General features: G+C 50.2%; 4 protein-coding genes across 10 annotated transcripts in view; 1 reads left to right on the forward strand and 3 right to left on the reverse strand.

The window, feature by feature from the left end:
- Positions 1-2320: 2320 nt before the first annotated feature.
- GSKIP (GSK3B interacting protein) lies at positions 2321-16884 on the reverse strand. Of its 5 annotated transcripts, none has more exons than XM_037130284.2 (4): positions 16783-16884; positions 8339-8563; positions 6879-7137; positions 2321-4100 (listed from the first exon to the last, which is right to left on the reverse strand). In XM_037130284.2, exons 3-4 carry the CDS (start codon positions 7134-7136, stop codon positions 3939-3941), a joined length of 420 nt encoding a protein of 139 aa, XP_036986179.1. In that variant the 5' UTR covers position 7137; positions 8339-8563; positions 16783-16884; the 3' UTR covers positions 2321-3938. The 5 variants fall into 5 exon arrangements, with proteins under 5 accessions (XP_036986179.1, XP_036986180.1, XP_036986178.1 ...); XM_037130285.2 differs by lacking the exon at positions 16783-16884 and adding an exon at positions 16495-16717; XM_037130283.2 differs by lacking the exons at positions 8339-8563; positions 16783-16884 and adding an exon at positions 16495-16717.
- Positions 16885-16916: 32 nt separating this feature from the next.
- On the forward strand, positions 16917-84769 carry ATG2B (autophagy related 2B). The gene is made up of 42 exons (XM_037130287.2): positions 16917-17565; positions 26704-26866; positions 29738-29890; positions 30338-30440; positions 31710-31872; positions 32623-32802; positions 35938-36034; positions 36948-37133; positions 38125-38279; positions 38371-38476; positions 39155-39416; positions 40699-40846; positions 41575-41667; positions 41805-41993; positions 43635-43908; positions 45324-45426; positions 47140-47335; positions 47624-47766; positions 51995-52152; positions 52769-52941; positions 53364-53514; positions 54469-54668; positions 54803-54883; positions 56091-56197; positions 56337-56429; positions 56986-57056; positions 57665-57741; positions 58005-58175; positions 59858-60002; positions 60634-60836; positions 61816-62042; positions 63019-63127; positions 63929-64123; positions 64729-64830; positions 70982-71060; positions 71365-71572; positions 73996-74065; positions 74419-74501; positions 75119-75240; positions 75471-75625; positions 76268-76417; positions 79631-84769. The coding sequence occupies exons 1-42, from the start codon at positions 17404-17406 to the stop codon at positions 79859-79861; spliced, it is 6237 nt and encodes a 2078-aa protein (XP_036986182.2). The 5' UTR covers positions 16917-17403; the 3' UTR covers positions 79862-84769.
- A 12886-nt stretch (positions 84770-97655) lies between these two features.
- On the reverse strand, positions 97656-107094 carry BDKRB1 (bradykinin receptor B1). Its single transcript, XM_037130342.2, has 2 exons — positions 107027-107094; positions 97656-99123 (listed from the first exon to the last, which is right to left on the reverse strand). Exon 2 carries the CDS (start codon positions 99111-99113, stop codon positions 98055-98057), a length of 1059 nt encoding a protein of 352 aa, XP_036986237.2. The 5' UTR covers positions 99114-99123; positions 107027-107094; the 3' UTR covers positions 97656-98054.
- Positions 107095-114395: 7301 nt separating this feature from the next.
- The window catches only part of BDKRB2 (bradykinin receptor B2), a 26867-nt gene continuing 845 nt past the window's right edge, over positions 114396-140417 (reverse strand). The window contains exons 2-5 of one of the 3 annotated variants that reach the window (XM_037130369.2): positions 124970-125054; positions 121445-121556; positions 117405-118521; positions 114396-115253 (exon numbers count right to left, since the gene is read on the reverse strand). In XM_037130369.2, the coding sequence (XP_036986264.2) occupies positions 117411-118521; positions 121445-121518 (1185 nt within the window). In that variant the 5' untranslated portion in view covers positions 121519-121556; positions 124970-125054 and the 3' untranslated portion in view covers positions 114396-115253; positions 117405-117410. Of the gene's footprint in view, positions 115254-115941; positions 118522-121444; positions 121557-124969; positions 125055-140417 lie in introns of those variants that run through there. The other 2 variants (XM_037130368.2, XM_037130366.2) reach the window with 2 other exon arrangements.

Below are 140417 nucleotides of genomic sequence, written 5' to 3' on the forward strand. Positions count from 1 at the left end.
TTTTTATTTTTTAAAATACTGATTGCCTCAAAAATGGAGATGGCTTGGGAGCTCCAGAAGACGACTTGGCTTTGAGTTACAGCTCTGCAGGTGTTGGCTGGAGACTGGAACCCACCTTTTTACCTTTCCAGAGCTATTACTTTGGCTGTAAAACAGGAGTGAACCCACCCACCTCCAGGGCTGTGAGGAGTGGATAAGACAAGCACGAAAGCATCTTCTCAAGTGGTCTCCAGGGTGAAATGCTTTTATCCTGTAAACCTTACGTATGCTGCTACAAATAGGAGCCTCATTTTTTGTTTTTTGCTTTTGTCTCCACCCTTTTCTTTTTTCTATGTTTCATTGAAACCTCTGTTTTGATAAAATAATTAATTTTGAAAATTTGCAAACTCAATTTGGGGATGGCTTGCTCATAGCAACGTTCTTTTTAAAAAACGATCAACAATGAAGTGCTATTGATTTAAAACGAAAAATATTTATGCAGTTTCAGTACAAAACTCCATGGGTTATTTTTGGCATTCTTTCAAATGATTTGTTAGGTCAAATATTTTAGAATTGACTAGATGCATCATTTCCAGAATTTTATTTCCCCTATTGATATGAAGCAGGTAGGTACTCTGAAAGTTACCAACTGCTCATGCTCCTATACAGTATCTCAGCTTTGTTTCATTCTTACCGCTCACATTACTGGTGACGTGTAAGTGTGCTAGCGCCATAGTTATAATGGGGTGGCTTCCAGAGAATTTTACATATGGGTAGGTTAGGAAAAGAGATTGTTAATTCTGTTATACCAGCCATCACATCATTTACTGTTATTCCTTCCCTCTTTCAAAACCGGCTTTCATATCACAAGTTCAGGAGATGCTTTTATTGGAAGACGGGTTCTGCCCACCTCGACTGCTCACCGGTGGGCTTGCTGAGCAAAGCCTGCGGCCTGTGGTCTCAGCTCTGTCACCACAGACTAGATGGGCTGCAGGCAGAGTTCTGGAGTCAGTGTGTCACATAGAACCTGTGTTTTCCCAACCTCCGTGTTTCCCCTGGACAACACATTTTGTTTTTGAACCCAGGAAAGAGAATGGTGGTGTGCAGCGGAAGATGTGAGCATGATCCCACACACCCATTTGCTGTGTTGGAAGTGCAATAATTGATTCTGGACTTGGAGGAAAGGCAGGACGGGTCACCACGGGGAATGAGGTGTGCGCCGGTTCATCATCACTGCCCTCTCCCTGGGAGCAGACAAGACTGCGCACAGTAGGGTGCTTTTTGCTGGACAGAAGAGTTCTCCAGCTAGCCTGGGTTGTGGGCCATTTACATCTACTGCCATTTATTTCCCCTTCAACTAGTACTGTATTCTGCCATATAATGTGCCCTTTTTCAACCATATTTTTTGAGGGAAAAATAAGAATGTGCATTATACGAGTGTAAAGATTACACACCATGGGTACAATAATCCCATGTATAACGTGCACAAAAACATGGGTGTGGATTATACACGGCAAAATACCATGTATACAACCAACTGTAGAAAATGTGAAAAAGTATAGCGAAAATTACCTATCTTACCACCTAGTGAGGACTACGAACATGTAGAATGTTTTATTTTTTCCCTACTACATAGAATAGTATTTTCCAAGCTATATATTTCATGTAGTTAAAATTTTCCCCCATTGCCTTTTCATTATTTTTAGTGGCTGAATATTTTTCCATCAAGAGAATTATACAGCATAACATAATCACCTTCAGAGCCACTCAATTTTTGTTAGAGAAAACGAACAGCCTTGCAGTACATCTGCTGAGCCACCCTCAATGCTAGGTTGCTAGGATGGAGCCAGCACAGAAGCTACACGCTCTGGCAAGGCCTCTCACCCACGTTCCCCAGAAAGGGTGCATCGATCTGCACCCCAAGGGATGTAAGAGCACCCTCTCGCTAAATCCTTCCCGGTACCACTTTATTTAAGTAAGGCACATGATTAAATTATAGGTGAGATTATCAAGTGATATTTACCTTTGTTGAAGTACTGGTCAGGCCGAGTATTGTCCAAGTATCTAGCGTACAGATGCTAGACATCTGTATCATTTTTTTCTCAGCTGCTTGATCATATTATTTGCCCGTTCTCATTTTTTTCTTACTGATTTGTAAGAGTTATTTATAGTTTTCCCCCCTTTGGAAGTGTAATAAAAGGCTTAAGTGATCTGGTGAAATTCTTTAAGCAATCTAGGGAAAACAGGTTTTAACACCTGCGTTTTACTAAGTCTCTCTGTTCTTTCACAGTCATGAAAACAGCAACTCACCTCATGTTAAAATAAATAATTCAAAAATGGAAACGAAAGCTCTTGGAATCAATCATTTATCACAAAGTGAACAATTTCAATTTTTAAACATATAACCACTTTTTCTTCATACTGAAAACTCAAACTGAGTAAACAGAATTTTATTCAGACTTTACAAATACCCTTTACGGTTAGCCTGAGATTAACAGGAGGTCCAACCTGAGGTCAGACTCCACTGCCCAACAGTCGAGCATCTAACAGGAGAGTTGGGAATGAACGTGAGTTACCAACCACGACGAAAGCGTTCCACCAGCGACGGTTGACAAGGAAGAGCCACCTGAACCGACCTCTGACCTGCTCTGGTCTACGTCATCTCCAGGGCCTAGAAGTACCTAGTATTTAATAAGGATTTTAAAAAGCCTGCAAATGACAAATTTCTGAAGGTGTGTCGAGGTGCAGAATTTTTGTTCGGCATTTCTACAGCTGCCACTTCAGGCTACTGTTAAAAACCAATGTTCCCCAATCTTACTATTCAACATGTTCTTGGAAACATGAAGCAGCACGGCATAGTTTATTAAGTTTATAAAGATCAGTACCTGTAATAAAATATAAAATACAGACTCTCCCCTTTCAAACAGGACGTCTCGGGTGCTTCCTTCACCCTTTGGTTTCGAACCCCCACAGCGCACTCACATTCCACTGTGGATTTAGCACTGAGACAAAACACTGCACACTCACTGGGGAAGGGGCAGCGCTGCGGGAATGTCAAGCATTACACATCGTAGAAAGTAAATGTTGAAGCAAAAATACTTTCTGAACATATACTGTAAGTCATGTAAACAAACATTCATAATAGGAATCAACACAGGCCAAAATATTGTCTTTTTAAGAAATCTGAATCTTCTCTTTTAAATCCCACGCATTGAAGAAGTTTTTGTTAAGAATGGAGCCTTTTCCTGTATTTGCTAATGTGCTTAAATACCTTGGAAAAAGTAATTATTACATTCATTTGCTAACGGTTTGTCCTCTTAGTTGGCTGGCTGTTGCAGACAAGGAATACAGAACTTTTCAGTCCCTGTTGTTCATTTAATACTAGCTAAGTGATATAGAATTAATCCGTCTTTATCAGTCCATATTAGTAATATAAACAGATTAAATGAAGCAGTGAATTTCAAAATTTGTGCAGGGGAAACTAGTTGATCATTTGTTTCCAGTAAGGCTAGAACCAAAATAATCACTGTAACGTTAGTCCAGGCTGGTAGTAAACCCTGATGTAGCCGAATCAGAGTTTGCCGTTAGGTCATTTTAATTCCCACGTTACTGTGCAAATACAGAAGTTCCCGTGTAATAGAGAGCGCTGGCAGTATCAAAGCCCTGGAGTAAGAGAATGAAACAGTGATTCCGCTTTGAAATGCAGAGATACTATGTGAAGAAATCTGAATGTCTTCATGATGCTATCATAGCAATGGCCTCAGGATTCCCTTCATGAATCAGAAACTAAGAAAGATGATTTATTAGTCAATAATGTTGAGTCAAAAGCCAAATTTGAAGCAAGAATGATGAAAACACAAAACCAAAGATGCATTTCTCCTATGACCATATGCAAGAATTTCAAGCTTCATGCCAATATTTTGCTCCAGCCGTCGCCCCTCTACAAGGAAAAAGCTTGGTCACGACTGCTCGTCTCTTTTCAAAGCTTCCAGTCTCTGAAGGAGAGCATTTCCGAAGGCATCCCGGTAGGCAGGGCTGAGCGCGTCCAACAGGGAGTAGACCGTTTCATGGTAGGGGGTGTGCAGCTGATCGTCCACCTGGTCAAAAGCATAGCCCACCACCTGCAAGAGAACAGTGGAGTCGGTAACTGGACTTCATCTTGGCACAGACAGCAAAAACCACCTGTTTACGTGGGTCACTCTCTAATGACACTTTTTCAATCAACAGGTAAAATATGCATGCATTTTTGATACAACCTTTAAGCAATTTATAACTCAGTATAAACAACCCCTACAAAATGCTCTATTCACAATTTTTTCCTCTACACTTTAATGGTTTGATTGGCCTACTCCTGATCCTAAAACAAATGGAAAACAGAACAAATTTAAAAAGCCACACAAAACAGTATTTTCTTTTCATAACCTAAAACGTGCTTCGATTTAAGTCCACATACTGAGGTCTGCTACATACAGGTACTATAACAAATAATAAATTATTGATCCGCATTTTTACCACTATTTGGTTTGGCTTATTTTTATAGAGAATTCTGGAAAATGTTCATAACATTAATCCTGCTTTATATAATTAGTTATCTGAAAGGGCATTTCACATTAGTAATACATTTACTTATCTAACATAGAGAAACAAACACTAACTCAGTGAAATAACAGGGAATGTTATTTTTTTTCTTTAAATGCAGCTAAAGCTTTTCTCTCCACCAAGATCACGAAATATCACAGCACAGTACAGGGCAAAATCACTTTAGTTTTTGTTGACTAAGCTCGTGAATTCCCTCTATAAATGCTGGATTTTTACGACACTTATCCAAGCCACAGAATACCCAAGTTCATGTTATTAGCCGCAGAGGCGGTGGTGGTCGTGTTTTCATGAAAAGCAGGGGCAAACACCCCAGGACGGGGACTCACACCTCCAGAGCCTCGCTTCACAGCAGCACTTTGCACAGTGCACAGCAGCGCCCCCTATCCACAGGCAGGTGTTCCTAGTGGAACGACCAGGAGCACCGAACCGGATGTAGACCGGGTTTGTTCCAATACACAGATACCGGCGACACAGTTAAATTTATAAATTTGGCATAGTAAGAGATGAACAAAACTAATAAATAAAACAGAACGATCACAACAATACACTGCAGTTACAAGTTTGGTGGCTGCGGTCTCTCCGACAACCGATCCGATAACAGATGGTGGCTACGGGCGGAAAGGGCGGCCTGGAGACGGCAAGGACACGCAGGACAAAGGGATGACTCCTGTCCTGGGCGGCACGGGGCGGGATGGCGTGAGATTCCACCACACTGCTCGGAAAGGCGCGCCGTTTCAAATGCGTAAGTTGTGCATTTCTGTACTTTTCCATTTACTGCTTGGAGACGTGGCTGACCACAGGGAACTGCAGGCAAGGGGGGGACCACTTCATCACAGTTCCGTCGGCCCCTCGCACCTCCGTGAGGCTGTCCTCTTAGGGGGCTGGGATCACGTCTCACTCCCGGTTTCCTGTCCAATTCCTGACCCGGGGTAAGCGCTCCACGACTGTTAGCTGAATCGGGTTGAAAAGTTATCTCACACCGAGCACGCCAGGCTTTACACCAAGTGATCCGACCTTACTGTGCACTCTCCAATCATCCTCTGGTCCTCTTCAGCTTTTACATTCACTCTCCAGGTTACAGGTGAAGACTCGGACTCGGACAGGCTGCCTAGCTGACCCAGGTGCACTCTGACTCTCGTGTAAGACGTCGGAGGACCCCATCAGGGCCTGCCCACCTCACCGCAGCGGCCGCAGCCTTCACCGACAGAAAACAGGATGAATTTATCCGGGGTCGTTCACCTCCACTTTCGATCTGCCTATTTCTATTTAAGATCCATTTCTAAAGACTACAGGCTTCTAGTTCAGATTTGGGGATTCAGACAGGAGTGTACAAAGCTAGTTCATGCAGGCGCCACTCCCTAAGCTAGGCAGCAGCCTACGGTGCTGCTGCAGGCTTAGCGTTTGCATCAATGCACGCGACCTCCGCCAGGGAACATACACAACACGTGATTCACATACATCTCAAGGGAACCGAATCTAGTGAAATAAACATCCATGTAGCCATTGAACATACTATTACACGACATTCTTACTTGCTCAGGCCTTATAACTCTGGGCAAGTTTGGGGGATTACTTCTTACGTACGGAAAAACAGAAATGTTAGAGAACTTTGGTGGCAATGGACTATGAATTAATCAGTAAAGTTAAAACTAAATTTTGGAGTTTCTAATGACCTATTACTTTGTTCAGGAGGTCAAAACTTTTACAGTGTTGTTTTTTTTTTTTTAAATAAAAAGTTGGTTTCAGGTGGTACTTTCTACTCTTCTACACTCAGGGTTCTGGTTCAAGGCCACAGGGAGATCACTCCGCCTAGCAAACTGCACACACAATCTAGAGCGCCATGCAACGAGGAGCCAAGACGACACTCCTAGAAACGTGAGGGACAACCGTCTGCTGAGACTGACTGTGGTCCAACAGCGGAGTCAAGTGCGCTGTCTGAATGGAAGAGACATTTCTAGGAGGTGGGAAGGCGCTCTCAATACAGCGGCCGAGACTCAGCCAGTGCAGGGGTGCATACTTTTGGTGTACCAACATGTTTAGCTATAGGAAACAAATGAATTAACTTGGGGGTGGTAATTAAAGTAACACTGCCAATCAAATTTAAAATAAATTCCATTTTCCCATGCTGACAAAAGACCAGGATTATTAAAAACTCCTAGCAAAAGTTTCCCTTGAAATGATCTTGGAAGCTACTGAGTGTTGAGTTCTCATTTGACACTCTTTCCCACCCGCTGCCCCCTCTCTGACCTGGCGGTACAGACATAAATAACGTCCCTGTTCGCAGAGGGACAGGCACTCACCCTGAGCCCCGCTTCCGTGAGCTCCAGGCAGTACCGCTCCCTCTCCCTCGTCTCCACGTTGATGTAGGCCACGTCGTCGGCACAGCGCAGGGTCTTCGAGACGAACATGCTGTTCACGGCGAAGAGCACGTCGTTGACTACAGCGTCGGCTTCCAGCCTCATGTCTTTCATATCGGTCCCTTCAAAACCGTTCATCTCTGCATTTTCCTCAAATCCTGACATACTGCTTAGCTCCATGGGATTGCAGTCGGTTTCCATTCTGCAAAAAAGGAGGCAGAAAACTTCTTTACAGAAAGATGGTCCAAATACTTCTTCACAGAAAGATGTCTTGTACTGTTTGAGTACAAGTACCTGTACCTTACAACTGCTGCTTAATAGAGAACATTAACTAGTTGACAACTTTTCTCTAAAATACTGTTTAAAACCATTTGTAATAGTTTTTCACAGCAAAATATCAGACACTTACAGATGTTCAGAAAAAAGTCTCTGTTCTCCATTTCTCCCCAAAGGGCTAGTTCCCATATTGATAACAATTGAAAATACTAGTTTCCAGCTATTTCAAACAATGCCTCAGTAAAAACCTTAACACGTACTTCCTCTTAAATGTGTCGTTATTTTTCTAGGATACTCAGAACTGGAACTGCTGAGTCAAAGCACATGCTCAGTTTAACCTTCAGGAGATAATGCTGACTCACCTTCAACAACAAAAGGCTGTGCTGATTTAAATTCCACCAAGAGAATCTGAAGGACTGCTCTCTCTCTTTATAAAACCACATTCTTTCCAATATTTTTAAATATTTACCAACTTGAGAGGCAAAGAATGATGCCCCCAGCCACTGACCCTCAGAGAAACTGAATCAAAATCTCTATGAATATTTTTCAGAGCTTCCGGGTGACTCTACTGTATAGTCTTGTTAAATTATCAGCAAAAATATCAAGGAGCTAGAGTTCCTATAGCTGCATGTCATTCACACAAGTGAAAACTATCTGCTAAAGACAATTAGTAATACACTATGTAAATCTATTTTAAAATTACACAGCAAATGTACAAATAAGATAGTCTTCCAGTCCTATTTCAACTAAGGATATGTTTTAAAGACCCTTTAGATCAAGCACTCAACAGCACTCTCCAGAATTGGTCACTCCTAACAATACAAGTTAATTATAAATTTACCAATTACTGCTGGGGACAATTTGTCAGAAAACTGAAGTATAACATTGATTTACTGTATAAGATAGTGAAAACATTTGTTTTCTAAAAATTTCTACTTTAAAAATAATCATCATATTCCTTCATACTTGGTTTTACGTATAAGAGCACCCCCAAAAGTCAGTTTGAAGACTTCAAAATGTGACTGTCCATTATAAATCTCTTAATATCATGAATACCACACATTGTAATTTGGCTTAAGTAATCAAGTATCTCAATTAGGGATGTCAGAAATAATAATCATCCTTACATGAAAAAGACAGCTTAACAGTAAGTCTTTAAAACAAGAATCCAGTCCCCTGCAACCAGGACCTCAGTGATGGAGGAGAAAGGTGAGGGATGCAGCGCTAGCAGGAGGGAAGAACCCCGCACGGTCAGGAAGTGGGGCATCGAGGTCGTGGTGTGACATCAGCACCAAAGGGCAACGCAGGGGAAGACGCATTTCCTTAGACTGGAGACTTTGTTTCTAAAATGTCTTTGCGTGACAGACAAAAAAAGCAGACTTTCAGAACTTCTGATGATGCTAATATAAATAAAAAAGATAGATTACTGAAGCATTACAGAAGTTGATAACATTTTAAGCTAATTACTTAAGGTAATATTATCATTCCTTCTTTGTTGGTTATAACAGGGCCTTATTTATCAATAGCCTTTCCCCTTCCTAAAAGCACCCAGATTTTCCAAGAAGCATCATAATGCCCCCTTCTCTGACCGAGTGAGCAATCTGGGTGAGACGGGCCCCAACCCCAGTTACTGAGCGCCCTAAACTAATCAACACACGAAACTCTTTCCAGTCACTCAACCCCAGAGCAGAGTTCCAGCTGTTCCCGGCAGGCATCCTGCAACAGGAAACCAGCCCGAGTCCGTGCTGACCAGGGGAAAGAGCAGGGCCAAGAGAGGCACCGGGAAAGGCTGCCGGCCCGGCGGCGGCGGTCTCACCCGCACTTCCCAGTTAGCGGCCGGTAAATTCCCTCACTTTACTGGCAACCCAAAGTATCTCCAGTGATGGTGGGTATCACCGATGAAAAGCAGCGATTTAGTGCTTCAGCAGCTTTATGGAAGAGGTAAAAAAAAAAGGAACCCCCATATTTTTGTGCCTGTGATATAAAAAGTACTTTTAAAGTCTTTACAGAATTTGAATAGCAATATGCATTAGTTCTGCATTGCTGCTGTCACAAATAATCATGATCTTGGCGGGCTTAGAACAGTACGAATTTCTAATTCTGGAAGTGAGAAATCTAAAGTCCGCTTTGCCATGTAAGGTACCACGTTCACAGCTCTGGGATTCGGATGTGGGTAACTCCTGGGGGGATTACTGTCTACCGGTGTCCATACCCTACCAGCAGATAAGCGTGTGAGGGCAGCTGAAGAGACTCCACTGTCTGCCCTTTCTTTCTGAACAGCCATAATTTACTTTTCTTTTTAAAAGAGATTTTATTTATTTATCTAGAGAGAGGGGGAGGAAGAGAGAAAAAGAGGCGAGGAACCCATGTAAGGGAGCTACATCAACTGGTTGCCTCTCGCACGCCCCCCAACTGGGGACCCAGTCCGCAACCCAGGCCCGAGCCCCGACTGGGAATTGAACTGAGACCTGCAGTTCCAGGCACTCAATCCACTGAGCCACACCAGCCAGGGCCACAATTTACTTTACACACTGGATGGGCAATTTAAACAGGCAGTTCAGATGGCTCGATCCAAAGGAGGCCCAGAGCACTCGTCAAGTTCACGGCTTCTTTGGAGAGCTGCCTTAGTTACAGGTTTCATGCTCTGCACTCTGCAATTCCAGCCCTGCCATTGCGGCACAGGCCCTGGGGATGGGCGTCTCAACCGAGTGACCATCTCAGAGTGGGCAAGGTGCTACAGGTTGTCCGGAATCAAGAGCTCTGTCCAACTACCTGACTCTGGGTGGTAATTAGCCTAGCCAATCAAATTTTCTCTTGAGCAGTTTGAGCATGGAGCCTCAAACCATGCAGGCAGCTGGTGGTAACAGGAGTTACAGAACCAGAGCAGAGCACAGGGTGGCCTTAGTCACAGGGCCCAGAGAAGTGGCTTCCACTTTTTCGACTACGCATCCCAGTAACCAAAACTTTTTGAGTAGACACCTCATTATATATACATTTACACAGACATACAACCACAATTAAATTATTAAAAGATAAAGATGAATTTAAACAGAAGGTAAAATATGAAATGGGAACTTACTATCTTCTTGCTTCTGTAAACTGAGGAAGAGGAAATACATGCCCATTTTGGCAAAGGCTTACCTACTACAATTACTCTTTGGTTTTAAAAGTACGGGACATTTTATGAATTTGCATGTCGCCCTTGCGGGGCCCTGCTAACCACTGCATTGTTCCAACCCCAGGGCACCCGCTGCCAAAGCGAGCACCGCAATCCCCAGTGACGCCTCCAGTCAGGCTGGCGGACTGGCCGGCTCGGCCATGTGACCCTGTAAACTCTTTGGTTTTCCTTCTGCAGCCAAAACAACTATCACGTAAGAAATCCTAGACCAGCAGAACTTTGTGATGACGGAAATGGCATTTATTTGTGCTGTCCAGTATAGCAGCTACCGGCCACACCTGGCATGCAAAGTTTGGCTCAAGTGACTGAGGAACTAAATTTCAAATTTTATTTCATTTTCATTCATGTAGATTTAAATAGGTAGGTGGCTACTGTTAGTGCAGGGCTAGACCGGTGTGAACATTTGTGGAGTGTACTGAGTTTATATCATGGTTGACATTTAAAGGTAATGAACTAAACTCACTATATAAATGAGGAGCCATATTTACAGATATTTTTACAAAATCTGTTTTGAAGCATAGCTAACCTATTAAGGGAAACTATCATTGTTTCAAATGGTAAAAACTAGAGAATTACTTCTTGTATTTTGTAGTCTTGTCAAGTAAGACTCTGGATTTCTTAGTCATTTATCATAATCCACTGTGTACCTATGTATCCAGCATTTTTCTAGGCACTGGGACACTAATTAACGTTGTCTACTGGTAGCTTTCAGCCTCACCGGGCAGACAGGACAGGTACATTAAATATGTACACAAATATTAATGCCATGCACACACATTATAATTATAACCTAAGAAATGTACTTAATTGGGAATGCAGATAATTAGAGAAAACAGTATGTCTTGGCCCTACTGAAAAATTACCACTAAACTTGTGTGAACCTAGGTTGGTCACGTAACCTCACGTAACCACGTAACCTCACTGGACTCACAGTTTTTTTAATCTGTAAAACAAGGGGTACTTGTAGGAAATTTTTACAGTTCTTAAGAGCTCTGATATTCTATGACTTATGACATAATCATGATTATAATAGGGTCTGACTCAAGAAACAGGTCAATCAAAATTGATTTTGAAGGAACACAGATGAAAAGTTATAGTTGAGCTGAAAGGACTGGAGAATTCTGAAGACTTCTTCAAAGGGAATGATGTATAAGCGAGTCTGTACGGGACTCCTTACCATTCCTGTGGCAGGAGCTGGAAAGAGACTAGGCTGGCCAGTGTACTGGAGGAAGATGTTAAGGGAGTCATAGGTAAGTAATTTGACATGGTGCTGATACGTAGGACTGGGGGATTTATTTTTGACACAATAGGCTATTTTAGGCTCTTGAAAATGGGAATAAAAATGGTTTTATATTTAAACTGGGTTTCCTGTAGGCAGAATATAGTTTGGTACTGCTTTTTTGTCCAATCTCGTAATCTCTGTCACTTAATTGGGGTGTTAGGACCATCTGCATTTCATAACATCACTGTGCTTATTGATATGATTGTTATAACTGACTGATTACTATCTATCATGTTGTTTGTTTTCTATTTGTCCCATCTGTACTTTATTTCCTTTTCTTTCTTTCTTTTTTTTTGCTCACTTTTGGACTAACCACTCTTTTGGTCTAGTTTATATCCTTTGGTGGCTTATTAACTATAATTCTTTGCTTTTTTAAAAGAATATTTGTTTATTTTTAGACAGAGGGGAAGAGAGAGAAACATCAATGTGCGGTTGCATCTTGCATGCCCCACACTGGGGACCTGGCCCACAACCCAGACATGTGCCCTGATTGGGAACCGAACCAGCGACCCTTTGGTTCTCAGGCTGGTGCTCAATCCACTGAGCCACACCAGCCAGGGTATTAACTATAATTCTTTGTTGTGTGTTTATGGTGGTTTTAGAGTTTACAGTATACAGCTTTAACTTAGGACAATGTATCTTCAAGTGATGTTCTACTTTTCTACACGTACAATAAGAACCTTATAATATAATCTTCGTGCTATTTTTGTCATGCATTTTACTTCATCATATGTTAGAAACCTCACAATACGTGCTATTTTTGCTTTAAACAGTCAATTATTTTAAAGTGATGGGGGATAAAAGCTTAGGGGATAAAAAAGCATGTTTCGTGTAACCACACAGACACTATTTCCGGTGCCCTCATCCCTTCACGTTGATCTACACCTGCGTCATTTTCCCTGTGCCGACGGGTTTCCTTCAACACTGCCTGCAGCACACGTCTGATGCTGTTAAATTCTTCCAGCTTTTGCACACCCCAGCAAGTCTTCGTTTGTCTTCCTTTTTGAAAGGTGTTTTTGTTGGGAACAGAATCCTGGGCTGACAAGTACCACCCCCCCCCTTTCAAGATTGGGTAATAAAGATATTTCTTATTAGTATCTTGCATTGTTTCCTATGAGAAATCTGATGCCATTGTTATCTTGGTTCCTGTTGCTATAATTTTCTTCATGTTTCTGTTGCTTTGGGGTTCACTGAGCCATTTCCCTTGGGTTTATAGTTTCAATAAACTTCAAAAAAATCTGGCCATCATTTCTTTATTTATCTGTTCCTTTTCTCTCTGAAGACTTCAATTTCAAGAACATCGGTCCAAGTGAAGCTGTCCTGCTCCTCACTGCTTCATTAACGTTTTTCAGTTTCTCTTCTCTTTGTGTTTCACTCTGAACAGTTTCTGCCGCTGTGCATTCAGGTGCCACGTCCTCTTCCAACCATGTTGTCCGACAAGGTCTGGACGTGGAAAGAAGGAATTCAAGGAATCCATCTGTATGGAAGAGAACATGGCATACAAAGGGGGGGGGGCGGCAATTTTTGGAGGATTGCTCTTAGTAACTTCCTTGCTGATGTTATTCATGGTCTTACATTGTACCCTGATTCCCATAAGAACAGGCCATGAGGAGAAAGAGCTCGAAGTGAGTCAATGATTAACTTTGAGGAAAATTCTGAAGGGACAACTAGTTCTCCCCAGACTACTGAGTCATGCCCCCAAAACTGTATAAACAAGGTGTTTATAAACCTGAGTACGAAATTATCCCCGACTGTTCCCATATAAGAACTCATGTGATCAAAAGGTGGTGGGATTGTTAAGACACCTGTATTTCAGGTTCATTGATTTGCATAATTCCAATGAAGTTGTACAAAATAATTTCTTGACCAGAGAATAAAATCCCCTCTAATGAAATATCCCCTGAATGTCCAAAAGTTGTTGGAGTAACAGCCCCTCCCTTACCTTGAATAGGAATATATATCAATTAGAATTAGGCAAAGAAATAAGAGAAGCTGGTTAGCTATTACAAACTAAGTATGTAGAAACCATTACCAGGGAGTCAGAGTCCATAGTACATGGAGAAACATTTTAGACAGAAAAGATAGATAGCTAAGTTAGACATCACAAAGGCCTTATAATAATTTCCGATAACCTCTACTCAGTCTAGCGTATCCTTTTGCCCCATGACAAATTCTGAGAACTTTAATAAACAATAAGATATTCAAACTCTGTACATACAGCTATTTCTAATTGTCTGATTTAAAATACCTGGGTAGAAAATTTCCTTCTTCGCCTAACTGCAAACATTAATTGCTACCAAAAATATAAAAACCCGCTTGTACTTGCAATAAATGGAACAGAGCTCCACCGTCCTCCGAGTCGAGTTGGCACTGGTCTCCCATCGCCGATGCCTTACCCACCTTTCAGGCGCCCCTGGGCCCAGCTGCGGCTGGACCGTGGCACTCGGGTTCACTAATGGTTTCTTCTGTAAAACCTACTTAGTTTCTTCTACTTGGGTCTAAAAAAATGGTTTTCTTTTTGCACTGTCTCTTCTTAATTTGTCCAATCTTTTCTCTAGTTTTTTTTTTTAACATATGAATAGCTACAATGTGTTTTAATGTGTACTAATTTCATTGTTACTTCTACGTCAGTTTTAATTGATAGACTTTTCTCCTCATTATGGGTTGTATACTGCTGCTTTGCATGCCTGGTAATTTTTGACTGGATTCCAGACATTGTGAATTTTACCTTGTATGGTGCTAGGTATTTTTATATTCTTATTAACTTTACTGAGCATTGTCCTGGAATGTAGTTAAGTTATCTGAAAACAGCCTGTTCTTTTGAGCCTTGCTCCTAACTTTTTAAAGTGGTACCAAAGCTGCATTTAGTCTCTGATTACTTCTGCTCCGATGTAGGGGCAAACCCTTTCTGAGAGGTCTACCCAATGATGTATGGATTATGAGGTTTTCCGCTCTGGGTGACAGAAACAGGACTGTCCTTGGTCTTTCCTGATTCCCCCAAAGTCCTTTCTTCCCCAGCCCAGGGCTGTTTCTTCACAACCAAGTGCTGATGCTGCTGAGTTGCAGGATGGAGGGGGACCTTCCATGCATCTCCACAGCTCCCCCTCCAGCTCTCTACCGTCCAGGGCTCTGTCCCAGCGGCCCACGGACCCCTAGCTCCACAGCCTCAACTCAGGGAGGCTGCCTGGGCTCGACCTGGGCTTCTCCCCTCAGGATGGGGATTCTCTACAGGCAATAAACTGGGACACAGAGCCACCTCGTTTGCAGCCTGCCTCTCAGGGATCACTGTCCTTCACGGCATGATGCAAAGTCTTAACAACAACTGTTTCATATATTTTTGCTCACTTTTTCTTTTAACCGCAGGTGAAAGAATAAATCTGGTTTCTCTTAGTCAATCTTAGCTGGAAGTGAAAACCCCACTAGCCAGCTTTGAGCTAACTTTGCCATTTTATTGTATCAGTTTTTCTCTCACTGATTTCACTACTTTACATCAACTTTAATATTTCCTGGGTTCCTTCATTAGTGAGTTAAACATATTTTGACTCACAATTACTCTGTGTTTGTATGTGACCCACCCTCCGCTTCACTGCTTCCTGATATTCCTTGAACTCACCACGCATGCTCTGGTCCTAGGGCCTTAAACTTGCTGTTCCCTCTGCCTGGAAAACAACTCTTCCAGGTACTCAAGTGCCTTGCTACCTAGTTTTCTCCAAATTTCTAAAATGTCACATTATTAAAGAGAGGCCTTCCCTTACCCCTCTATATAAGAGTGACAAATCTCCCTTTATATTGCGCCCCCCCGCCCCCATGGCACTTATCACCACACATAATACGATTTGATTTTCATTTGCTGCCCCTGCCTTCAATAAAACGTGAACTCCAGGACCTTGACTGGTTCAGCGCTGTATCCCCGGCACCTAGAACAGTCCCTGACTCATGCAGGAAATCAGTACATCTACACCGAATACAGGAGCAGATCTTCCACTACAGACCACATACTCCTGGAAGGTTCTGCCTGATTCTTCACCCTGTTCACCTTAGCAGTTGCGAAGACTTTCATTTAATGAACCTTGAACGAGTGGTTTTGAATGCACGAAGAGCAAGGGAGCCGAGGTTGCTGAGAATGCTTGGGGCGACCCCAGCAATGCACACTCCAGAGAGCACTGTGGATCGGAGACGGAAAGGTGGTCGAGGGAAGGGACCCGGAGCTTTCCCTATCTGACGACATTTTGGGGCCGTCAGTACACATTTCTATCGCATTCATGAGTTACCAAACAAATAAAATCTCCTTACACAGGTCATCTTAATTTACTATGCTTAATGAAACTACGTGAATCGGACTCTGTTGAGGTTCGTTCCTCACTCCTATCGCTCAATTTTCCTAACAATAGTTGGAGGTTCGACAGTAACCCGCTCACCGTTGGCAAAGGCTCCAACGGCCGAGCCCTGGTCGGAGCGGCTCAGCTAAACGGCAGTGTCGGGCTCTTAGCGAAAGCGGACGTCTGGCTCGCTGGCCACCGCCCCCCCACCCCGCCCCGCAGGCCTTTCGGGGTTGCCTAAGTTAACAGCCAGCTCGGCCTCTGCAGGAGTTGCCTCTAAGGCGGCAACACCCGGGCGCAGATGCCCATCGCCCACGTTTCCGCGGGGACGGGAGGCCTGGGCACGGCCCACGGAAAGCAGGTCTGCACTCAAATCCTCGACAACTCAAGTTTCTCGGTGCCGGGCGTAGCACACCCAGGGCGCAGCACACCCAGAACCCAGAAGGCGCTTCTTAAGCCGCCGGCCGCCACACAGTCACGAATAGGAAGGCTTGGAAACGATACCTGCACGAGCCGGGCTACGAACAACTTGCTGGCAATGCGCAACACCGGTCAATACGCGGAGGCGGCGGGGATAAGCGGTAGCGGCCGCAGCCCTCCCCTTGGCGTCCGTTTCCCGCGTCCGGGTGTGAGAGGAGGGGGACGGCCCAGGCCGGGCCCGCCTCTGGAGCCCTCTCCTCCCAGCGGCGGGCCCCTTCGGCCTCCGCCCCGTGCGGCCCGGCCTGCTGCGCCGGGTCCCGCTCGGAGGGCCCCCGGCCCGCCCCCGCGGTAGCCAGCCCGGCCGCAGCTCACCTGCGCGCGCCCGGGGCCTCCTGGTCCGCCCTCCCGATCTGCCCACCCTGGGCGTAAGGAGCCGGCCCTCGGCAGCACCACCCCTTCTCCCCCTCCTTCAGAGCCCTCGCCTCTTCGGAAGCCGGAACCGCTCGCTTCCGGGCCCTTCGTCCCGCCTCCCGCAGCTCCAGTGTTGCGTCACTTCCGCCAGCGCCCGGTGGCGCGCTGGGAGTTCGGGTCTCTCGAACGCGCCGGGAGCATCGCCAGAGTCGGGAGCGCGCCCGCGGATGACAACAAATTCGTCGCGCGGCGGCGGTGGAGGTGTCTGCCTGCGCCCCTCTCTCGGGCCCCGCCTCGGCCCCTCGCACTGTCTCGCACCCCGCCTCTGTGCGGACTAGGATCCCCCCCGTAATCACCCGGGCCTGGGACGACAGGGACTCCTCCGCCCCTCGTCTCCGCCGGGCCTAGAGCCAGCGGCGCGATCTAGGAGATGGGGTCGCCCTGAGGGACGGCTGGTGCCGAGCGGGCATGGAGGGGCCGCCCCGGGCTTAGGCCCCGCCACCGCCGGGGGACGCCGGCCGGGATCCGAGGCCAGAGCCGCGCCACCCGCAGCCGCCGCCGGCCCACCTGCCAACCGTCATCATGCCTTGGCCGTTTTCAGAGTCCATCAAGAAGAGGGCCTGTCGTTACCTCCTGCAGAGGTACCTGGGCCACTTCCTGCAGGAGAAGCTGAGCCTGGAGCAGCTCAGCCTGGACCTGTACCAGGGCACCGGGTCCCTCGCCCAGGTCCCCTTGGACAAATGGGTAAGAGCCGCCGGCGGCCAGCCGGCCGGGACTCGCTCCCCTCTTTTAGGGCGAGGCGCGGGGAGTGTCATCCAAAATTGGTGACATTCAGTACCCCCCTGGGAAGTGTGGCAGGGCTCAGACACACGTGTACAAGTGTTGTTGAATCTGTTTCTAGCAAGTTGGCGGCCCAGAATCACGTGTTCCGGAAACTTAACAGAGGTGTTCGAGTCTCCGCCGTGGGAATCAGATGAGTCCGTGGCTTAGGGGGATGTGCAGGGGTCCACGGAGGGAGGTGACCGGTGCTGCCCCTCCGCGAAAAAGGGGTCGCGGGGCTCTGTGGAAAACCAGCCCTATTTCCTGGGATGACACTTCGGAAGGATTCAGGATGAGGAGGAGGATCTGTGGGGACGCCGTCGGTCTTCATTATTCGCTTGTTTATTTTGGGTTGGCCCCGCGCACGCCGCGGTCTCCTGCGGCGTTTGCCTTCTGGGAGGGAGCTCGGTCGGGGCAGGCCTCCGCTGCCGGTTCGTCTGCTTTTGCTCGATGACATTTACAGGGCCAGCCTGTGAGTGATGGTGTGGCCCTGGCGGTGCCGTGTGCTTCACGTGACAGCGTAAACGCAGGTGTTGCAAAAGCGCTGAAGCCGCAGTTTTCAGACATTTAAAATCCTGTTTTCTACTTGTCATCCAGAGGCTGTGACTTGACTCATTGTGTCTTACAGGTGCTTCTTGTAGATGTGTTTCAACTCACCACGTACAGTTGCACCTGCATTTGTACAGTCACTGCATAGTGTTTTCCTTCGCCTTGGGTTTGACGAGAATAAAGTGGCTTTTCCGCTTCTTCCAGCTTTTTTAAAAAAAGATCTTATTTATTTATTTTTAGAGAGAGGGGAAAGGAGGGAGAAAGAGAGGGAGAGAAACATCAATGTGTGGTTGCCTCTCATGCGGCCCCCACCGGGAACCACGTGCAACCCAGGCCTGTGCGGTGATTGGGAACTGAACCGGCCACCATTTGGTTCACAGCCTGTGCGCAATCCACTGACCTACACCAGTTAGGGCTCCCCAAGCTTTTATTTATTGCACTAGAGTCCGCTGTTTACAGTTTGAATTGGTTGTACCATTCTAGAGCGCTCCATTTTCTTTTCTAAGAGCACTCCTGTGCAGCTGAAATTTAGGACACCTTAGCTATAGGTGAGTCTCCTATGATAATTGTGCAAAACAAAAGGAAACTTTTTCTCCTAATTTAAGCTGTGTCAAAAAGCTGTGCTTTTTTCTCTTATGTAAAAGTATTTTAACAAAGTAATGATTTCCTTAGCCATAGAAACCTGAAAAGCTCAAGTTATGCTAGTACTGTATTATGACCATTAAGTTAATTTGCACTAGCTGTAAGTAGGTGACTTCAGCTAGGGAGGATACATAGGATGGTGGAACGAGCACTGTCTGAGCAGCAGGAAGAGCCAGTCCCACACCAGGCCAGCTGGGGCTGCCAGAGTTTGCCTACTGACATTGACATCCGCGTAGTAATTTACCTGAGTTCAGGACACCTGGGTGGGGTATCCAGTCTATGCCAGAGTACTCTAGTGCTGTACTTCTACTGTGGTAACAATGGAGTACTGTGTCAGAGTACTCTAGTGCTATCATTATTATCTGAAGCTAGGGGTTATGGTGGATATTTTTAAATTCTTTGACCCATGAGTCTATACTTCTGGCATAGTTATGAATAGGCCATCTGGAAGGAGGAGAGTTGGACATTTATAAACTTATAAAGGAGGTTTTTTTTGTGGTTTGAATAATTTTGTATGCCTTTAATGACTTTTCATATTACCCTTATAGGGTAGGAATTATTATTTTGATTTTATATATGGAGTTAAATATTTTTCTCAAGTGGCATGGCCAACAAGTGGTACAGTTAGAATTCAAACCTGTGTAATTCTTAAGGCCATTATTCTTATTTTATAAATTAAGCTTATGGCTTCAAGACAAGGAAAGGGCAGTAAATGTTTATTGAGCATCTATTTATTTAAGGCATTGTGCGAGGCACTCTAATTTGTATGGTTTTATTTAATCCTCATGGGAAATGCTGGGTAGAGGCGGTGATATTTGAATTTTATACTTTAAGTTCCTTGACAGTGACTTATGGCTAGACCAACTCTGAAGATTGTTTTGTTCTTTTCCTTGAAGGCGAGGGATGTGCCCAACCAAAACGATCATGTCAAATAAAGCCTCCAATAAACATTTGCCGTTGCTGTTTGTTTATTTATTACAGTGTTTTCTGTTGATGACCAAGGTAAATCTTGATATGGCACTTAGATATAGCTGCACAAACTTCTGATGCTGAATTGTCACTTTGACTAACTTGAGTGACTTTCATAACTGAAAGAGATGACTCACAGAGTCCTAGGTCCAAAGGGAAGAATTGCACCATTGACGACATCTCTGATGCTCTGGTCCTGACATTTATGCCCGGGGTCATGTGGAGTTTGGCAGTGACATTCTCTTCTTCCTTGATCTCAGTCAGTTTCTGCTAATTAATTGGAAGGTTTTATATCTATCTATCTATCTATCTATATATATATGAGAAACAAACATCAAAAACCCATTTCTAAAACCTCTGTTTAGTAGACTTTTAGATTCATTGATATAATTTTCCATGCTTTCAAACCTTTTATAACCTATATAGATTATGACTTAAAAAAGACAATGTTTTTAATAGACATTATTTTAGCAACAAAATCATGTAACAATGGAAACATTTTCAAAGATAAATTTTTGAAACATTCTCCCCTTTGTACAAGTAGCCTTTGAAAAGCTGTTACTTTCTTACTCACTACTAAAATGATACTTTACTTTGAAAAGATAAAGTATGTTTTGTTTTTTTTGGAATAAGCCTACCAGGTAGCATATACTACTGATAGCCACCTGTCATCATGTAAGCTGGTCAGTACACTTAGAATTCTTCTGTTTGTGCAGAAGAAAATTGCTTTTTGTCTTTAAATCCAACACAAATATTTAGCCATAAGAAAAGCCAGGAAATCAGAAAGTTACTGTCACTTTCTATCCTTTCACGAAGATTCTGTTGCTTAAAGGCCTGTCTTTGTCATGTAGAATGATGCTCCAGTGCGCTGAAACGGGGCACCCACCGAGGGCACCTCCCTTAATTCAGAGCCACCGGTCTTCTCTCTGGGACAGTTGGATATGTGGCCGGAGTGAGGGTGCCGATGCCCTTTGCGTAGTAAATTGTAGTACAACTTTTAAATCTGAAAGTGTGAAAAATGTAATATGGAATGTCTCATCTTTTACTCATATCCTTAGTGGATCATCTGTTACACTCTGGGATAGATACATTTTGGAGACTACTAACTAACTTAAAAGGGACCTCAAGTGGGAGGGAGGAATAGAGGCAAGGAGTTTGGAACTCGTCCACCGTTGGAGTGGGCTGTCTTATCAGGTCATGAGTTCCTTTCCCACCGAAGTAGTCAAAAAATGCTGGGTAGTATTGGAAGAGTCAGAGACCAAGATGCGGAGTCATCAGGGTGTCAGTGGTGACCGAGTGGCGTGAGCTGCACGGGCAGTTGAAGATGGAGTTGAGAAACAAAAGAGGTTGAAGATGAAACTTAGCTGAATACCACCATTTTAAAGCGGGAAAGAACTGGAAAGATACTGAGCATGAGAAGGGTGTTAGGGAAACCAAGGGAAGTTAGAATTTCAAAATAAGAGTTAGACCAAGGTGAGAATTCAAGGACAGTGAGGACTGAACATTGTCCATTCTACGCGTTGGCTTCTTGGCAGTTGAGGACAGTTTCAGAAGAGCTGAGAGTTAGAAGGCAGACAGTATTGGGTTGACCAAAAAGTCCGTTAAGTTTTTTCCATACCATAGCTCTAGTGATGCTTAGTTGCTCTCAACTTGGTTCGAAACAATTTTGTTAGCTTGTATTGTGACAGCTGTCATATCAGCATGCATTTAAGAAACTTATCAAAATTGGTGAATTTTTGTGCAGCCATTTTAATATTAAAAATAGAAGGAACTGCACAACATTTTCAGCATATTATCTTTTATTGTTTCAAGAAAGGTAAAAATGCAACTGAAACACACAAAAAAGATTTGTGACTGATCGAATGTGTCAGAAGTGGTTTGTGAAGTTTCTTAGTACTACGGACATTTTAGCCAAAAAATTCTTTGCTCTGGGCTGTCTTTGCCCGCTGTTCAGCAGCACCCTGGCTTCTACCCACTAGAAGCCAATAGCAGGAGATAGCCGACATGCTTATAATATCCAAATCGAATGATTGGTGAAAAGGGACAATGTGTGTGTTATTTTGTGGAAAAGCCATATGGACTCTTTGGCCAACCCAATAGTTGGTGGTTTGAGCGAATGGCTGGCTTGACTGAAGAAAAAGAAATGAGGCTGATGACCAGAGAGGACATGGTGTCACAACGGGATTTTAGTTCGCGTTTGAAGATAATTGTGGCCATTAGTTAAGCACCTTGTATTTCTACATATTGTGCACGGTGCTTTTATAGATGTTTTCTTGCTCTGAGTTGGGTGCTACCATTTCCATTTTACCACAGGGTTACATCACTTGGGCTTCGTATTAGCTGGGCAGCAAGATTTCAAACCCAGGTCTTTCTGACCGCAGTATTCTTTTTGGACCCCACAGTGCCTCCAAAGATTCAAGAAGCCTGAGTTTCTCAAACTTTAGCTGCATGGGGTTCACCTGGGAAATTTGATAACTTCCAGACTTCTGGATCCTTCTCTATGGATTCTGGCTCCAAAGACCTAAGAATCTATATTTTTAAAATCTATTTATTTATTTATTTTTAGAGAGGGGAAGGGAGGGAGAAAGAGGGGGAGAGAAACATCAATGTGTGGTTGCCTCTCCAGCTCCACCTATGGGGGACCTGGCCTGCGACCCAGGCATGTGCCCTGACTGGGAATTGAACCAGTGACCCTTTGGTCCCAGGCTTATACTCAATCCACTGAGCCACACCAACCAGGGGAGAATCTACATTTTTTTTAAGAAGTATCTTAAGGAATTCTGGTGGTGCATGTGGGCCTCGATTGCCTTTTCAGAAACATCATTACTAAAGGGATTGAGCACCTTTCCATTTAATTTTAAAAGCTTGTCCTAGAAGTCAGCCCCTAAGCCCAAGAACTACAGGTTTGAGGATTATGAGTCTAGCACATGGTTTTGCTTAGTCTCCTGCAGAATCTTCCATTGTGAAAATATATTTCTCTCTTTTATAGTTTTGGTTCTGCAGTGATTAATTGAAGACCTTTAAAAGTTCCCTAATTTTTCTGATTATGTTTGCTAGACCTGTAAAATGGGTACAAAAATACCTGATTCAAGGGCTATTTTGAAGATTTAATGCAATAACGTGCGTATAAAATAGTACGGCATGGTGTCCTCTGTGTAGTAAGTACTAATTGTATGGTAATTGGTTTAAATCAGTTCTTGCATATTTTTATGCTCAATTTGATCTCTGTTTGAGTTCTGATGCCTTGGTTTGGACTAATAAGGATGTATTCTTAGCCTTACAGTACTCGTTAAAGAGAAACATGGAACTTAACCTCTGCGTTCCTTCGCACTACCGAGCATACCCTGCATTCCCGATAGCGCTTGTCATTGTGCTAGGAAGACACTGTGGAAGGTGAAGAACGATAGTCAGCATCGGTGCTGTGCGTACTTAGTGAGGGAACTATCTGGTAGCTTGACTTTTATCTCCTAGACATTCATGGCCACCCCATGGAACAGGGACTGCCCTTATTTTGAGTTGAGGACATCGGGACTCAGACGTCAAGAACGTGTCCAGAGCTGTGCTGCAAGCAAGAGCCTGACCTAGGACCTGCACACATGCTGTATTTTAGGGGAATGTTTTCCAAACACGTTTGCCCAATTTTCTCTTAAAACCTTTTGGAAAACTACTGTATTCCTTGTACATTTAAAAGCTGCCTTAAAATTGTTTTCGTTGTAAGTTTAAATAGATGTGGAGAATAACTTTTGTTGTGCTGTAAATATGGATCAAAAATACAGTTGTTTTCACCCAGTAGGATTACACTCCCGTCACACATTGAAAAATGCTTGAACGTGCTCATCGCTAATAGTCGGAAATTTAACACTGTATCTTTTCTCCATTGAATTCGTATGTCTGTCCCGTTCCCTATTTCTGCACGATTCTATCATTCTTTATTGATCTCATACCTAATTTTTTTATTGATCATGCCATCATTTTTGACAATAAAAACATGTGACTAAATTGAAGTTGATTATATTTAAAACTTTCTTTTTACTATTAAGCTTTCCTTTACATTAGTATTTTCTTTTTTTAAAAAAAGATTTTATTTACTTATTTTTAGAGAGAGGGGAAGGGAGGGAGGAAGATTGAGAGGAACATCAATGTGTGGTTGTCTCTCATGCATCCTCTACTGGGACCTGGCCTGGCAACCCAGGCATGTGCCCTGGTTGGGAATTGAACCAGTGACCCTTCGATTTGCAGGCCCGCGCTCAATCCACTGAGCTACACCAGCCAGAGCCATTAGTAAATATTTTCTAGTGCAACATTTTAATTAATAATTTCTTCACTTTTTTGTTTGTTTTTTAGTGGCTTCCTTACAGGTTGTTCTAGATCTCATGGTATTGATCTTTACTGATCAGTATCTCCTTCAGATAATTGTTAAATTTCAAGTGTTAACATTTTTCCTTTGGATTGTGTTATTATAGTATTACGAGTGTGCAGTTGATCAAAACAATAAAAATACATTATACATTTGAGTAGTTAAACATAGAAACTTCTATTGGAATGCATTTCTTACTGATATGAATAGGTTGTTTCTCCTCTTTCCTGATTAGTTCATACATCTTTAGGTAAATATGTGTACAACTACACTTTGACTGGGCTCAGCATAAATCTTATTCTAAATTTTTAAAACAGTTACAAGCTTGAGATATGCTGATGTCATCAGTAGATGAGAATTGAAGGGATTTTGCAGTAGCAATATCACTTAGTTCTTTGAATTTCTTTGAGTGTTATATTAAAAATGTATATAATAAGCCCTGGCTGGTGTAGCTCAGTGGATTGAGCACGGGTCTGCGAACCACACGATTGCGGTTCGATTCCCAGTCGGGGCCCACACGCCTAGGTTGCAGGCCAGTTCCCAGCAGGGGACTCACGAGAGGCAACCATACATTGATATTTCTCTCCTCTCCTTCCCTTCCTCTCTAAAGATAACTAAATAAAATCTTTTAAAAAATGTGTATAATATAGGAAAAGACTGGAAAACTTATTGCTGGAGATGTTTGTACCCTGGGTAGTGTATAGGGGAGGATTCGGGAAGGTTAAAAGACAGGGTTTTTTTGGCAAAGGGGGAGAAGGGAGATTATACAAAGGAACACGGGCTTGTGGGAGAGGAGACCCAACTTGCTGCCACCTTTGTAAGTTCTCTCTGCAGGAAGGTCCGTTGTGGGAAAGGATACATACTTAGAGATTGAGGGTCTGGGTGTTGGGACCTTAAGGCCACCCACGTCCGTGTACTTTTTTGGGGAGTCTGTAGGGCCACACCAACAGCAGCGTGAAGAACCCCGTTCAGCAGTGACCTCTGATCGAACAGGAGGTGGTCCCAGTCTCACACAAGGTTCAGTGTTAGGCTTGTCCGCAGAGAATCAATGACTCCGCCCTCACGCAACGTGGCGTTCTGGAGCGACCCTACCTGTGAACTACTCCTTCATAAGTATTACTTTACCAATTTGAAAAGTACACTGTTTGTCAAAAGTGCACTTAATTATTCTGCGAGCTGTATTTACATCCGTTCTGTCTTCCTTCTGCTTCGGTCTGGTCTGCCTCACCCTCCACTGAATCTCTTCTCTCAGTGACATTACTAGGCCGCTGAAGAGCACCCGAGCCAGTGGGCACTGAAAGTCTTTGCCGTCCAGTTAGCTGTTGCTGCACTTGACCATTCCTTTCTTCCATATTGTCTCTCCATGATTTTCTGGGACGGGAAGCTTTCTTGACTTCTCTCTGCTTTTTCGCAAGTTCCTTTTTCTTAACCCATTTCTTACATATTGGTGTTTATCAGGGTTCTGTGCTAGGCCTCTTGTTACTTTACGGAAGTTCCCAAAGCTGGTCTCTCCTGGCCCCGTGGCTTCATTTACCCTCTGTGTTCATAATGCCCTTGTTTAGCTCCAGCCCCGATAACTCTCCTGAGCCCTAGACCGGAATTTCCAGCTGTTTCCTAGCAGCCTCCACCTGAGTGTTGGCTCAGATGTGTGTCTTCTTTGGAACTGAGCGCCCCGTCTTGCCCTGACCAGCTTTTCCAGGTTTCTCCGTCTCAGTGCCTGGTACCACTGCCTGAGCAGCTGCCGCAGCCAGCACCTGGGAGTCATTCTTCATTTCTCCTCCTCCTTACCCCTCATGGTGCCAATTAACTTTGCTTCCTCATGTATTACAGATATCTACTCTCTCCTTATTGCCAAACCAACTTCTCTGGCTTCTCTTACTGATAACAACCGTCTGCCTTACGTTTGCTTTCTTCCAGTACCTGCCCTACCTGGCGGCAGGAGGGCCCGCTAAAAGTTTGGACCCCATCGTGGCATCGTGGCAAGCCAGTGGCATCCTGGTTTAAAATCTTTCAGTGGCTTCACCTTGCCCTTGAGATAGATTTCAGACTCTTTAGCATGAATTACGAGCTCTTTGGATTCCACTCTCCCCTATCTGTGTACCCTCATTTCTGGGCGTTGCCCTGGCCCAGCGCACTCCAGCTGAAGCGCCGTTTCTCTGCAGATACTCTTGCATCTCAGATCTGTGTGCTTGCACTCTGCCTGTTTGTTTCAATCCTTCCACATGCCTTTATCTCTGCCTGGGACCCTTTGCCTGGTTGACTCCTCAGCCTTCTGGTCTCAGCCTTAAAGGGCACTTCCTCCACTGGCCTGCCCCGAGTCTCCAGGTCAGGTTCTTTCACACGCCCAGATAGCACAGAGCATTTCCTCTGTCACGTGATTGGAAAGGTAAGCTGTGTGTGTGAGCTCAGTGAGGAATCCTGTTTGGCCAGGTCTGCTTCCTTCATCCTCCGTGTCTGACACGTATGTGAGCATGTTTAGCATCTCTGAATAAGTTAACAGTGTTACGTTCTTGTGATTTTAGATTGCATTTGGTTTTTCTCTTTAGTGTCTCAATGAGATCCTGGAGTCAGCAGATGCGCCTTTGGAAGTCACGGAAGGATTCATACAGTCGATTTCTCTGTCGGTCCCGTGGGGCTCCTTGCTACAGGATAACTGTGCGCTGGAGGTGAAAGGGCTGGAGATGGTCTTCCGGCCCAGACCTCGCCTAGGTAGGTGCACCACGTGCTCCAGCGTGCGGTTTGATTCTTTACAGATTGGGGAAGTAGCCTGCTTGCATTAAATTCAGTGTTTAATTTATCACTTTGAATTGTATTTGTGAGACAGAGAAAATGTTAGGATTTGGGTCTGGGTAGGGTGAGTGATTGTACCTTTAGCATTATTTCCCTCCCTATTTATACTATTCACGCACAGATGGTGGTTTAACTATTTGTTACCAATGATCTGTTGTTTTTTTAAAGATTCAAAGTGTTTGCCAGAAAGCAAGGATGTGCTCAAAAGCTGATGGAGAAATGTTCAAAGGATACAGGATTGGGCTTGATGGGGCTCCCATCGGCCAGATCCGGGAAAGCCTGAGTATCACAAAGAATAATGACAATAATGGATTATAACACAAATTTAAATCAAATAAATAAATAAGTATGTAAAGGGGACAGGGAGAGGGAAAGCCCTTCACTGCAGTAGAATGCCTACTTATAAACCCAAGGAAAAGGTAGAATTTGGGGGTGATAAAAATTGGTACAGAACGGCATCATCCCTGAATGCTTCTAACACCATTTGGTGAAGGGATGTGAGGAGCTTAACATTTAGATGGAATCACATTATCTCCCAGTGATTACATACTATTTACAAGACAGACTGACTCCATGCATGTCCCGATGTGATCGCCCGAGAAGGTTATACATTAGTTACGTACTTGCTCTTCCTGCTAAAAGTGCGTAGCCTGAGGCCCATCACAGAGTGTCAGTCCGACAAACCCCAAATGAGGGGAATTTTATAAACCAAATGGGGGGTACTGTAAAGAATGTCACCGTCATGACAGACAAGAAGAATGGGGGAACCGTTCCAGATTAAAGGAGGCTGAAGACGTGCACAACTAATTGTGATGTATACTCCTGTTTTGTTTGTTTCTTTACTGTTGTGAAGGGTGTTACAGGGGTAGCTGGGGTCATTTGGGTGTCAGTGTTTGCAAGATATTACTGTGTCAGTGTGACATCTCTTGGGAGTATTTAGCCAGAGAATGTTCTTGTTCTTACAAGTTACAAGCTGAGCTGTTTAGGAGTGAGTGTTACCATGTCTGCACTTCACCTTCACGTGGTTCAGCGCAAGTATGAGAGCATGCGTGCAGAACCCTGGTGGATGTAGGTGGAAGTATGCAGGCGTTCATCATACAGTTCTTTCACCTCTCTCTTAGGATTGGCTAGGTGGGGGAAACTTTGAGAGGGAAAAGCTTTAAAGTTACAGTAGTTGTTTACAAGTCTGTGTGTGATAGCTTTAATTACACGGATGATGTTTTTTGATTTATCAAACACACATAAGCATGTATACTTGCATGCCAGATGCTATTCTTAGTGCTTCTCAGATATTATCCTCACAATAACTCTTTGAAATAGATATTTTTTATTATCTCTGTTTTGCAGAACAGGAAATTGAGGCATAGACAGCTTTAGTAATTTGTGCAAGGTCATAGCTAGTTAAGTGGAAAAAATGGGATCTGAACCCAGGCACCTAGTACTGTAGTCCTTGTTCTTAACCACTGTGCTATATTGTATCTCAGGTTTTCTACTGCAGAGTGTGTATTTGTGTGTGTGTATGGGGGGCATATTTTATAAACCAGTTGAATTATGATGGTAGGTCATCTTAAATGATGAACTAAATTTTTTTCAGTGACAAGTAATGTTTATAAATATATATTAGAATAGTTATAATTTCAAGTGCTGTCTGAATCACCAAAGTGTAAATTATGCTTAGTGGAATTATAGTAGCTATATTTTGAAAATTCTTGATCTGTGCATGGAAATCCTCCTTAATAATCTGGTATTTACTTCACAGGAATATTTCATCTTTTAACTATGAAGAGTAGACATAACAACACTTTCTTAAAGGAAGTCAAATAGTTTCTCCTTACTTTGGAAATACCCTGGGGGGCTTTTCCAGTCCACTGGGAAGGCAGTAATTGTAGTAGCCCCATCAGTTTGCTTGGGAGGACACAGGAGGCTTGGCAGAAGCTCTCGGGAGGGGAAGGTCTGGGAAGGGCCGCTCTGCTCCTGCAGCTCTTCCTCCAAAGACGCCCTGTCACTTTAACTGCTTTTATGCCAACCTCCCAGAGCCCAGGTCAGCTGCCTCTGCCCATTGTCCCGTTAATCCCCTCAGCCAGAAGAATTCTCCTCTGCTCTTAGCTGTCATAATATTATTATCTGCTGATGCTCAGTCATTGCCTGCTAATTCTTCTTCACCTCATCTCATTTCTCCCACTGTGTTGTAGGCCCCCTGAGGACAGAGTTGACAGTCATTTTCTTTTTCTCCCCGTTGGAGGGTCAGCTAACTGCGGCCAGCTGGCCACATCTGGTCTGTCACCTGTTTTTATAAATACATTTTTATTGGAACACCAACATGCTTCTTCCTTGACTTATTCTCTCGGGCTGCTTTTTGTAGTGGAGTAAGTGTTGAGTAGCCATGAGAGAGACCGTGCAGCCCCAAAAGCCTGAAGTGTTTGCGGACTCTTTACAGGATATGTGTCCACCCAGTTCTGTAGTATTTTGAACAGCACTTGTGTGTATAAAACACCCATTAAGTACTTGTCGAATGAATACGTGAATTAATATTTGGCAGATAAACATCATGTAATGAGAGCATGTCTCTGGATTTTTTTGTGATCTGTTATTTTTATTTTCCCTTCTTGGCTATCGTAAGGTGATTTTAAATTTCAAGGGCACTTTAGAATATTGTATTCCTGGGTAACACCCTGATGCTAAGTATCTTGTGGAGGATTAAGAATTTATGTATTTGAAATGTGTTATTTTAAGAAGTGGCTTTGTGGTAATCATGAGAAATCATTTTGGGTTGCTCCGTATTTTCTACAGCAACTGGTTCTGAGCCTATGTATTGGTCGAGCTTCATGACCAGCAGTATGCAGTTGGCGAAAGAGTGTCTAAGCCAGAAACTCACAGATGAACAAGGAGAAGGATCCCAGCCTTTCGAAGGACTTGAAAAGTTTGCCGAAACCATTGAAACAGGTTTGGTGTTACTGAGTATTCAGAAAAAATTGATATGGTATTTAGACCCTTTATTTAGTAGGGCTCGTATGAGGAAAAGCCATTGGAGTGGTTTTTAAATGAACTGTTCTCACTGTAGAACTTTAGAGTTGAGGGGAATTAAACATTGTGTCCAATTTAGTTGCATGGTCTTTTGTACCCGAGTTTCTGCTTGGTTTACGTTATTCTGCTTAGACTTGGGATCGAATTAAGCACAAAGGGCTGGTCGCTGCCCAGCTGTCTACTGAGATGTTACAAGGGGGAAGGGCTCAGTAAAGCAGGGTGTTTAGTACAGAACTCAAAATGTCAGGATTACTAAGGAATTCAGTTCCATTTTATTTTATAAGTTTATAGGAAACTAATTGAGTATTCTTTCACTTGAAGTTTTTATTTATGTCTCTTATGTTGATGGTTACCTGTTTACTCTAGTGCTAAGAAGAGTAAAAGTCACTTTTTTAGACACCGTCTTGAGAATTGAACACGTGCCAGAAAATTCCAAAACTGGAACTGCACTTGAAATACGAATAGAAAGGTAAGACTTTTTATAGCTGAAAAAAAATGACCCAATTCTATTCATTTTTGAATAACAAAAACCTAACTCTTACATTAGATTTCAGAATGCTTTTGGAGACGAGAAGTAATGATATTAAACTAGTATAGCATATAATTTCAGAGTAAAGTGCTGTTCTCCCAGTTATGTTCTAACCCTGTTAGTGAAAACTGAAAAGTATCGGGCGGGGTGGCGCGACATATCATAAAACTATGTTGAATTCAGAGCAGGCAGTTCTCTTTGGTTTATTCCGAATCAAAACAGTGAGCGTCCCACTGCTGCTACACGCGAGGCACTCCTGTTGGAGGGTGTCCGTGTTTTTCACATAAGCAATGCACTATTGACACGTGTCTCCTTCACGCAAGCAGCATTTTTGATGAGAAAGGCTGAGACTACTGTGTTCTTTGAGGGTTCTGTGAGGGCATCATCAGACCAAAATTTACAGTAGTGATTTCCATAAAAAAGGTACAAACTTTTCTGTGTTTGCCCACTTGGAGCCCCTGTAAAGGGCTCTCAGCCAGGGACTGACTCACACGCTCATTCCCGGCTGTTGGTCGGAGTCGGTGATTGCTCACCGGGGTCTCAATGCCACGCTCCCTGCCAGCAGCGGTGAGCGGGATGAAGTCCGTGCCCTGAGCAGCACCGGGGTTGCTTGTGCAGGGATCTGTGGGGGACCTTTGCCCGATTGTGAAGCAGATGTGTTGTGGTTCCTGTCCTTTCCCAAAACATGCCTGTTAGTGAAACAGTTATTACTGACAGGTCTTTGAAATTTTGGTATATTACCTTAAATGGTATGTTAAAAATATCTAAAATCTCATGCATATAGAACTACTTTATTTTGATTAAACTGAAGATTAGTCAAGAATTTATAGCACAGTCGTAAGAATTCAAGAAATGTCACACGCCAGGCTTCGGACTTGGAGACAAATGCTGTGTCACTGTTACCCAGAGCTGTTTGGGAGGGAGGGAGGGGGGCAGGGTGGCAATTGTTTTCCTCAAAGCTAACTGTAGGAAGTGACTGACTTCCCCCCCACATTTAGGAGCCCCGTAAAGTTCTCTCTCTGGGGGGAAAGGTCTGGGGAGGTATTTACTGGAGTAAAGTTCGGAAATGCTGACCCATATTCTAGGCATATTTGAAGGTGCTGACACTTGAAAGATCCCTTCAACTGAAAAAGCTGCATGCATTTCTTATCACCCGAGAGGCTTTCCCGGGAGTTTGACGCGCACGCCCTTTTTGCCGTTAACTTGCAGAACTGTGTACTGTGACGAAACCGCAGACGAGTCTTCAGGAATCAACGTGCACCAGCCCACGGCTTTCGCTCACAAGCTGCTTCAGCTCTCTGGAGTCTCTCTCTTCTGGGATGAGTTTTCTGCCTCTGCAAAGTCTTCCCCAGTGTGTTCAACTGCACCAGTGGTAGGAAAAACAAAACAGAAAGACCAGTACTAAGCCACAGGCTTTTAATGGGTTGAATGAGAGGTATTCAATTTTGCAAGGATATATGTTAATAAATTTCCATCTGATCTGGAAGTTAACACAAATACTTGGTCACGGGGACATATTTCAGAGACTTTAAGACATATTTATAGTTAATGTCTTTCCTCTTTGCTGTGTACTAATTTGATAGAGAGCCATTGCCTTCTGTCCCTTGGGGAGAAACGGTGTATTCACATCTGATGTCCTTATACAGTGAACACAGGACATCAGGCAGGTTCCCATTTACCTACATGGTAGTGATTCTGTTCTGAACACTTATCTGACAAGTTGTATCTTTAAAAAAGTTTGTACTTAGGAAGCTTTATATTAATTTCTTCTGTGAGTAGAGAGTCCTTTTATGTATCAAAATCAGTTATTCTATCATTTATCATAGATCTTTTCAAAAATCAGATTTCATTAATTATAGACCATCTGTTAAGTTTTCTTATGACTGGAATTTGAACAGTTGTGCTCTTTTCCCATAAAGGCCTTTCCCATTATTTGTCTTCTTTGCCACGGTGCTGTGGTAACACATAACTGTGTTTCACGCTGCTGCGAGAGGCCAGTGTGCCTGCTGTAACATAAACCACTTCCACGTGTCAAATATGTCTTTCTTCATAAGTTGACATTTGTATTTTGCATTTTGATTTACTTACAGTAATGTACTTTATTCTTATTGCATTATTGTAGGAAACTGAGCCAAAGCTGTCCCCCAGCTGGAACCCTAAAATTGTCTATGAGCCACACCCACAGCTGACCAGAAGTTTGCCGGAGGTAGCGCCCTCTGACCCCGTGCAGATCGGAGGGCTAATGGGTAGGCTGGAGTTGACTCTCATGCTGAAACAGAACGAAGTACTTCCGGGAGCTAAGGTAAAGATTTGTTTTATTCTCTGTAGTGAAAAATGAAAAAAAAAAACCCTACAAGTGTTCTTTAATCTGTGCCATGACCCCTGGTGGTTACCATAGATGGCCCTGGAACAGGGGCTCCCAGCCCGGTGGGTGCGGGAGGTCTCGGGATGTTTGTGCCCTGCGGCTGCAGCTCGGGTCACGATAGTCCCCTCCTGTACTCACTTTCCCACCCTCGCAGCTCCAAGGCGTCATTGGCTCTGCTACTGAGGAAAGTGCCATTAAAGCACATCGTTCTAGCATCACACAGTAAAGGTTAAAGGGGGAGAGATTCGGAAAGCCAGCTGACTGAAGGTGTTCAGTTATGTGTAAGAGTATCCACCTCATGTGTATTTTTAACTGAATGGCCATTTTTATGGTTGTATAATATTTATGAAAAGAGATTGATTTTTTTCATGATGTCTCATAGCTTTTTGAAGACTCTGTAAAGCGACTGTACTTGTTTCTTAGGGAACCATATGGAACAGCCTGGTGAATTGGGAAACGTGCGTTTATTCAGTCAGTTAAACATGTGTTTGTCAGGAGGTGTTTTCAGACTTGGGAGTGAATTTTCTATACGATCTGTAAAATGTGGTCTCTGTGGAGAAGATGCAGGACCTATTCACACGTATGTGCACTGGTCTTCCCGGCTCGAAGTGTTTGAGTGGCTGCTGTGCGCCAGGCCCCCGTGGGCTCTGGAGAGAGGCAGAGATGAACGGATCCGGTCGTGGCCTTTTAATGAAAGATACGCGATGTGGGTAGCAGCCGCTGTGGCAAGGGAGCCCCTGGGTACCCGTGAACGTGCACAGAAAGCTCTTCAGGGGGTTGAAGGCTCCTAGGAGTCCTCCCTTGGGCCCTAACACCCATCGGAGTTGGAGGAGGAGGGGGGAGGTGATAAGAATGACAGCATTCCCATTACCGATTGTTCCCCGGGCCACTGTTTCCTCCTCCGTCCTGCCTGGGGGGGTCTTCTGGGGACGTCCTGCCTTCAGCAGGTCTTAAGCCCCTTTCTATTAAGTAGTTGGAGGGGAGCGTCACTGCAGTAGAAAGCCAGAGCTCTGTGGGGACCCCCTGCCTGGGAAATGAAGACACCCACACCTCTGGGGCATGTATTTGCTCTTCTCCAGGAAGGAAGAGCCATACAGTAACTTTTTAGAAAAAGATTTTATTTATTTTTCAGAGAGAGGGGAAGCGGGGAGAGAGGGAGAGAAAGATTGATTGGTTGCCCCTCGAATGCCCCCTACTGGGGACCTGGCCTGCAACCCAGGCATGTGCTCCGACTAGGATGGAAACAGTGACCCTTTGGTTCACAGGCCGGTGCTCAGTCCATGAGCTGCACCAGCCGGAGCTGTTTACAGGAATGCAGTGCATATGAAATAGTGGACTGCCTGTACTGAATTTACAGACATTTTTGTTTCAATTACTATGTTACACGGATTTTGAAATTTATTTTAGTGTTATATTCTATAGTTGTAATGTGCTTTCAATACTAAGAAATAAAAAAAACCCAACTTTTAAATTTGGCATATAGTCAGATGTTTTCCTAATGTCCCCAGCCCTAACTCCTTGCTGATTTATGGCCTGCGGTGTTAGCAGTCAGCAAGGAGCTCCATAAAACGAGTCCCTGTTGAGGTAAGAAACATCCGACCTGTACAGAATTTTCATGAGTTTATTTGAGCCAGAACGGATGACAGCTGCCAGGAAGGAAGGTGTCCCCTGCTTCTGAGAATGGCACTTCTGCTGTTTCCTTTATGGAGGGAACATGAGGTGGGAGACAGCCAGGCAGGGCCGGATTGCAGGCGAGCACACGCGGCCGTGTGCTGTCAGTGAGGGAAGCATGGGGCTGCGGCTGCGGAGTGACTCCCCACCACGACCTGCCTCGGGAGGGGCTGAGGATCGGCTCAGCCGGCGCGTCTGCCCTCTGACGGTTCTCAGCGAGGGCTGTCCTGCAGTTCAGCTCTAGTTTTCATCTGGGCCTACTCTCCGCAGGGCCCCCTCTCGTCCACACCTCTGTGGCCGGATGGGCCAGCCATGGGAGCGGTGGGGGCTCGCCATCCAGGTTCACACAGGCAGGACCCCGGCTCTGGGTCTGCTAGAGAGCCTCGTGCTGATCCCTGCATCTCTGGGAGTCCCACTCCACATCTGCAAAGCAGCAACAGTGCGAGGAATGAGAGGAAACAGAACATAAACACCCTGCATAGTGCCCGATACTCCAAAAAGGAGATGATGATGATGATGATGGAGAAGTTTTGGTTAGATCATGGCAACCTCAAAACCACTATGTAATTTATTTTATTTGTGTTTCTAGAATCAGAGGAAATTTGTTTTTCTCTTGGGGAAGATGCCAGTTTTTAAATATAAATGTCTTATTAATGGAGCTCTCTTACAGTTGCAGTCGGGGTCAGTGTGAGCATTAGAACTGAGGCCTTGAATGAAAAGTAGGTAGGCCTCTTCAGTTCTTTAGAGTCTGACGTACAGAACAGAGTAATTTTTTCCCAGGCCATACCCCATAGAAATCGGGGTGGGGGTGGGGTTTTTATTTGTACAAGAGAAAGCGGATGAACAGCTGGAACAGAGAAAGGCCGTGCACGCGAGCGCCCCCCTTCCCTCGGCTCTTTTGCTGCGGCTCACACGCCCACGTCCAGCTCAGGGAAGGCTTTGTGCACACAGCGTGCACTGAGAGGCACACCATCACTGGAACGAGGTCCTTATGTGCTCTGCCAAGGAGTAGTATCTGTGGGCACACTTAGGAGGAGAGCCAACTTTATTTGCTGTTGGTTTAAATCAAACTTTAAGGATTATGCTTTGAGTCTTTTGAAATCATGGTGGGGATGAATATCCTACTACTGCTATTGTAATGTTCTTTCCTGGAGACTATGTCATAAGACCTCCTCAAGTACCTTAAATACTCAGAAAACTTAGACAAAGGATGACATTGGACTTGCCAATGTGGACTTTCTCGGGAAGGTTTTCCATCTGTGAATTGGTAGAGAGAATCTTAGCTGAAGGAATTCGAGACCAAGTACTTGGCATCATCTCGGTGTATTAAAATGTGCTGGGGTTCGCGGTGCAAGGTGATGAAGGCGTTCATCCTGAAGGTCCTCTTCTGTTTCTTTGAAGTTGGACATCGACGGACAGATAGACTCCGTTCACCTGTTCCTGTCTCCGAGGCAGGTGCACCTGCTTCTGGATCTGTTAGCAGCCATTGCTGGGCCGGGCAAGTGTCACTGTGTTACTACTGTTTTCAATTCTCTACAACTTCTTAGTTAAAATGTATAACATACATACAGGACACTGTCTTATAGAGGAACGTGGGAAATTAGAGATGTATTGTAAACTAGAATCCTAATACTTAAATTTGATCACCTTTTAAATCGTCTCCCCATGGCACGAATTAGCATTCAGATTATTTATGTCACCTTCTTAACTGTTTCCAAATTGTCTGGCTTGCTTCCTTGGTGGGGGATAGTACTTGGTACACCTGAGAAACTTGAATTCTTTAACACAGTTAAGAGCACACAGTTTTAATTGACTTATCAAAGATAAGATTTCTATGATTTCTAGCTTTCCCCGTGACGTTAGTGCATAGATTGCTGATTAGTATGGAGCGGTGGTGGCTTTGTGCTGCCGTGGTGTTAAGGCCATTGTGAAATGGGGTCAGCAGTGAAAGAATAAAAGAGCCATCCTGTAAGAAGGGTTAAATTTCTTTTTTTTCCCCTTAAATGTTTTATTTATTTATTTATTTTTAGAGAGTGGGAAAGGGAGGAAAAACGAAAGGGAGAGAAACATTTATTGGTCAGCTCAGCCAAGTGTCCTGACTGGGAACTGAACCGGTGTCTTTTAGGTTCACCGGCCGGCACTTAGTCCACTCAGCCACACCAGCCACGGTGAGGGTTACATTTCCACGTTGCTCTCACCACGGCTTCACAGTGATAACCGCAGCACCAGCATGCGTGCTGCGGTGTCTCTTTTTGATTGGATAGTGTCATTTCAGAAATCACAATTTATTCTTAGGAAGGTCGCTTTACGAAAATGTTGCCATTTGGTATTGGGTAAGTGGGTTTTGAGAGAGAACTGATTAAATAACTCCAAATTTAAATGCTGTTTTTTCCCCTTTTGTACACTTGTAGAAAACTCTAGCAAAATAGGTTTAGCTAATAAAGACAGAAGAAACCGACCCATGCAGCAGGAAGAGGAGTGTCGCATTCAGATGGAGTTAAACCGCTACTATTTGCGGAGAGGTTCCCTGTCTGTGGGCGTGTCTTCAGAGCAAAGCTTTTACGAGGCAGAAACAGCTCGCACACCTTCTAGCCGTGGTAAGCTCAGGAGAAGTTGATGCCAGAGTCAGACGTCATCATCCTAGAGCAAAGTTAACTCGATTTTGGCCGCTGTGAAATGGGTTAGTAATGAAGGAACAGAAATCCGTCCCGGAAGAAGGGTTAAATTGCTGAGTTTAAGTTTCTAACCCAGCATCACGGTGACCTGCTACAGTGTTCTTTTTGGATTGTGTAGTTTACATAAATCATGATTTATTCTAAGGAAACTCAATTTACATAAATGTGGATTTACACCAGAGATAAATGGGCGTGATTCTTCATTTTGTCAAATTCTTATGAGCTCGCATAATGATTTATAGAGTCCTTTAAATATGAACCTTTCTTGATTACCAATTACATGTAAATATGATCTTTATGTAGTTTACTTCACATTTAGAAGTGTTTCAGAATGTATGAGTGCTTATACCCTAAATAATAAGAGTCAATTTAAGTATGGACTGTTGAACTACAGGGAAAATTAAAGTCAGTTTAAAAACTTCTGGCCTTAACAGAGTTTGTTTGCATGAGGGTCAAATAATCTCCAGAAGGAAAGAAGTCAAGTGTAAATAGAACTCAGAGTAATACATGCAGCTCTTATTTTTCCTTTGTAAAATTTTATTCTTTTTTAAAAAGAAATAGCTGTATTCATGTGAAACCAGAAGTTACAAGATATGTGTGTGTTGTGCGTGTACCATTTTAACCTGAATTTTAACTTCTGAATTGTAGCGACACTTAAAAATATACCAGGTAATACTGCATAGCATATATCAAAGTTCACCGGCAAGACAGGATAAATTTTGTCAACCTGTGTGCAGTTGAGTTTTTACTGTGCCATTTATATCTTCGATCCAAATAGATTACTCCATTGGAAGTTTTAGGGTATCACTGTATCTCAGATAATCTGAAGGAAGAGTATTACGTTAGTTTGCTTAATGGAAAGATGTAGAGCCGTGCAGTTACAATGCAGCTGACGAAGTGCGGTTCTCTCCAGAAGAAGAAGTCTTCTTCTCCATGGCCGAGATGGACATGTCCCACAGCCTCTCTTCTCTGCCGCCCCTGGGGGAGCCCCCGAACATGGACCTGGAGTTGTCACTAACCAGCACATACACAAATACCCCTGCAGGATCGCCATTAAGTGCTACTGTGGTAAAGTACTATTTAATCTTGTTCCGTTCTTGAAAACTTGCTCCTAGAATTCATGACTTTATCCATCTGCTTGAAAATGATTCCTTTGCAGCTGCAGCCAACCTGGGGAGACTTCCTGGACCGCCACAAGGAGGCGCCGGCGAGAGGCCCGGCGTTGCCGGCCAATGCAGCGCACCCGTCGTCCCTGCAGCAGGCTCGTGAGTGCAAATAAGACACTTGGTGGTGGTTTCTGCTGGATTTTTACACACTTGAAATTTTAAAAAAATGCCATTCTACTGCTTCTTTCCTTTTCCTTCCTAATTCTATTTTTCTGGTCTAGACCATTTAACAAAGTTTAGAAAGAAAATGAAGCATTGTTGAACGAGATTCACTGTGAAGTGTTTTAATATAGTTGCCCATTCACTGTATTTTTTTGTATATTTAAATACTTAAGTATTTTTAGTCAAAAGAACATCATACGGTTCATATTATTACTGCAGTTTAGGAGTGTCAGTCAACCATCTGATTTTTGTTTGGCTGTTTATACTTGACTTGAAAGTGAACCTCAGGTTTCTTCCCTGGAAAACCTAATTGGGATAGACAGTCTGGTGAGCAGCTTGGGCTGACCTCTGACTGTGCCCGACCCATCTCACTGATGCAAAGCTCTGACCACGCCCCCTGCCACGCATTCTCGCGCTCCAGGCACCGAGGGTCCTTGGTGTAAAATGCGCAAGGATACCGGTTAGTTTATCTTATTTGTTTAACAAGATTCAGATTGCTGTGCAATCGCCTGTCTTTGATAACGAGCACGTAAGGAAAGGTTTGATCATTTTGACACGGTGGGTTATTTCTCAGTGTTAAATTCTCCACGTGGATCTTTGACACCTGTATTCCAGCGCTCCCGTCCAGATCTGTCTCCGTGGACGAGTCCAGGCCGGAGCTTATTTTCAGACTAGCTGTGGGGACGCTCTCAGCCTCCGTGCTGCACATCGACCCCTTGTCTCCGCCTGAAACGTCTCCGAACCTGAACCCGCTGGCGCCCCTGGCAGTGGCGTTCTTTTCCTGTATAGAGAAGCTCGATCCAGCGAGGTTTTCAACGGAGGATTTCACGTCTTTCCGAACAGTGTTTGCAGAAGCTTGCTCACACGATCACCTTAGGTAAACTCTCGTATTTATGAGCGATCCTCGAAAAAGAACTGAAAGTAGACTTTGCTGTTCCCTGTCTGCCTGACTCCATTTGTTTGTATAATTCACATTTTATCTGTGAACGAGTGGAACGAATGGGGTTTCCTTCCCGTGCTGCAGCGATGGTCGCCGTGGAGCCTTCTGGGTCAGGTGCTCGACTTGTCCGACATCCAGATACAAGTTCTAGCTGCTCTGGAGGGTGGGGGTCCCCCTTTATTTAGCTCCCTGCCCTGCTCCTGTCACACTTCTTTGACCACATTTTGCCATCATAGTCACTGACACAATTATAGTCATAAAAAGTCGTTACTGCTCCTGGCTTAGCAGAGATGGCGGTGGTGGTCAGAGTAGAATGACTTATCGCTACCAGGAGGACTTGGAAGTGACCTGTGTGCCCCTGGCCCCGAGGAAATGGCCCACCAAGGCCGATCGAGCTTGGGTGCTCCATGTTTCACCTTCTACTTAAAAAATCAGAGCTGTCCAAGTAGCCAGTGATCTCTTCATGAGTTGAGTTCTAATAGATGAGACAAACTTGTAAGTATAATATTGTTAACGTGCACATGCTATGGATTTTAACATGAAAGTGACCTATGAATTGTCATGTTATTGTATGAATACAATGACTTATACCATGTATTAACATTTTTAGAAAATAGCTTGGGCTTTTGTTTTAACTTTAACTTTTTTGAGTGTTAAAATTAATACATAAATTAGTTTTTATACCTAGCAAAATAAATTTTGCAGGTTAGAACCAGAGTATTTATTTATAATCAAACTTCAAAAAACATTATTTTCTTCTGGGTTTTGACAAGGTTTCAAGTATCTGTCAGTAGAAATATAACAGAAACAATAAAAACTAGAGAACTACCTTCATTTGAACTCCACTGAAGTTTTAAAAATATTGCATGATGCTTTTAGATAATTTTAAGAAACTATTACATGTGTATACATTACAGATGTTAAAGACTCTAGCCCCTGCAGTGTAAATTGCAGGGGATAAAGGAAGGAAGAAGGGCAGTTTTGGGAAATAAATATGCCTTGGATAATTTCCTGTCAACAGAACTGTTTTTTTAAAATCTTGTGCCGGGTAAATTTGAAGTAATCTTTCTGGTTAGTATCCTTAGGAATATTATTTACAACTTGAATGTGTCAGAATAGGTAGGTAATTGTTAAACTTTATGAACACTCGCGCACTGTTTATACACTGTTCAATCTAGAAATAAGTGGACACTCTTAAAGGCTGCATTTCTTGTGATAGATTTATAGGTACTGGCATCAAAGTGTCCTATGAACAAAGACAAAGGTCAGCGTCCAGGCACTTTAGCACCGACATGTCCATCGGGCGCATGGAGCTGTTGGAGTGCCTATTCCCCACGGACTGCCACTCTCCTCCTCACTACACGGAGGTGAGCGCCGAAGACCTTTCCCTTGTGGCCCTTCTTCCAGTCTGCCTTGCTTTTTAGAGAACTGTGTGAACAGCCATGGTTTTCTTTAAAGAAGGGATAGGAAGTCACATAGGAAGAGGTGTGTCGGCATGTGCCTGAGCATTTGTGTTTTGTTGAAGTAGAGTTTTAAGGGTGGCATTCAAGGCCATAATAGTCGGTTAAAATTTTTAGTTTAGAGGTGGCTTTTTAGAGTGGCAGACAGGTTATGGGACAAATGACATCACTCAGTTTTCAAGCATCCTTACTTTCAAAAGAAGTCCATTATTCCACACACCCAGCAAGAATTCACACACAGACACTTCTGCATGCTAAGAACTGTTCACCGTGGAAGACAGTGACATGCCTCGTGTTCCTTTATTATTGATGTTTTTGTTCCTGTCTTAACAGTGTGTCCTAGAGAAACTTCAAAGCCACCAAAGTGACATTTGTTGCTTTCGCTTTACCCTTATACATGGTTTTATTTCGAAGCACTCCCTTGGGCATGGTTTTTTATTTGAATCCTCCCCTACGTTTCATAGATGAGACACTAAGTATCACAGACATTCATTAACTTTTCTAAGATTCACATGGTAAAGCAAAGTTTTCTGGCTCCCAAAAATTCTTCCCAACGTTACGTTAGCACCTCTATTAATCCTTGTGATTAAAATGATAACTTAATGTTTACCTTGATCTTTGTCTTTGTTTTTAAGCTTTTGATGTTCCATTCCGAAGAACACTCTGACTCCCACTCCCCCGTGTGTCTTCAGCTGCACTACAAGCATTCTGAGAGCAGAGGGCCCCAGGTGAGCGGCCTTTTCCTGTGGTCCCCTGGCATGTGAATTCTTGCTGGGTGTGTGTTTTGTCATGATTGGAAGGTATGGGCTTGATTTTGTAGTTTTGTTAGTGATCATATAATGCTCTCCCTTTTCTTGTCTTAAAGAGTAATCAGGCAAGACTTAGTTCTGTTCCTCAGAAGGCGGAATTGCAAATTAAACTAAGTCCAGTGTTTTGTGAGCTGGACATCAGTATTGTGGACAGGTTAAACTCCTTGCTGCAACCACAGAAACTTACTACAGTAGAGATGATGGCATCTCACATGTACGCTTCATATAACAAGCATATTAGTCTGGTAAGTATAAAGAACTTGCCAATACTAATCAGAATTATTGCTAGCTAGTAGGCTTATTTGGATTGTTTCTTTGGATTGTTTCTGCGCATATATTATGAAAACAGCATTATTTGTAATAATGAAAAAATGGAGACATGTTTTATGTCTGGACACTAGACAGCTGGGTAAGTTTTGTTGATACACTGAGTGAACTTCTGTGCACCTGTTTTAAATGATGGTTATGAAGACGGTGCTGTGAGAGGCTCGTGAAGAAGTAAGCTTCCATTCAGCGCTGTGAATCGAATTGACGTATAGAAAACCAGTGGGTAGAAATATGCCCATTGGTCGCGGTAATTACGTTAGGGCGATAGAATGGGATTCCCTTTCCTTTTCCATGTTATCTGAAGTTTACAAACTGCGATGATAATGTCTTCGCAAAAGCTTGTTCACACATTTCACAAAGTACTTGAGCCACCTAGAAAATGTAGACCATAGAAAATATACTTTTGAAAATAGGAACATAATATATTGGATTGTGTTATGGAGTACCACATTATATCACTTTTGCTTAGATCTGGTGCCTGGTGTCTTTTCTAAGCAAATCAAGTAAGTCAGATTTGCCAGAACTCTGTCTGTTAGGAATTGGGGAGTGGCGGGGGAGGATGCAGGACCAGCCACAGAGATGACTTGAAAAGAAAGGGGGTGAGCTCTGTATATTTTTGTACTTTATTCGCTGCTCCCTCCATTAGCGATGGTATTCGCGTCGTTAAATCAGCATTCTTTGCTTTCTGTTACCAACTGCTTGTTGTTTGAAGTTCTGTTGGGGCCAGTGTCTCTCTTTGCTGTTAGCCATAGATGCACTGGGGCGGCAGTTTAACCTCTCAGGTTCCTTGTGCTGAGGTCCCAGTGCTAAACCCTGGACCAGAGGTTTTTGTTTCAATACATTTTAGAGAAAGAGTAGACACGGGCTTTCATCGAAGGGCACTTTCTTTGTACTTTTTATTATAACGTGGCTTTGAGTGAAGTGGTGCATGAAGCCAGTTTTGGTTTGGGAGAGCCATGTGCTGGGGTCACGCCCTTGAGCTGGATGGGGACCCAGAGTGAGTCGTTTAGTGAAGTTTGTTTAGAACCTGTGATTTGCCGGCCTTGGGCCTGGTCCCTGAAACACAAAATGTGTCAGGGATGGGCCCTAGCAGTTGGCGTGGTTCGTGTGATTTCACGTTCTCACCGAACCTTTAAAGTAGCGTGTTTGTACATAAAGCCTTCAGATTGGGTGCTGGTACCAGAGTGGTTTGTAACTGTTGAAGTTGTTGATAAGCTAATTTATGTGTTGTTCTTTTTTTAGTCTCTGGTAAAATATATATGCATCTTTGGTGCCCAAGTCTTCACTTTGGTTCAGCTTTTATTTTTATTTATTCATTCATTTATTTTATATGAGGTTTTGCCTTTTGCCAGTAGTCCTGGCTTTCGTTAGTAGCTGTTGGACTATCAGAGTTCATTACACCAAGCCAACATTGTAGTGGTTATTTCGGGCTGTATTTTAGTGCATTGTACTGGTTGAGGAAATAGTGAGTACGCATGCTGTGATGTTGGATACTAATGTCATTTACATTTATGTACCTGACCTCACCCTTGGCCTGTGTTCTGACACCTTGTTTCCAGCACAAGGCTTTCACGGAGGTCTTCCTCGACGACTCGCACAGCCCCACGAACTGCCGGGTGTCCGTCCAGGTCGCCACGCCTGCGCTGAGCCTGTCCGTCCGCTTCCCAATACCGGACCTTCGAGCAGATCAGGAAAGAGGCCCGTGGTTTAAGAAGTCGCTTCAGAAGGAGATTCTTCATTTAGCATTTACAGATCTAGAATTTAAGACCGAATTCATCGGAGGGTCCACCCCAGAACAAATGAAACTGGAACTCACATTCAGAGAACTAGCCGGTAAGATCGAAGGTGCCTGGAAGGCCCCAGACCACAGACCCACAGCTGCCCCTGAGGCTTAGAGCGCGAGAAAGTGTACGGCAGGGCAGAATGCAGTCAGATGAAGGAGCTGCGTGTCGGAGAACACGAGTAGCCGCTTTTCGAAAAGAAATTAGTTAGCGTGATGATTTATTCGCTCCGTTAAAACTTGTCTCCAGGGGAATGTTGTGCCGCTGCCTGCATTTTAGCCCCCGCCACACGTTCCCCTGCACTTGGAGGGCTGCCAGCAGCCAGCGGTGCAGTGCCGCTCCGTGTCAGCCACTCCGTGTCAGCCGCTCCGTGTCAGCCGCTGCGTGTTAGCCGCTGTGTGTAAGCACCGCACACACTCTTGTTTAATCATCACAACTGTGCAGGCTGATTCCTTCCGATCATTTCCGTCACTTGCACACGGGGAATCTGTAGTCTTAGGAGGAGGGGCCTTCCAAGCTCATGTGGATATAAGAGGCAGAACCAGGACCCAGACCCAAGTCCAGCACCAGAGCTGTTCATCGCTATGCTGCTTGCTCTCCAGGGACTTTGCTTTGTACAACCTGTTTTAAGTTTTTCTGTGTTACTTTGTTTCGTCAGCATACACTAAGAGTGAATCTAGTCCATGGAGATTCTAGCTCAGCAAGATTGTGATGTGGGTCTTGTATGTGTGTGTGCATGTGTGTGTGTGTGATTTCTTAACAACCCACCTCGCCCCACACCTCCCCTGTGCAGTGCCCCACTCCGCCCCTGACCACACCTTCCTGCCACACCCTCACTCTGCCCATCTCCCGCTCTGGGAGTCCCGGCCAAGTTTCCCTTCCCATGTTCTCTCTGAGCTTACACGTTCTTAGAGATACTGAGAATTTACTGTTGCCAATTGTGACTTCCTGAAAGGGCATTTAGGGTTATCTGGTCTCCTTGCTTCCAGTTGTAAGAAACTCATTATTCTGGAGGAAAGGCAGTGTTTGTAAAATGGAACGGAGAGACATGACTCAGGTTATTGTAAGTAGAGGTGGTTCTGACAGTCCTTGATACAGAGTCGACATTTAAGACATGTCGTTATTTTCTCTGTGTTCCTAGATTAACTGCATAAGCTTTTATGAGGACTAGCCATCCGGTGGCACTCAGTAAGCGGTGCCTGATGTATTTACTGTCACGATCGTGCCCATGCACTTGCACACCGGCACTGAGACACTTGAGTGTGAACAGAAAGCGGCGTCTTTAATTTACCTGCCCATTCTGTCTCCCGCCATGTCCACTGGAAACGGGAGCACACGAGTGAAAGCTGTAGAATCTAATGCTGCATTGCGTCCCTGACCCGGAGGGTCTTTGCTTCCCTAAGGAGGAAAGCACCTTCCAGCCCTTGAGGAGAGGTGCACTTCAACTAATCAGTCTGGTTTCATCAGGGTCATTCCAGGAAGAGAAAGGAGAGCCCTCTGTCAAGTTTGCCCACGTGTCCAGTGGGGCGGACGGAGACACAGCCTCATCAGACGACTTCGACTGGCCCCGGTGAGTCAGCAGTCGGGTGACGCATGCCCTTAGTGAGAGTGTCCTTTCAGAATTAAATTATTGTAGTCTTCTGAACCACCATTCCGGCTATTAAATTTAAGCTAAAAATATCCAGCCCTGATGAGAGAACCCAGAGGAAGGTGGACAGATGAAGTAAAAAATACATATTGAGAACTGCTCTATGAAAGGTGTGCATTAGGTATTGTGAGAGATGGAAGCATAAGATGTGTTCTCTGGCCTCAAGTTTCCTAGTCAAAGTAGAGGGACCAAGGAATCGTGGGTCACTGTAAAAATAGTTCAAGGCTGTGGTGGGAGAGATGGCACAGGGCACCATCTGGTTAGTTGTCAAGTGCATTTTATAGTTAGTAATGCTTTGGAACAGTGTCTTTCAAATCTGGGAGCCTTTTCAAAATGCTGCCTCCTGGGCCCCACCGTAGGACTCTCGGAGAGAGCCTGGGCGTCAGTGCAGCGGGACAGTCACAGCAGGTGGCTCCGGCCTGCAGCAGACGGGGGGCACTGGGGGACTGCTGCCTCAGGGTGCCAGGCAGCAGTGCTGTTCGATAGGTGGCGTTAGCCCCATCGTGGGCTTGGGCTGTGTTTAGAAGGACGTAGTTTACTCGAAGTAACGATCCAGTATTATCCTGGAAACCAAGCACTGGAAACCTCAGAAAGTGACTTTTTGGGGACCATTTCCTGCCCACCCGCTTTTACCCCCGCTCATCAGACCCGTCACACTCCTCAGACAGATGTCGTCCATGAGGGACGCTGCGGGACTGTGGGGCGTGAGTTCTCGCTGTGAGAGATGGGTCTACTCCAATTACGTGATTTGGAAGCACAACCTACATTAGAGTATCTCTAAATTAGGAAATAGGTGAGACAGTTCATCTGTGTAGGAAAAAGAGCCACTGTAGCTGCCGCCCAGACGTCTGTCGTACTCGGGGTGGTCGTGCTGTCTCATGACAACGGGCTGACGTGGCGAAGGAGAGACGACACAGCCCTGTGCCGGCGACGAGCCAGCAGAGGACGGACACGGCCTCTTAGCGTTGAGAACCCTGAAGGGTTCGCTGTCGCGGCTCTGAAAACGTTCCCTGATCGGTCTCTCCTTCTCCATCCGTGCTCGTCTGTGACATGAGGTTTCCCAGGCACGTGTTCCATCGCGGCGGAGCAGACCGCGTGTGGAGGGGGCCTGGGCAGCAGGGCAGAAATGGAATTCTTAGGTAGAGCTTGCTGAAGGGTGATTTTTAAATGTGAAATTTAACATTAGCCCTGGCTGGTGTAACTCAGTGGATTCAGCACGGGCCTGCGAACCAGAGGATCGAGGTTCAATTCCCAGTCAGGGCACATGCCTGGGTTGCAGGCCAGTTCCCAGCAGGGGACGTACGAGAGACAACCACACATTGATATTTCTCTCCCTCTCTCGTTCCCTTCCCCTCTAAAGATAAATAAAAAAATAATAATCTTTGTATCTTCAAAAGATCAGATTTTCAATAAAATACTAATGCCTTTCTTTTGTTTACTTGTCTCATCAATTCCACACTTTTAAGTTGACACCACACCCGGAAGTGGGTAGATCAGATGTAAGCAGACTTGGCAGAGAAGCTGAATTCCCACCATCAATGACACCATCAGTGGTCTTTGCATTAATTTACATGAAAGTTAAAGTTTCTCAGTCGACACATAGATCTTGATCTTTAAAATTGCCCTTGCTCTCAGGATTGTGCTAAAAGTGAACCCGCCAGCCATGCATTCCATTCTGGAGAGAGTCGCAGCCGAGGAGGAGGAGGAGAGCGACGGCCACTACCAGGATGAGGAGGAAGGAGGCGCTCACTCCCTGAAGGACGTGTGCGACCTCCGGAGGCCTGCGCCCTCTCCCTTCTCTTCTCGAAGGGTCATGTTTGAGAACGAACAGGTACGATTCCCGTGCGTGCGGGCCACGGACAGTACCCCCAGCATGTGGCTATGGCTTTAAATCTTCTTAAATGAAAACAACTTCGTGTTCTGTTCGCACTAGGTTTCCAACTCCAAGGTTGAACAATAGGTCTGTTTTTTCCTTGGTTAAAAGTTACAAGTTACATGCTTGCTTATTTGCTACACACCAAGCCCTGTGCCTAGATTAAGAAGGTGCAACTACTATTTTAAACGTAAAATGGTTACGGGATGCATTTTTTTGTGTGTGTGCTAAACTGTTATGTTTTAGATGGTGATGCCAGGAGACCCTGTGGAAATGACGGAGTTCCAGGACAAAGCCATCAGCAATTCTCACTACGTGTTGGAGCTCACGCTGCCTGATGTCCACGTAACGCTGCCGAACAAAAGCTTTTATGAGAAGCTTTATAACAGGTGAGCTACACACCTGCAGTTGACTCTCTGGGACAGACCCTCCTGCTCAACTGCCTCATGCCTCCCTGTCTCCCCCTTTCTTTCTTTGCCTCAATATTCTCTCCCCATCCGTGCCCTCTGTGGGGTGTGGTGATAGAACTGTCCTGGTTACGGTGTGCAGAATGTCCTCACCAGCGTGTCCGGTAACTGCATTCTGCACGTGTGAGATGTTTACTCACTTTGCCCTCCGTCACCTCACTGCGGGTCCTGAGCACACACCTCTTCTCCGTGTGCAGTGACATGAAAGGACCAGGGCGCATTCCTGCAGTGTGGGCAAGTTCCTCTGACTTCGGTTCGCCTTCAGGAACTTCACACTGTACTTTCTGCTGAAGATTGACTTGGTCTCAGATAGAACTGGCCCGTTGTTATTCCTGGACTGGTGATAATAAGCCGGGTCTCCTCACCGACCACCAGTGACCAGGAATGTTGGTCTCAGAATTGGAAAATTGAGTTCCAGAAAGATCTGCTTAGTTCAGTTGTCTTGAAGATGAGATTCACAGGACAGTCCACTGACTGACTGTAGGAAGAAAACATCACGCTTCTACTTAACGTAAAAAAAAAACCTTAAAAAATTTCTATTTTATATTTGTTTCATAATGTATATAACTTGTAGATAATAGTTACGTGTAATTTATGAGTTGACACTAGGGCGCTTCCATAATTTTTTTTAACTGTTAGGGTTTACATATGATCTGAAGTTTGGCAACTACTGATCTCTAGACTGTTTTCCTTGTTTTGTACTTGAGGAGTGTCTACCAGGAGCCTGCAGGTGTGTGAGGCAAAGAAGACTGCACAGAACCAAATGGCTAGTTCAAGGTCGAGGGCAGAGGGCTTTGTCCATGTTTTGGTCTTTCTGTGGTGCTCGGTCTTTGGTTGCATTGGGAAATTAGACCAGTGACACACACCTTCAACATGCAGTTTACAAATATGTGTTTATATACCACTTATTCTTAAAATATAGGAAAAGGCCGGGTTTTCAGTATGAGTCACTGGTTGGAATTTTTGCATCATGTATACGTGAAAGGCTTTGTCTGCAGAGTTTAGATTCGGTTCTTTTAAAGTGGAGTAAAAAAGTCTCAAAGCGATTTGAGTGCCGAGTCCCAGGTTTTAGGATTTTTCCACCTCTGTCTGTATACTCAAAAGTTATCGGCTGGCACAACATGTAATTAAACTGTACTTACAGTAACGGGTAGAGCGGGGTGAGCAGTTTGGAGGCCGAACCCCGCTGACCCGTGGTGAATGTGCGGAACTAGAGCTCAGCTGGCGGGGCAGCTCTCAGCTGTGCTAGAGGTGGTCTCTGCTGGCAGTTGGTGGTGAGCGTGCGGGCGACAGCCACCAGTGCGGCAGGTGGGGCTGGTGATTGCTTACATCAGGCAGCTTGAGATCGTCCGTTCACCTGCAGAGCTGGTTCAGCCAGGGCTGCTCGAGAGCTTCTACTTCTCTGACTCGGCCCGCTCACACTCGGCCCCTAGAACGGTGCGAGTCCCACAGTGCCCTGTGCACTGCGGGTTACGTGAGCCATGCATCTGAGCTCGTCAGGGTGTGAACTCTTTGCCCCTTATTTGGTTTAGTATGTATTTGTAAATTTTAAAATTAGTATTATTTTGAAAGTGTTAAGCATTCTTAAACTTACAGAAAAGTTGCAAGTACAGCAAAAAAACCTTCTCCCCCCTGAGCCATTTGAAAGTAAGTTGCTGACCGAGTGCCCCTTCAGCTGTGAGCACTGGGGCACTGACCGCCCACACGGGCGTTTTCTGCAGGACCACAGTTCACCGGTCACAGCGAGGGCGTGGATCTTACACGTCACTACCATTCGTCCCCAGCGTCCACTCGGGTTCTCCATAATGTCCTTTTATGTGTATAATTAAAAAAATATCTGAGTAGGAGCTATAACCAACTCTATCTTTACTTTATACATGTAAAATACTGGTTTATTCCTTTAGTGCCTTGGCCGACTGGCTCCTTTTAAAAGACAGTCTCAGGTACATGAAAGTTTTCTTCAAGGTCCTTTAGAATAGAACACTAAAAAGAATTCTAATGGGCTTTTAAAAAATATTTTATTTATTTTTACACAGAGGGGAAGGGAAGGAGAAACAGAGGGAGAGAAACGTCAATGTGCAGTTGCCTCTCACACGCCCCCACTGGGGACCTGGCCTGCAACCCAGGCATGTGTCCTGACTGGGAATCGAACCAGTGACCATTTGGTTCACAGGCCAGCACTCAATCCACTGAGCTACACCAGCCAAGCCTAATTGGTTTTATTAAGTAGTTATTGAACTTTTGTTGTCTTTTAGGCTCATTGTCACAGAATCATGGTGATGTGTCCATAAATATCTTGTGTTTTCTTTCTGGACATTAAAAACTTCACCCAGGGTGTCATAGTGTTAAGGATACCAAGACTGTGCTTGGATGAAAGTATAAACAAGGAAAGGAGTAAAATCATGAGACTTTATTTACATACCATGAACTTGAGTTTTACTCTGAGTAATAGTTTCGCTTTAATCCATGAAGATAGGAGGACGGTTGTAGGAAATAAGGTAAAGAGCATGTCCTGAGAAAATTCATTTTTACATTATTTATATCGGAGTTTAGACTGCCATCTGGATTGAAACTCTTTTGTTTTAATAAAAATTCCCAAGAAGCCATGGGCCAAGTGAGCACCGCCCAGTTTTGGGGCTCTGCTCTGTTTGTCTGAGATGCGACGCGTCTCTGTCCTCTCTGCCTGGGGTCCTTCACCTGGAGAACCTTCCGAAGGCGTCCTTTCGGGTGGGGAGTGCCGTCTACTGTAAGTCCCAGTGCTCGGGCTTGGTTTGGACTCTTTAGGGCTTCGGCAGCTCAGGACGTGGCCCCGGGCGGCTCCTAGACACGTGGCCTCTCACAGGGAGGGCCGCACGTCATCACGGGGCGTCTCGCTGGGTGGTCACACCAGGCTTTACCGTGAGTCTGCGCCTGCGGCATCCTCCTGCACTTCCCTGCCTGCTCCGTGAGCGCCACTGCGCCGGGCGCAGACGGGGATGGCTGAGGGTGCAGTGCAGGAGGCAAGAAAATGCAGTGGTATCAGGGCATGGGTGCTGCGGTTTAGCTGTGTGCACGCAGGGGAGGTGCTGCGGGTCCCAGCCTATCAGAGGGCCCCAGAGGGGACACCGAAAAGGCTTTGTTTTCGTGAAAATGTAGACGGGTCAGGAGGGGAGGGTCAGGGCAGAAGGACCCCTGATTAGTGACAACTCATTCTTTAAGAAAGTAGGGCCTGGTAGTAGCCTAGCTTGACGCCTGTCACCACCCCACTAGTCACCAGTATTGACTTGGCTTCCTTGTTAGGTAGAGAGATTTCCTTTCTTGACCCTGGCCAGGTAGGTCAGTTGGTTAGAATGTCATCCCCATACGCCAAGGTCTCAGGTTCAACCCCCAGCCAGGGCACATACAAGAATCAACCGATGAATGCATCAACAAGCTTGGAACAGCAACTTGCTGTTTCTCTCTCTCAAAAATCATTAAAACATGGAAAAGGTTTCCTCTCTTCATTCCCTGTTCCGTATGCCTTCTTCACCTCACGCAGTCTTCCCAATGAACCTGCTTTTGGTGAAGAGGGAAAAAGCAGGTAACCCTCGAGAACCTGAGAAACACAGAAGTGCACTGGGAGCGGCCATGATCTGGGCTCTGGTCCCAGTTCTCCCAGCAATTAGCTGTGTGACCTTGGGCAGGTCACTTAACCTGTATGAGGCAGGCTCTTCAAGTGTCAAGTGGTGGTAAGGACTCTCCCTTGGCTGCCCCTCGGGATTGGGGGAAGGTCGAGCGAGATGCACAATCTACTACAGCCCACAGGCGCTCGTGTGTGGACGGTCTTCCTTTTGTTCTTGGGTTTTTTGAAGAATTTTTTCATTAACTTCCTTCAAGTACATTTAGATGTGTGTAATCTGATGCATATAATGTCATAGGTGACCCAGGTAAAAGCAGGCAGGTGTCTAACTAGGTGTCTACTTCTCCAGATTCCTGTCTCACTCCCTCCATTGTAGCCATATCAGTTATTTTTCCATTATATGAACATGATTGATATTTTTTAAAACAATCTAATTTCTATTTCACCATTTAGACAAGTTATTATTCATATGATTTCTTAAAAGGATTTTTTTTTGTCTGCCTTCAGTTCAACCAGGAATTAGGAGCTTATTTTTCAACTTTGTCTTTATAGGATCTTCAATGACCTGTTACTGTGGGAACCAACAGCTCCTTCACCAGTGGAGACTTTTGAAAATATTTCCTATGGTGTCGGGCTCTCAGTGGCCAGTCAGCTGATCAATACCTTCAACAAAGACAGCTTTAGTCCATTTAAATCTACAGTTCACTATGGTAATATATTTTATCTTTTTTTTTAAGATTCTAGTTATTTATTTTTAGACAGAGGGGAAGGGTAGGAGAAAGAGAAGGAGAGAAACAGCAGTGTGTGGTTGCCTCTCATGCGCCCCCTACTGGGGACCTAGCTAGAACCCAGACATGTGCCCTGACTGGGAATTGAACCAGCGACCCTTTGGTTCTCAGGCTGGCATTCAATCCACTGAGCCACACCAGCCAGGGTACTATGGTAATACATTTTAAATTTGTTCTGAAGTCACTGACTGGTTTATCAATAAAGTAGGAACCTTTTATTTGATGATGTTTTCCATTTATGTATTATAATATCTTTTAGTAATTTATATTTCCCCACTTGTATCTATATATTGAGAATATTATTATTAGTTATTATTATTAGTTATTATTAGTTAATTATGTTATTTTTATAGGGAAAACATATACATTGTCTGCAGTTCAGTGGTAAAATGAAAAAATAGAGCAAGTACGTTTTTATTGTTACACTAGACCCTAAAAATAACAGGTTGTAAAGTAAATGTTCTTGTGATAATGTTCAAGTTGCTCTCTTTTAACGTAAGCTGCGGGAACCACGTAACCTGACGTTTGTTTCTCATAGACGAGGAGAGCGGGTCTGAGGAGGAGACGCTGCAGTACTTCTCCACTCTGGATCCCAACTATCGATCCCGCAGGAAAAAAAAACTCGACTCTCAGAACAAACACTCGCAGAGTCTCCTCTCAGTCCTTCTGAGCATTAATCACGGATTAGTGGCAGTGTTTACGGACGTCAAGGTGAGGGTTTACAGCTCTGAAGTGATTTCTCCAGGGCGGATCTACCATGTGACACCCAGTGGCCAGGGAGTGTGGCGCTGGTTCAGGGACGGAGGAAGTCCCATTCTCTGAGGCCCCTCCTGGCGACAGACAGCACCTTCGGAACATTACCCTTCATTGCAGATCAAAAGATGCGCGTGACGTGCACCTTCTTGTGGAGAACGTGTGCCGGTTCTGCTCCTGCAGCGATCATGAGGAATTGCCCACTGTAACGGAGGGCGGAGGACGGGTGCATTTGGCAGAGAGGCCCCCTCGAATGACTCAGTTTGCAGCACCGCCGTGTGGGGGTGGCATCAGGAGCCAGACACGGGGCTGCCACCTGAGAGGTGCGGTCTTCTGTCTTCCGATAACGACGCCTGGGTTTTTTGTGGTTTTTCCGTTAGCAAGACAATGGAGACCTGTTGGAAGACAAGCACGGCGAATTCTGGTTGGAGTTCAACAGCGGGTCGTTGTTTTGTGTGACGAAGTACGAAGGCTTCGACGACAAGCACTACATCTGCCTTCACTCCAGCAGCTTCAGCCTGTACCACAAAGGTAGGGCGGGCATCGAGTGTGTGCGGGATGGGCGTTGCATGTGTGCAAATCGGGCATTGTGTGTGTGCGCTGTGTTTGCTTCTGTTCAGACGTGCGTAGGTTTGGTTTGATAAATTCTGTTGAGAATGGAGCTCTGATGTTAGCAGTTTTTCTGTGGGGGGTTCTGGTTCCACTGGCAAATTAATACTTACTGTGAGTTAGAAATTGACTATTCCTTTTTTGCAATGTGATATAATTCACCTCTCATATACCATTCACCCTCTAAAATATACATCTATTTCTGTAGTTTTTGGTGTTTCACAGAGTTGTGTAACCATGGTCACAGCCAACTTAGGAACGTTTTCATCACCCCCAAAAGAAGCTCTGCGCCCTGTAGGCGAACCCCCACCGAAGCCCCGCCACACCCCAGCCCTAAGAATCACTAAAGTGCTTCCCGTCTCTGTGGATTTTAGTATTCCTGATGTTTCCTTTGAATCGAATGATACAGTATATGGTCTTTTGCTACTGACATTGGGTATTCAGGGTTATTGAAATGTACTAGTATTTCATTCCTTTCTATTGCCAAATCATATTCCATTTTACGGACACACCATACCTCATTCTCTATGCATCGGTTGATGGGACTTTACATTCTTTATTCTCAAGCAACACTTCATTTTGAAAACGGGCACAGAATTTACCATTCTTGGAGCACATTTCCTGTGTTACCCCGTAGGTAGACACGAGGTACTTGCACATTCTCAGTGTTTACCAGATTCTCCTATTTAAATTGAAGTTGGGTGCTGCCAGTCACACCACCGTCAGCAGAGAGGGTTGGATTGTTCTCGCTCATGTTGCCTCCAGACTCATGCTGTGTTCAGTGGAGGCACCTGGGTTTTTGTCTTCAGTTGTAGACGTCCATGAACTAATTTCAAGTAATCACTTTGGTATGTTTTCGCCGCAATGTGGACGTAGGCATGGTGGACGGAGTGGTTCTTCCCACGGAAGCGCGCCTGCCCGGACCCACCCGCCCGCACTGGCTGGAGCCTACTATTTATGCCTCCGAAGAAAATGGTCTCAGTAGAGCTTCTTCAGACGGCGCTGGAGGAGACACTGCGAACATGCTGTCTGTCGCCGTGAAAATACTGTCTGACAAATCCGAGTCCAATACGAAGGTCTGCGCTTCAAACTTCGGTGCCGTCCAATGCTTGCTGTCAGTCGGATGACCGGCCGACACAAGCGTGTTTCTCGGTGGGGAAACTCCGGGGTGTGCGGGTGGTGAGCCAGAGCCTTTGTGTCGCCCGCACAGGAGTTCCTCGTGGCCGTGGGGCTGAGAGGCGCCACCCTGCAGCACCGGGTGCTCCCTTCTGGGCTGAGCTGGCACGAGCAGGTAAGAGCGCGTCCGATTGTCCATCCTTCTAACTGGACGTTGACCCGGCCGCGTGGAGAAGCCCACAGGTCCTGAGCGTTTAGCTCAGTGCGTCACCGTGAAGTGAACGTGTCCCTATAAGCACCTCTCGGGCTCGGACGTAGAGTGCCGTCAGCACTCCAGAATGCGATCGGTGTTTCCACCTGGAAGTCCGGGCCCTGCACGTTTCACAGACAGTTGTCCTGGAAGCCAGGAAAGGGCAGGGTTCGGTGTCGCAGGCCCAGTGGAGAGCCTGGCCTGGTGGGACAGTGCACAGTGCGCTGACGTGCGCCGTGGGCGGCAATTCCAGAGCGGCTCTCCAGCCACGGGGTCGAGGCATCTATGAGGATTTGTGTAGCTAATTTCCAGTGTAAGAGTGATATATGGTGAGTGAAGCACGGTTGATTATTGCAGAGGAACCTGGATAAGAAGTCAGCTCCTCTTTATATGAGAATGAAGACCAGTGCACTGATGATTCCTGTTCATTTGTCTCAGAAAAGAACTTTTTGTCACTAGGAAAAGAATTATTTTAAACTTGGGTGCTCCCGGAAGGCTTTTTTCATAAAAGCATGTAGGAAACAGGAGGTACTCTGCGTTCCGCCTGCCTGCCTGCCTGTCTGTAGAAGCGTGAGGACAGGTTCCTTGTATCTACGTCTGGGAGGGGGGAAGGGAATGGTTAGTGCGAACACTGACCTGGCGGGAGGGGGAGGCGTGGCCTCGCCTGCTTGTTCATTAGATTAGAGATGTGTCCGGGCAGGTGCGGGGAGAGGGGCTGGTTCGAGGGCTAAGCTCGGTGTAAATCGAGGACAAAGAACTTCTCCCAACAGTGGATTATTTAGAAAGCCTGATGGACAATTCTAAGCAATCTTTAGAAATATTTGTTTCTTTCAAGAGTTGTTTCAAGGAATTGACTGTGTGTTATACATACTTTGTTAGTTTCATAAACTTGGATTTTTCTAAGGTTCCTGTAGCAGTGCGGTTGTTGGATGGGCCTTTTTATTTCAAATCCTAGTTTTGTAAATACTTGTGGAAATGAATTTCTTCAAAGTATTTTTTCCTTTCAGCATTATGATTTTCCAGTAAATGGTTGCTTTGTTTGTGAGCTATTTTGTTTTACATTGGTATTAGTGGTACCATATCAAAACTTTTTTTTCTTCTAAAGCAGGGCATTTTATATTTTTGATTATAGATTTTATACTTCTTGAATATTGCTGATGAACCCGTTCTAGGATATAACCCTCCGACTTCATTTACAACTTTCCACGTTCATCTCTGGAGCTGCGCGCTTGATTACAGGTTAGTCCGCAAATGGCACAAAATAAAATTGTACTATTTAAAGTACGTACTCGGTTGTAAAGAGAACACGTAATTCGGTCGAGGACTCGAAGTGCTCTTCGAAAAGGACTGACGTTCCGACCTTTCCCTTCGGCATCAGGCCTCTCTACCTGCCCATCCGGTCCCTCCTCACCGTGGAGACATTCAGCGTTTCAAGCAGTGTGGCCTTGGACAGGGCGTCCTCCACTCTCAGGTACCCGCGGCAGACGCGCCGGCACTGACGCAGCTGCCGGGCACCCTGCCCCTCTCGTCTGCACCCTGCCCTGAAATTCCCAGCCGTTGGTTCACGTCAGCGCGCTTTTGCTAACAGTCGTGAGCCTTTCTTCCGGTCTTTAGTTTTTCTTTCAAAGATGGTTCGACGCATCTCTTCTTTTCATTACTGCATTTCATTTTGAGGGAGGAACTAATTCTTGAGGTTGTTTGTTTATTTAAGAAAAATAGATTAACTTCCCATAACACCTGGTACCCTTTATTTTCATAATTAAAACCTTCTGAATTTGGGCATCTATGGAAAAGATGCTGAAAATGTAGCATTAATTTGAGCAGGTGATTCAACCTCATTCTTTACACCACTGAAATATTCCTGGAACTCATCAGCAGTGAGTTTTAAAGAAATGCTGTGTGACATTTATGTTAGAAGCTGCATGTGACTTTGATAATATGTCAGAAAGAATGGTACAACTTAGTATATAGTGACCAAGTGGCATATAGTTGAGGTTGGTTGTTTAGATGTTTTTTTTTTCCCTCAGGATAATCTTGGATGAAGCTGCGTTGCATCTGTCTGACAAGTGTAATACCGTCACTGTTAATTTGAATAGAGGTGAGAGCTCAAAACACATCACTGGGCATAGATGAATGCTTTTTAATTGTTTTTGTGTGAGTGTCGTAAAGCACTTAACTCTGGAATAATGCCAGTGAACTAAGGATTTCATTAAATATTAGTGTGAAGTTATAATGACCTTAAGTGCATCAAATTATATATTCTATTTAATATATGACACATTTTGTTTCTAAGGAAATAAAATTTTTTGTAGGATTTTTGTAGGAGGAAAACATATTTATGTTGCATTTATAAATATTTGTAGCATTGCCTGCCATGAAGTGTAAAGAGATTATACATTTTTAAGAAAGATTTTATTTATTTTCAGACAGAGGAGAGGGAGGGACAAAGAGGGAGAGAAATATTGATTCGATAGAGATACATCAATCAGTTGCCTCTTGCATATCCCCCCATGGGGACCCAGCCTGCAACCCAGGCATGTGCCCTGACTGGGAATCGAACCATCAACCTTTTGGTTCGCAGGCTGGCACTCAATCCACTGAACCACACCAGCCAGGGCAAAGAGATGCTAGTTTTATTAAGTGTTGGGTAGGCATTTTTGGAAAGCTGTACTCAGACATTCTATTGATTACTTTTTAAAATTTTAGACTATGTCCGGGTGATGGACATGGGGCTCCTGGAATTAACCATAACTGCAGTGAAGTCTGACTGTGGCGGAGAGCAGGTGCGTTATTAAACTAAATGGAAGTTTTTAGTTGTCTAATTTTTATTGGAGAGACTAAAAATGTATTGACTTTAGAACAATTTTTCCGCTCACCTAACCTCGTTCAAAAGTAGATATTTTAAAGTGAAGATTGAGTTGTGAACACGCATTTCCTATGACAGAGCAGTCACAGGATACCGTGTGTAATGTAAATGGGTGAAAAGAGGAAACTGCCGTCTCCTGTCTGGAAAACACTGCGCCCTGTGTCCCCGTGTTGTGTGCAGACGGACTCGCGCTTCGAGCTGCACTGTTCCAGCGACGTGGTCCACGTCAGAACCTGCTCCGACTCCTGCGCCGCGCTCATGAACCTCATTCAGTACATGGCCAGCTACGGGGACCTGCACGCGGCCCACAGGGTGGAGGTGAAGCCGGGAGCCCCACAGAGAAAGCCCACGGTACGGCGGGCAGCGCCGATCGTTAGCACCACCCACCCCTGCCCCAGGCCAGCCACGTACATCAGCAAGGTCTCCAGGCAGCCGTAAGGTGGAAAAGAAACGGAAATGTCACCCGTCTGTGCCTTACCTTCGGGTGATTGCACGGGCCCGTGTGGGAACCATTCTGCTGTTGATATCCTTTGTCTCAGAACGTTAATCTCCTCAACCAACATAGTAGTTGTTTTTAGACTTAAGTTATTTTCATCTGTCCTGAGGAAAGAAAACATTTGTCATGTAGGAGCTCGTTATATGCAAGTTGTGTGTAAAAACCTGTGAGAAGACAGATGGCAGGTGTTATTGGTATTATTACCAGAAGACTGGTTCGTATCATTGTACTTTCCGTTTTTGTTATCCGTGAAAGTATCCAGTTTTCAGTTACTTCCTGGGATTTCCTTTAACCCAGTGCGGTACAGAGGTTCACGGGGATGGCCTGTTTACAGATGAATAAGCTAAAACCTGAGAATTTACGTGATTTCCCACAATTAGTAGCAGAAATGGCAACAAAACCCAGATGTTTTGATTCCTGGTGCAGTGGTTTCTTAGGCCCCCAAGTGCCACCTCCCTGCCCTCTCTTACGTCCAGATCAAACCACGTCCAGTTTGCTTTTTGCATTTTATCGTCTCTGAGCGAGTTTTCATTCTCCATCAGGCCTCTTCTGTGTGCAGACCGAGCAGGGCCTGTGGGGTGGGGGGCACCCCCATGGGGGCCTCGCCGTGTTGTTCGGGGCCGTCTGACCCTCAGTCGGAGCCATGTGTCTGCTCCCGGTCTTACTGCTGCTCTGCTCGTGTTCTCCAGTTCATTGAAAGTTATTTTAAGTTATTCTTTTCAAATTGGAGCTTTCCATTTTATTATTTTTATTTTGCTTGTTTTTTACTTTTTTATTGAATCCATTGGGGTGACATTGGTTAATAGAATTACATAGGTTTCAGGTGTACAATTAATACATCACCTGTATGTTGTGTGTTCACCACCCAAAGGCAGGTCTCCTTCCATCACGATTTTTCCCCCGTCTACCCTCTGCTACCTCCCCCACCCCCTTTCTCTCTGGTCATGGAGATCTTTCCATTTAAGGGTCATGCGTACATTTAAAAAACGTGGTGTGGATTTAATGAATCCACAGTTCACTGACCGAAAGGGTTAAGCATCAGGGCTGGAACTAAACCCTGTGAAGTACCACGTGGTAGATTTTCCCTCCTTTGTGCCCCCACTGCGCTGAGGTATCTTTCATCCCAAGCGATGAGGCCATGAGCTCCAGTAACTTGGTCTTGAAGGCCTGGAAGTCCTTGTTTGAGGGCTTCCTCAAACAAGGTCAGACTCTACGGAGCGAGCTCCTTCCTCCCCCAGCTTCAGGCCCTTCTCCCACCTTCTCTCTCTCCTGATGCATTGCCTCTTCACGACCCCGGTTCCCTGGGCTGGTTTGGAGGCGATGGCATGACCTCTATGAGCCGGTAGTTGTGAGGGTGCAGATGGTACTAAAACTCACGGTGCAAATGTCACAGCTACCGGGCAGAAGATAGAAAGTGAGTGTGCGCCCGTGTCTGGTGCTTTTGTGAAGCGGAGTGTGTGTCGGGGATGACATCACCTGGGCTGGTTGGCTTCTTAGGGCAGTCGCGGCCCTTTTTCATTAGCCTTTCTGGCTGCAGGTAGACCCCGGTGGCCCGCCGCCTTCCCGGGGCCCGGTGCTCCCTGAGGCCGACCAGCAGATGCTGCGAGACTTGATGAGCGACGCGATGGAGGAGGCTGATGCGCACCAGGCCAGCCACGCCACCGCGAAGCCGCAGCCCAACGGTAAGGCTGCGGGTGCGGTCGAGGCGCCCGTGACTCCTGTTCTTCCACACTCTTCAGTAGGTGGCTTGTTAGAGGAGAAACAAGCCTGGGTTTTGGCGGGTACTCACTAGTCAATCAGCTTGTGATTACTGAGTGTCTATAGGTGAGTAGCACAGACCGGGGTGTTGCAGGCTTGCAGATTAAGTGGGAGACAAAACCTGTGTTTTCTGGTATCTTATCAAAACAAATGCTCTGGGTGGCGTGGAGTCTGGAGGAGATCCATCAGCAGCTGTTGCCCCGCCCTCCATATGCCCTTGCCTTGTGGCCCAGGAGGTTTCTTCCAGAGCTGTACCCACAAGCCAGAACTGTCAGCGAACAAATCCAGTGCACACGGGCCAGCTGCTGCCAAAGTCCTGAGCTTCTCTAACGCCAGATAGCCGAGAGGAGACCGTCCTTTACCCTTTTTGTAGAGAACTTCAAACTTCTTTTTAGTCTTTGCATTCATAGGCAGAGGATAATTGTGAGAAAAAAGGGGATTTTGCAGGTGGAAGCACTCAACGCACTGTGGCTCTGGCGCACGGTGACGCGCGTCCTCGATGTTTTTGCTGGTGTCTCCGAGCACGCCGAGGCTGAGCACTGCGCCTTTTCCCAGGAGTTCTGGACGAGAAGTCGCACACTCAGGAGCCGTGCTGTTCCGACCTCTTCCTGTTCCCGGACGAGAGTGGGAACGCGTCCCAGGAGCCCGGCCCCACATACGCCTCGTTCACCCACCGCTTGATCAGTGACGCCATGACAGGTGTGCCCGCCGAAAGTGACGACTTCTGCATTCTCTTTGCACCGAGAGCAGCCATTCAGGTAACACACCGGTGACGTCACTGAGGCCTCAGGATAGCATCGCAGATTGAGTTGACCAGAGGCCTAAAAATTTCTTCAGATTTTGATTCTTCACAGTTCAGAAATACTTTGTGGTTCACTATCAATGCTTTGTAAGCATTTGTTACGCGTTCCTGTTGTTAGGAGAGATCTCTCAGACTCAGAGAAGAGTGCTCTGTGCTCGTAAAAGCTCCTTGGTGGGTGGTCGGGCTGTGAGGGTCGTGGGCTGTGAGGTAGCTCTGAAGGGTGGGGAGTTTCATGGTGGGAAGGGGCACTGCACAGACTTGCTGGTCCCAGGACTGGGGAAGCTCGGGCGCGGCTTGGGAGAAGGCTGAGGGCTGATGGATTCACTCAGTCTCCACTTCAGAGTCGTGCTCATGTTTCAAAGTGTGGTCTGCTTTGGATACATCACTAACCCAAGGGGTTCGGTGCTAGAACCGAACCCCATTCAAAGTGAAACACCATTTAGTGAGCATGCGTTTTAAACTGTCTAGTGGTAACTTAGTAGGTGAGTGTGTTTCTGTGACTAAGCTGTGGGGAATGGAAAGAATAAAGGCTGCCAAGTTCAGGACGAACTCATTGTCAGGGGCACAGTAGTTTGGTCAGGATGTTGAAGAATGGGAATGCAGGGTCGACTTTGAATTAAAGAACTGTGCAGACACACACGTACACACACTTCGACAAACACTAAATGCGCCTTTTTATTGTCAGTCATATAGTAAAAGTCAGATTCCAGATTAGAGAAAATTCGCATAGAGTACTTTGCGTGGAACGGAGTCTCCTTTATGGTCGATAACACAGAACATCTTCTGTGATTGTAAACGTCAGCACTCACTTTCCCATTTCACACACTGAAACTACTGGAGAGGGTGCAGAATCAAGACGTCTCGGTGAGACAGGCAGCACGACCAGTGGTTTTCCCTGAGACAAGGCAGCGGTGTTACCCATTCCTTTCTTTTAGGAGAAGGAGGAGGAGCCCGAGGTGAAAATAATGGTGGATGACACCATTGTGATAAGAGATAATTACTTCAGCCTGCCCGTCAAGAAGACGGACACGGGCAGGGCCCCCGTGCGCTTCCCCCCGCCCGTGGTTCGCTACGTCGTTAAAGAGGTCTCCCTTGTTTGGCATCTCTATGGGGGGAAGGACTTTGGAACTGCCCCTCCTACTTCTCCCGCTAAAAGTTACATGTAAGTTAAATTAATTTCTACGCAAGTTTATCTGGCAGGACAGCGTATTCTTTTTGTAGAAAGATACGTAGCATTTCTCATTTTAAGAATTATTTAAAAAGTAGTATTAAAAAGCTGTAATTTAAGTGTTACTCTTTAAACGTTAGAGTTTTCTGCTGCGTAGACTTGTCTGAAGTGTTTGCATTTTTAGTAAAATGTGGTGACTTAAGTGATCTCCATCCTGCAAAATTTTTCGGGTACCTCTGTGTGCCAAAGCCTGAGTAAGAGGCACAGTCCCTACAGTGGATGTGCTCAGACACTGCCCTGGGTTCGACAGGGAGAGACGGGTGTGTGCAGATGAGGGCGGGACGTGAGTGCGTTGGAGACAGGGGCCGTGGCCACCCCGGAATCTCCGGCGTCCCATCGGGTGCCACGTGGGGTCCGTGCTGCCGGAGTCCTTGGTGCGCGGGGGTGGCACTCCGTGGAGGTAGAAGAGAACTGGGTGGCGAACTGGGGAGCAGGCTGGCATTCTCCCCGGGGGGCGGGCTGCAGAAAGGGCTTCACAAGGTGGCAACCTTTGGCATGACTGTGTAGTGGCTTTTTCTATCAAAAAGTAATTTTTTGAACACTGAGTGTTGACTGTGATTCTTTCACGTACTCACTGGGATTTCTGGGACTTGCACTCTGACTGTCGGGTTTCTGAAGTGACGAGGAACAGAGTCTCCTGTCCAGGTCTGTCCTGATACAGGAACCCCGACATTGCAGTTAGGGTTTACTTGGCGTAGCAAGCTGACGATGGCCTTGGTGAGGTCGGTAATGCAAGTCACGCTCTCGGTGTGTCCCAGTATGAAAGCCAGTTTCGCTGTGTAGTCACTCAGTCTGTGTGCTCGGGCAGCTCTGGGCTCATCCTCTTTTCTCATCTTGCTGTTTTTCCTGAGGTCGGTCATGGCCTCTCTTTGAACATTCCCTTAACCAGAGGTGTTTTTTCCCATTCTAGCAGCCCCCACAGCTCCCCCTCGCACACACCCACAAGACATGGACGCAATACGGCGTGTGGGGGAAAAGGAAGAAACCATGACTTTTTGATGGAAATACAGTTAAGCAAGGTAAGATGATGGCATTTGGGAAGGAAAACCCCACTGGAAGCGGAGCCTCGTGAGGGCTCACCAAGTGAGCCACCCTGCCCCCCACAGGCAGGCACCAGAGCCCCCCCCGAGGGCTTGTCCCGGTGCAGGTTCCTGGGCCCTGGAGTTTCTGATTTGGTAGGTCAGAGGCAGGGCCCATGGACAGGCATTTTTAACGCCTTCGCGGGTGAGTCCGACACTGCTTCTCGCAGGCTGCACTTGGGGACCGCTGCCTGGAGCACCTTCCTGGGAGGGCCTCCTGTTGGGCAATGGCCTGGCGGGTCATTTGTGAGTGACTAGGGGCCAACAGGGTTGGGCCCCCAGTGACACCGTTTGCATTTAATTCTGCTACTTGTCTGGGACGGTCTGAGGGTCCTCTGTTAGGGTGCTTAACTTGGAATATTATAGTGAAGTCAGCTCCGTCTGTTTAAGGGTGTCCTTGCTTTGGAGCCTGAACCCCGCTTTCATTGATTCATTTTCAGCCGTTTCATAGATGTGCAAGATGATCATTTTATGTCTCATTCCTTTGGAGGGCTTTGCTTGAAAAGGGTAGGGATTTTACCAAGGTCAGATAAGAAATGTCAGCTGAGCTGACCCTGGGGTAGGGGGTGCACACAGATCTGTAAGGAAGTGAGCAGATGAAGGAATGTAACGTTCTCTGAAGGAGGGTTGGAAAGCTGAGAATGCAGAGACTGGGATGAGTGATGCTCAGCCTTGCAGAGAGAAAAACCCCGTTGAATTAAAATGTCGAGACGGCCCTGTGCCCCTCCCCTGTCTCTGCAGGTGAAGTTCCAGCATGAGGTCTACCCGCCCTGCAGGCCGGAGGGCGGCCCCAGCCTGCCGGAGCACCCGGTCTCCCGCCAGGTGTTCATCGTGCAGGACCTGGAGATCCGGGACCGCCTGGCCGCCTCGCAGATGAATAAGTTCCTGTACCTGTACTGCAGTAAGGAAATGCCTCGGAAAGCTCATTCCAATATGGTGAGGTTGTGTTTTCCGTTACGCGAGTTTTAGAGAAGGGTTTTGTTATATCTGACTGCATGAGATTTAGATTGGGGAGAATTACTGGATAATTTTTCTCAATTTAATATGAAAACCCCTTTTAAATATGCTGCTGAAAGTTTTAGGGCTTAAACATTACTTTGCTTGTCGCTTCTGGGGTTAAAATTGCATCCTACCTAAGGATGACGTGAACTCCAGAGAGATGTGCACCAAACATGTAGTGTTGCTGGAAGGGTTCGGATCGCTGATAGTCCAGCTCTTTGGTAGGATAGACGTGACCAGCCGAGGGCTGCCGTGTCTGCAGCACAGTCTGTGGGTCAGCCTCAGGGGCTCCGTGGGCCACCCAGAGACCGCGCCTGCCTTACACGCCTCCCCCCACCCCAAGAGAGTCCGTAGCTTTCCGCAGGTTCCCGAGGGAATGTGTGACCCAGAAAACTTGCATGTAGGTTTTTAAGGAGGGAGGGTAGACAAGTCCACTTTTTATTCTAACATAGGGAATGGAAATGTAACATTCGTCTCTCTTTTTGAAATGAGAACAGAGTCATCATTGAGGAAAAACGTCCTTCCCTTTTGTGTCTCGGCAGCTGACGGTGAAGGCGTTGCACGTGCGCCCGGAGTCGGGCCGCTCGCCGCAGGAATGCTGTCTGAGGGTGTCGCTCATGCCGCTGCGCCTCAACATCGACCAGGTTCGTGGCTAGCAGGAGGCACCGGCCCCACGTTCCGGATGACAGGCTTCATTCAGTAGTGTTAAATGCTTACTTAACTTTTGTGGAAGTTGCTCTGTTAGCACAGACCGCTGCTGGTGGGGAACAGGGCTAGTTCTCGGGGCTCTTGGAACCAGAACTCCCGGCGGGCGGACGTTCTTAGACGTGCAGTCTCCCACTGGTTGTCTGGGTGGAGCAGCACTGGGACCTGCCCCTCATCCTGACTCCAGCGTCCCTGCCTCTAATGTAGATGTGCGGGTGTATCCAGAGTCTTAATGGAGTCCCTGCTGCGTGATCGAAACATTTAAAGGATTGTGTCTCACTCACCGCACTTGGAAGGCAATCCCTTCTGCCCTGGGGAAAATGACAGATTAGTGCGTTGGCACCTAAACAGGTCACAGACAGCAGGGGTTTGTGGAAAGACGTGGAGAAATCCACTGGCCCATATTCCAGCCAGCATCTCATCCGATTATTCTGGGCTTTGCTCTGAGCTAAATTGCTGTGCAAAGCAATCTTCTGCAAACTTGATTCAAGATAATGTGGAGGTGCGGTGCGGTGGTGAAGACTCAGCTTGGAGTCGGACCTGGGTGTAAATCCGAATTTTCTTTTACTAGTTGGTAGTTTTGGGGTAAGTTACTTAACTTCTCCAGCCTCAGTTTCTTCATAGGTAAAATTGAAGAGATAGTAACACGTGTAGCGTCGTTATTTTATTTTATTTTTTTATATTGATTATGCCATTACATTTGCTCTATTCCCCCCTCCCTTCCCCTCTACCCTGCATACCCCTCCCCCACCATTTCCCCCTTTAGTTCATGAACATGTGTCTCAATTTCTTTAGATTCTGTATTTCCCCTACTATTCTTACCCTCCCCCTATGTATTTTCTATCTACTGTCTATGCTACTTATTTTCTGTACCTTCTCCCCCCTTCCCCTCCTCCCACTCCCCTATTGCTAACCCTCCCTGAGATCTTCATTTCTATGGTTCTGCTCCTGATCTAGCTATCCTCTTAGTTTGCTTTTGTTTTAGGTATGGTTCTTAATAACTGTGAGTTTGCTGTCCTTTCACTGTTCATCTTTTTTATCTTCTTTTTCTTAGGTAAGTCCCTTTAACATTTCATATAATAAGGGCTTGGTGATGATGAACTCCTTGAATTTGGTCTTATCTGAGAAGCACTTTATCTGTCCTTCCATTCTAAATGAAAGTTTTGCTGGGTAGAGCAATCTTGGTTGTAGATCTTTGGTTTTCATGACTTGGAATACCTCTGTCCAGCCCCTTCTTGCCTGTAAGGTCTCTTTTGAGAAATCAGCTGACAGTCTGATGGGAACTCCTTTATAGGTGACTGTCCCCTTAGCTCTTGCTGCTTCTAAGATTCTCTCCTTCATTTTAATCTTGGCTAATGTAATTATGATGTGCCTTGGTGTGTTCCTTCTTGAGTCCAACTTCTTTGGGACTCTCTGAGCTTCCTGGATTTCTCGGAAGTCTATTTCCTTTGCCATCTTGGGGGAAATTCTCCTTTATTATTTGTTCAAATAATTTTTCAACTGGTGGTTGTGCCTTTCCCCCTTCTGGTACCCCTATAATTCGGATGTTGGAACGTTTAAAGATGTCCTGGAGGTTCCTAATCTCCTCATTTTTCTGAATTCTTATTTCTTCATTCCTTTCTGTTTGATCATTTTTTTCTTCCTTCTGGTTCTCTCCCTTGATTTGAGTCCCAATTTTCTTTCCATTGCTATTGGAATCTTTTGTATCCCCATTCATTTCAATTAATTTAGCTTCCATATGTTTCTCTAATTTGTGGCTAAAGTCAACCAGTTCTGTAAGGATCCTTATAACCAGTGTTTTGAACTGTGCATCTGAAAGACTGGCTATTTCTTCATCACTTAGGTCTATCGGTTCTGGGGCTCTGAGTTGTCCTAGAGCCATTTTTGGTCTGTTCGCGCTGTTAAGTGAGCGGAGCGAAGCCTTAGTTGTTTACCAGGAAGGGGCGACTCAGGTCGCTGGTTTGTGACGCTGTGTGTGGGGGCGGGGTCGGAGAGGGAGTAATGGCGTTCCTCTCCACTAGCCCAGCGTTTCCAGTCACTCCGCACGCCTGGGGTTTATCCGATCGGAATTGCGCGAGCCTGCTGCCCCGCGCCGGCTTCCCTTCTCACTGGCTTCTCCCCACGTAAATGCGCGCGACCGACCGACCGATCGCCGCGCCTCTTCCCTGTGCGCTCCGGCAGCCAGCTGGCTGGCGATCTGTGCCCTCGGTTGCCTGCGCGCGCCGCGCACCGCCCCGCGAATTTTTTCTTGCTAACCTGCTCCGCTGCTGGCCTCGCTCCTCGTACCGGTCCAGCCGAGTATCTAGTTGTCCTTTGGACTCCGTATTGTCGATTTTTCCGTGTGGCTTGGTTGTGACTGCTGTTAAAAATAGTTGTTCTTAGATTTGGTTGTGCACAGAGGCGAGGTGGATCCTCCATCTACGTCTCCATCTTGGCGGAAGTCCGCGTCGTTATTTTTAAAGAGGGTTACATGAGACCAGTGTGTGAAAGTGTGAGGCTTGGTGCCTGGCACAGAAGGTTAAAGATCAGCAATGTCCGACAGAGGCGCGCCACAGCTGAAGAGTGTAAGTGGGGTTTCAGAAACCCTCTGCGTCTGGCGCGGCGCCCCCTCCGCTCAGCTGATGGGGGTGCACGTTGGGGTTGGAAATGGGGTCAGTGTGGGGGGGTGGCGTTATTTGTTCACTTAATGTTGACTGAATACTGCTGATTTGTAGTTTAAGTACATAACAGATATTTCAGGAATAAGCTTAAATAATATTTATTTCGTAAACAAAACAGGCATATCTCAGAGAAAACGTATTCTGAAGCAGAGGAGTTGAGCGCAGCTCCAACAGTTGTGGCCCTGAGCTGCGTCAGACTCACCGGGGAGCGCTTCAGACCTGGGTCTCTCGCTGTGAGAGCGGGGTCTTCCGATGCCCACAGCTCGGTTTCTCTGCACACGGGCCTGGCAGGGACAGGGCGCGGCAGTGATGGGACACCCCATCTGTGGGAGTCACACGTGAGCAAGGAGTGGAGCAGGGAACACCTTCACGGCGTCACTTTACCAGACTCAGGGAGCCCAGTTCTCTTTAATAGACTTTTTTCTTCAACAGTGAGCTTAATGTCTTCTTTACAACTGTACGGCACTGTAGGGGAATATTAATCTCAGAGAAAGCAGTCAGGGAAGTAAATGGAATGGCTAAACTGAGGAGCAGTGATCCCCAAGACATCTGGGCGCGGAGCCACAGGCAGGTGAGCCCCTGAGAGGCAGTTTCCCAAGGATGGCGGAGCCCCTCCCGTCCACCCCTTCTGAGATCAGCCCGGTCATCTGGACTGTTGAGATAGCAAACAGTCATCTGAACAGAAAAGCAGATAATTTGTGTTCTCCCTTTTCTGTTTTGAAAACAAGTCAGTTGATGAATAATAATGCGTGGAGCAGTATTTTTCTTACCAAGCTTATCTCTGCTTTATTCATCTTCACTGGCTCATGGGCAGTACGTATAAAAGCAACACATTGTTCCTCATGTGTTTAAAAAGCTGCATCGCTGTTGAATTTCAGCGCAGTTGCTGCCAAAGCACAGCATGCCCGAAGGGTGGGCAGGAGACCAGGCCGAGGGAGTGACCTCCTAAGTAGGTGAGGAAGGTCGTAGAGCCAGGCAGTTTGAGATTCAGAATAGGAAGGGGGCAGAACTCCCGACTCTCCTAAGCTAGTCTTTGCTTTAGAATTGCACTGCCTGGAATATATGCTAATTAAGTCCAAGACCTTCGCTGTATGCCAAGCTCATCCCAGTTCTATACAGGGCTGCTGGGCTTACAAAGATTAATAAACACCCTCAAAGATCTCTGTGCAGTGTGGGGACACCAAGAGAAAGCCTGGCTTAACACCTGTGGGCAGTGCAGGTGATGAAGATGGGCTCAGAATGAGAGGCCCCACCCCAAGAGGGCTCCCAAGGGGTGTGAAAGAGTGAGGGGTGATCAGGGAAGGCTTTCTGGAGGAGGTGACTCTTGAGGGGGTCTTAATGAGGGCCACGGATACAGCCTCGTTGAGTTTTTTGTGGGAGCGTGAGGGCCTGATTCAGGTGATCCGATGAGATGCGAGGCCATTCGGGTAGGAAAGCGGACGCCTGCTCAGCCGAGGCTGGAAACGGTGAGAGTGCGGCAGGGCCAGGTGCACACTGGCGGGTGGGCGTTCAGCATCGTTACTCAACTGCCAGAGCACGACACTGAAAGAGCTAAAAATAACTACAGTGCAAGTCTGGCATGAACAATAAACCAGATTTTTAGGTTCCATCACTCCAAAGCAACCACCCGCCTCAGTTCCACGGCCATAGGTGAGCGAGCGGTCACCATCCGCCACGTCACATAAGTGGAGCTGTAACCAGCCCCTCAGCCGCGTGTCCGTGGGGGCCGTCTGCGCTGCCGCTGAGGGGTGTTTTGTTGCGTGGGTTTGCCATGCCTGTTTAGTCGCTCACTCACTGGTTTACACTCAGGTCGCTTTCTTGTTTTAGGCTTTTATGAATAAAGCTGTTGGGAAATTGTGTACACATCTTTTTATGAATGCATGCTTTTTAATTTTTTTATTTTAACTGTTGTTCAAGTACAGTTTTCTGTCTTTTACTCCCATCCCAGCCGGTTTCCTTTTTATTGGGCAGCATAAACAGAGTCCACGGGTCATGGGGTAGGTGCTGTGGCACTATCCTGAGGCCAAACGGTTTTCCGAGGTGGCCGCACCAGTGCACCTCCTGCCGGCGACACCGGAACTGCAGGCTTCGTGCTCTGACCGGACTCGTGGGTTGTCTTTCCGGTTCCAGCTGCTGCGCTTGGTGTGCGCGCCGGCTTTAATTCCGAGTTCCCTGGTGACTGGGGTGCTGGCATCTTTTCATGTGCTTATTGGCCATTCGTTTACCTTCTTTTGTGAGGTGTCTCTGTGTCGCTAGTTTTCAATTTAGGAAATTTCTCTTAGGACTCTGTAAAGAGTTTAGCACAAATACCAGAATCTAAAACTTTGAGGACATTTTGAAGAGCTGATGATTAGTATCCCTTTGTCTGTCGTTTTGTGCATTTATAGTGAAAATGGGTAAACCACTGTCTCTTTAATCTTCCTTTTTTAAGAAAGCACATTTATACCTGGAATTTTCTGTGTTTTTTGAAGGCAGGCATAGTAAAAAGCATAGCATTAAAATACCGCCATCTAGTGGCCAAAAGGTAACATTTTATATATTATTAACTGTTGACATCTAATACTTGAAAGATACATACATACATATATAGCAACATATAACGAATGTATGTAACATAAATATATAAATATACACGTGCGAAGCATGACAAATAACTCATGAACCCATCACCCTACTTGCAGAAGCAGAGTATTTCCAATACTGTCGGAACTACCTGCTTGTTCTTCAGTCCCATCTGCCATATTACCCAGAAAAACACCTTTGTGGCCTTTATTATCTATACTTCTATAAACATGGTCAGGAGCCAGGCAGATTCTTTGAAATTGAGTGAGGTGGACAGATGGAGCTGCTGAAAGTGGGCCAGTGAGGCTCGCGTGTACAGCGTCAAGACAGAGCCGCGTGTTTTTGTTTATGGTCCTGTAATTGCAGAAGAGACCAAACTGAATGGGTGATTTTACTTGCTTTAAATTTTCATTTTGAACATCATGCCCAGTGAAGAGTGTGTCAAGGCAGTATAACATCGGGGTGAAAGCAGGAATCAGACAGAGAGCTATGACGGCACCTGTAAGCACCCGGAACGTGCCAGCTGTCACTGTTGGTAATGCCACCACGAGCAATGGGAGTGAGAGCTTACATGGAGTGGCTCAGTGGTGGGGAGGAAAATGCAAACGTGCATTGATTGAGAACCTCTCCGTGTCTTGATTTTCACGTCCATAAGGTCACTTTTCGGAGGAGGTGTGTGTGAATGTGTGTGTGAGACAGAGAGAGAGTGAGCAGGAACAACGTCTGACCTCTACTAAGGACTCCGTCAGTTATAGCTGTCTCTGAATAATTGGCGAAAATGCGGGGCTTCCCGATACTTTGTTTCAAAGCTTGGCAGACAGGTGTACCTTCCCCCTCCTTTTACTCACAACTACATCTCTCACTTTAGGACGCCTTGTTCTTCCTGAAGGATTTCTTCACGAGTCTGTCTACAGAAGTAGAACTGCTGATGGCCCCCGATCCGGAAGGTACCGAGTGTGGAGTAGGCACAGTCCGTAACGACTGCGCGGATTTCATTATTGGGCTTTTTGGAGAATGTACTTACATAGTTTTCATCTTCATTTATACAGACGTGTTCTGTGTTTATTTTCGTTAAATTATGCAAATGTAGTTCATGTGAAAGTAATCATTTAAAAGGTGAAAGTCAGTTTTCTCCGTAGCAGTTGACTGTTTATTAAATGAAATGTAGCAAAGTGGGTTACATCTGGAGTGACTTGAACAGCGCCTGGAAGGAAGCAAACCCATGTTCACATGTGCACGTTACGTTTTCAGTTAAGAAGTCTCCCGGATCCGATGTCACCTGCAGTGTGCCGAGGCGCTTAAGTGCCTCAAAGGAGCCAAGCCTGGTCCTGTCTTTCCCTGGGCCAAAGCAGCCTGCCCGGAGTGAGGGCGCCGGCTCCGAGGAAGTGGCCAACGGGGAGGGAGACAAGGACTTCGCGGCCGAAGAAGTGTCGTTTAGTGACCAGCCTGTGTTTTTTAGGTGAATCCTTTCATTTTGATCACGTGAAGTTCTTTCTGAGTTTTGAAGATGGTTCTTTAACGTGTTCATGTACGGTGGTTGTGAGCTCCCATCAGCTTCTCTGTGCACTGCCAGCCATCAGCTGGGGACCCACCTGACGTCCCCTCCCGTTTTACAGGCAGGAGCCCAGGTTGGGGGCCACCTCTGTTGGTTCTATAGCAGCAGTTTCCGTTCCCCTCCTGCTGCCCTTCTCTTCCCGGTTGCCGAATGGCTTTTTGGTGCCTCCTCGAACACTGAGCTGGTTCCTCTTTTCCTTCACCCACCTCAGCGTCGACCTTCCTCCCTTTTCCCTGCTGGAACTTCCTATCCAGCTTTCTCTGTGTGTCCTCCCCCATCACTGCCCTGTCCTTCCCGGCCTGTCCCCTCGTGGCTGAGTCAGCCCTGTTGGAAGCCAGACCCTGGGCTGGCGCCGTCAGCCCTGACCACTCTTACACGTGGGGGTGCGTCCCTCCTTCACAGACCCTTCATTTCCCCAGCTTACTTCTTTCCCAGCCCTCGACAGTGGCCCGGAGCCTCGGCTCTGCTGGAAGGAGAAAGGGTGACGATGAAACGCACCTGTGTTGTGAGGGGCACTGAGCCACGTCCCCGATCTTCTGTGCTCCTCTCCTGCTGACCTTGGCGGCCCCCAAATTCTGTCTTCCTCTAAGTCCTGCCCAAAGCAAGCGCTGTAACTTTTTGTTTTTCAATTTATTGATGAGAGAGAACGAGAAGAAGGGTGGGGGAGAGAAGGAGAAGCATCACTTTGTCATCCCACTTATTTACGCTTTCATTGGCTGTCTCTTGTGTGTGCCCTGACCAGGGTCAAACCCATGACCTTGGTGTGCAGGATGAAGCTGTAACCAACTGAGCTACAAGGCCAGGGCTGCAGTATAACCATTTTTAAATGGTTTTTATGTTTGAGTATCTTGTATGTTGACGGAAAACCCCAGACTGTGACCGTGGGAAAGGCCCTGGGCTGGACGGTCGCGGTGGTCCCAGCCTTCCCGCTGCAAAGGAAGGGCCTCTCTTGCTTCTGTCCCACATTGATCGTTTTCTCTTAAAAACTTCTACCAGAAAACTGTGTACTCAGTAACAATTTGCATAAATTACCAATTCAGTTATTGTGAATACTGGATAATGGGTATAAAAGAAATTGAAGTGTAAAAAAAGCGCCCCACCCTGTACTTGTTGAGCCCTTACCATCCGCATGCACGCCACAGTGTATTCTAGGCTCAGTGAACAAGACACAGAAGAATCCCCACCTCACTGAGCTTAAACCCAGTGAAAGCGGGTGATGTGTCCTATGTCGAGTCAAGGAGGAGAGAAGAGTAAAAGAACAGGGGGCAGGTGGCGAGGGGCCGTTGCTCACAGCACGGAGGTGCATGCGAGAGGGCCAGAGATGGCCCGCGGCCCAGGCTTCTTGTAGTGACTGGCGTGACTACAGCATTTCAAGGTTCCGTGGGCTCAGCCGTCTCCGGGGGATGGTTTAGGATACAGTCACCAACATTAATTCTGTAGCAAAAATGTGCTTCAGGTTCCAGTTCACACTTCAGCCTGGGAAGCCAGTGCTTCTGTGTGGTGGGTGCCACCCTTGCAGAGTTCCATTCTCAAAGAACTCCCAGTGCTTGTGTGTGGACATCCGGTTTACAAGCACTGATCTCAGGGACGCTCACTGAGTCCTGGCCGGGCCGGTCGGTGCGTTGGAGCGTTGTCCTGGCGTACAGCAGAAGGTTGCAAGTTTGATCCCCGGTCAGGGCACGTCCCGGAGGCCACCAGTCACTGTTTCTCATGTCGTTGTTCCTTTCTCTTTCTCTCTCTAAAATCAATAAACATATCCTTGGGTGAGGATTAAAAATAAAGACTGCTCATTAAAACTCACCAGTGTAGGTAATGTTTCAAAAATTTATTTTCAAAGCCATTCTGGCTCAGCGAGGGCAAGTGCCGTGCCCATGACGGCGCCCCCCTAAAAACGGGGACCCGTGCCCGCTGTCCCTGGCTCTTTCTGCTTCGAGGTGGAGCCACGAGTGAGCACGTCGCCTCTTTTCTTCCCACTCTTTGGTGATGATTATATTACTTGGTTTAGTCTTGAAGGTTGCTTTTATTAATTTGCTGTCTGTATAAATTGAGAATATCTACCAGAGTAAAATTTTTCTAAGATGAACATTACTTAGTAAACTAGGAAAAGGTTTTTATGAGAAATTTGAAATATAATAAAACGATGACTTATAAGATGATTCACATTGGTTTAGTTGTTATGTTACCTTAAGAAAAAGTAAAGCCGAAAGGCATTCTCTTTTATTTATTTTTGGCTTTGTTTTTATTCTCCAATTGAACAAATTAATTTAGATCAAATTAACTATTAGTAACTTTCATATCAATAACTCCCCTTCTTTCTTTATCTTCAGAGAATTTAGATTCACATCAGAAGTTCCTATTCGACTCGATTACCACGGCAAACATGTATCGATGGATCAGGTTTGGAAACTTTGTGTAAAGATTCTCTACAAAGTTACCCCATTTGTTTTTCTGATGCGCTCAGTTTAAAAATTGTTTTTTTCTGTCATAGTTTTATATATGAGATAAAGTGCAAGTTTTAAACTTTAATTCTGTTTTTACACTAAATTAAATACCATTCGCTTAAGAACCCCTGGGGGTTGATATAAATTGGGTCATAGCTATTATAAAACATGTATTGTTTTGCCATAAATGTTTTAAATGTTTTAGCTTCATTAGTGAATATGACTTTGACTTTCCCAACTACTAACTATTTTAAATGTTCAGTCTCTCGATTTACAGGTCAATGTGGCCTTTTTATTTGTGTTTTCAAGGGCACCTTCGCTGGCATTTTGATAGGTCTGGCCCAGTTAAACTGCTCGGAGCTGAAGCTGAAGAGGCTCTTCTACCGGCACGGGTAGGTGGGTTCACCGCACGGGGCTTCAGCGTGAGGTTGCTAAAGCGAGTTTATAAAAAGGGAAAATGGAGTTTTCTGAGCAAGCATACGTGACTTAGTTTACAGTATTGTTTGGAGAGAGCTCATTTTTAGAGGATCCTTATTGAGATGTATTCTGAGAGACTAGAATTCTGAGAGAGTAATTCTAGCAGAGTAGTCTTTTTCCAAAACAGCTATAGTTATCCTATTTTTTTATAATGTCCCAAACTAGTCAGTCGGCTTATTTAGTGAAAAGGCTGAGGGTGCACAGGGCTCTCACCAGCTCTCCATAGCTGAGAACTGCACGGCAACTTGCAGACGCTGAGTTAGTCCCCTGCCGCAGCCTTAGATGTTGAAGAAGTCAGCACGGTGGTAAAACACACTTGCACCTGCTGCCTGAGCCTTGCGGGAATTCCTACCATCACAGCTGCGTCACACGTGTGTGTACACTTATTTACATGTATGCTCAGACTGAGCACCTGTAATATTCTGTCCTTGTAAGATGTAATTTTCTTTGGCCTTAAGTAAAAACATTCCCCAGACTTACCGAGAGCTGTACATTTCTTCTCCTCCCTGTGTACTAACAGTGTGTGCTCTAGTTTGCTAGGCGTTGACAAGTTACTCTCCTACGCGATCACCGAGTGGCTGACCGACATTAAGAAGAACCAGCTGCCGGGGATCCTGGGCGGCGTGGGGCCCATGCACTCACTGGTGCAGTTAGGTGAGCTTTCCTTTTCAGTCGTTTTTTTATCTAATCCGTGATACGTAACCCTTTTCCGGTCATGGGTGCCTTGGAGGGTCCGTGTGAGGAGCATCTTTCTAGAAAAGCCACCTTTGTAGTCACACACGGAACTCGGCCTCCCCTGCCAGGGGTTAGAAAGCCCAGGGCTGGAATGTGAGCAGAGGGCTGAGCCCCAGCCTGGCAGCTGACTGCGGCCCCTCTCGTTCCAGTGCAAGGCCTGAAGGACCTGGTCTGGCTGCCCATAGAGCAGTACCGGAAGGACGGCCGCATCGTCAGAGGCTTCCAGAGAGGCGCTGCCTCCTTCGGCACCTGCACAGCCATGGCCGCCCTGGAGCTCACCAACAGGATGGTTCAGACCATACAGGTATCTCTCCCTCCGCTACCTGGGTCTGCACAGAGGGGAGGAGCCACTGCAAAACGGGTCTGTCATTTTTTTTAATGACACTGAAAATATGCAGAATGTGGAGAGTAGATATTTTATTTGTAATGATTTAATATCATGCTTTTTTAATCTGTTACGCAGTGGTAAATAATGAGTAGAGTTAGTGGAATACAGTGTTAGATTTGTTTGCCTATTTCTGGTTAATTATAACCACTCAGTTACCAAGGATTTATCTCACATTTACATGATAAGGTCATGGCTGAATGTAAAGGCGGCCTTACGGACGAAAGGGTGCTTGTGTGAAGGTTTGCCGTGTTAAGTGTTAAGCTGCAGCTGACCTGATGTGGGCTGAGCGTTCCCAACCAACCTGGTAACGGGGAGACGGGCCTCAGAGGGCAGAGGAGGGACCACTCCAGTCAGCACGACTAAGAGTGTCAGTTTTGAATGTGTGCCCTGATGTTCCTACTGCAAAGGCAGCCTGTTCTTGTAAAGAATTCAGACCCTGCTGAAGCACCCGGGAGGGTGCACCCCCTCCATTGCTCCCCGTCCCTGCGGGAAGTGCGCTCTCGGCCGTCAGTCCAGGCCGTCTTCCGAGTCCTTTCTTACTTTCTGTAACACGACCAGGCGGCGGCAGAGACTGCTTATGACATGGTGTCTCCCGGCACTCTTTCCATCGAGCCCAAGAAGCCCAGAAGGTTCCCGCATCACCGCCTAGCCCACCAGCCGGTAGACCTGCGGGAAGGGGTGGCCAAGGCCTACAGCGTCGTGAAAGAGGTAGGTGCCACTGGCGTGGGACAGGCCGGAACTAGTGTCCACGCTTCTCCAAACGGCGATCAGTGGTTGGGGTTCCTCCCGAAGAGCCCCTGGGAGTGGAGTTGGACATGCTCCCTACGGCCGGGCAGGTGCCCGGGACCGGCGGGCTCACGCTTCACTGATGGGCTCCGTCTCGGAGAGTTTTAGAAAGTGCATGTGCAGTTTCAGTTTTCCTGTCCACTCCACTTTATTCCGCCCCACGGTCTTGCACGGAAGCAAGCAAGGAATAGCACTCACACCAGGTTCTCACCAGCTGGATTCAGTGCCCATTTATACTTCACTGTGTTTACTCACGTTTGTTTAAAACATGCAAGTTTTCAGGTGACTCGCTCACCCTGATCCCATTCCCTGCCTCCACTGTCCTGGAGGTGGTACAGATTCTTCTTACGTGTTTTCCTAGTTTCAGTTTGCAAGTATCTACTCAGAAGCAACACATCTCATCGTTTGAATTTAAAAGTTAACATAAATGGTATATTGTATGTATCACTCTGTAACTTACATCTTTCAAGATGTGTCCATGTTGATGTATGGACAGCAAATGTAACCTCTGTTACAGTATTTCATTGTGTGGACATAGCACAGTTTGTTTATTTCGCTATTGGTGGACACCGAGTTTCCGTTTTTCTCTAAAACATCGCTGTAGGAAGGTTCATTGAAAAGTCCCTTTGCTCGTGAGGTAGAATTGATGATTCGCAACAACTTGCACCTTGACATTCACCAAACATTGCCAGATCTTCGTTCAGCTGCATCGCTGAGCCCTGGTTCTCACTGCTGGTGTCGGGGCACTTCCTGTCTTAATCTTCTTCAACCTTCCTTCTAACGTGACATGGAGTTGGAGTCCGAGGTTCACTCACGGTTGGTGTATTAGGGTTTCACGGAAGGTGTTTTCCCCACCACACGCTGGCAGGCAGCAGTGCCTCAGGCAGCCGTCTGGCCGACAGAAGTGGCCTCTGGCGTCCCAAACTGGGAGGAGACCACTGAGGCAGGGCCCCCAAGGAAATTATTAGTGGCCAGACCGTGGGTCTCTTTTCTTAGAAGGGGATTCAGTCGGGAGAATAAAGGGATGTAATTACCCGTCAGACCTGCTCCTGCAGGTGGTGGGATGGCCCGTTATTGGTGGATACGTGAGGATGTATCGGGGGGTGGAAGTGACCCCGGGGCAGCGCGCAGAGCAGGGCAGCGGGCTACCCTCCCTCTTGGCTGGCTGGCACTTCTGTCTGTAAGAGGCTTCGCCTGCACCTGCTTTACATTGGCGTTTGTGTGCAGACTTCCAGCCTGGTGGTTTTCCTTACTCGGGGGCCAGGAAGCAGGCTCAGTGGGCATGGCCTCCCGTGTCCCGTGGCCAGTCGGCAGTGGACGGGGACAGGAACTGGGCACTGGGTCTCATGTTTAGTTCTCCCTCTCGGAAGCTGCCGATGTGAAAAATGGAGGGAGGCAGGGAGGAGCTGGGAGAGTGCGCAGAGGTGGTAGGGTGTGCTTGGTTAGACTGAATCTGAATTCTGTTTCACAAAACTCTTTGACTAGAGCTTCCTGAGTGGTGATACATGTCTCTGCTTCCGCTGGGTGTGACCAGCTCAAAGACCCAGGGTGAACAGCCCGTGTGTCTCACAGACAGGCCCGTCCCCCAGGGCAGGGTCGGCAAACTAGACTTCGCAGGTTAGAGCTGACGGCCTGGGCTGCTTCATAAGGGCCTTCTAGCTAAGAATGACTTGTACCGCTTTAGAGGATTGCAAAAACCAGAGTGAACGACCCGGGACGTGCGGCCCACAGGTGTCCCCGTGGGGTGCACTAGGGAGGAAGCTTGCCGACGCTGCTGGGCCGGCTCTGCTCTGGGGCCGCCAGGTGGTTACGCACGTGGGGGTGGCGGTGGTGTCCAGGGATCAGTTACTAAACTCTTCGTCCCCGCTAAGCCGTGCCGCGCTCTTCACATGCTTCATGCAACTCACAACCGCCACGGCCTGTTCTTTCCCCGTTTCAAGGTCTGAGGTCACATGGCCCAAGTGACGGAGCCACGTGTGAATTCACTCCTGTTGTCTCCGTGCTGGGTGGTGGTAATTATCTTCATGAACTAATACCTTCTCATTGTTTGTGGGCGGGGAGAGCAGCCGAGAGAGGGGGAGGAAGAGGATGTGGACAAGTGTGTAAACTGTGAGCCTTTTCTTCTGGGGGCTCATGTTCCCCTTATTGCCCGTTGTCTGGGAGATGGTTTAAAGAATAGCATTTATTATCTTTTTCTTTTAGTTTTCCGTACTTCATTTCGCCTCGACCCCCCCCCCCCAGTACTGTGCGTTTTTGCCTTCTGTGTCAGGAAGAGATGATCCCCTTGCTCGCTCATCAGAGCGACGGCTGGAGTCTGGGCAGGGACGGGGCTGCTGGATCTCCCTGGGGAGCCCGGTTTCTTGGCCTGTGAGCTTCACGGAAATAAATGGTCACCGTGGAGCAGAGCCCCTTGTCCCCTGGGGGGTTTCTGAGTTGGACGGGTGGTGGAGACCCCCAGGCCGTGTACGCAGCTTCACCCCGTGGCCCTGTGGACACGCTCGTCTTCGTGGCCCCAAAGCGCAGCAGTCCCGAGTGGGCCATTGTCCGGCAGTCGGAGGGCAGGCAGACAATGCCGGAGCCCCGTGTGTCATCGTCACATACGCTCCTGCTTTATGTTCCCAGAATTTCCTCCGTGTAGTTCAATGACATGTTCTGTTTAGCCCTTTGTCTTAACTGACTGGTCCACAGTTACCTTTCTGCTGCGTAGCCAGTCACTGAAAACAAATTAATATTCTGGAGCTTAGTAGAACCGGGTTTTCTTGTTACCCTTGCTTCAGAGGAACTGTCACCACACTCCTGCAGTGACCATGCTTGTTCCAGAAGCTTCGTGTGCTGTTTGACCACAGGGGTCAGTCAGCCAGCGAAGCTGCCTTGGCCCTTCACACTTCGGCAGCCCTCCCTCAGGGGCACTGCAGTTTAGCTGGGTCCCAGCAAAACGGCCGTGACAATTGCCTCTCACTCCTCTTATCATTAGAATTTTGCCATAAAAATAATTATCCTGGGTTGTCCCCGAGGCAGGTCTTTTGTTTCTTTTTGGTCTAACAAACGTGTTGGATAAATCCACTGAAGTGTGTGTTCTAGGATAAGGGGGGCTTCCCACCAGTGACGGGCTCCCCTCTCTGCCGCCCCCTCCAGGGCATCGCTGACACAGCTCATACCATTTACGAGACTGCGGCCCGCGAGCACGAGAGCAGAGGGGTCACGGGCGCCGTGGGCGAGGTCCTGCGCCAGATCCCGCCAGCGGTAGTGAAACCTCTGATCGTCGCCACGGAGGCAACGTCCAATGTGTTGGGAGGCATGAGGAACCAGATGAGACCAGATGTCCGGCAAGACGAGTCCCAGAAGTGGCGGCACGGGGAGGACTGACGCTTCAGAGGTGACTCTTCCAACGACGACGAGGGTGATGACGAGGGTGGAGCTGAGGTTCGGAGCGTCCCATCGTCCCATCGGCAGCTGTAGAGGGAACCCAGGTAATTTCATTGTGCTCATCTCAGGAACAAAAGCATATCTTAGTTAAGTAATTTAACATCCCCCAAACGCGCAACCAGAACTGCTGCCACTCTAGGGCTGGTTTGGGACTTGCCTGTACAAGTGTCTGGTGGCTGGTGTCAAAAGTCCTTAAAGCATTGCTGCCAAGGTAGAGGAGTGCTTGCCTTTGTCAAGGTGACTCGGATTCCCCAGGCTGCGGGCTCGGCCCTCGGAGACCCTGTTGCAGGCACCGCGGCTCGGAAGTGGTTGGGCCCTGGGAACCCGCTGCTCCGGGAGGCGATTTTCCTCCGGGTTTGAAAAGGATCCCAGCTTCCCAGCTTTCACGGAGAATGAGAGACAGGGCCACGGGCAGAGCCAAGCAAATAGGATTTTCCGAGCGAACGCCAGTGAGGAGCCACTCACCGCGCCTGCCGGGTTTCGGGTCCCTGCCCTGGGAACACATCACGCCCACACGCCCGCAGGAGCGGGCGTGTCCCCGAGTGTCCTGTCGCGCTGCACTTTATCCTGTGTGTGTGTTTCTGGGTCCGTGCGAGTCACGTGCTGTCCGTCTGCTTTCCGTGATTTTACAAAGATGCACAAGATACAGAAAGAATCAGCCTGGAAGTTTTGGCAAAGGAGGGTAACGCAAGTGTAATAATCCTCGTGTATCTGGAGCGTGAATGAAAATGTGCACCCGTATGAGCTGGGCCACGTAGTTGTTTAAACGTTCACTTAGGCCATCGTAGTGCTGTGGGCAGTGTGTGGAAGGGGAGAGTGGAAGTGTGTTTACGCTTTTAAATTAACCAAAAATCCTCCAAATTTGCCCTAGTCAGTCATTTCGAAGTACCATTTTTACCTGGTTAACAATGTACATTTTGATAACGTGTCAGGAATGAATAAAGTATTTTTATTTAAAGGTGAAATTGTTTTATGCCTCCACGGATGTTTTGCTTTCTTAGAGCACATTCGTAGGTGCAGTACTCTGATTTATCCCAAGGTACTTGCGAACGCTCTCTCAGAGTCGATTCTGGTGAACAGCGAGCCGGTCACGGCCCAGGACGGGGAGGGGAAGTGCTCTCACCTGGGTCTCCCAGGGGAAGGGGGCGGGACTCTGTGTGCCCGCTGCTGACCCGTGTGTGGCGAGAGCTCTCATTTTCCCCAGTGGGGGTCTCGTCAAGGTCAGTTTAGATTTCAGGACCACATTTCAGTGCAGGGGTTTGGAAAATAACATCGCATCACTTTCATTCTCTGAGTTTTATCAACAAGAAAGCAGTGTAAACCAAAAATCTGAACATGTAAAATCTATGAAAACTGTGCTTGATAACGTTCATTTTTATTTTGTTTCCTTCTTACTGCTGAGCAACCGGAAAGGGCAGTGCTCAGAGGATTGCCGTGTCTGAGTGGCCCGGGTCCCTTGCCGCCCTGCCCCCGTCCCGCGGTGTCCATGTGCAGACGCGGTCTGAGGGGGCGGGGCATGCAGGTACCACCTGCGTGGGCGCCTCCGACAGCCTGGCCTTCACCCTGACGGGCTCCGTCCCCTCACAACGGAGCACCCACTCATGTTATCTGTGATGAGGAGTCACACTGGAAAACACTGGATCACACTCAGAAACAGAAAACCTCTTTACCTTTTAAATATGCTCCCCACACTCCCACTCACTACGCGAGTTCAGTGAGCTGCAGGATACGGAGAAATAATCTTGGTCCCGTGAGCTGCAGGCGGGCCGTCCTTTGATGAACTGGGCTCACGTGTTTCCTCTAAACCCACCTTTGTGACGAGGTGCCCACGTCTGCCCTGCCCCGCCCTCCCGCCCTCCCGCGCCAGCTGCTGACGGACCTGGGTGTGGGAGCGGAAGCCTGTGTCCCGGACTCAGCACTGAGGGCCCGGCGTGGCCGACGTGCTCTTCACTGGAGGGGTTTCTGTGTCCTGTGCCTGGGTGCTTCTGCTTTGTTACTCAACCTCAATTGTTTCCTTCTTTAAAAGTGTGGGGTCAGACTGTTACCTTGTGATGACACCGTAAAAACAGTGCTAGGCCGGATCCCCCGGTGGCCAGATCTGTGACTCGCCAAGCGACGGCTTGGCCAAGACTTTTTTTTGATCTCTCTAAAACTTGGTGTCCCTTCTCCATGAACAAAGGGGTTTCTGACAGCAAAGCCCAACAAAGATTTTCGGATGAAGAGGGTGTGCGTGTGCGTGTGCGCGCATGTGTGTGTAAATGGTGGTGTGGACAGGATGCTCAGTAGAGTGCCCCAGGCCCACGACACTGCAGACGGCCTGCATTGTCCCACGAGAGCACTGCGCACGTCACGCAGAGTAGCTGGGGTTCCTTCAGGGCTCAGGCCACTTAGGGTGTGGCATTCTGCGCAGCCGCGGCGCCCGTGAGGCGCACTTCTGGTGTGACGCTTCTGAACGGAACAGGCCGCGTGTGTCTGCGGCTGCGCTGAGTCCGTGCAGGGCTGTCCCCAAGGGCTGCAGGTAAGCGAGCCTGACCCAGAGCCGCAGCGAGGCTCAGAACCCCACGGTGTCGCTGCACCACGGGGAGACCACCTCCGTCACGGGCAGCCGAGCCTGTGGCCGTGTCTCCTCCTAACAGGACCAGGGCGGATCCCCGTGTCCCTCCTGTCCGTCCCCAGGTTGCTGTTATTTATGTGTAGAATGTCCACTCAGCTTCTGCCCTTCAAGGTAGACAGGGCCCAGCGGTTCTGCCCATCACTGCAGTGGACTTTCACTTTATTAGAACTTGGTTCCCATTGGGATTCCCATTTGAGCACATTTAACATCAACATTTTTACAATACAAAAGTTGCTTTAAGAAAAGAAAATCATCTGGCTGGTGTGGCTCAGTGGATTGAGCGTGAACCTGTGAACCAAAGGGTTGTGGGTTCGATTCCCAGTCAGGCACATGCCCAGGTTGTGGGCCAGGTCCCCAGTAGGGGGCGCACCAGAGGCAGCCACCTATTGATTGTTTCTCTCCCTCTTCCTCCTTTCCCCTCTCTCTAAAAATAAATAAATAAAATCTTCAAAAAAAAAGAAAAGTCCAAGTAGCAGTGTGTCTACAATGGATAAAAACCAATGTTTTATCCCTCCTGCTGCGTGTCAGTTTCAAATGCTATTAAAATGTGACCCGGCTGGCGTGGCTGGTGTGGCTCAGTGGACTGAGCACCAGCCTGTAAACTGAGAGGTCGCTGGTTCGATTCCCAGTCAGGGCACAGGCCTGGGCTGCAGACCAAGTCCCAGTTAGGGGCACATGAGAGGCAACCAATTGATGTATCTCTCAAACATCTGGGTTTCTCTGCCCCTCTCCCTCCCCCTCTCTCTAAAAATCAATAAATGTAAAAAAATAAAATAGTTCCAGCTTTTAAGGGAACGGCTCTTCAACTGTCTCTGTGAACAAGGGTGTGCTGCCTTTGCTCAGTCCCGGAACAGTCGACAGCCCTGCTCGTCCAGGGGCTGCTCGTGCAGAGGCGGGCGCCTGCCCCGTGCTCGCTCCCCTGGGTCCCCGCACGGCATGTGCCCCGCACGGCGGGGAGAGAGTGGGCAGTGTTGAAGTTAAGCTCTTTGAATGGACACTTGCTCCAGGTGGTTTCAGGGTTAACAGTGAATTGTCAGCATCAGTTTCGATGTTGTGGGTGTACAAAGCTGGGCCCAAGTGGAGTCGTTTAGTCTGTGTCCATTTCGTGCGCCTGCGTTGGGCGTGGCTCCTCTGAATTCTGGGGAGTGTGGCAAGGCTCACGCGCTAAGCTGAGCGATCTTATTCCCCCTCTTCCTCTTGACCCACATAAGGCATTGGAGAGAATGTCTATGAAGTTGAAATTTCTTGAAAGTAAAGCACTAAGCAAACACCAGGTGATGCTCTTGTATCTGCAAGGACATCAACTTGGATGCACCAATTGCTATCGATGGGATAAATCCCATACGCTTTTGTGAGTCTTACATTGAAAAGGAAGGTTATGTGTATAGTGTATAGATAATGAAGGCAAAAAAAAGAGATTTCTGTTGCCAAAAAATCTTACTTCTGTCTACTGGAAGATAGTTGTTTCGTGGAAGAATAACTGAGTGCTTCAATGCCAATGTATGTTTGTCCCCGTGTTTTCAGGGTCCTGCACTGTGACCCTGTCATAGATTTTATGTGCACAGTTGCGAGTCAGCCAGTTTGAACCACACGTGTTTTCCTTTCATTGTACTTTCTGCAAATCACAGGTGGAAAATGCAGCCTAACGCACCACCATGACAGGCTTCTCTTGGGATGAGAAATTTGAGGGAGCTTCCGTAGTTCATAAGTTTCAGCAATCTTTAAGAACATAGGTGTTGGGTGCTTTCACCTCGCATCATGGCTGCTGGCCCCTCGGTCTCAAGTATGTTGCTTGCAGGAAGTGCCAGAGGTTTCAGGAGGCTGCGAACCTGCTGGAGTCCCACCCAGTGACCCCTCTGATGCCCTGGGTGGTGGGCATAACTTCTCTGTAAAACCTGCGTTCACTTCACTGTCTCACATGTCACTTGTGTCTCTGAAGTGGCAGCTTCCAATTGCCAGTTCATTTGTCTTACATTGTGAAACTTGCCGGTCACGTGGGGCTTTTCACTGCGGGTTTGCTGGGGCGCCATGTTCAGCCCTGACCTGAACCCGTCCCGACTTGCAGTAGTCGTCACCTCGATCCCATGGCGAGTAGAGAACAGACACTGTGTGTGTTGCCCACCGCCGCTGCTGCGCCTCCTAATAAGGTAATTACAGATGTGACTACTTGTAGAATACTGATGCTGTACACGTATTTTTGTGGAAATGTAAATCGTGACTATTTAAAATATGAAATTAAGAATCCTCTTGAAGAAAATTAAAATATTTATTCTTTGGAATTTGCTTCAAACACTGTTGTCTTTTGCCAAGAACCCTTCCACAAGCCCCCCCCCCACACACACACACACAGTCCTTCTGCGGGGTGAGCGGTAGGGCCGGGTCGGACCCTGTTCCTGGGCAATGGCGTCCGTGCCATCCCGGTACTGCCGACGGCGTGTGTCGTGCCGGAGGGCCACCCACCCCCGAGATGCGCGGGGTGTGCTGTGTTGGTGCCTGCCGCTCCCACCCCCTCGGGTGCGAGTCACTGGGTTTTTCCTGCAGTGTAGACTCGTGTCCAGTGCATCCTGTGGGCTTGACCATAGGAACCTAATAAACATGTGATAACTCTGTTTTATTTGGAGGAATATTTCTACTTATAAAAGGAACGTTTTAAAGAAACACTTATTTTTTAAAAATTGAGTTTATTTGAGCCAAACTGACAACACAGGCCAGGGAGCTAGGTTTCAAATACTTTCGAGAAATCCTTATTTTAAAAAAAAACACAGTATGTTACAAGAGGTTTTGATGGGACACACGTCACAATAGAATCATCACTTGAGCCGTCAGTAAAAAGTCACCGACACCTCACACGAGGCTCTCGTGAGGTGCATCTTGCGTGCTCTTTACGAACCCTCCGGGCGCCCCCAGAAGCAGCTGCAAGGTCCCCTGGTTTCCACAGGGCCCAGGCGAGGAGACAGGGTCAGAGACGTCACGGTGCCAGCTCGCGGGCCCTCGGCCACAGTGTGACTCCCAGACCCGGTGCCCCTGCAGGGAGTTCCTTTAAGAGGAACTTGCAGGGTCTCACCACCTTCCTTCCCTGGTTAGAAAACCGAGGAAGGCATTTTGCTGGAAGATCGGGCTGAACGGCCATCGGAACCCTTGGGCCGGGACCAGAATGAGCCTGCTCGTCCCCCTCTCCCCCTGCACCCTCGGCCGCCCTGGTCGGTCCGTTGTGCCGCGTCCCTGTAAGCAGGCGTTAGAGCCACCTGGAGAATTTTTTTCGGCCCTGAAGCTCGGGCCCCACTCCACACCCGTCCAATCAGTGCCGGGAATGGGGCTGCGTCGGGCCAACCTGACGGGTGGGCCGGGTGCGTCTCTGTTGGGGGGCTGTCCTGTGCACTGTGGCTGTCGGGCAGCGTCTTTGGCCTGGACCCACAGACGCAAGTAGCACCCCCCCCACCTGTAAAGCCCAAAGTTTGTCAGGTGTGCCCAAATGTCCCCTGGGTGGTTAAGGGCGCCTGGTGCCGACCAGTGGGCTGAAAGTTCCCCTGCTGTGCCCTGACCGGTGGCTCGGTTGGGTGTCGTTCTGCAGGGCCAGGGGCCGCTGGTTCGATTCCCAGTCAGAGCACATGCCCAGGTTTCGGGTTCCATTCCCTGTCAGGGTGATTAGGAGAAGGAGGCGATCGATGTTTCTCTCAACTACGTTCCTCTCCCTTCCTTCCTTCCTCCCACCCCTCTAAAAATAAATGAAATGTGAAAGAAGAAGCTCCCCTGGTGAAAATGACAAGTCTTGTGCCGATGGCCCTTCCCACCTTCCTTTCTGGGATGCTCTGCCTCTTCCTCCGTGTCCCAGCCTCACGGTTGCCATCAGGCAGGCCCAGCCACCCGACCGGCCTCTGCATTCTCCACCATAGCACACACCCCTGGAAGCAAGCCTCTGGGGCCCTTCTCGGGGTATGAATCCAGACGGGTTGGTTTCCCTGTTTAATGTCTGACGCCCTCTGTGAGGACAGGGCACACGTTCCAGAGTTAAGGAATCAGGGATTGGGGGGTGAATGAATGAATGAATGACTGGGTGGATCTTCGTGGCCATCCATTCCCACGTAGCCACTTTGCAATTGAGGAAATGAAGCTCAGGACAGCGAATTGTTTGCCTAAGGTCACATGATTAGTACTTAAAATGCCCTTTATGCAATGCAGATTCACGTTTTCTTGGTTTTAGCGATGATCGAAGATGTAGTAATATATAAATACATAAAACAAGAATTAAACGTGTTGAGTATTTACTACACAACTACTTTGCTCAGCACTCAAGGGGCACTCACATCCGGTATCAGCCAGGGTCCTGGTAGGAAGCCGTGGCCACACAGGGGACTGAGGAGGGGGTAAGGAAAAGACTAGCACGGGTGGACGGCAGCAACGGGCGCCCTCACGGACGTGGGGGCTGACTCCTGGCCATGAAGGACTTGGTGCCTCTCGCTTTCAGATCAGGGCCTGTCCTGGGCCTGAGCTCCAGGAACCAGCGGTGACTTCACGCCCTTTCCGCTCTCCTTGGCAACAGGAGCACCATGCCCCGCCCCCTTCTCCAGCCCATCAGCTCGGAGACTGAAGCAGCCTAAGCCTCCTCGCAGGCCCGAAGGGACAAGGGTGAGGGCGATTCACAGAACCTGTGGCTGAAGGAGAGGGCTGCCTGCCCGCAGCGAGGCCTCAGGTGCAGCGATGTGGCCAGCGGGGCCGCAGGAACCCTGGTGCTCGGGCTCCCATCCTCCCATCTGGGGCGAGAGCCTCCCACAGGTCCAGCCCACCTGTGTGCCGTCCCCAAGGCTCGTGGGCAGAGAGCTGTGGAGAGAAGACCTGGAGGGCAAATGGACGCTGCCCGGCCCTCAAGCTTTGTCTCGTTTGTATTTGTCCCATTATCTTCATTCTGCAGGGGACAAACCAAGGCCTAGGGTTGGGGTAACCTATGCAAAGCCACACAATGTACCAGTTCAGGAGCACTAGTCACTAAGGACAGAGAACCCCCAAATCCTAGCAGCATAACAAAGACACGGGTCTTTCTCCTTCACATCAAATCCAGTCCATGCCCCTGAGTGTCTGGCAGTTTTCCACTTGGTGATGGACGACCCTGGGCTCTTTCCTTCCGGGACTCAACCTCCCCGGAAACTAGGATCTGCCTCGGGAAAGAGGACAGCCTAGCGCAGCTGGAGACTCGCTCCACAGTCAGGCAGCCAGCTGCACACAGTCACGTGACCACACCCAGCTTCAAGGGAACCTGGGTAATGCAGTCTGGCTCTGAGCCCAGGAAGGAAGGAGATGGGGGTTGGGGAGCAGTGCAGCTCAGAATTTAGAGTTTGAGTCCAGGAATGTCTGACTCCACATCCGTGCTCACAGCACAGACTCTACCGGAATTATTTGCACTGCAGGATAATTTGCCACTCCCGTAGTTGGACTGGTTTTTTCCCCCCTGGGCTTGTTTGTTTATATTCCTGAAAGCAGTTTCACGTGGAGCAGATTAAGCCCAGTAAACATTTGCTGGGCAATGAGGTGGGATAGGATAATGCAGTGGCCCTCAAAATTTGTCTGCCTACAGGAATCACCGGAGGATCTCTTAGAAATGCCCAAACCCAGGCCGCACCCAAGAGCAATTAAATCACAGTCCCTGGGGTGTATTTTTGAAGCTCCCCAGGTGACTCTAGTATGCAGACCCATTTGGGAACCACTGGTATATTAGCAGAAAATACAGATTATAGACGCAGGCTGCCTGGGGCTGAACCCAGGCTCCACTACTTAGCTGTGTGACCTTGGAGAAGTTTCTTAACCTCTCTGTGCTTGCTTCCTTTTCTATGAAAAGAGATACAATAGGGTTATGAGGATTACATGAGTTAATATCTGCCAGTGCTTAGATATCTGACACAGTATGTACCACATAAGTGTTAGATAATGTTACTGTTTCCTGAAAACCTACTGTGTGCAATGCCCTGGGCTGGACACGAAAGATATGTCCTTGCTCTTGGGGAGCTCAGAACCCAGTGGGAAGACATCGCGGCGAATTAGTCCAGCCCATTTGTTTCTGATGAGTGGAAATCATCTCATTTGCTTCTGAGAAACGGGGTGGCATTTCACAAAGCCGAGGAAGCCAGTCGGAGCAGTTTTCGAACTGGCGTTCCTGGTCTGGGAGACACCACCTCTCCCATGATCATCTGGACATGTGTTCCCTGGCGTTAGGCGCCGATCCCGGCAGCCTCAGGACACAGGGGCGGCTGGCCGTCTTAGCCTGACGTTCAGGATTGCCTGCTTCCAGGGAAATTTGACTGAAGGGTGCATCCGGGGGTAGCATTTGGAAATAAAAACCAAAGAGGGTGTTGGAGGCGGGGTCTCTTGGGTTTGCGGATAGCTAAGAGACATGCACCCTAGCACATGCTGGCGGTGAGAATTTGTGTGACGGTCAGGTGAGGCCAACATGTTCTCCCAGTTTATTTCGATTCCTTCGTGGTGTAAAGGAAGATGAGGCCACTCAGCGCACAGTCTGCCTGCACTTCCAGAGCCCTGACGCGGGCGTTTTGTCAGCCCAGGTGTGTTCTCGTTGTTTTGAGAGTGATGGGGAACTCCAGGGCGTCACTCCAAAAAAACGTTTTTTTTTAACACTTAATAAAAGTTAAACAACCCCCTCCACCCCATGCCACTTTAAAATCAGTATCAATGCGGTTGACCTGAAAGATAAAATGTGTTGTTTTACCAGCAAAAATGGGTTTGTTCAGGAACAGCAGAGAATTGCAACTCAGGACGAACAAGCTATAGCAACACCGTAGGCGAGTCTGGAGAACAAAGTAGAGAAATGTTCTTTTATACAGGAAAGGGGGGAGTTGGAGGGGCTGTTATAAACAGAGTCCAGTGGGGGGAAACCGGGAGTTAGAAATGGCTTTTCATTGGCTGGGGCGTGACATTGTGACAGTCTCAGACTGGCTGGACTGTTGCGGGTGGGAGTGCGGGAGAGAACCTCCTTCCTCCTGCTGGTCTGGTCTGGTGGGAAACTTGTCCCAGTGATGAGCAGAAGGGTGTGCCCTCCCCGGCAGGGCCTCTTCACTCCAGTCTCAGTTGAGATTTAATTATTTACCCAAGGTCATAGCTCCACCGTCAGGAATCCTCCTTTTATTTATAATAAACATTTCTAAGGCCAAATAAATACTTTCCTCTCTTCTCCATTCCAGTTTAAACTGAAGTTCTACCCCCCCCCCCCACTTCAGGACATACCATTTTCTTTAAAAGCATTCTTGCTCCTTCACACCAGATTTCACTGTGAAAGGCGTCTTCCTGGCCTTTATGGCCTATTCGCTGAATTGGTGTTTTCTCAGACTCTCGGCCCCTGACATTGACCTTGAGCCCCTTGAGCCCGTTGCCTAGCTTGGCTTCACCTGTTTCTCAGTGATTGGGTTACCTGCTGGGTAGATCGCTCCAGGGGAGACACGGAGTCAATGATGTATGACACCCCTTTGGCTGTTGCCATTTGCTCTCTTTTGGAAGCTGTGCCGACACACCCACCAGGAAGAAATTGTCGCCTTTTCACACGTTGGTTTGTTAGGCTTTGGAACAAATCCTAAGGCTTGTAACCCATGGAAAGGCTTGTTTTGAAAACTGGCGCAGAATCATCTTGGAGAAAGAGCAGTCCCTTTCTGGCGTCAGCAGGGGGCGCGCGTCCCCTACAAAACCCAGGCCGCGCAGGGCAGGCTGCCCAAATTCTGACCCCACGCACCTGGGAAGGCTTTGGAGGAATCCTAACTATCCCAGCCCTTGCACAAGCCTTGTCTGTGGCTGCTTCCTCTTAGGCGAGGATACTGCGTAAACAAAATAAAACTCATTTCTGCTTAATTTCACCCGCTAGATACTGGGCCAGGTGAAAGTCATTCCTGATGGAGTTTTCACGACAGGCTGATAAGAGAATCCTGGGGGCCTGAGATAGCAGACAGGTGCTTTAGACTCAGATAAAGGTCCTTTATTGTGTGTTTTCCCTGAGCGGGTATCTGAAGGTGAGCCCGAAAAGAAGCCCATTCAGGCTTCTCTGGTAAACACTAGTCCTGCCACTCGGCCCCAGGACGAGGGTGAGGCCCAGGAGAGCCCGGCTCTGGCACAGCGTTGAAGGAGGGGCAGACGCCCGGGCGCATCCGTCCTCAAGATAAACAGAAATTCGACGCAATGTTTTTAAAGAGTGAAGTGCCCGTGGAAACACCCTCTCGGAGCAAATGCTGACGTTGTAAATGATGGCGGTTCTGACCTGCCTTCCTCCCGTCCCAGTTGGCCCCTCCCCTCAAATGTCGTGTTCACCTGTGGTGCCGATATTTGGTCACCGTGAGTGAGTCTCACCTGTCCCCTCCTTGGCTCAGGCGTCCCCAGTCCCGCCCGCCCCACCAGCACCCATCCCACGGTTGGCTACGGGGCGGAGAGGGAGGGCGGGGGCCACAGGTACTGGCTGGAGGTGCCATTGTTAAACCCGGGGAATGGCGCCCAAAGCAGCGGTGGCCAGTTGTTGCTCCAAACTGATGTCACTATCCGGACTCCAGGAGAAATTCTGCTGTGATGATATTAGCAAACATTTATTGTGGGAGCAACGTGTGCTGAGATGGTTGGAGTCTCTGTTTGGCTAATCAGTCATTCCAACTGTGGTGTGTCGTCCTCCATTCTGCCAATACCTCAGGGTATCTCGCCCTAAGCCTTCCTTGGCTTGTGCTGTCCTAGGGCCAGGGGTTCTCCCTGTCCCTTTAAGTTCAGTCCTTCAAGGGCTTAAGTCCCACCACCTCCAGGAAGTCTCCCCAGACCACCAGCCTTCCCTGGAGGCCATTGTGGATCAGATGGGCTAAAACGTGGTTCTCAGCTGGGGGCAGGGGGTGCCTTTGTTCCCAGAGGACATTTGGTCATGTCTGGAGCCACTCTGGTCGTCATCACTGGGAGAGACTGGGTGCGCCTGGCATCCAGTGGTGGAGACGAAATTTGCTGCTGAACAGCCTGCAATGCCCAGGACTGCTGCCCCCAGATAGTAGCAAAGAGCTACCCGGACCCAAATGTCCATGGTGCCAAGATACCGTGCACTGAACTTGTTAAGATATTCCCAAGGGTTTGTGAAAACTCTCCCAGGAATTGGATTTGCATTTCACTATTTGTCTCTCGTGTTTTTGCCCAAGGAGGGACAGACATTTGCAATTTCGACTCCCTTGAAGTAAAGGGCGGGCAAAATAACAGGACCAGGGGTTTGAGGACACTCCTCTTGTCCCAGTGGAACTCTGAACGAAATGAGGCCGACCAGGGTCAGCAGCAGCTGCGGCCACAATGTCATCTGTGCTACTGAGAAGGGCGAGGTCGGGTGACGTCGCTCAGGCCTGTGGTGACTGTGGGCTTCTTAATTCTGATTCCTGGAGTCAGGCTGACGTATTCACACAAGCCAGGCAGTGTGACCACGTGCCCCACTAAGCCCAGGCTGCTGACTCCGAGCAGATCTAGAGAAGACCAGTTTGCAGACAGGTGTGTGAGAATGTAGTGAGAATGGAGGAAGCAACTACTAACCTCCACAGGTTCACAGTCTTTTTTTGGAGGGGGAAACTGATCAATCAGATAAGTCCATTTTCTTCCCTGGAGAAGAGGAGGAGTGGGCAAGAGACCCAGAGTTTAGGGAGCGATCCCTCCTCCTGGAAACCTGGTGGGTCAGTCAGGATGGGCTGTGTTCTGCCGCTGTAACAAACATCCCCAACACTTAAACAACAAAGGTTGGTTTCTCACTCATGCCGCATGTTTAACACAGGTCATTACTGGCTCTGCTCTTCTAGCCACTGGGGTTCAGGTGATGGCGGTCCACATCTTAATGACACCACCATCGTGACACAAGGCTTCAGGGTTTGCTGCAGCAGAAGACATAAAGGAATGGACAACTATGTTCTTAAGTGTTCTGGAAGTGACACAGGAGTCTCCTCACATTTGAAGGAGTGAGGCCACTCTCAGACTCAAAGGTGTGAGGCAGTTCAATGGTCCCATTTCCCAGAGGACAGGAGAACTGGAAGTGTCACTAGCAGCAGCGATGTCCCTTGCAGCAGAGGGAGGAAGAATTTCCTGCCCCTCCCAGCTCCCCACCAGCACTGGAAAAAGGCACTTCTGTTGGAAAGGCAATGTGTTCTCAGGGAGCCCCGTCCGGGAGCCAGGGTACAGGCCTGGAAGACTAGACCAAGGAGAAGAGCTTAGCCCAGTCCAGACCTCACACTAACGGTGTCTCCCTGTGATGGGGCAAAGCATGCTGGGAACTCTCTGAAGGAAAGAAGGCATCTCATTTTACCCAGCACCCCAAGCCTGGCATGATAATACCAGGTGCATGTCGGACACACAAACAGTGGGTAAATCAGCTACTCTGATTCTCAGTTTGGGGAGGTCAGGGATGGGCTGCTCCCCAGTCTGCCATCATCACCCCTAGCCCATCGGTGGTTCCTAACTCCACCTGAGGTCGGCTGTAAACCTGCTGTACCTTCCTTCTCACCCCCACACCCCCGCCCCCCTCAAAGCAGGGCCACTGGCTGACTGGCTGCTGAGCACAGAGTCATGAGAGAACCCAGGCCTGGCCCGTGGAAGAACCGCCCAGCTGCACACACCCAGCCCAGTGGCCAACACAGAACTGTGAGCCAAGGTAGTGCTAAACCATTAGGTTTCAGGGTGGCGTGTGTGCACGTCGGTGCCTGACACATTGTTTGAGCCACCATCCACGTTCTAGTGGAGTGATCTCTCACATGCAGGTCTGAGCGTGGCACTCCCCTGTTCTGAGTGTGCCTGGCCCACAGGGAAGGTCGACATCATAGTCTCGGCAGAATCCTTCCAGCCCTCGATTTCGCTGGCTGGGAACTTCGGTCAGGCAACGGCTGCAGGTGGTCAGCACCCTCTTCGCCCTGTTTGACTTGAAGACCCAGCTTGGGGCCACATCCTCTGCTATCCCCTTCCACTGCGATCCCCTCCCGGTGGACTCTGTCACCCATGACGGCATCTCTCACACCGAGACGTCACCTCTTCCTGTCTGCCTCCTTGCTTGCAGCAGGCTCGAGGGAGGGTGTGCTGAAGATGCGTCTGGAACCCCTGCTGCAACATCCTGCCAAGACACCCTGCACTGTGCTGGGACATCCCCAGGGACCGGGACCCCCCTGTTTTCCAAGTTTTATCCTGGGACAACTGTCATATGGTATGGCGTTCTCTCGTGGGACAGATCTGCCTATCAGAAAGCTCTTCCTCAAGTTAAGCCAGATGTGTTTCCTGGGACTTTTTTCTCTCTGGTCCTACCGGGGTCACACTAAGTACATTTGTTCCCATCTCCCCACAAGTCTTCATCAGATAAGCCCTCTCCGGCCCTGAGTGTGTCCCGGAGGGTGTGATACTGGTTTCTTCACCTCTCTTCTCAGTCAGCCGAGAGCTGGACACACTATTCTTCATGGCACCCTGTGCCGTGCTGAGCTAAGTGGGATATCACCTCCCCCATTTTAGATGCTATGCTCCTATTGATGTAGCCTGAGAGCTAGCAGGTGTTTGGGCATCCAGAGCACACGAGCTCCCTGTCAACACCCTGAAGTGTCTTCCCCATCACACTTGCTGAGCCCTGACCAACCCGTGGGATACTTCTCTGTCCCCTGAAGTTCTTGGAAAGCAGGTGTGGCTTCCTCTCACTGCCTTGAATCCACCCCCAGCCACAAGGAGTGCCTGCCACCTTCAAAGTGACACAAATGGTGGCATTCCTGGCACTCAGGCCCCTTCTCTGGCCTCTCAGCCTAGTGAGCATCCCTGGGTTTGGACAGAGCCCTGGCTTTGCCCAGGGGTCCAGCTCACTGGCTGACCATCTCTGCCCATCAAGTCTCCGCCGATCCCTGGGCCTCAGTTTCCTTCTCCGTAGAATGCAGGGGTTCAACTGGGTGGTATTTTCTTTTTAAAACTTTCTTATTGGATTTGCAGAGACCCCTGGTGCTCTTCCCTCAGGTCCCCCGAGTGGTAGCGTCTGGCATAAGTAGTGAACAGCAGCACAACCCAGAAATCGGCGGCGATGCAGTTTTTCAGGTTCCATTCAGGTTGCACCAGGCCAACACACATGCCTCTTGTGGCCTTTCAAGCCCCTTCTAGCTCAGACAAGGAGACTCCCCCCTGTTCCTCATTGCGGCCGTGACTCACCCCTGGTGAACAAGAAGCTGCCCTTGTCCATTGCACACCCGGGAGTCTCCCCATGTGGGGACTCGGGGTCTCAGTGCTACTTGTGCCTGGGGTAGGTGGGGGAGGGGTATGGGGGGAGGAGGTGGGCAGCTGTGAGTTCCCACAACAGGCTCGAAGCTGGGAGTGGGTCAGAGAAGTTTCCCATCTCAGAGGGAAAAGGGGAGCCCACGTGGGTGTAGGAGCCTGGGTGGGGAAGACTTCGCCCACCTCCCTCTGATCCAGGTGCCAGGTCTACGAGGTGGGGCCCGGGTCTGGACCCAGGTGGGAAGTCCTCCAGGTGAGCACATCCGCCGGATCCACGGGAACTTAAAGTAGCACTTTGTCCCCTAGCACCGATCCTTTTAACCAGAGCAGGGACTTCTCCCTCTGCACAGGGATAACTGACCTTCCCAGGAGCAGGGCCACGGAGCCCTCACTGTGGGGTGAGCCAACTTCTCTTCCCACGGGGCTGGGCGCTGTGCTTCCGTAAACGGTGCTGCGCCTTACAAATCAGAGGTCTGGCTCATCCCAGATCCAGCCGACGGCCTGCTGTTGAACAACAGGCCTCTGAGCTGTGTTCTGATTTCTCTGTCAGCGCACACTTCTAGAATTGGAACTTTCTGCAATGCCTCGAGGGGATTTTTATAAGGCGGGGCGTTGCACACAGGGGCTGAGGAAGAGGACAGAGGGCGTATTTGGGTCAGTTCCCGCAGAGCAGAGGCTGGATACTGCCGTCCCTTCCTCATTCTCTTCCTGCCCCATCTTCCCGCCTGCTCTTGCCGCTTTGCCAGTGTCACCACCCCCTGGATTTCTTCCCCAGGGGCTGGGAGAGGGCACTGGCGGGGGAGGCAAGCAAGCCGGCTGACTCCGGCCACTGCCCCTGGGGGGGCGGGGCTGTGGCCACGGAAGGGGGTGCCTGTCCTGTTGGCACGGGCGCAACCACTCAGCACCAAATGACCAGTGCCCTGGGGGAGCCCCAGGGGGTCAACTCCAAGAGGACCAAGGCGCTGTGTTCCCAGCACCTACAACAAAGTAAATATCTGCTGAACGAAGGAATGAATGAATGAATGCAGACTCAGTGTTGCCAGAGCTTCCAGATATTCAAGGGAAGCCCAAAATCTGGACTCCGGTGTGGAATTTAAACACCGCTCACTAACCAACTCAAAGACATTCTTTCAAATACCAGAAGGTCCAAGTTAAACATGTGCGCAGGCTGGATCCTGCGTGTTGACCTAAATCCAGGCCACCTGAACCACTCTCTGCTCTCCAGGAAATCAGTGGGGCTGGAGCACTGCCCAGAGGGCTGTCACCGAGGGCCTGGTGGCCCGGCCCCTGTCAGTCTCTCAGACCCCATGGGCAGGCTCCGGGAACGCCGGCCGCCCTTCTGTCTCTCCAGTGACTGGTGTCTTCCCCGCTGTCCCACGAGGACCGGCCCTTCCCACGCAGCAGTCCAGGCTGCCCCCTCCTGCCTCACCCCCACCATTCCCTGGACACTGACCCTGCACCCTGCCAGCTCTCTGCTGCCCGGGGCCTCCTGGCGCCCAGCCTGCCCTCAGGCCCCCAGTAGATACCCCATTCCTCACCTTTCCATCCCTTCACTGTCTCATCTCCAGCGGCCTTCTCCTTCCCTCTGTCTCAACCACCGATGCCATGGCCACGCTGGGTCCCTGTCATCTCCTGGGAGGGCTCCACCTTGGAGTGTCCCAAACAGATGTTCTTACTCATTGGCCACAACCTCCTGTTTTTCTCCTGTCATCACCTGGATGCTTCCGCTGCACCTGTTTTTGGACCCTATCAGCATCATCCTGCTTCCCTCACCTCCTCACGGTCATTGCCTCCCCTCAGTCAGCTGTTCCTCATGGTCTCACCAGTACCTACAATGCCCTCGAATGACAGCCACCGGTCTGGGAAAGCCCTTCCGAGTCGGCCAATGGTTGGACGTGATGCTCCTCGTGTCCCCTGAGCAATGCTAAGCTAAGTGGGACGTCGCCTCCCTCACTTTAGATGCTGTGCCCCTCACTTTAGTAGTGCAGCCCAAGGGCCATCACTGTGGATCGAGCAATTCACGCAGCAAGCTCGTGCCTTCTAGCCTCAGCCGGGCTCCCAGAGCCCCCGGAGCCCCCCTCCTAACATCTCCATTCCCCTCAAACCTCAAACCCCTCGTACATCACCTGCCCACATCCTTCTTCCTCTGAAACCACGAACCCCCTGCCTCCGGGGCTAGTTCATTTCTTCTACTGGGAACACCCCTTTTCAGGGTGCACATCTCCTCTTCTGGGCCACTCCCAGGCCCTCAGCCCCGGCACCCCTTCTGTGTGTCCTCAAAGCCCCTCTCACCCTGATGTGACACTCTCCCAATCACTGTCCTCGTTGCCACGAGCCCCTTGAAGGCAGACTTTGAGGTTCACCACTGGGTCCCTGGTAGCAAGAATGCGGATGCACTGAGCTCAGTAAACGTTCTTCCCACGCGTGTAGCCCACGCTTTTCTACCTGTGTGTCGCGGTCATGCCTCCACCAGGTCTGCCTCCCTCTCTCCATGTATCCAGAGCCGTCCTTGGTAAAACTCAGGCCATGGCTCCCTCCCTTCACAACATCCGCACTGACGGCCCCGGAAGAAACCCACCCCCTCTCCCCCTGAACGCTCAAGGCACGGCTGTGCGGTGTGCTCAAGCGATCGCTCGTTCTCTTCTTTACATCGTCATTATTTCCCTCCACGTAAGCTCCCACAGATGGGCTGTCTGTCTCCGTCATCTCCGTGTTCCTAGCGGTTAGCCTAGAAAATTGTGGATGGGCAACTAGAAATCCTTACTGGAAACTTGCGTCAGTTTCCTGCTGCTGCTGGAACAAATTAGCACAAACTTGGTGACTTTCAAACAGCACAGATTTATTTTCTTGTGTTTCTGGAGGCCAGACACCCAGAATCAGTCCCACTGGGCTGGCGTTGGGGTGTCAGCAGGGCCGGTTCCTCCTGGGGGCCCCAGGGAGCAGCCGTTCCCTTGTCCTTTCCTGCCTCCAGAGGGGGTCCCTGGCTCGTGGCCCCTTTCTGCATTACCCCAACCCCTCGCCTCCCTTGTGACATCGCCTTCTCTGACGGACAGATCTGCTTCCCTTTTATAAGGGCCTTTGCGATGACATCAGGCCACCCCAATAATCCAGGACCATCTCCCCATCTGACAGCCTTAGTTTAGTTGCATCTGCAAAGTCGCTGCTACCATTAAAACATTCACAGCTTCCAGGGCCTGCGGGTCCTGGCAATCTCGGGGGCCAGAGTCCACCCACTACAGTAGTATTTATGACGTCAGAAATAGTGGATCAGGAAGCCAAGCCTCTTGGCTCGCCGTGGCTGTTTTAATTCCGCCAGAAACACTGGAAGATTTCTCTCCTGCGGGACGAGGACGTGGCTGAAAGACGCCTTGTGCTGCATTGTTTATAAAGTTCCCACACCTTGGTCCTGAAAAGCTGACCCACAAAGACGTAGATCACCGGGTTCAGGCAGCTGTTGATGAAAGCGAGGAAGTTGGACCACTGCAGGCCCAGGTCGGTGAGATGGTCCCAAAAGCAGCCCTGGACGGCCCGCATCTGGAACAGAAACTCCAGGAAGGCGAAGAAGTGGTAGGGGGCCCAGCAGACCAGGAAGGCGGCCACGAGCGTGAGGATGAGGGCCGTGGTCTTGCCTTCCGTGGGACCCCCGCCACTCGTTCTCCTGACCTCTGCCCGCCCTCGCAGGGAGGCCAGGATGTGGTAGTTGAAGAAGACGATGGCGGCCAGCGGCAGGAGGAAGCCCAGCACGTTCAGCTCCACCATCCTCACGAAGTGCCAGGCCTGGTGGGGGAGCAGCAGCACGCAGGCCGAGACGTTCAGTTCCGGGACGACTTCAACGGAGCGGAGCAGGAACGTGGGGACACTCAGGAGACCCCCCAAGACCCAGATGAGCCCGCAGGTGACCCGGGCCAGCCGCCGCCGCCGCCGCCTCCGGCTGGCCATGGGGTGCACCAGCACGCGGTAGCGGTCCTGGCTGATGGCCACCACCAGGAAGATGCTGATGAACAGATTGGCCTTGATCACGCCATTGACGACGCGGCAGAGCACGGCCCCGAAGGGCCAGTTGAATTGGTTCCAGATGTTCTGGGCCCAGAAGGGCAAGCCCAAGACAAAGACCAGGTCCGCCGCCGCCAGGTTGGCCAGGTAGATTTCAGCTGCGTTCAGACGCCGCCGGGGCAGGAGGAAGACCGACAGCACTAAGAGGTTTCCCAGCAGGCCGCAGAGGCAGATGGCGACGACGAGCATCGGCAACGTGCCCTGCAGCAGGTCCCAGGCTTCCCAAGCTTCGCTGCAGGATGTGGCATTGGGAGGCGCCAGCCGGCTCTGGTTGGAGGGCGGGGACTCCAGGAGGGTCTGGGGTGCCATCCACGGTGACCTGCAACGAACAGCATGGAGCTAACTGATGTGGGGGACACCACGCACCGCCCTCGGGCTCTATCTGGTCAGCCCAGGTTTTGGAAAATGAAGTCTCATGGCCACAGCCACACACATTCATCGACATACTGTCCTCAGCTACTTGTGTGTCACAACAGTGGGGGCTGAGTGGTCGCGACAGGGACTGTGAGGCCTGCAAAACTGAGGATGTTTACCGTCTGCTCCGTTAGAGGAAAATTTACCAACTTCTCCTTGAAGGACAGGACCAGGGCTTTGAAACGAGTCCAAATCCTGGCACTGTCCCCCCCCACTTGGTGTGGGCCACTTAGACCCACTGACTTTCATTTTTCTTTTTGAAAATCGAAGCTAATGGGATCCTACTTGGCATGGTTGACTGGCATAGAGGAAGCACTAAGTGGAAAGTAGCGATCAGTCTTATTAATAACCGTGGTATTATTACTAACAGTCTAACAAACGCTTAATGAACATCTGCTTTGCGCCGGCACTTGGCCGGGTGCTGGAGAGGCAGGCAGCAGGACAGGCTGAAGGTGCCCACCCCCCAGACAGGGATGCAGACCTGGAGAGAGGCAGGAAAGACATGCCTCCTGAGCAAATATGTGAGCAGGAGAGGCGTGAGATGGGATCGGATTCTAGATCTAGTCTGAAGGTAGTGCGTACCACCGTAATTTTATGTCCGATATTGGTCGTGAGGGAGAAGACTTTTGGCCTGAGCCCCTGGAGATATCAAGTTCATCAACGGAAATGGAGATGATGGAGTGAGGATGCAGGGTGTTTTTTTCTTCTTTTTTTGAATGGGGAGAGATCAGGAGTTCACTTGGACACATCAAGGCCGAGCGGCCTGCTGGACATAGGGTGGGGATGTCCAGTGGGCGCCTGGTAAACCAGACAGGGAGGTTTTCAGAGGCCAGGTCGAGATAACGGCGCACAGTTGGGAGCTGGAATCTCACGGCTGGTCTGTGAAGCCCCAGGACTGGATGAAACTGCCGACGGGTGGTTTAACGAAAATGTGCCTAAGCGATGAGCTTGTGTTTCTCAACGTCGAGGGTGCACATGGAACTTGCACAGAATGTTCGTTGATGTCTGTGCCGCTAGGGGGGGCCATGGCAACCTCACCGACCACCAGAAACCCAGACACCAGCTGCTCTTGCAGACGCTAGTAGTTTTGAAAGAGTCGCCCTGAGACGGCGACTGGGCCTGCAGAGCCGCAGCAGAAGCTGCTGTACATCACTGTGTGAAGTGTGACTGTTCACCTCGACCACTTGACTGCGGGTTCGGTTACTTCAGCTCCTTTTGGTCGCAACTCAGCTTGTGCACTTGTGACCGCGGAAACGCTGACCAAACGCTCACACATGCGCACGTGTGAGGCCCACGCACACCCTGAACTGTGCCACTTTCGCACCCGTGTCCTCATATTCTTCAAATTATGAAAATTCGTCAGTTCCGACCCTGATCTAATTCTTTCATCCAGGGCGTGGAATCAGAGCAAAATTTCCGAAGTTCATTCTGGCAAATGGCATTCTAAAGTTGGTTAAAATTGCTCACACTGGAAATGAAGTTGCTGTATTTTGTGATGATGAAACACAGATGTTTTAGTGGCCACAGTGTTACAGTAACAACACTGTTCTTACTAAAATAAGAGACAGATGGGCCCGGGCTGGTGCAGCTCAGTGGATTGAGCAACGGCCTGCAAACTGAAGGGTTGCTCGTGTGATTCCCAGTCAGGGCACATGCCTGGGTTGTGGGCCAGGTCCCTGGTAGGGGGTGGACCAGAGGCAACCACACACTGACATTTCCCTCCTTGTCTTTCTCTCTTCTTTCCCTTCTCTAAAAATAAATAAATAAAATCTTTTAAAAAAGTTTAAACTAAGAGACGGATGGAACAAACACAGACAGACTTGGAACAGGTTTACCCAATTTGTAATTGCACATAAATAAGTTTTGATTTCTACCGACTGAAATGGAGGTTGCAGTTGACCAAGTTTATAAAACGTCATTAAAACGTAGTTACTGAACCTCAAACCTTTTGTGATGTAGTCAATGGCGAGTTTGAAAAAGCACAGCTTCAACGTCTGTTTTTTTTTCTCGGCTGCCCGTCACCAGTCAGTTTTAGGGAACGCTAGTGTAAGTTCCCTAAACTGTCATTAAATTGCTTGTTAAAGCAGACCTCTAAATAGGTGAGTTTTGATCCAAATCAATTAGAAATCTTTAATCAAGTTATTCAATAAATGTACTACCAGAACATCAACTTTTAAAGCTTTTAGCAGATTACAGTAATTGAAATCAAAGCTTTTATGTGGAAAATAATGAAGCTTTTTTTTTTTTTTGCTAAAAGAGCAAGGGACAAAATGAGCAAATTAAGTGATGAAAGCTCAAATAGCACACAAGATTTAATTTTAAAATCCTGTAATAAAATTCTATGATGAGCTTTGGAATAGCTCAAGTTGTAGGAAGAATTTTTTCAGGTGGATAAATTCATATTGTATACAGAAAAAAGGATAAAATCGAGAAAGTCAATGATCTGTAGCAGCTAAGTTGGACAAAGCATTAAAAGATTATGAATAACTACAGCTTACTTACAGAGTTTAATCTGGGAAATATGTTTGTGCAGACAGAAACTCTGAACTAAGGCGGTGCCAGTGACAATATCTGGCTGCCACATTTGCAGAACCCTGTATGCAAAGCACCGGACTTGAGAACTTTTTGTCAGAACTTGCTCAGAGCTTTTCAGGTACCTCAGCCCGTGTGGAGGGAACATTTCTTAATTAAATATACGCTGGTCCAAGAAAAGAATCAATCAAAGGCATTCATTTAAATTTATAACTGTAAAATTGGAAGAAAAGGATTTCAGCAACTATACGGAACAATTCAAAATAATAAAACCTCAGTGAAAGATGGAGACACTCTTCGGGAAAGTGCCCGGGCTGTGTCAGAGACGGGTACAAGTGTAAGAAGCTAATTATGGTTCACGGACATGTGCCAGGCACAAGCACTTCGCTGGTGGCATTTCCAATGTCCAGTTAATTAACTGAAAGAAAAGGCTTTATTCTGCTTTAATATGTGTGTGTGTGTATATGTATATATATATTTGATGTATATATATTTTTAAAACAATTTTTTGAAAAAAGATTTTGATTAAAACTACTTTGTGACTCTATTAAATATAATATAACCAACTTACTGTTTTTTAAATATATTTTATTGATTATGCTATTAGAGTTGTCCCATTTTCACCCCTTCACTCCCCTCTGCCCTGCGCACTCCCTCTCACCCACATTCCCCCCTTTAGTTTACGACCACGTGTCTCAAGCTCTTTAGATTCTCTATTTCCCCTACTATTCTTACCCTCCCCTGTCTATTTTCTACCTACCATCTATGCTACTTATTTTCTGTACCTTCTCCCCCCTTCTCCTCCTCCCACTCCCCTCTTGCTAACCCTCCATGTGATCTCCATTTCTATGGTTCAGCTCCTGATCTAGCTGTCCTCTTAGTTTGCTTTTGTTTTAGGTGTGGTTGTTAATAATTGTGAGTTAGCTGTCATTTTACTGTTCATATTTTTATCTTCTTTTCTTAGGTAAGTCCCTTTAACATCTCATATAGTAAGGGCTTGGTGATGATGAACTCCTTGAACTTGACCTTATCTGAGAAACACTTTATCCGCCCTTCCATTCTAAATGAAAGCTTTGCTGGATAGAGCAATCTTGGTTGTAGGTCTTTGGATTTCATGACTTGGAATACCTCTTTCCAGCCCCTTCTTGACTGTAAGGTCTCTTTTGAGAAATCAGCTGACAGTCTGATGGGAACTCCTTTGTAAGTGACTGTCCCCTTATCTCTTGCTGCTTCTAGGATTCTCTCCTTCATTTTAATCTTGGCTAATGTAATGCTGATGTGCCTTGGTGTGTTCCTTCTTGGGTCCAACTTCTTTGGGACTCTCTGAGCTTCCTGGATTTCCTGGAAGTCTATTTCCTTTGCCAGATTGGGGAACTTCTCCTTTATTATTTGTTCAGATATCTTTTTCACTTGTTGCTCTTCCTCTTCCCCTTCTGGTACCCCTATAATTTGGATGTTGGAACGCTTAAAGATGTCCTGGAGGTTCCTAAACCTCTCATTCATTTTTTTGAATTCTTGTTTCTTCATTCTTTTCTGGCTGGATATTCTTTCTTCCTTCTGCTCAGAATGGTTGATCTGAGTCCCAGTTTCCTTCCCATCACTATTGGTTTCCTGTACATTTTCCTTTATTTCACTTAGCATAGCATTCATTTTTTCATCTAATTTGTGACCAAATTCAACCACTTCTGTGAGCATCCTGATCACCAGTGCTTTGAACTGTGCATTTGTAGGTTGGCTACCTCTTTGTCACTTATTTGTATTTTTCTGGAGCTCTGATCTGTTCTTTTCTTTGGGCCACTTTTTTTTGTCTTGACATATCTGTTATATGGTGAGTGGCGGAGCCTCAGGTGTTCACCAGGGCGGGACAACCCGGTGGCTGGGTTGTGATGCTGCATGTGGGACAGGGGTCCGAGAGGGAACAGTGGTGCTTGCCCCACTCTTTGTTGGACCTCAGTCCATTCTGCCCTTTCCCCCAAGCAAACTGGGCCCTTCTGGTGCTGGTACCTGGGTGGGTGGGCTTGTGTACATTCTAGGACCCTATGTGTCTCTCCAGCGAACTCTTCTGTGAGGCTGGGAGTCTCTCCTGCTGCCTCCACCCCCACTGGGGTTTTGAGGCTTTATTTCCCTGCTGGGGTCCTGGGCTGTGTACTCCGTCCTTCTCCCCAGCTTCTCCGGGTTTATCTGCATGTGAACATGGGCCGCCTGGTCCACATTCCACCACCTCGATGGGTCTGCCTGCTGCTGCTTTGGCCACAAGTCCTCTCTGCCCTGCTGCCCATCTCTGCCCCTCCTACTGGTCTGAATAGTTGTGTCTTCTTTAACTCCTTGGTTGTTGGACTTCCATACAGTTTGATTTTCTGTCAGTTCTGGTTGTTTTTTGTTTTTAAATGGTTGGTGTCCTTCTTTTGGTTGTGGAAGGAGGCGCAGTGTGTCCATGCCTCCATCTTGGCCGGAAGTCCCAACTTGTTGCTTTAAGGCCCTCAGTCTGTGGGGACGGACAGGGCAGCCACAGGAAACACACATGCCTCGCACACCCGCCTTCTCAGACATGAAGCGGGCCGCCCGCAGCCCCGTTGTTCTGCACGCGGTTGTACAAGCTGCTTCCCGAGGCTGCCACTGGGCTCCATGCCGCCCCTTCCTGTGCTGCCCTCGGGGCCAAGGGAAGCCCGGGGACCTCTGTGTCTCTGTCCCAACCTTCCACCACGCCGAGGCTGAGGGCCAGGCCCTGGTGCCCAGATCTGACCCCGGGCCACACCTGTGACATGCCGAGGGCCCAGGACTGTGCTGGGCTTTTGGTAACTGAGCCTGACAACGTGCCTGGGAGGAAGGGCGAGACCTTTATGCCCATTATACAGAGAAGCAAACTGAGACAAAGACAAAGCAATAACTTGGCCAAGTTTGCGTGACATCGGCTGTGTGTCTTGGCCCAGTTCAGGGTCCCTGTCTCTCTTACACGACCTGCTGCGACTACAGAGAGAACGAGCCTGGAGGCAGGGGACCGGGGCTTTGGTCCTGGGGTCACCAAACTGTGTGATTCTGGGCAGGTCCAGGGACTTCTCTGAGGCTCAGTGTCCTCAGTGGCGAGGTGGGAATGGCGGCAGCTATTGCAAAGCGTGGCAGTAAGGCTTGAATGAGCTCATGTGCATACAGCCCCCCACAGGCTGTGAACCACCAAATCCAGGCTTCATGATAATAGCTGCCACCTCATCAACAGTGGCACTGGCTACAGTAGTAATAACAGCGATGACCAAGTGTCCCGGTCCCTCTGAGCAGGAGTGAGGTCTCCTCCACGTGGACCACCATGAGGGTGGAAAGTACCCCAAGCCCCCTCCCCTGCCCTGGGGCCCAGCGCACGAGGGCACTAAGGCACTGGCCTCTGGAAGGCTGGGCTCTGGAGGGCCTGGTGCTTGCGATTCCCCTTTGTCTCAGCCTTGGAGCTGTAACCACCAGGAGTTTAAGAAGGAGCCACCAGAAAGGGCTGAGGACTCATGATGGAGGCTGAGCAAGCCCACGGCTGTGATCTACTTCACTTCTCTCCCTTCCCCAGGTATCCCTGAACACGCATGGAGGGGACCCACATCCCCTCTGAAGTGTGCTTACCTGAGCAGGCGAGGACGGCTCTTGGTGGACAGTGGAAGGGGCCTGGCTCTGTGTCCTCCTAAGAGACCCCAGGGTCAGTGAGAGGCAGGAGCTGCCCAGGCACCACCAGACCAAAGGGCTGGCCTTGGGGCACAGGGCTGACGGGTTGGCCGGATAAGGGCCCCAGAGATGTCTACATCCTAGTCCCTGGGACTTGTAAATACGTTGTTGCCTTACTTGGCAAAAGGGTCTTCGCAGGTGCTACGAAGCTAAGGATCTTGAGATGGGGAGATGAGCTTATTAAGGAGATGAGCTTAACGTAATCCAAAGTGAACTTCATTTATGCCTGAAAGAGGACAGCGGGAGGGCCAGAGTGGGAGAGAGACCAGAGGATACTGCACAGCTGGCTCTGAAGACGGGGGAAGGGGCCGGGAGCCAGGGACCAGGAGCAGCCTGGAGAAGCTGGGAAGAGCAAGGAGCGGTTCCTCCCTGATCCTCAGAAGGAGCGCAGCCCTGCTGACACCTTGATTGTAGCCCAAAGTGACTGATTTTGAACTTCTGACCGGCCCAGCTGTACGATAATGACTTTGGGTTGTTTTCAGCTACTAAGTTCATGCTCGTTTGTTACAGTGGCCGCAGAAAACTCACACAGGGGGCAAAGCTCGCCCCTGCCCCGGGCATCAGGGACTGCTGCCTGCTCCCGCCAGCAGACGTCTGGCTTCAGCCCCCGTGCCGTGGGTTCAGCAGACACTGCCCCACGGGACCCCACCGAGTCCCTGGCCCCTGAGGTCACAGCGTGTCTGCTCCAACTGGGCTCATTTGTAAGCACAGCATCTGCCTGTGTTTATGCAAAGTTAGCCAGAGAGAGGGAATCTTCCTTCGCTGGTTCTCTCAGTTCTAGCTCTGACGTTTGCCTGGCACATAGTAGGTATTCAGCAAACAGCAGCTATTACTGTTATTAGTACTATTTGATCCTATTTGAAAATCTCAGAGGTGGCATTGGGCAAGTCTACTAGAGACGACACTTCTGGAATTTCCATGAGATACTTTACAAGTTCTGCACATTTTAAACATTGGCATGTGGCCCTTGGAAGACAACTGGGCTTTCTTCTGGTTGATTCCCCAGGCCCACCGTGAGGGAACGGTTAGAGGCCTTTGGGGTACGGACTCAGATGGTAAAGAATGTCCACCCAGGAACATAATAACGCGCCATTTTCAAGCCTCAAATAATAACCCCACCAATGACCAACCGTCAGCCTTACGAAACCTTGTAAGCGATCCCGGGGAAACAAACCTGATTTTTGTTCATCAGAATTTGTCAGGGGTGACTACCGGTCCTGAGGGGCTGCGCTCGGGCTCTGCGTGCTGCGTCTGACCCGGCCGCAACCTCCACAAGCCGTTCCCAACCCTCGCCGCCCCCCGGCCCGGCCCCCAGCCTGCTGGGAAAACAACCAAAACCCAAAGTGGGCACAGAACATGCAGCTCTTTGGCTGACTTAGAATTATGTTAAAAACACACAACACACACACTTACAGAAAGCTGCGGGTTTTTACGCTTAGAAATACATTTAAAAACACACACAAATTATGACAATATTTAGTTGTAAAAGAAAGATTATTTTCTCTCTTTCTTAGAAACACGGGCCCCCTCTTATGTTTTCGTCTCGTGGGAGAAAAGGAAGGTGGTCATTTACTTACTCAGGAAGAAAATGAAAGCACTAGCCCGGCCAGCCAGTGGGCTCGCTGACAGGCGAGAGCTGCCTCTGGGGGAGCGTTCTCTTCTGGGAAGCGCTCGGAAACGGGGTGGCCTTCACTTATGTAACCTCTGCTCCGATGATGTCATCGGAGGGCTTGCCAGAGGGGGAAGGAGGCTGTGGTGTTGGGAGGAAAGCCGCTTTGTTCTTCGGAGCTGGTAAGAGATGGGCCCTCCTTACCTTGCGAACAGGTGGGGAGGCCTGCGGTACGGCCCCCCCCCCCCAAGGAGGGCACCTTGGCCAACATGCCCTTAGAACGCATTTGGCACAGGGCACATAGTCACGGAGAGTGCAGTGACCGGGCATGGTGCCAGAAGACCACCACACTGATGGAGGGCGTCACTTGGTAAGACATAAAAATATCTGATCACAATGCTGTACACCTGTGATAGTATGTGCCCACTGTAACTGGAAAATAAGTTGAAAACTCTTAAAAAGGGCAAAAGTCAAAACGAAAACCACACCCGTTTGGGCATCTCAGAGTCCCCCTGAGCCTCGGGCATCGGCAGACAGTGAGTGATGACTTTGCCCGATTACAGCGGGGTCCTCAGCAGCTTTCTTGGGAGCTGACTCCAGCGCCCCCATTGGAGTTTCGGGCATGAAGGATACGCTGCCAAGAATCCATCAGTGCGGACCCTGTGAAATGAGCAGGGAGCTGGGGAAAGTCTGACGCACGCACTGGGCAGAGTTGAGTGAAATCAGACTCGCTTTTTCCTAATCCTCCCTGGCAGTTCCGAGGCCCGAGCTCCAGCTGCATCTGCATACATCAGCGTGAACTCCTCAAGAGCCCCTCTCCAGACAGTAAGACATTTTCTGGCTTTCTTTGAGAGTCAGGCCTCGAGATCCTTAAACATCCTTGCATCTTCTTCCCATCGTTGCTTCCAAAGAGTAAGACGTTTCAAGTTCCCTCCCTAGATGCAAAACAGCGCATCCACACCAAGGCTCTGGCAAGGTGATGCCCCAAATCTCATCCCCTCAGCACCCCCCACACCCTGGTCCTGCCTCTCGATGTCTCTACAAACTCAATGAACATGGCCAGAGCAGAAAGTGTCCCCTTTGTCCTCAGAAGCTGGCCTTTTCAAGGTGTTTCCCTTGTCTGACCCCTCCGTGGGTGACAAACTATACTTTCCAACTTTCTAGCAGTTTCTTCCTGCTGATGGACACCTTAAAATTGTGGAAGCAGGGGAAGAAATAAAACACTCCAGGGATCAGTAGCAGATGTGTGGTTTAGAGAGGAAACCAGAATTCACCTCTGCGGAAGGCCCCCGCAGGTTGGGAGCGACCTGGGGCTTCATAGTGGTGCAGATGTTAGGTGAGTGCTGCTAGTGCTTCAGGGTGGAGCTTAACCAGAGAAAGTCTCCAGATCCCAAGACTTCCTAATCAGGACTGTAGACTGGGGGTCTTGCCGGGCAGCCTCCCTGCCCTTTGCAGCAAGTGGCTGGCTTTCCTCCTTTGGTGAGCATTCGGACTGGATGACTTCTGGGAAGTGCTACTCCCAGGCGGTGTCTTCCTGCCCGAGCACGTGTCCACCACGGAGACGCCCCGGAGGTCTGGGCTTTGCTTCTCGGGGAGGGCAGTCCAAGAGGAGAGGCAGACTGAGTGAGGCAGGACCACGTGGCCAGGACTGTCTGTCAGGGCCCCACACACCCCCTAGGGGGGCTGAGTGAGCTGGCCATGAGGAAGTGACTCTGTGGCAGCCTTGCCAGGGCCGTGGGGGCCCCGCCCATGGGTGGGATGGAAGGTGACGGAGATGATTAACACGTGGAGGCCCCCCTGCTGCTCACCGGGGTGGGAAATGGGAAGCAGACCTTGGTCAGGGGGAGAACAGGATCTTCCTCTGCCTGTGGGCCCTGGGGGCCTGGGAGCCTTCATTCTGGGGACAGTGGGCAGGGTGAAGGAATCTCAAGTGTATAGGGGACAATGGGTCCCTGCGGCATGGAGAAGGCAGGGGTGGCTGAGAGTGACTGAAGTCTCCCGGGCACTGGGACTTGGGGGAAAGCGTGTGAGGAGCACACTGTAGCACAGAGACGGCCGTTGGGCTGGCAGGGCACCCAGGGCTGCCTGGCAGGAACGTGGGCGGGCCTGGCCAGCTGGGCAGGGCGGACCCGCCTTCCCTGGGCTTGTTCTGCGAGCCGAACAAGGCAGCCCCAGGCAGCCCCATGGCAGCCCCATCTCCCAGGGACGGCTGGCCCCAGACCCTGCTCCATGCACATTCAGAGCAAGGTGAGCTGGAGTTTGAAGAACTTGGGGACGCATGGTCACCATTCCCATCATGATATACAGGGTCACTTTTCATTTTGCTAATTGTTACGGCCTGTAGTCACTTCATCTGGTCTCCTTTCTAGTCACATCCAGCAAGTTCTTCGAGGTGATAGACTCCAGTATCCCTCCTTCAGCACGTCCTACCAATAGCATCCACACACCGAGGCTCTTCAAGTCTGTCACTAGTCCGTACAGCACGTGACGGCTTTGCCGCTGCCTCTTCCACCTCTGGGTGGAGGAAAGAAAAGCAAAGCCAACCGTTTCTCTCCAGGACTGAAGATGATGTTCCAGTTCAGGCCCGCCAGCGCCCCTCCACCTCGGTTCATGCCCTCCTTTCTCTCCGAGGTTCTAGACCTGTGGCCACAGATCGGTCTGCCACAGAACTCGGCCACCCGATCTCCTTGCTTCCTGATTTCCTTCCTTCAGTCTATCCTTGTGCTAGATTAACATTCCAGAAGCACTAGGACTTTGTCACTTCACGGGACAAAGGCCCAGCCCTTGGACTCCATAGACACGGCTGTGCTGTGATGCTCTGAGCCGCCCTCCACCCTGGGCCTCCTGCTCTGGTGGAGGGGGTGACTCCTGGGCTCCTAAGACACCCACACTCACCTCCCCGCTCCTCTCCACCGCTTGACACCCACCCATCACACAAGCCCCGCTATGGCCCCGGCCCCTCTGTGAGCACAGGCTGAGCATCCATCCCTCTCTTCTGCAGACCTGGGCGGAGCCCTGCGTGGTGCCAGGTGAGTGCGGGTGCCCAGGGGACAGGGAAGAAGGCTCGGAGCCCAGCCCGGAGCTGTTCACGCTCTGGTGACCAGGCAGGTGAGCCACAAACATCTGCAGCCAGGTGTGCCCATGCCACCATAGAGGAGCACACGCAAGGGGGCCAGGATGGCAGGGGCAAGAGTAAGGCGCCAGGATGTGAGGGGGACAAAAACGAAATCCTAAATGTAGGGTCAGCAAAGCCCCGGCACCTGCATACCCACAGGGCAGCTGTTGCCAATTTGAGTGTGTCCTGGGCATCGGGCAGCTGCGGGCGTGGCCCTGGCCTGCGACGATGACCATTTAGACTAAGAGAAGGGCCCTGATGCAGGTCCCTGGGCAGAAAGAGCTCCGCTGGGTCGGGGTTTTGCAGACCAGGAGGGCCTTCTAAAAATCCACATGAAACTCTGTCCCCACGTTGGCCTCACTTTGGGAGGTGAAGGCTTTCTTGACGAGGCAGGGGGGCTCACCAGACCCTCCTCTTACGAAAGTCGTGAGCTAACAGGGTATGGGGGCAGGGCAGGTGTGCCCCCCAAAGCCCTCGGTTTGGTGCAGGAAGGAAAAACAGTTTTAGCCCAAAGTGAGGCCTTCTGGAGAGTGTGGTACAGAGAGGGGAGCCAGCCCATCGGTGAGAGGCCCCGGGAGAGAGATGGGGGGCCAGGCAGTCCTGGGGACGCTCCCACCCCCAGTTTTTTCACCTGGGAAGGGCCCTGCCTCCATTGAGAGCTGTTGCGAAGATCAGATAAGTGCGTTCACAGGAAGGGTGATGTTCACAGGAAGGAAAGATGTTCACAGGAGGGGTGAGTATGTGGGTGTTGATGTAGCTTTTCCCAGTTTTGTGGACTTTCTTTGTGTAATCTGGCAGAGAGTGCTCCTGTGGAAAAACCTCTCCTGTCATTTTTCAGCCCAGAGGCTGGACTGGCCTGTGTGGACAGCAAAAAATGGGGTCATGGACTGAAGCTACTGTCCTTAGAAACCAGGAGTTTGAAGTGGAGTTGACATCAGAGCATCCTACTCAACACAGGTCACATTGGTCCCCAAGAGAGGACGTTTTCCATGAGCTGCAAAACCCTGAGCACAGGGGATCCGAAGATGCCGAAGGCACCTTTCACCTTTTGTTAAAGATTCCAAAGCCAGAATCTCATGGTCTGGTCTGGAAGTCGCGGTGGGCAGGTCTGGGCCACAGGGCCACTTTGCCAGGGTTTCGATCCCAGCTCCCTCACGGGTGAGCTGGGTGAACTTGGGTCATTGTCTATATCCCCCTCGTGGAGCCTCAGTTTCCTGGCCTTCGCAGAGTTGGGGGTCACAGGCGATGATGGGGAGAGGCAGCCAGCCCGGGGTCAGCCACCCACAGCATCAGCTCTGGTTTAACCACTGGGCTGCTGGTGGGGAGCCAGCACGGGAGGGGTGACATGGCTGTCCTCTGTCCCGGCCAGGACTGGAGAGAGGGAACAGGCACATGTTGCTGGCCCACTGAGTGCGCCCCGCAGGGTGGCTCGGCCTGGGGCGTGGCGACCAGAGGAGCCTCGGAGCTCGGTCTCCAGCCATTTCTCCAGGTGGCCTATAAGCTTCCCCACTACGTGGGCATGGTGATTGGCTGTCTGAAAGCCAGCGGCTGGGCCCTGTGGCCTCTTCCTACCCTCATCTGAGACTCCCCGAATCAGCCTGACTCTGGGGCCTGGGGGAGGGGGAGAGAAACAGGCAGCCTGGTCCTGAGTCACTGGAGATGGGACACGTAGACCAGCATGGGCAGACCTCGGGCGTGCACGCTCTGAGCACTGGGGCTGGCCCCTAACGCGCCGTGACCCTGGGAAAGGCCTAGCATCCTCCTGGTGAAAAACTCTCCGAAGTCTGTAAGGTGTCACGTTCTATTCCTTCTCGGGAAGTCGTCTGTCACAGGCTGGCCCCTGTGGCCATCAGGGACCCGAGGAGCACATCGACTCAGACTCACTCTTCCACCGTTGGGGCGAAAGATGTGCTCAGACGGCCAGGGGCTGCCTCCAAGGGGAGCCGGGACGAGTAAAGCACTGCATTGGTCTCAGAGCGCCGCAGCTGGGACGGCTTAAAACAACGGGCATTTATTCCCTCCCAGTCCAGGAGGCAGAAGTCCAAACTTGAGGTGCCGGCAGGTGGGTCCCTCTCAGCGGCTCTGAGGGAGACTCTGCCCCCACCTCTCGTCCGGCGTCTGGTGGCTCTGGGCGATCCCGACTGTCCCTGGGCTCGTAGAAGCATCGCCCCAGCTCTGCTCTCTGCATCTCTGTCTGCCCTCTCCTTCTCCAATAAGGAGCCTGGTCGTTGAATTTAGGGTCCACCCCGATCCAGTATGACTGCATCTTAATTATGTCCCCAAATAAGGCCACATCCTGAGGTCCCATGTGGGTGTGGATGTGGGGGGAGGGAACAGTATTCCACCCACGAGAACACCTCTATCTCACTTTACTTCATAACACCTGGGTCCTCATTTTATAGGCAAAACACCTGGAGCTGAGAGACGCTAACTGACCTTGTCCAAATCCCCGCAGCCAGGCAGCGGCAGAGCTGGGATATAAAACAGGACCCTGGCCCCAGCCCAGGGCAGCCCCGGCACCTTGGTGTTGCCCTTGAGAGTTAATGCAGCCCCCTCTCCACAGACATGAGCCCCAGGTGAGCTAGGCACACCTGTGGTGAACTCTGCCCACTTTACAGAGGAGGAAACTGAGGCCAAAGGCCAGGGATGGGGGGTGGAAATGAGTCATGTGGTTGGCCAGGGTCACACAATGAGTAAGTGTCTTGGTAGGGACTCAAGTCCTGGCCTCCAGAGTTTTCCCTGCTGTTAAATATTATATCTCGATATAAGCTAGATGAAAGAAGCCAGATTGCATGATTCCACCTACAGGAAATGTCCAGAACAGGCCAATCTAGAGACAGAAGGAGGCGGTGGGGAGGGAGGACTGAGAAGTGGCTGCTGATGGCCAGGCGCTTCCCTGTGGGGGGTGAAGGTGTTCCGAACCAACAGCAGAGGTGGCTGCACGGGGACAGCCTGCGTGGGAGAGCGGGCTTCGTGGCATGGGGCTCAAGTCTGCACAAGGCGTCTCGGCGGAGGTGCCAGCCCCCAGGTGTGGGGAGGGGGCTGTGCAGGAAGTGAGTGCTCCCAAGGCCCAGAGGACGCAAAGGCCGTTTATCGGGATGGAAACGGCTGGGGCCCAGGCCCAGAAGCTCTGCGTGTACAAAGGCAACCGAGGGCTTTCTCAGGGACAGAATCTGTGTCCCTCTGTTAAGGCACAAACTCACAGAGAGCAGGCCAGCTGCCGGGGCACCCTTCTGCCTTGGGTGCTTCTGTCTCTGGGCCTCAGTTGCCACCTCAGTGGTTGGGAGGGTCAAGTCTAAATGAACCCAGCAAAGGGCGAGACGTGATGATGGGGCCCCTTTAACCTCAGCCCAAGCCACAAAGCATTAACCTTTCAACCCTGACTCTTGCTACACCATGACCTCCCAGCTCTCACCCCTGACACCCACATCCTCCCAGGGTTGGCCAGAGGTCACAGCTGTGTGAGCCTGTGTGAAAGGCTCAGGGGTTGAGCAACAAGGAAATAATGAAGCACATGGCTGGGGTGATGAGCAGAGACCTCACCTCCCGAACCACAGAGACTGCACCCAAGTGGCTTTGCAAATCGGCAGCAGCCATCATCATTTGCTAGCTCCTGTCGGGTCACGTGCATTCAGCCTGTCCCTCTACACCAGGCCCTCACCGGCTCCGGCCAGGGCAGACTTGGGAGCTGGACCCATTTCTGAGTCTGAGTCCACCAGAGGCCCACCTGGGCTGCTCCCCATTGCACCAGCTTGCTAGGGCTGAGGAGGGTCAGGGGTTGGGTGGCCGGACATGCCGCCTGGCTATGGTTGGGGGCGATTGCAGGGAGGGCCTCCTGGCCTGTTTCCACCTGCTGAGAGCCCAGCTCAGGTGCCAAGCCAGGCGGCTTCCCCAGGGCTGCAGGCCCCCTTGAGCTGTGCTCCTGTCTGTGAGCAGAGTCCCTCGGATGAGCGAGCTCCTTGGGGCACGTGTGAGCAGCTTCCGCCACGCCCAAGGCCGCTGGGCTGGGTGTGGGCTGGTGGACAGTGAGGTCACCAGGGGAGACCTGGACTCCCTGCCGGGCTCTGTGCTGGCCTTCGTGCCCCACGTGCCTGGAGGGCAGAGAATGAGCCAGGGAGCAGAGAGAGGGAGGGACACAAGGCAGGGCTTGGTGCGTGACAGATCCCGCAAGCCGAGTTAAGGATGTAGAGCTTTTTTTAAAAAAAAGATTTTATTTATTTTTATAGAGAAAAGAAGGCAGGGAGAGAGAGAGAGAGGGAGGGAAACATCGATGTGAGAGGCACATTGATCGTTGCCTCCCGTATGGGCCCCCGCTGGGAACCAGGCCGGCAACCCAGGCACATGCCCTGACTGGGAATTGAACCGGCAACCTTTCGCTTTAGGGAATGATGCCACCCACTGAGCCACACGGGTCAGAGCGGGATGTGGAACTTCATCTCCAGAGGAGTGGGACACTGGTAAAGGGTTTCCTGTTCGAGGGCGCCATAGTCACTCTCGCTGTCGCCTTCCTCCTCATCACTGTCATCATCACCATCACGGTCACCACCATCGTCATCGCCATCACGACAGCTCACACACGCTGGATGCCAGCTGTGCCAGGCACTGTACCGAACACTTTCACACACTGATTCTGTTGGCAGTTCCTTGAGGTAGGTGCCATGATCACCCCCATTTCACTGATGTGAGTGTGGACCCAGGGAGGACGCGTGAGATACCTGAGACCACAGAGCAATAAGCGGCCGAGCCAGAACCGGGACTGGGATCCGTTCTGGTCTCCAGCTCGGTCTGTCCGATAACGAAGCCTGAGCCCTGAACACCGACTGCTGAAAGCCTCTCTGCCACGGGTTTGCCCTTTGACGGCGTCATTGGCCGAAGAGCAGGGACCAAGCATGGGGAGGCAGTGGTGGCTAACATCAAAGGTGGGGGGACGTGGAGGAAGGAGGTGACTCAGGGCACAGGTGAAATCTAAGAGCTGCCGATCGATCCATTAGGTGGAAGACATGAAGGGGTGGGTGCATTCTTCGATGAGCCCCCGCTTTCTGGCATGGATGGACCAATGTGCAGATGGGCAGTGCCATTTCTGTAGACACAGAATGCAAGTTTTGTTTAATGAATGAGCGAATGGATGAATATATGGGTAATGGAGGGGACCCCGAGTGAATAAATAGCGAGTTCCCCGTCACTAGGAGTATGTAAGTAGTGGTTAGACAACTGTCTTAATCTGGACCTTGTAGAGGACACTGCTGACTTGGCAGAGAGGTCAAATGAAAAGCACGCCATAAACATATATTACGTGTGTGAGTGAATGATGGAATCACCACCATTGGATGATTCTGGGGCCTCACGGGGCCTCACGGGGCCTCCCAGGCACCTGGTGGGAGCTTGGCGATGAGTTGCCAGTGGAGGAGTGTAGGATGGGGGAAGTGTTCAAGTCCTATTTAATTTTCTTCACCTTCTACTTGAGTCTCTTTCAGAGTGTGCGTTGTAATACGTGTTAATAAGTATACATAGGTGGTCTATGTCTGTAAAATTCTTTTACTCGGAAGGACACGCAACCGCAGAGGCCCAGACACCACTGAGCCTCAGGGCAGAGCCGTGAAGTAGGTTCGGCAGAAATGAGTGGAAGCCCCAGGCCTGCAGCGTCCCGAGGAGGCGCGGGGCTCTGGGAGCCGTCACCAAAGGAAGAGCCGCACAGACACCCTCCTTCATGCTGCTGCTCAGCAAGGACGTGGTTTGCACTGGCTGCCGGTCTCCCAACGTCTGTGCCGTGCATGTGCCGTGCGTCTGCCGTACACGCGGCAGCTCTCTGGGGCGCTCCCGGGGCAGGGATTCTTCACTGAGGTGCCAGCACCACCCCCAGGCAGCTCCTCTCCTGCAGAATGACCACCGCTCCTTAGACCACGTGTGGTCTCAGGGACCATTGGGAGCCCAGGGCCCTGAGGCGGCCCTGCTCCCAGGAGACCCTCAGACCAATGCACGCCCACCAATGAGTGTGGGCCGCACATTGCAAAGCGCCTTTTCCCTTCTGCTTCCAACGCGTGCGTGGTTTAGCTCCCTTCTAACACTGTATGGTCCCTCCTTCCTATTCCCCGTTTTCTTTTTCCAGCTACAGGTACACGTGATTATTGGGCAGAGGGCTGGAGGGGGCTGGGGTTGGGGGGGCTTGAATGGGGAGGGAATATTTGGGAGCCTTCTTGCTTTAAAATCTGAAGCTGAATTGGTCAGGATTTGTGGGCTTTTTGCTGCCCAGGCCTCCTGGTCCTCCAGCTTCTACCCCCCAGGACCCCGTTCTGTGTAACACCTCACATCTACACAGCACCACTGGTTTTTCAAAGTACGACCATGCCAGTCCCCTTCTTTAAGCCTTACAGCCTCACGTGACAGAGGAGAAAACCGAGGCAGGGACAAGGTGGCGTGCGGCTAGCTGTCGGAGGACCTGGGGCGTCAGGCACCTCACCCCTCTGCCCTACATAGTGCCCAGAATTGGCTCCACCATGCTGCAGGACAGACTTCCTGGGTACGAGTGCTCAGCTGTGGCGACTCCAGCTTGCAAGCTCCTCCAAGACAGAGCCTGCGCTTTCTCTTTCTGGCCTTTGACCTCAGTGCTCAATGCTGTGTATACAGCAGGTGCTAGATTAGTGCTTATTGGGTCCTTCTTGGGCATAGATACCCTTGTCTGTGGGAGTGACAGAATCCTGACCTCCTGGTTCTTACCAGGGACTCTCAGAGGTTCACCTTCATTCACCTGAGACATCATTCTCCAAAGTCCTGGCCCAGCGGGTTAAAGAGACCCAAGGCAAAACTCAGCCAGGCACCGTGCGCGCACTCGGCACCGCACCAAAGCCGGGGGTGGTTCTCCTGGAGTTCTGAGCTGTCATGCTGGGGCAGGCGGGGGGTTAGGGGACACCATGTGGGAGGAAAGCTTGGGCACTCCTGTCCCTGTTCTCAGGTTCCGTCCACTCCTGGGAAGAAGCAGACTGGCCCAGGTGTGGCAGCAAATAAGAATAATGCTGTCATGCCGACGGAGCCCTTGCCTCTTCGAGAGGTCACCCCATCCACACATCTGTGCTCAGGGCAACCCGGGCGGGGAAGGAATCGTGCTCCTGGGTTTACCACAGACGCCGACCCATTGCCCACCGTCACACGAGGTGTGACCTCTGTTCCCAATTAGTCACATCCTGTGGAGCAACTGTCTACAAACCCTCACACACACCCACAGTGGCCCGGTCACCTCTGCTCACTGGCTGTTGCCCACCCACACCGGCAGTTTGTGGATCTGCCGATCCACCGAGATGGAGGTCCGCATGGTGCCCATGGAGCTCTCGGTCATGACGGGCTGTGCCGTGAAGCCCTCTGTCCGGCAGAGGCGCTGGTACACCTCCCGGGACTTCTTGCGGAAGTGCTTGCCCACGATGGCGTACACCAGCGGGTTGAGGCAGCTGTTGCTGTAGGCCACATAAGAGGCGATCTGGGTGAAGACGTCGACCACGTGCTCCTCCCAGCAGCTGGAGAGGACGCCCAGGCGCAGCAGCGTGTCCAGGAAGGTGCTGATCTGGAAGGGCAGCCAGCAGACCACGAACAGCAGCAGCACGGCCAGGACCAGCACCGTGGCCTTCCTCTCCGTCTGGATCTCCTTGAACTTCTGCATCTCGTTGTTGCGAAGCACCTGCATGATCTGCACCGTGCAGAAGGTGATGACGCTCAGGGGCAGCAGGAAGCCCACGACGTTCAAGAGCATGTTGGTGAACACCTCCCAGGTGCGCGACGGGTAGATGATGACGCAGGCGGTGACGTTGTAGCCCTCGTCTCTGTAGTCCTTCATGGTCCGGAAGGCCAGCATGGGCGAACTCAGGAGCAGCGCACACGCCCAGATCACCAGGCTGTAGAGTTTGGCCCAGCGCACGCCACGCATCCGGCCCATGGACATGGTTTTCACCAGGGCCAGGTACCGGTCTATGCTCACCAGCATCAGGAAGCAGATGCTGCTGTACAGGTTCATGTAGGCCATGGTGTTCACCACGCGGCAGAGGGCCTCCCCAAAGAGCCAGTCAAAGTTGTTGGCAATGGTAATGGCCCAGAAGGGCAGCCCACAGGCCAAGATCAGGTCGGCCACAGCCAGGTTGCCCAGGTAGATCTCTGCCACGGTGCATCTGTTCTTGTGCAGGCAGAAGACGCTGAGGACAAAGATGTTCTCGATCGCCGCCAGCACGAACAGGACCCAGAGGAAGGGGGCCTGGATGGTGTTGAGCCAGCCCCACCAATCGGAGTAGACACAGCCACTGCTCTCAACATGGGTCCCGTTGAGAGCAGGCTGAAGGACTTCCGAGGTGATGTTGAGCATTTCGGCGCTGAAAGAAAGTGGAAAGGGGACCGTTACACCTCGAGGTCTTAGAGGAAGGAAAGACAACTGGTGTGGAAGGAGAGAGGCACTCGGAGAACAGCTTCCAGGAGGTGAGGTCGGCGGGGGGAACCTAGGGCCCTTTCTATGGCCGCTGCACTCAGAGAGGCAGCTCAGGTTCATCTGACTCCCTGGGCTGCGGGGAGGCATCTCTGTTCTTTGGGACTAAAGGGACAGCCCCTGCTCCTCAGCTCTCGGCTCCACTGGGATGTTTCCCTGGCCAGCACCCACCGCCAGCACCCACTGCCAGGGCTAACAATCATGAGTCCTTGAAGCTTCCAGGAAGGGACGATGGGTGGCACACATTCCTTCCTTATCGTGTGGGCCCTTCCAGAAGGAGCTGGCATCCTTTTAGCCTCTCCTGGCCTGGCCATAGGTGAGCGGGATTAATTTATGAGAACGGGAAAATGATATCATGCCAGACAGGGAGATTCCGCTCGGCTCTGAGACCATGGCCCATCTGCCCAGGCCTTTCTCCTGCTGGCAGAGGGCAGCGCCGTACTGTTGTACCCTCTCTGGGCAACCGTTCATAGTGATCAGAGGTTACGGAATACAGAGGGAGGGCAGGGGTTCAGGAGCCAGACCATCGCTCTAGGTTCAAATCCTGGCTCATCTATTAGCTGTGTGACCTTGGGTAAGTTAATTAACCTTTCCGAACCTCAACGACCTACCTTGTAACACAGGAATAATAAAACCTACCACGCTGGGTTGCACTGGGGAGCTAAGCTAGTTATCTCGTTTGTGAAACTGTTGAAACAGCCAGTGCCAGCGCCACTGTTTGCAGGGTCCCGTCTGAACTGATGATTTCACCTCCACCACGGTGGCTCCTGTCTCACTCTGAGGTGAGACTCAGCCCACAGGGCAGCCTGCTGCCCAGAAGCATTGCTGTCGAGCCTGATTCACTTCCACTTTCAGGGAAACTCTGGGTTTGCTTAAACCACAGTGGGTTCCAGACCCAGTTGTGCGGTTTGGCAAATCGTTTGACCTTTCCGAGCTTCCATTCTATTTTCTTTGTTTTGCACGGCTGTTGCGAGATTCGAATGGAAGAGCGGGCATGAAGACATTGAAAAGCTGAAAACAGCCCAGAGGGCCAGACTAGTAGCCATTTCCCTGGTGCCCCTGGGGTGGGGGAGGGCAGGTGGAGGTAGAGGGGCTTTTCCTGGGCTGTGGTTGTTGCGCAGGCTCAGCAGGAGGAATTGAGCAACAGATCCTGGGAAGAGCTTGCTGTTTGCCCCTGGGATTTCCCAGGAAAAGCCCCTGTGGTTCCTGGAGCAGCTGCCCAGCTGTGAGGGGCCGGACCAGAGACTTGTGGTTGAACATTTGTCAGTGCATTTATCCTTCCAACCAGTCGGGTGTCCTCTGTGCCAAGCCCCACCCTGGCTGTAGGGACCCAGGGGGGAATACCAGTGTCCCCAGTCCTGCCCGTCACCCTGTGATGAGGGACAGGACGAGGGGCTGGGGGACGGGGGAAGGTGGGAAGTGCCTCTGGAGCTGGGTCTGGAAGGATGAGGAGCCAAGGACAGAGGACAGGCCAGCAGAGGCGCACCAGCCGGGAGGCCACAGACGTGCTTTGGAGGGCGGACTAGATGTTTGAGGCGGGAAGGGGCCAGAGATGGAGCTGACAATGGGAATAAGACAGCCGTCACTGGGGGCTAAGGAAGCGAGGTGCCGCCCCCGAGGGCTTCAAGAAGCAAGGGGTGGGACAGAAAACGCGCTCTGGAAAGAGCCTTCTGGCGGCTTCAATGTGCTCAACATGTGTGGTGACGCCTCCCTTCCGAGAATGGAGTCTAATTCCTCTTTCCCTGAACTTGGTGACTTGCTTCCCGGCCAGGGTGGCAGAGGCAGGGACAGTGCGAGACATTGGAGATGAGGTCACAGAATGCAGTGCAGGGTCCTGCTCGGACTCTTGGGCCGCTCACTCTGGGGACGCCGGGCACCACGTTGTGAGGACACTCACAGCCTTGTGGCTCCAGCTGAGGCCCGAGACGTCACAGGGCAGGGACAAGCTGTCCCCCCACCCAGCCCTTGGTTCCTGACCTGCGCAAACTGGCAGGTTTGGCGAGGCCGCCCCTGACGGTCCCCGTGGCTCAGCCCTGGGCCCAGTTTCCGTAGCCACAGACACCTCCTGTGTCCTCGGCGCTGCAGGCCCGGGCTGGTCTCTCAGGGTCAGGCTCCCTAGAGACTGGAGCCTCACCAACAGTCCCTCGCCAACAGGGGGCGCCTGGCCCAGAGCTGGCTCTGAGATGCCCTGGGAGGGCCCGAAGGTGGCCCGAGGAGGGTGTGACTGGGAGTTAGCTGCAGGCCTGAGCTCTGTGGCCCCAGCTGAGGCCATCTGGTGATTTTCCTTGTAGGCCACACCTGCCACGGGACCCAGAGGCCAGGCTGAGCCCCTCTCCCCTGTGTCTTGGCAACACTGCCCCCACTCGGGGCTGACCCTCCCTTTTTCCTATTTCTCCTCAGGATACGATCCCCCACATTCTCTCTTTAGAGTGTCCAGCCTCCCACAAGACATCAGCCACGTTCTGAGGTCAACCTGTCTCCATGGTGACCTGGCACATCTCTCTGGGTGTTGGCCTCAGAGTTGCACTGCCTTCATGTCCAAGGTCATCCAGGATAGGGCACCTGTGACCGCCAGTAATGTGTCCTCTCCCTGCAGCCCCTTCCCCAAAGCCCACAGAGCTGCCTCTGCCCCACGGGCCTACGGGGGTTTGAACACTGGCTGAGCCAGGCCTCGAGAGGTATCGTCTTCGGATTTAACACTGCCGCGGCCTCGACTGTTGTCCGGGAGATGAGGGTCCCCTCCCCCGCGCATCCTCCGGGTTGGGGGCCCGCCTCCACCAGCAAAAGTCAGTGCAGGACTCTCTCCGACTCACCCAAAGGAGACCGTGGTGGGCACCAGCTCTTCATAAACAGACAGGAATGTCGGTCTCTTCCAGACAGACAACATTTGGACGCGGAGTGGCTGTGAGTGGGGCCTCACCTGTGCTGGAAGAGGAAAGATGGTTAGAAGGCAGCCTGGGACCCCTAAACACGTCCTCCCCACCAGGCAAGGCCGGTGGAGTCCTTCGCTCCAGAGCTCTGCCCTGTGCCAGGGACTCAATGCTGAGGACCGGCCCGGCGTCTGCCTGCCAGGAGCTCCGGGTTCAGCGGGGAAGCCAGACATTACTCAGACAGTCAGGGAATGACTGACAACTGGTATCAGTGAAATAAGATGAAGAGTCCCGTGACAGCGCATAGCATGGGGTCCTGGTACAGCCCGGGGCAGGGGACTTGTGGGTGTTCATTATGAGACCCGAGGGTGAGTGGGAGCAGACTGGGCAAAGGAGGGCAGTGGAGAGGAAGACGCCTGGGTGGAAGGAGCTGCAGGAGCAAGGGCCCTGAGGCAGGGAGAAGCTGGAGGCAAGTGTGTGTCAGGCTCTGGTGTCTGCTGGGGGAGCCAGGATTGTGGTGGGTGGGGAGACGGAGGGGAGCAGAGTGGAAGTAGGGAGGCCTGTTAGCAGGTGCTGCACATTAGTCAAGGCACAGGATGACAGAGCCCGAGTGTTAGTCCAGGCACAGGATGATGGAGCCCAAGTGTTAGTCCAGGCACAGGATGACGGAGCCCCAGTGTTAGTCTAGGCACAGGGTGATGGAGCCCCAGTGTTAGTCTAGGCACAGGGTGATGGAGCCCAAGGGGCATGCATCCCAGAGGTGTTCAGAGCCTAAAACTGCATGCCTGGGGCAAGGCCGAAATGGAGGGGCTGGGATGAGTGGGAGGACATGCCCAGGTCACCCCACCCCTCTCCCCTCCCATGAAGGGAGTGCTGCCCTCTCCCGTGAAGGAAAGAAGGGGGAGGGCTGACTAGGAGAAACAGGATCTCGTGCTGAGGCTTGACTCTGTTAAGTCCGAGGTGCTTTGGTGACTTGCAGGTGTCGGTGTGAGTAGCCATGGGGCCCAGCATGGGCATGCAGCTCGGTGGAGGAGGGGCCTGGGCTTCAGAACAGGCTGGCTGTGAGGTGAGGGAGAGGAACTAGAGACAGGACCTCTCGGAGCTTACAGCCTAATGAGGGGGACAGGACGGATGAGCCTCTGCAGCCACTGTGGTTACTGCTGCTGTGCACTCTCAGGTCTGAGCTGGGCCCTCGCCTGCGTACCAGGTCCAGTCCCAGGTCCAGTCCCAGGTCCTGCGGGGCGTTCAGGGACCAAGTCTGTCTCTGCTCCGCCTCACGTTTCCCGCACCCCCACCAGGGAGGTCAGAGGAGATGAGAAGCGAGGAGGTGTGGTGACTTGTCCCAGAGTCGCTGCCAGCACACCTGGCGGTGGGGCTTCACCCGCTTCTGCTGCCAGACCTGGAGCTCTCTCCAGGACCCCACGGGCCCTCTTGCTCCTGGCTGGGGTGGCGTGAAAACCCAGGTGCATGGGTGTGTGGGTACACGGGTGGAGTCCTGATTTGCCTGCCCCTGCCTCCCGCTACCCCTCAGCTGGGGGCGTCTGTAAACACAACGCTGGGCTTCCAAGCCCGCCTGTCCTCACTCAGCTGTGGGAGGTGGCGATAAGGCCATGGAAACATGCTCGGGAAGCTTGAACACGCGAGGAAAAGAAAAGCCCCAGTTGGTAGGCAGGAAACGAAGGGAACCTGTTCCATGAATCGAAGGTTTATGGAAGCCCTCAGACAGAGCCGAGGCCAAAATGTGCAACCTGCCGGGGAAGCGATGAGCCACAAAGCTCTTCTGCTCCTTCAAGGAGGGGGGCTCCAGGGGAGGGAAGGAAGCCCTGCCTTCCCCCTGAAAGAAAATTCGACGGGGGTCATGTGCTCCAATGAGGCGTTTCTCAGCAACAATTACTGAGTGTTTTCTGGGTGCTGAGATTCAGTGGCAAAGAGAGGAGACAAGCTTTCTCAGCCAGTGACAGCTGTCCAGGTACTTCAGGGCCTCCAAGCTCGGTCACCTGGCCAGGAGCCCAGTGTTTCCTGCCTGGGTCTACCTGGCTGGGTGTCCCCAGATCTGGCTGAATCAGCCCGGCAGGACCTTAATTGCTTGCCAAAGGCTGTAAACATTGCTCCCACCAGCAAAACAAAGCCGAGGGCTTTCAGCTCTCCAGATGTCCGGAGACCAGGGGGTTGAAGTTCTGGAGAAGTGGGAGTCCGGGGTTATTCTAGTTGTTTCTCTGTTCCTGCTCTGGAGACCTGCTGTGCGCTGGGGCAGGACCTTGCCTCACTCCAGGTCACTCGCCCTGCAGTCCCCCTTCAGGGCCACCACAGGTGGGCTCTCTGCCATCTGGTACCCCATGGGGTTTTGCTAGTGGGGCCTCCAGCAGGAGGCTGAGGGAGGGGGAGAGAGGGAGGAGGGGATTCTGCCACTCAGCTCCCTCCCTCCGAGCCCCCAGGGCTGGCCGGCTGTCCTCTTGCTAGCTCAGGCCCCAAGTGGGGAGGGAGGGGAGGGGGGACCGGGGGCAGACTTTGCTCTGCCCTGCAAACAGAACCCCCATTACCATTCTCTTCGTATGACCCAGTTTGGATGTGCCCCCTGTTTCCTTCTGGGACCCTGATGAGAATACCCCGGGCTTATAAAATCAGATGTCAGAGAATTATTCGAAGGACTTCGCGGGAGCAGGCACATTGGCCCAGGGGTGGCGGTAGTGGCCAGGAGCGCACCCCTGTGTGTGTGGTCTTGAGTCTGTCCCTTCCGTTCCTCTGGGCGCCTGGTTTTCCTCATCCACCAGCCAGGGCCACAGACCCCTGTCCCCCCAAGACTCTGATCTTCACACTGGGGTGGGGACGGGAGGAGGAGACTCTGAGCTGGTGTTTTCCCCCTTTTCCAAACCTCTGCTTTGGAAGGGACATCCAGGGTTCTGATTCACTCGTACACTATCTCCCTCGGAATTCTGTCCAAGAAGACTTTCTTTTAAAATACATCCTTTCATTGACTCATATAAACATTGGGTCTCGGAGCTGTCAGGAGAAAATTCCCCTTCAGCCTGGGAGGGAGTTTGTCCTGGTTTCCAAAGAATCTGTGACTGAGGGGCTGGGAGGCCATGGCCACCACAGAACATGCAGCAGCCCCTTCTCGAGGGCAGAGCTTTGCCTCGTCTGCGGCACCCGGCGCTGGAGCCCGTCCAGCCCAGCGCTTGGTGGCTGTTTGGGGGAAGTGGGGCGCTGAGCACTGGATGGTAAGTGTACCCCCGTGTGGTTGCTCCTTTGGTGACACTGCTGAGCTGTGTGGGGTGGCTCACGTGTCCCCAACACCCTGTTGGTATTTGTCATTTCCAGGCAATGAGAGCAGGCCCCTGTCTGGGCTGGACCCCAGGTCCAGCCAGACTTCATCGCTTTGTTTATAGTCAATGCTAAATAGAAGAGTCCATTGCATTCGTTTCTTGCAGATGTTTTTTAAATGACAAATGATGCTCATTTTCCACTTACGTCGGGGTGCGATGTTATAGCTCAAACCTCTGTCAGGACTGGAGAAACAGTTGTGGAGCTGACACGGAGATAGCAGTGACTGCACCTGTGGAAGGGCAGAGTGTGGGAAATGTGGCCCTCAGACCCCCAGCTGGCCCACAGGCAGCAGCCAGACCGGGGAGTGGGACCCCCTCCGTCCAGCTCCTAGGAAGGCCGCCCCCGCCTCTGCCGGCCGCTGTGAGGCACAGATGGTCAGCCTGAATCAAACGCATCAAGCACGTGGTGACCGTGTCCCAGCACAGGCGCTGTTCTTCCAGCCCCACCCAGGACGACCCGCCCACTTCGGCCACACCTGGGGTGTGAGGTTCAGGGGGAGTCCCTTCCACCTGGCCTGGCCACCCACTCACACACTCAGCTGAGGTTTTCGGGCAGCATCTCCCCGGCCGGGCAGAGAGAAGGGTGTGCCCCTGCGAACACCCAGTCCTATTCCCGGGCCCAGGGCGGGCGTGGCCCTTGTGCAGTGCGCAGCCCCGTCACCCAGGGACATGTGTGGCTGGGTGAGTGTGTCCATCTGCCCCGCTGTATTCAGGCTCCTCAGAGGGGCACCCTGCCGCATTTGTCTGTCCACCCTCCGGCGGCGTTGCGCACCCCAGCCTCTCGGACCACCCAGCAAGCCGGAGTCAAGGCCAGAGCCAGAAAGCACCGAGGTCTCCTGAATCATAGCCCGACCCTTTCCCAGCATCTCCCCAGAGTAAATGTTTCCCTCTGTGATCTGATCAGCATGGGCTTGAGTCAGGACACTCTTTACAGATGGTCGCAAAGGCCGACGGCAGGCCACCGCAAACACCGGGGTGGGGGGAGGGACGGGGTCTCTGCACTGCGTCAGCCTCGACCGCACGGAGAAGTGCGGCCCTTGGCCTGCCATTTCCAAGGGCCCTTCCCCTCCTCCCTAAAGAAAGACCGGAGCTGTCTGGGGGCGAGGAGGGTGTTCTGGGAAGGGAAGCTCCGTTCCAGGAACTCCCGGTGAGCGGTGAGTCAGAGGATCCCGTTCACCCCCAGACGCGCGTGGGGGCCCTGCCAGCCTTTGGACTCTTGACAAGCCTGGAATGTTTTGGAAACATTACATGGGGAGTGGGGGAGCCCTGAAGAGCTGAGTCCCTCACCGGCACTGCTTCCCCCCTCTCCCGCTGGGGTCAGAGAGCAGCCTCCCTGACTCCCCCCGCCTGCCTGCCCGCCCTCAGGTACCCCGAGGCTCCTGTCGTCTTTATCCTGTTCAGCACGTTTTGCTTCTTGTCAGGGCTTTGGGTTTTGTCGTTTTAATAAATGAGCAATTTTAGTTGACATCCTGACTCTACTCTTTCCCCTTAAAGAAAAAGCAACATCTCGCCTTTTGTTTTCGAAGGTAACGTAACTACAGTAAAGAACGTGGAGAAATGCTAACCTCTCCCAGTGCTGACGTTAAACACAGCCGCTTTCCAAACACACCAGCCAGCCTTTCTGCTCCTGCAGTTTCATGTGGGCTGACACGGCGCGTTCCGTGTCATTTCGTGGTTGTCATATGGCATCTTTATGAACGGTGCTGTGTGTGTGTGCTGTTCACGAAGCCATCCCTTTACTCCAGTCCCTCCGTATGGAGCACCTTCCCGCAGTGGGCCCGCCACGCTGCCCAGTGCCCCTCCCCCCATTGTCTACATCCCACCGCCCCTGCCTTGGCCGGGGCTCTGCCCTCTGCCCAAGGGGCCCTTCCCCACTCCTGCCGCTGAAATTGAGACCAGCTCAATGATGAGCCTTTCCAGGGGGCCTCCCCTAGGGGCCCCACAACAGGGACAGCCGGCGGTTTTCACACACCAGCTGGGCTGGGCTGCACCCTCCCACCCGCTCATCTAACATGGAACCAGCTGCTGCTGCGGAGGCATTTTGTAGATGTGATTCAAGTTCATAGTCAGTTGCTGTAAGTGAGGCAGCGCAGCCTCAGTTGTCCAGGTGGGCCTGGTGCAGTCAGCCAACAGTTCTTGAGAGCAGAGCCCTGGTTTCCCGGAAGAATTGTGTCCGTTCACACTGGAGGGCTCTGGCCTGCCCCTCCTGAATGGCCTTTCTGACAGAGTTCAGATTTCGGACTTGCCGAGCCAGCCCTACCATCACCTTCCTCCTCGTACACACACCTCTTACCACGCAGCTCCTGCTGGGCTTTTTTCTCCCGTGGAACTGCTGCAGGCAACGGAGGCCTTCCCCTCCTGTCCCCCTCCTCCTCCTCATCATCATTTATTTAGGGCACATCTATTAGAGTTGCTTGTGTTGCTCCTTCCTTTCCCTGTCGAGTGCCTGACACCTAGTAGGTGCTCAATAAATGATTGTTGACTGACTGGTAGAGGGCAGGGTAAGCCTTATCTCTCTTTTTGTCCCCAGCAGACACATCGGAGGGGTGGAGGCAAAGGGAAATGGGAGGATGTGCTCTGGGTGCGGCAGCTGTTACACCGTCCAGCCCGCACCGCGTGGCTGATGCATGTCGTTCCCATGTTGCAGGTAAGAGGGCGGAGGCTTAGCAAATGAAGCCGACGTGCTTCAAGCTCACACGGTTAGCCAGACGCAGGGCCAGGATTCAAATGCACACCTGCCCAGGCCCAAACTCCAGGCCATTTCTTTCGCACCGGACCACCTTCTGCCCAGGGAAGGGCAGCCCCACAGAATAGTTGAGGGATTGGGTGGGTTTGCAGGCCTGGCTGTCCCAGGCCTGAAGGGGGCGCTGTGACTTCATCCCTCCAGGGAAGAAGCTCAGTGCAGACTAGGGCTCAGCTGGCCGAGTGGGAGCGGTGGGGGGATGCCCACGGGGCTGGGAAGCGGGGAGCCCCTGGGCCTTGGTCACTGGGCGCTTTGGTGATGCGGGTTTCCTGGGCTGGAGACCTCAGTCTCCCAGTCTCAGCAGCCACCCTCAGTTTGGGGGTTGGGCCGAGTTTGGCAGGCAGCCCGCGGTGGAACATTCACAGTGTGAGAGTGTGAGTGTGTGTGTTCATGTGTGACTGTGGGAGAGCAGGGGCTGACTGCCCAGAGACGTCCCCCAGGGGTCAGGGCCACAGAGACCCGCTGTCTCATGACTGAGACCTGACCAGGTGGGAACCCGAGCTCCAGCACCGACGGGCATAGCGTCGGCCAGGAGGATGACCCCACAGGGCCTCGGTCTCTGCACCTGTCACGTGGGGATGCTGCCACACCCCCACAGCCCCGCACCCCGGGGGGCGCTGTGAGGCCTCACGGTAACAACTGCGACCCGCTTTGAATCCTCCCTGCAGGTCGGCTCTCCGGCCTCTCTGCTCGATGTCGGGTTTCTGCACACGAGTTAATTGGAGGAAAGAGCTCGGCTTTAAAAGAACATGTTTAACCTACCCCTGCTGTCTCTTTTCCAGGGGGGGAAACTGAGGCCCAGAGAGGTGATGAGATGTCTCTATAGCCCCACAGTGAGTAAATGCCAGTCTGCAAGAAGAGAGAGGCCTTGCCTGTCCCCTGTGGGAGGAGATGTCTAGAAGTCTGGCCCAGGTCACAGGTGACTGGGCGTGTGGAGACTCTCGTGGGTCTGGAGTTGCTGGGGACAGAGCTCAAGGGCTGTCTTAATCGAAGTGGGGGATTCTTGTACCAGGCCCACCCCCAAACCATTCCTGGGTTAACCCGACAGGATCCCGGTGTGGCAGCGTGGGAGAGGCTTTTGAACACCGTTGTGTCAGAAGTTACACAAGTGGGCACATCGTGGAGGTCCAGATTCTATGGGCATTCTCCCTGTACACATGGCCGGTTAGTGGCAGAGCTCAAACTTGAACCTAGCAGGTCCTGGTGTACCCAGGCCTCCTATTTCTTAGCGTTGCATAGCCGTCCCCATCCCGTGCGGGAGACAGAGCTGTCTGCCTGCCAATATCGTCTGACTGTTGACATGGTCGAAACCCAGACCCCAGGGCCCGGCCCATGCCAGGGCGCAGTGGGGCATTCGCTAGCCCCTCCAGAGCAGCTGCCTCGGACAGATTAGAAAGATGTCCTCTCCCCACTCCTCCATATGTTCCAGGGTTTCGGTCCTGAGCATATGAATAATTTATAACAGGAAGGAATAGAAATTCTTGCAAGAGAGCAAAAGCCAAAACCACGGGTCCAGAGGGAGTGTGTTTTCCAGAAGACAGATGGCTCCGGACGCTCAGGCTTGGGGGGCGCCTGCCACAGGCACTCCAGCTCCTTGGAGGTTCTGGTGGCCGGTGGGGGGGCTGGGGGGCCTGGGGGGCACTGGCCCTGATGGGGTGGGAGGAGAGGGCAGCTGGCCAGGGGCCTCCGCCAAGCTGGCTGTTGGCCCAGCTCCTTTGCCAGATGCAAGTGTGTGCTATGACCTTTGTCACCAGCCTGGTTGACAAAACAGGGGGAGGAAGACACAATAAACGGAGACTCTGAGCCAGCTGCAGAGAAAAACAATCCTCGGGCACAAAAATATTTGGGATCTTAATCTTAAGATTAAGATTCCTTAGAAGGTGCTCTAACCTCTGAAGGGACCTCCACCACCGCCCGTTCACCTGTGGGAGTGGTTTTCCTGTCTGTCCATCTATCCGTCTGTCCATCCAACAAATTCATGTTCTCTGTTGCCATGCTCAGTATGAGCACAGGAAGGAGACACCCATGGTGGGCAGGGCCAAAAGAATCAGGACATCAAGCCACATCCTTATGCCATCGTACAAGACACATCTCAAATGTCACCACCTCTGAGAAGCCTTCCCTGACCTCTCAGCCAGCAGAGATCCCTCCCTTGTCTAAAACTCTACAGCAAAGGGGTGGAAGGAGTACTTTCCGGGTATCAGGGCCCTGGGCTCCGGTCCTGCGTCCATCACTGGGTACCTGGCGTGGCTTTGAATACACGCCTTGACACTTTTGGACCCTCATTTCCTCCTTGGGAGAAGGAGCAGCCTTAATAGCTGATTCTGCAGACTTTGCACAACCATGTTGCTTAAGAGAAAATAAGCTGCCACGGTAAAGCAGTGAACTCCCCATTCTGAGAAGCATCCAAGCAGAGGCAATGGGATTGGCATACTGTGTTTTCAGGGGCTCTTCCCCTCCCTCACTGGCATCCAAAGACGCTTAAGGAGATGGGTGTGATGAGTCAGCCTTAGCTCTAGTCCTCCTTCCCTGGGAGCGGCGCGGCTGGGAATCTCCCTGCCTCCCTGCCCTGCTCCCTGAGGCTCCGAGAATCCCAGGTCCTGGCCCCTCCTTGTCAGGCCTGCCCAAGTCAAAGCCACAGTCAAGTCAAAGCAGCCATGTGACCGCTGCCCTCTGCCCAATACCGCTGCGGAAGGGGGAGCCTGTTGGGATCCAGGGAGCAGACCTTCCAAATTCCAGAGCTCTGGTTCTGCCAAAGCTACACCTTCTCTAGGAAGGAAGCATGTTTCTCAGCGTGGATCTACAGAGGAATGGGCCTGGCCTCTCCCAGACTGGAGAAGCAGGCAGGGCGGGAAAGTTGGCCCCGAGTCCCCAGCCCAGGTGTTCATACCGCGTCTGGGCTCCGGAGCCGGCCAAGCTGGACCTGTCTTGATTTGTCTAGCTGGGTGACAGGGACCCGGCAACTTCACCTCTTAGTGACACGGGGTAACCCTCTCTGTGAGGAAAGGGGAGCTGCCAGGGAAAAGAGGTGGAGAGAAGGGGAGGAGGAGGGCGGGAGAGGATTCCAGAGAGGGTGAAGCGACTGTCCTGGGCTGTCTACGAGGTCAGAAAGTGATACATGTGAGGCCACAGGCTCACAAATGGGGACCTGTGTGATCACCCCAAAGCCACCAGACTGACAAAAGAACCAGGAAAGAGCCAAGGTGACTGTGGTCAATTGTCCAAGGCAGACCCTGCTGGAAAGGCCCGAAGTTTGGGGCTGAGGAAGGGCTCAGGGCCCCTCCTCCACCCCAGTCGAGGGGTTACCTTCCCAGAGCCTGGGGGGCTCCTCCTCACCTCCGAGGTCTGCCCCTCCTTGCAGGGGCTCCCGGAGAGGTGGCCTACCTGCCCAAAGGTGGTCTGAGGCAAGGGCTGTGGGGAGGGCAGGGAAGTGACAGGCAGGCCTGGCTCGCCCCCCCCCCACTCCTGGCTTCTCTCTGAAACTCTGCTTCCTGCCCTGCAAGCCCTGGAGAGTCACACATGCCTCCTGGGGTGACCGTGAGGATGGGAGGACTCGGTGCTTTCCGGTGCCTGGCCCACGGGCTGGCCGGAACCTGCGGCCACTCACGGCAGCTGCCCTCCGTCTTGCTATTGTCGGTGTCATTGTAGTCATTATTAGTACGCTGCCCTGGGCCACGGACGCAGCATGTGCCTTTGAGCAGGTGGCTTTCCCGCTGTCTAGGGAAAGGGGCCTCAGTTTCCTCATCTGTAGGGAAAGGAGGGAGGGAGGTGGCCACACAGATGATTTGGGAATGTCCCTCCAGCTAAGACAGCCCAGGACTGGCAGCTTTCTGAAGCTGGCTGTCCAGTGGCAGGGTGGGCCTCACTGTCACAGTCCCTGGTGCTCACACGTGCACACACACACAGACACATATGTCCACTATGTGTCGGGGATTCGCAGACCCAGTCTCCCCCCCTCGATCCCCACACAGCGCTGTAAGAGGGTACCCTGCGTGTGACCCCATGCGGTTCAGGGGGAAAAGTAAAGTTCAGACAGGTCCCTAACCCCTCGGGCCCAGCCAGCTGTGAAGGGCAGTGCAGGGGTCGGGCTCAGCCTGCCCTGATGGTGCCCACCCCCCAGGCCACCTTCTCTGAGTGGGGTGCCAGGGGAGAGAGGCTGGCGAACGGGAGAGCGTGCCGACCTCAGTTACAGAGCCCTCCCAGGAACTGCGCTTGCAGCCCTGCTGGCACAGGGCGTTTGGGCCTGGCAGGGGCTCTGAGGCCTTCGCACACCCCACCTGGGGCTGCAGGGCCCCCAGGGATCTCCGGGTTGGTGTTTCTGGTCCTAAAGCAGGTGGAACGCTCCCACTTCCTGAGCCAGGATAGAAGATAATTCCTGACAGGCACGAGCTTGCCTAGTCTCCTTGCATTTCACAGTTAGGGGACCACGGACAAAAGCCTCCACGGTGCCCTGCTCAGCCCACTGTGACTCAGCACCGGGTGGAGGCCCTCCCAGACTGCTCCCGCCCCGTGCCCTTGCTCTGCAGCCCGGTGCAGGACTCGCAAGCCACAGCATCTGTGCCCACTGCCAGGTCCCTTCCCCTCTCCGAGCCTCAGTTTCCTTATCAGTGAAAGGGGAGAGGTGATCTGTAGACACTCGGTCCACATTAGAGATTATTACCATCAGTGAAAACCTGTGGCTGCTGAGATGCCAGCTCCCACCTCCAACCTCAACCCACGGTCGAGACAACAGAATGACAATGTGGTTTGCAAGTGTGTCTGGGCCTGGCGCGGACTGAGAGCGGGCAAGAGAGTGGCCGTCAGATGTCCTCTCTGAACAGGGTCAGGCAGGGGAGGGCGGAGGGGCTCCCCAAACTGTCTCCAGAAATTTCTATTTTTTTGGATAATTTGATGAAGGAAACCAAGCAGCTAAAAAATGCCATTTTCTTTTTCTTGGCATTTATGAAAACAGTTAACAGGACAGGAAAGTACAGAGAACTATTTATCATATTTTAGACAAGGGGAATAAGAAAAGCAGAATGTTTAGGACTAAGGAACTGCTTAAATCTGTGGAAAGTGATGCTCCAAAGAATTTGCCAAAAGAGAGAACACTTCTGTTATCTTGTCAAGCGGGAAAAAGCTGGGCACTGAATTGTATGTAGAACGCGGTAGAGAAAATTCTGAAAGGCAAAATACCAAGTTCTTACTCTTGGAACCCAGGCAGCATTTGAGTCTTCTTCCCTGTCTGTAGGAGTCTCCAATTTTTGTATGGAGAACACACATGACTTTTGGGATGAAAACATTGAAATAAGCCAAGTATTTTCTTTAATTTTTTTTTAAATAGGGAATGAATTATGGCTCAGCTTATGTAAGAAAGATCATTAGCCAACTCCTGCTCCAAGAAAGAACTTGCTTACATTAAAAACTAGTAAATAATTACACAACCATGTTTTCATCTCAAAGGAAATGTTCAAATATTTACAAACTGTTTCTTCAATGATTTTTCCTTTTCTCGGCCCCCTGGTCCCGAGCAGGTGGGTGTAGTAAGCTTCTAACCCCCCGGGAGAAAGCGGCCAGGCCAGTGGCCGCAGAGGGGAACCACAGGAAGGCGGGCTTTCCTGCTGGGTGGCAGAAGCCCCTCACCGTCACGGGCCGAACTGAACTGGGTGTCCCAAGGAAACAAAGGAACAGGACAGAAGCAGATGGTCTATGGGTGATTTTTTTTCAGGTTGGTTACAGAGAGGGCACGTTTGTGCCCTGCCACCTGGGAGCACGGGGCTGCTGTCTCCGCTCACGAGGGACCCCTCCGTGTCTCACCTGGCTCCCCCCAAGTCGGCAGGGGCCCCTCTGTTGGGGTCTGGTATATTTGCTGGTGCAGAAAACCTGCAGCCAGCTGGTGCTTCTGCCTTTGTAGGTTGCCTCCCCTCCCACCCTGCCTGGCCAGCTCCGGCATGGGAGGCAAACCTGTGGCGTGACCAAAGAATGAGGGTGACGGCGTGCATTGGCGGCAAGCGTTTGGGCCCCAGCTCTGCCATTTATTAACCACGTGGCTTTAAGTGAGTGGCACCTCTCTGAGCCTGGGTCCCCCCACCTGTAGGACAAAGAGCACTATCTCTCATGTGCTGGTGGTGGCCAGGACCCAGTAAAGTCCCCCCTGGCCCTCGGGTCTCGCTGGTCCTCGCTCCCTTCCCTGCCTCTGGAATGACGATTGTCTCCACTGTCCCCAAATCCACAAATGGTTCTGGGCAGTGACTGCCCCAGGGCCCCCAGCTCCTCAGCCACAGCCGCCACAGTCTGAACACTCTCGGAGGAAGTTCCCCAGGTTGGTGGCGAGGCCCTTCCCGTGCCTGCTGTTTGTCCTCACAGGAAATCGAGTGCCCACTGCCGGGGCACGCAAGGCCTCCCTGTCAGGCTGTTAGGGCCATTAAGTACCTCCGGCCCCAGCCCAGCCCCAGCCCCCTCCTGCTGCCTCCCCAGCAGCAAGACTGGTCTCCACACCGGCCTGAGCACCCCTCGTGAGTTCCCGTTACACCTTCCCCCATCCAGGTGGGCACGGGGGCCTCTTGGGAAGACCCAGACAAGAGCAGGCCCCGCCCCCGCTCGGCCTCTGATTAGCTGTCTCCTTGGCTCTTAGGCAGGGACACCGCCCTGGCTCACAGGTTGATCAGAGGCACACTTGTGACTGTTTTGGGTGGCGCAGAAGCCCAGGGGTGGAGCTGGGATACACTTCTGCGTGGCCCTGGGCATCTACCCCACTGCCTTCCTTTCCCCCATTGGACACACCCTCGTTTTCCCTGGGACCAGGACCCTCTGGAGGAAGAACTTGACACCTGACCACATGGACAACAATTCTGACATTCTAGACATGTCACAAGCTGGTTGTGGTGACATGCAGGCAGCAGAGAGGCTGTGTGTGTGTGTGTGTGTGTGTAAAGCGTGCGTGTGAGAGTCAGGGCTCTCCAGAGGGACAGGACCAATAGGATGTGTGCACGCAGGTTCGGAGCTGGGGGCTGGGGACGGACCGGTGGGTGAGCTGAGGCCCTGGCCTTCCAGGGGCTCACGGGCTGGCAGGAGAGACAGTCACACCGATGACCACAGGGCAGCATGACCAGTCTGTCACTGAGGGCCCACGGCCACGGTGTGGGCACCAAGGAGGGACCTCAGCCCGTTGGACAGGGGCATAAAAGACTTCCTAAAAGATTTCATCTTAAAGGATGAGCAGGAATGAAGTAGGTGAAGAAGCTGGAGGAGAGTGAGGAAAAGCACCGTAGGCATGGGAACAGCATGAACGAAGGCCAGAGGCACCAGAGGGCACGGCATGCGTAGTGTGCTGGGTCATTCAGTTTGCCCTGTTTCATGCCAGCTTTTCCTTTCTTTTTTCAGAAGAGCCAGGCCCTCCAACAAGGTTTCAGGAACACTGTTGGGTGTTCCACTTTAGGAGTGGGAGCTGTCCCATCTTTAAGGCAGTATAACCACTGGCCCATTTTATAGTTTGACTACCCTGCCCACGCTATGGGGAGGGGCCTGCCTTCCTTTCCCTTACTCAGGTTTTCCTTCCAATGAGCACGGGGGAGTGGGTGTGTGCTAGGGACGTGGGAGCCCCCTACCCAGTCCTTGCCCTCACATAGTCACTCTAACAAGTTCATTCTGCCTCAGTGGCCCTTCCTTGGCCCATACCACTCAAAGTCTGCAGATGTGAAGCAGGGCCTCAAGTTCAGACACCCACAGGCCCCATCCAGGGCGCAGGCTGGAGGTGAGGGCAGAGACTAGGGCTCTGTGGGCACCTGGAGGACCAAGTCCTCACCTAAAGGGGGGCGTGTGACCAGGTGGAGCGTTCAAGTTCAGCATGGCCGGAGCTGCCTGCATTTCTAGAGAAGCTAGGAGCCTGAATTTCTACCTGAAGTGTTTTGGTTTTTAAATATTGACTCTTTTTTAAAAATACCAGTGGCTAAATAGGTAGCACATCTGTGAGCGTGTTGATCCGTGGGCTGTGACTGAGACTCTGTGTGCAGGTAGAGGTGGAGACAGGAGAGCCCCAGGCACCGGCCGTGACCTGGGTGGGCGTGTTAGCTCTGTGCACCCCTGCCTTTATGTGGGTGAGGCTTCTCCTGCTCAGCAACACAGGAGCCTAAGGAATGAGGGCCCAGAGGAAAGGAGACCTTTCTGGGGCTGAGGAAAGCCCTCAGGCAGGCGGCTCCTTCCCCGACAGGGGGCCCGAGAAAAGGCTGGGATGCAGGAGCCCAGCTGTGGCCACCCACGTGCCTGACCACCAAGTCCAGTCATCACCCACGGCTGTGACCAGCATCTCTCAGTAGTTCTCTGCACACCGTACATAGCTTCCTGCAACTCCCTTCTCCTCCCTGCTCATCAGAGAGCCCGCTCTTGGTTTTTCCTTAGGTGGACTTCTGATTTTAATGTTTTTTCCTAATGTATCACTTTGTTTTGTTATCTTGGTTTTTGTTCTTTTGTGTACTGCTTTTGTGCATTATTTGGCTTATTAAACTGAACACTTCGTTGATTCACTGGCCACCTGTACTGTGAGTGCTAGTTATGATAGATGAGTGGTATGAGTTGTCCTCTGTGCATGGCTTTGGCTGCACCCGGCAACTTGATTAGTAGCATTCGCATTGCCGGTCACAGTCTTAGTGATCTGTGATGGAAGAGTCGGGAAGAAGAGTGTTGTGGAAAATCGTCAGATGGTTTGTGATGTTCAGTTTTGATGTTCGATGTTTTCTGTGACCACGTGATGCAACCTGTAACAATTCTGCATCTTGGATTTACTGGTGTTGTTTTAGGGCCTACAACACAGCATCTCTAAATATCCCGTGGAGGTGTAATCCTTGTAGAGTACAGAGTAATACGACTTATAATAAATGTAATGTGTTTCACATACACATATATTCTTCTACTCTCCTGGAGCTTATCTTTCAATTTTTAATAAACCTGTTGAAATGTGTATCTACCCATTGGCATCAAGAACAGAAGGATAATCATTCTTCCGGGTAAGCTAAAACCTTTAGCACACTTTTCCTCCCTCCTCCTTCCCACTTTCAGATTCGGTTACAATAATGGAAAACTTTAGTTCCAAATTATTACTTAATATTTACGTCTTTTCTGTTTTACCTATCCCTTCTAAACAGTTGTAAACCTTCCTAATCTCGTTACAGCCAATTTGTTAGCCATCCCTTAGAGCTGGCCTCGCCGATCCCACTAACTTGTCCTACAGCACACCTTTCTTTTTCTGGACTTACTTGGTGGGACTGATTTCCTAAGTGGCTGGAAGGTACAATCTCTGAGGCTCCAGAAAGGCCCCAGGGTCCCCTGTCTGTGGACACACTCTAGGCACACAGGGGTGCCACACTCTGGGCTCGGCCTTTCCCCTCGGGGGACTTTGGCTGGGGGAGGAACAGGACACAATGAGACACCGCCCAGGCTCCAAGGAGCTGGTCTGGGAGCTCCTGAGGCTCCCTGTTCTCAGGGCAAGGGTGTCTGTCAGCCTGAGAGGTGGGAGGGAGCGGGCATGGACTTGGGGACCCCGAATCACTTGGCTATGGGGTCTTAGAAAGGGGGTCCTCTTTGGGGGAGTCCAGAGAGGGTGGCTTTGGGGTCCAGGGCAGAGACAGGGCCCAGGTTCCTCTCAGGTTTGCTCCCCCCAGAAAGCTCTTTGCTTCACAACGTGGACGGCAGCTCAATCTGCTTTGAAATCCCTGGAGAGGTTAGTGAGTCTCTGGGTATCCAGACCTCCAGGTCCAAGTCCCTGGGAAGGGCCCAGGCCTCTGCGTGGGGGACCAAAATGCAGGTGACTCCAGGTCACAACAGAGTTAGAAAATGACTGGTCTTTCCCCATCAGGCCACACTGCCAGGAGCGTGGCTGCTCAGGGACCCCGCAGGAAAGAGGAGGGGACGTGGCGTCATGGCTACGCATTAGCACAATAACAAACACAGAAGGCTCAGGGCTCAGCACGCCACAGTCTGTGATGCCCTGCCAGCTGTCCCGCCCAGGCTCCCCTGACCCTCAGATGCCGACCCAGAGAAGCAAGCTGACTTGCCCGAGGCCGCTCAGCTAGCTCCTGGGTTTGGGTGGGGTTCTGGGAGCCAGTCCTCTGTGCCTCACCTCACAGCATTCCACTGGCCGCAGAGCCCTGAGCGGCCCAAGGTGCTGCAGGTGGGGGTGGAAAGTTTGAGCCGACAAGGGGGTGTGCAGGGCCTCGGCCGGCACCACCCATGGATGCATTACCTAGGAACACGCGCTCGGGTGGGGGACTCCCAAGCCACCCTCACCCCACTGCAGGGCAAAGACAACACCTCTTTGGGGGCTCCTTTTCCTGGCCCCAGAGGCCGTCCATCTGCTAGGCACGTGCGTGGAGTAAGCCTGGCGGCTGCCTGCTCTGCACCTGCACCATCTGGGTTAACCCTCCCCACGGTCCCAGGAATAGGAAGGGGTGCCCCCGCCCCAGGCAGCTGAGAAAGCTGAGGCTCAGAGAGCTTCTCTGGCCAACAGCAGTCAGATTTTGAACTCAGGGCCCTTGTTCATTTCAGCCTGCTTTGTGCTGGGATAGTCTCGGGGCAGGGACTCAAGCTTCACTGGGCTGCAGAAAGCTCCAGGTCCCCCTTGGATGACAGAGCCCGAGAAACAGCTGACTGCTTGGGTTTGTTCTGAAAAGCGTGTTTTGATGAAAGAATGATGGACATCTAGCTGAGAGAGGACCAATAAAGACTAGGATTATCGGTCCCACCCAAAGAAATAGGAAGTGGATCATGGTTCATTGGGAAAGGAGTTTAGCTTCAGTCTAAAGAAGAGCTCTTTAAAGGCACCACTCTCCCGAGATGGAGGGAGCTGCCTCACCCGGTAGTGAGCTCTCCATCCCTGGAAGCATGCACACTGAGATGGATACTCAGGGCTTAGGGGATTCCTGGACCAGGTGGGCACTGCACCCGATGCACTTCAGCTATCACGTCTTAGTAAGTTCTCCTCATTTGACTCATGGCCCTGAGATTCTCCCAGTGCCTTCTGGCTTCTCAAAGCAACACAGGCCTGCTCTGTGCACCTTTGTCTGGTTTCTCAAGTAGAATTCACTTTTTGGAGTAGTTTTAGGTTCAGGGGAAAATTGAGTGACAAGTTGAGTGGCAGAGACTTCCCACATCCCTCTAACCTCCACCAGGCACGGCCTCCCCCACTACCAACATCTCGCGGAGTGGCACCTTTACTGCCTGCCATCAGTAAGCCCGCACCCACAAACCCACAGTGCACACTGGGGCTCACTCTTGGGGTGCACATGCTGTGGGTTTGGACAGCTGTAGGGTGACATGTGTCCTCCATTGTAGCTTCGTGCAGAGCAGTCCCACTGCCCTAAAGATCCCCCGGGCTCACCTACTCATCCCTCCTTCTCCCCAGCTCTGGAAACCCCTGATATTTTCCTTGTTTGCATGGTGTTGCCTTTTCCAGAATATCACAGAGTTGGAATCGTACAGTACGTAGCCTTTTCAGTCTGGCTTCTTCATGTAGTGATGACTTGGTGTGCTTTCTGGGCCTGCACTGTGACCAATGTTCATTTATCCATCCATCCAACTATTCGGTCATTCAGCAAGTACTGACCAGAGCCTGCTCTGTGGTCGGCACAGATCTCAGCGTGGGGTGGGGGTGGGGGGCCTCTACATTGGACAGACAACGTCTCTGCTTTCATTCGGAAACCAGAGCCCCCAGCGGGTCTCAGGGCACGCTCCTCTGCCCCATGCGGACCCCTCCCTGACTGTCAGGTGGCACAGGTGAGGGGGGCAGCCCTTGGCGGTGCCCTCAGATGCCCTCTGAACGTTCAGGCAGGCAGAGTCGGTGTGTTAGCGGAGACCACACGGCAGAGCTGTCTCGCCGGCTTGGTCGCACCGGCCAGCACCTCCTGAGTCTGGTCTAATCCCCAGCCTACGCAGTCTCACCACCGTGCTCATCTCCTGAACCTTCCCTGTTTGCAGATGGCAGAGCCGAGTCCCAGGGAGGTGGAGCCATTTCCCAGGACCCGGAGCAAAGGCTCTCTTAGGCTGTGTCCTCGCCCTGAGACTCGGTGTTCTCATCTCCTCCTCGAGGGGCTTGGAGCGTGCGACTGCGGGGGTTTTGTGACTCCAGGGCAGAGCTGGGCTGAGACCCTGGAATCCTGCCTGTGACGTTGCCATGGGAACCTTCTCCTGGCCATTCAACTCCCGCCCCAAGGAGAAGGAAGACAGCAAACTCCTTCCTCAAGCTTGGGGGGCTCCCGATTACAGAATGTTCCTGTCACCCCCATGTGGCAGGAGCCCAGCAGGGCACAGAGGGAGTCTCTCCAGAGAAGGATGACAGCAGTGTCCCCTGGAATCACTCAGAGAAGAAACAAGAGGTGGGGTCAGCGCAAGGGCCCCCATTGCGGCACACGTGGGCCAGAGCTCCTGCTTCGTGTGGGCTGCCAGGAGGGACAGGCAGCCGGTGACTCAGGGAGGCACATCCCAACCTGCCCAGGGGACGTGCCCACTGTCCCCCCGCCCAGACCCTCGAAATTACCTGCCCTCAGCAGTTTTAATAGCGGCTACCACTCACTGAGCACCTACTGCATACGTATGTGGCACTTCACAGGCATGAGCCCCATCTCTGTCTTTGCAACACCCTGCCAGGTCAACTTTATGGATTCAGACACGGGGGAAAACGTTGTGAAAAATGCCACTCAGGGAGTGGTGACAGAGCTGGGGTGCCCGCCCAGGGCTGGATGCAAGCCCACGCTCTTTACCCCTCTGTCTTGCACCAGGTCAGTGGGTGGGGTCCAGGAACACGAAGCCCCATCTGAGTTAAAATCACCATGTCCATGAGCATCGGCCAGCATTTACAAAGCCCTTTCTGCCTTAGCCAGAT

Source organism: Artibeus jamaicensis, unplaced genomic scaffold (assembly GCF_021234435.1).
Source record: "Artibeus jamaicensis isolate MK-2021 breed Jamaican fruit bat unplaced genomic scaffold, CSHL_Jam_final contig_444, whole genome shotgun sequence".
Classification (NCBI taxonomy): domain Eukaryota; kingdom Metazoa; phylum Chordata; class Mammalia; order Chiroptera; family Phyllostomidae; genus Artibeus; species Artibeus jamaicensis.

Coding starts and splice junctions, on each gene's coding strand:
- GSKIP (XM_037130284.2), bottom strand. CDS start 7,136: ATGGAAACCGACTGCAATCCCATGGAGCTAAGCAGTATGTCAGGATTT. Junction 4,101..6,878: donor TCACGGAAGCGGGGCTCAGG/GTGAGTGCCTGT, acceptor GTTCTCTTGCAG/GTGGTGGGCTATGCTTTTGA.
- BDKRB1 (XM_037130342.2), bottom strand. CDS start 99,113: ATGGCACCCCAGACCCTCCTGGAGTCCCCGCCCTCCAACCAGAGCCGG.
- ATG2B (XM_037130287.2), top strand. CDS start 17,404: ATGCCTTGGCCGTTTTCAGAGTCCATCAAGAAGAGGGCCTGTCGTTAC. Junction 17,566..26,703: donor AGGTCCCCTTGGACAAATGG/GTAAGAGCCGCC, acceptor TTTTCTCTTTAG/TGTCTCAATGAGATCCTGGA. Junction 41,668..41,804: donor CTGAGAGCAGAGGGCCCCAG/GTGAGCGGCCTT, acceptor CTTGTCTTAAAG/AGTAATCAGGCAAGACTTAG.